Source organism: Hesperophylax consimilis, chromosome 13 (genome assembly GCF_061612785.1).
Source record: "Hesperophylax consimilis isolate HC1 chromosome 13, BYU_Hcon_1.0, whole genome shotgun sequence".
Lineage (NCBI taxonomy): Eukaryota > Metazoa > Arthropoda > Insecta > Trichoptera > Limnephilidae > Hesperophylax > Hesperophylax consimilis.
In genome coordinates this window covers 16,232,128-16,354,023 of record NC_142848.1, presented here as the reverse complement: position 1 = coordinate 16,354,023, position 121,896 = coordinate 16,232,128, and the positions used below count along the sequence as shown (strand labels likewise).

The following is a 121,896-nucleotide window of genomic DNA, read 5'->3' as shown; positions in this document are numbered from 1 at the left end:
CTGTAGAACAGACACAGCATGCCTACATTGCGTCTATGCATTAGAGAAGGCAATCGGTCTGTTAACAACGGATTGTCAATCAGACGGATCGCTCTCCTTTGCACAGATTCAAGCAGGTTTATCAAGTATTTTGGGGCACCAGCCCAAAGGTGGCTCCCAAATTCAATAGTTGGGCGGACTTGAGACTTGTACAGGGTCAGCAGCTGGTCACTGTTGAAGAATCTCCTAGCCCTGTACAAGACCCCCAACTTTTTGGAAGCCTGATTTACTCGGGCTTCTATGGATCCCCGATACTTGAGATGGTCTGATATAGTAACTCCAAGCATTTCAATGGAGTCTTTATTGGGGAGAGTGCTCCCATCAAATTGCACCAGACAGTCATTGATCTCCCTCTTTGCCGAAATCAGACACGCTTGGGTTTTTGAGACGTTGAAACTGACCGAGTTGGCCTTACCCCAGGCACGAACCATCTCGAGGTGGTGGTCAATTTTTTGCTTCAAAACTTCCCGAGCTGTTCGGACATCATAGGTGGAAGGGGGCCTGTCTAAAAGATAACCCTCGTGAACGGTGCTGTCATCAGCGTAGCAGTGAATTGGTGCACATTCAACGAGATCGTTGATGTTCAATAAAAACAGCGTCGGAGACAGCACAGATCCTTGTGGCACCCCCGCATTGATTTGGTGCGGTGAGGAAGAAGAGCCGTCAACCACGGTTTGAATTGTTCTTCCCCTCAGAAAGTCTGCAATCCAACTATGCAGGGTTGGGTGGATCCCATTGAAATGTTCTCAAGTTCGTTTCGCAAAATGTCAGAATTTATAGAAACTAATTTCAGCTGACGCCATCTTGATTATCAAGATCGGTTCGAGTTACACTGAAACGTTTGAACTTTTGTCCTTCAATAAAAGTTGTTCAACTAAAATCGAACCATCTGAACTACCAAATCACTCCAAACGCCAAGTAGGTAGCCGTATTACCGAGTTACCTATGTTCACTGTAGTGGATGTTCTGAAAAAATATCTTGCACATTTTCTATTATTGTCATTTTCTTATAATTAATAATTTATCTTTTGTAAATGAACATAAATTACTCTATATGCACCACTATTTGATAAAAATAATCGACATGTTTCGAAACCGACGGCTTCCTCTTCAGGATAAACGCAATGGGAAATAATTAATCTAAGTAGAGACAGTAAGTAAATACCTATAGTGGTAGTTTAATGTAATATAATAGTGGTGTACATAAATATACCACTTTCGTGGTGTATATACAAAGTGATTTATTTTCATCAAATTAAAACGACGCCACAAAGTGAATTTGCGATTTCTTTGAAAGAAATTTGGTAAAAAAAAACTCCTAAGTTGCAACACTTTAAACTGTCATTCCAAAGATCCGAAATCAATTTCAGTGATTGGTTTATTTATGATTTCAGTTATCTATGGTTTCTATTTTTTGACACGGTAATGTTGATGCAAGTTGCTGTTTGATTTTTTATTATTATTGTGACATCGCGCCGAGTCGGAAATTTTAAATTAAAAGTATATACTACTTAATATTTTGTGTATGAAAAGGGTAAATATTTGAATACACATGAACATGCATCTATGCCAATATTTATTATTAATTTAATCCCTCACTAAGAGATATGTATAATGTGGTCCGTGGTATTTTTGAATTTATTGTTTGCAAAAAGTGGGAAAAAATGATTTCATAGCATTTTTGTGTGTAAAGCTAAGCACAGTTTATATAAGACATCAATTTTTTCTAATGGAATTGTCTTCTGATACAAAATCTTGTCTGCACTTAGAAATTCTTACAATGTACCTTTCCCACATTATTTGGTGCTTGCCAAGTGTTTTTTCTTCTAAAATTGGAGGGCGGCAAATATAATAAAGTGTATTGTTTATTCTTGTACATTTTGTCACGACAACTGTCAAATTGCAGCACAACACAACTCTCAATTCACATAATCTCTTGTGTTTTCTTAGTTCAGCAGATTTGACAATGAATGTGAACTGTATCATATGTAGTGACCTTCTGGGTCCAACTAATGAAATATATGCTACCCAATGTGGACACGCTTTCCACCAAACTTGCTTGCTACAATGGATAGAAAGGTAAATAATCATTGATAATTTTTTTCATTGCCCTTCAAATTTAATTTGTGTCAGTCCCGGCGTTTATTTTATTGCTACTTTTTATTACATGGTTTTCTTTACTCGTCTCTCTAGACAAAGTCTGTATTTTGTATGTTTAATGTTTGTGCAGATTGACTCTAGTAACCTCGTAAGTTTCGATAGTGTAAAGTTTTATCATTTAACTTTCGGCGTGCCAAGGTGCAAAATAAAACTTGGAATGCCATCAGGGATGACTCCCATGCATTTTATCAATTTTATGCCTTTTTAAAATTTTATTTATAAATTTCATTGCAAATTATTCTTATGGCTTTAACATTCAAAGTGTTTTCTTGAAATAATAATCATAATATACATTCATACTTGGTTATAACGAGCACGAGGGGGCCTTATAGCCGTTAATCGTTTTATCCAAAATAGGTATTTTAAAAGTTGTATGTACCTACCTACCTGCCTCTACTATCAATATATTCGCAAAAGTACAGTATATTATAAAATACGAGTAGGTATTACTTATTAAAAACATAATTAGAAAGATACACTTAAAAGAAAGTCAAACATTCCCAGGATACGAGCTGACAATATTTGAAAATCTCCTAATACCACCACAGTAAGCTGAAAATGTTGCTTGTGTTGTGATGGAGGACTTAGCCATCCGAGGAATTGAACACACTACGCCTGGGTGGGACCTAAATGCGATGTCAACTCGGCCACCGACCGGTCTCAAATTTATTATTAATGATTGTTTTAAAGATTTCGCTTTCATGCTTCTCAATTTCCTCTTCAAAACAATCAATGCATTATAACTAGCATCACCTGGTTCTAGGCTTCCTAAAAAAAATCACTAAATTGTCTATATTATTATCACTAGCTTATCTAAATCGCACTTTTCATAAATATAGCGTGCTGAATTGTTTTGGTTTTCTGCTGAAAAAGTTGTCCATCACTATCATAAATTTACCCCGTGCAGGGAGGTAGATACTCGTAACTAGGTATCTTCATAAACATATTTATTGGTTTTTAAAACAAAATTGACTAACTAACTAACTAACTAACCATCACGCCGTTTCCCCGCAGGGGTAGGCAGAGAGGACGGACCGCCAAACAACTCGGTCTTGGCACACACTTCTTGCCTCATTCACATTCATACATCGTCTCATACATACTCTTCTATTATTCTGACTCTTGACATGGCCCGACTCTAGTATCTGATTCACTTGATCGTGCCATGTCTTCCTCGGGCGTCCCCGACTTCTGCTACCATTCGCATTTGCATCATATATCCTCCTTACACTCCTATCTTCGCTCATTCGCTCTACATGCCCAAACCATCTAAGCGTCCCTTTCTTAATCTTACTCATTACGCTTACATCAGCCTTGCACTCTTTGCGGATCTCCACATTCCTCACACGATCAAACATGGTTTTACCACACATACGCCTCAGAGATCTCATTTCAACAGCATTCAATCTACTTTCATCCTTTCTTTGCCAGTTCCATGCCTCACTTCCATACATCAAGGTAGGTACCAGCACTCCGTTGTGGACTGCTAACTTCGCTTCTTTGGACAGTTTTTTGTTAGCGCCAACGGCGTTCAGTCCTCCATTAACGGAATTACCTGCATTTACCCTTCTTTCAATATCTCTGTCAGCCTTCCCATCTCTCGTAAACATACTTCCTAAATACACAAACTCATCCACCTGCTCCAAGTATTCCTCATTCACAATTATATTGCACACTGTTTTCGTACTCTCTCTTTCAAACACCATTACTTTAGACTTACTTACATTCATCATTAACTCATTCTTCATGCATACTTCGTTCATCCTAGACACGAGAGACTGTAGATCTTCTATACTATTAGCAATCAGCACCGCATCATCAGCATACAACAGGCAACATACTTTCAAATTAATCAAATTCGCGCCCAATCCCACCTCTTTCAATTCTTGCATACAATTATCCATGTATAGATTGAATAACCACGGTGACATTACGCAGCCTTGTTTAACACCTTTTGTGATATCAAACCACCCCGTAAAACCACCGTTTACCCTAACACATGCAACGCTTCCCTCATACAGAGACGCGATTGCCTGAGTCAGACATGTATTCACTCCATACTTGGACAACACCTTCCATAGCTTTTTCCTGTCGACTCGGTCGTATGCTTTTTGTAGATCTACAAAGGCACAGAAAAGTTTCTGGTTTTTTGCCAGAAACTTCTCAGTGAGCATACGCAATGAGAAGATCTGGTCCATGCACCCCCTTCCACTCATAAAAGCACCTTGCACATCCCATATTTTATCTTTTGTTTCCTTTCTTACTCTTTCAATCAAAATTCTACCATACAGCTTGCCAACTGAACTTAGCAGGCTAATAGCCCTATGATTCCCACATTCCATACGTGACCCTTTACCTTTGTATAATGGCATTATCACAGCCCTTCTCCAGTCTAAAGGCGTATAACCTTCCTTTAAACATTGGTTAAAAAGATTGCACAACCATGTGAGAATTATACGGCTACCTCCTTTAAAATATTCAGCAGCAATATTGTCAAACCCGACAGCCTTACCATTCTTCATACATTTAATCGAACTTTCTATCTCATCCATGCTAATTTCGGTAATATTCACTCCATCGTCATTCATATCTGATTCACCGCTGGAGTCACTGTCACTCACTTCGCTTTCGAAGACTTCCTCGAAATAATTCATCCATCTCTCTTTTATTTTTTCCTCATTCGTCAACATTTTTCCATCTTTTGATTTTATCACTTTCATGCTTCCGTTTTCTGGGCCACTCCGGGACCTTTTGATGAGTTGTAATACAAAAGAAGGCATAAAAAGTGGACAATTTTACATTGTGCCCGGTGGATAGCAATGTTTAACATAGCCGACAATCTTACACGGGTAGTGCCATAAACATATGTATCCGTCCCTAATGGGATAGGAAATTCTTGAATAATGCCCAACAATTTTTTCAGACCCAAGGACCCATTCATGAATTCAGAAATTGTGTTGACAAAATTATTTGCTCGGTATATCGGTGAATCGACCTCGTTATAACAGTCAACAATTATATGAAGATAAGGCTGAACTAAAATATCATTTTGTAATTGCTCATTATAACCGTGAACTCGCCATAGCTGTGATCGTTATAACCAAGTTCAACTGTAGTTAATTTTTATGTTGAGTAAAAATAAATTCTTCATTCATCAACAAACTTCAACAAGCCTCCTGAAAACGGCTGGGGTTGGGGATGCCACGTACGATGGGCCTTACTCCATCTGATTTTACCTTACGCAGCTTTGGTAATAGCGCGAGCGAGTGAGATAGTGCGTGTTATCCACGAGGCAGTCACTGTTCGCCCGTAATGGTGGAAACAACTGTAGTATGGTTCCAAAACTCATATTATTTGCCGCAAGGAATGTTACCTACATATTTGAAAAAAATGTGTTTTAATCAAAAACTTTTTTTTTGTGTGTTTTAATAGGTTTTGTAAGAATACAAAAAATACCAAATTTTTCTATTTAAAATTATACACTGAAGAAAGTAGTTTTGAAGATTTTGGGTACGGCAACGGATATTTTACGAGCAGCCTCTGAAACTATACATTCATCGCCGTTAGGTATTTTAGGTACCCGTCTCCTCACTTATCCCTCGTATGACTGCAGAACAATATCGAAATCCAAACATACATGCCCTTGTCCTGGAAGTGTGCTTTTGTAAAATACAGTCATTGCATCAGCGTAATCTTTTTCCAAAAATTTTGTATGGTGGAACAGAATAAAAAAATCAGAAACTTTGAGTGAATTACAGTAAATCAGTCTTCCGCTAGTAATATACAGGTGTCCGGGGGTAAAGTGCACTAACTTCGCGAGGTGATTCTACATGAAGATAGGATTAAAAAAGAAAAAGAACTTTTTCAGAAATTTCCGTACAAAAAACATGCCTACTAAAAATCTTTAGTGTAAGGTACAAACTTACTCGAAAAATTTACTGGAAGCTTGCCGAGAGCGAGTGTAGCAACGTTGCATATTTGTGATTGGCCCATATCCATGGAAACCATGTGAACAATAACATTAAACTGAGAGTTTGACATTTCTTTGAAAATCGTATTTTTTAACCAAATTCATTAAAATAACAAAATGTAGTTGAAGTATTTATTCCCGGTGCGCTGCGCTTGCATTTTTTTATTATGTAGCCCGTGAACATTATGAGTGTTTGCCCTTTCTTCGTGGGTAAAGCCAAGCATTGTCACAGTAATTAAATAACACAATTACGCACAAAAGAAGCAATTTGAACAGTTAGGTAAGTCTACAACTAAATAAACACAATATGTATTAAAAGTACGTCTTAGGAGAAAACAGGCACTGAATAATGATGTTCTTTTAAGTAGGTCTCAATAAACCAATATATAAATACTCACTAGATTAAGGCACACTACATTAACCATGTTTTGATTATTACAATCAAGTTTTTGCTAATAAAATAAAAGTTATTGACACAACGCACAGCAAGTACCTAAGGTTGCATTGAAATTCAACACGGACTGACGTGGGACGCGTGTCGGTAGATTTGGCAACAACCTTCCAAGTAGCAACAAACAAATAACCGACATACTTAAATTTAAATCATCACTAAAAACATTTCTTTTAAACAAATGTCACTACACCTTAAGAGCGTTGTTTTCGCGGACGAAATTTCAACTCCCGCAAAAATAATTATTGTCCTGTGTCCCTCTCTAACGGAGCGTGCAGCGGGGAACGGAGAGGGAGTACCTGGCTTTTAGTACGGCTGACGTTGCAAGCGATCAAAAAAAGTTAGATAATATGAGATTAAATAAAAAAGAAATTAAGTTCAATGCTTGAATATTTGCACGAAGTCGGTGAAATGTCCCTTTCGTTTAGTTCATTCCTTTAGCAGACACAGACATACAAGGGCTTTCGACCTATTCTTTAATAGTATTGGTATATGCGCATGTACACGTTAGGCACTGACAATATCACGCACTGAAGAAGAGTAATGCTTTTTTTCTTTTGTGCGTGAATATATTTGCATCAAAACGGGGAATCACCCTTTTGTTTAGTTCATTTAAATTAGCAGATACGTGTATTATTGTAGGAGATACGGAAATTGTACACGTGCATTGTACATGTGGCAGCTGGCCACAGACGAAATTATAATAATAGTAATAATAGGTGTATAAGTTTATAAATTAGATAAGTACATAGAATTAACAGCAGTAAATAATATATGAACAGTAAGTAATATAATTGTAGAGAATAGAAATATACACTTACTTAAAATTTGTGAGTGCACCGGTAAAGGCCTTACCGTTACTGTTGACATAATCTTTTATTTTTTTAATTTTTACATTACCTTTGAAATTTTTTTGTGAATCACATTTTTTTTTATTTTATCTGGAAGAATGTTATAAAGTCGTGTCGCTGTGTATATAATTCCGAACACGCACTGACTTTATCACTGGGATTTTGGTCGAGATTATTTTTAAGTGTTGTGTAAGAAGAATATTATGTGAACAACAAAATTAAGTAATACAACTATAAATAAAAATAACCATAAAAATAGCAGCACAATAATAAAACAATAACAGCAAGAATAATAGCATCAAGCATATTTTATTAAAAATGTTCAATGAATCGGTATAATTATTTCCGTCCATTCTAGGCAGTGAGGAATACATTTATGGTAGTTAGTCCCAGATTTTTTATACTGAAAAAAATCCTATTTTATAATCTACACAATACATGTGCACAAGGTGAAAAATAAAAAAAAGTCGGACAGGTAGTAGTTGCATAGTAAGAACAGACTCCAATATAAATAAGCAAATAAATAATTACATAAATATCAGAAAATTATCACACAATCAAAGAGGACCATCGTATGTGTTTAAAAGAAATTGAATTTTCGAAGACACAAACTGTTCAAGCAAAATAATACAAGTTTCTTTAAAACATCACGGAATTAAAGTGGATATTAATCACAGGTAGATAATAATACAATTATAATTAGGACGTATTTCACTACCAATCTCTCAATAAGTTGTCAACAAGCTGTATAGTAGTGAAGTACCCTAATACCCCGTCAGATAGACTAATTATTACAAAATGTATACTGTGTAGAATCTAACAAAACTAACACTAATATCTAAACAAAACTATGACTTTAGCTGTTTCTCGGAATATGAACATCTTTCGCGAAGTGGCATCTTCCGATGATATCTTGGATCGACCAATTCTGGCAAAATACATTCCATATAAAATGTCTCCAGTGGCTTATCCATTTTATTACGGACACCACAGAAAAGGACCTTTCTGGTGCGGAAGCCAATAATGCATGCTGCACCAGAATGCGAATTATAGTTGGTTTTGTACGATCGCTTTGCCCATGAACCACCTGCAACCACGGTGATTTGTGGCACACCGTCATCATCGACTTCATTGTTCTCCACAGCTAATCGGTTTTCTTCCTTTCCTGCTTCAATCATTTTTTCGAGTGCCAAATTTTCCAAGTGTCCCCCCAACTGAATCAGATGTTTATAGAATAAGGAGGACGACATACAAGGCATATTTATAGTGCTGCATATTTCCCGTAATTGGGAATAACCGTTGCCAGTACATACGATACCTTCAACCATCGCATTATTGATAGGCATGTCAGATTTTATAATTTCTATTTTTCCACAAAGCTTACATAAAAAATGAAATTCGCTGTATAATCCATTCCTGATTTCCCTTTGAAAACAAAAATGTGAAAAATTGCAATCAAATGGAGAATGATCAATTTTGGACAAAGAGTCAAATAAAAATTCGATGTTGACAATTCTTCTGCCAACTAAATTCGATGTAACGATGTGGTTCAGATCATCTTCTTCCTCAACCTCTAACTCAAAAGAGTCACTGGAATCGGATGAACAGTTGAATTCAATGTCGGGTGATACGTCTGACATTTTCTGCGACGATATTTCGGGTTCAATCACATCGGTACTAAAAGAAAAAAAATCAGGCATCAAACCGTGAAAACAAAAGACCGCATATTATACTGTCAAGGTATGATCAATATGTGTAGTGATTATACTTACAAATTCGACAAAATAGTACAAGCAATTATAGGCAAAAATGGAGGACGGTTTTTATTCTTAAATTTAATCACTTTTAATTAAAGATCTTCGGTGTAATATTGAATTGTACCAATGTGTAAAAACACTGTCATCAAAACTAAAAGCTGAACGGCAATAAAATGAAACTCACTACTAACCAAAAGATGGTATCTTGATGTTATTGTGTACATTCTCGAGAGTTTGTTCTTGTGAAAATGAAATTATTTGCTTACCGTTTGCTCAAAATCCCACAATTCACATCGATGTTAGCATCGAAAAAATCCTTGTTGGCAAATTTAGCCTGACAATCTTCAACATCATTTACGGAACTGAAAACAGCAAAAAAACATTACATTTTTACCGTAAAAAATAAATATGTACTTATAATAAATATTGATTTAAATATTGCATTTAATTTTCACCTGTTCCGAGTTCTTTCTGTCTTTTTGACATTGCACTTCCTCTTTTTCCGGTGCATACTGGGTGGCTTACCATGTATCCACTTTCGACCTAAAACACAAATAACATTTTATAAAAATCAATAACGTAAGTACCCTAATTCATAACCTAATTATCATTGTTAAAAATGCTCAAATAATGATTACTTACCCATGTTGAATGAAATAAATTATTTGGGGATGCTTCGGTTAAAAACTGTGGAGTTTAAAAATAATATTATTCGTAAACAAAGTAACAAATTCGTCAATTATATGTCCGCGCGGGCTGACTGCGAATGTCACATATACATACACTAGCAATAATAATAAAAATGAAGGACGATTGACGTAGGTATGTATGCATGTATTTGTTAGGCGGGCGATCTCTCACGAGCCCCTGCCCCCCGGCCCCCCGGCCCCCCCTACCTACCCTAGCCAGCCCGACTCAAGAAAGTGCGAATGAGACAATAACAAAAAAGCTAGTTAAATATACGTTGAATTTGTGGCCACCAAATTCGGCTTTTGAAACAAATAAAACTTTTTTCAGTGAGGATTCGAATTTTATTGTATAGTTCATTATATGCCTGAGACGGGATATGTGAGATTTTTTCAAAAAATATCTTTCATTTGGTCACAAAAAATTGCCAAAGATGCCTCGTAAAATCATGTAAAATCGTCATCTTCTGGGGCCTATATTCTATAATTTAAGGCAAAAATCGAAAATCTGATCCATATGCGTACTTTATATATACCATGTCTTTTAACTAAAAAAAAAACAAAAACAGTTTACTCTAGTATTTTAGCCGTAAATCCAAATTTAAATTTTGTATGAAACAGGCACCGCAGCCGTTCCTCTTAAATGAATATCTTACATAAATTGAATTCTTTTTTATTTTTTATTTAGATACATTTGTTAACATATAATTGTTGGGTTATGTAATATAATATAAAACCAGTACTTTTAAAACTATTAATGCACTTGAAATCATAAGTACTTGTAAAATTTATCATATCGGTTAACATAATCCAGGATTTATTACTTTTTATATTTAAATCATTGTCGGTACCTTGAGATAGGTATCTTATTGGTACATTTTATTGTTTTATTTCAATCTTTAAATTTTTATTTTTACTTTTTCCTAATAAATTATGGTTTGTACTTTAATACTTTATATTTTAAACTATTCACTTTACAATTTACTTTTATACATTATAGTTTTTATACACTACTTATTACCTTACTTTTTACCTATTTTCTTAAATTTTACTAACATTTATACTGTTATTCTTCATGTTGTTGTACTATTATAAGTATGTCAATTATGTTAATGGCACGTGTTGTGCCGTATATGTGTAAATAAATAAATAAATAAATAAATAATGTATATTTGTTGGGTTAGCTGGAAGAAATAGGATGTAACCTATAAGCTACACCCTTTGTACTCTGTATTTTTTGCAATAAATATATTTTTTTTTAATGTGAAATGATAATGCCGGCCTCACACAGCAGACTAATTATACATTTTTATCTGAAAAGTACCCCTAAAAGTTGGAATTTCGAAAAAAGTTATTTATTTTTTTACTTGTACTATCTGCATGTCCCCTTTAATTTTTGTTTTTTTACTATTATTATTTAATAATTAGTTTTTTTTTATTGTTATTATTTAATAAGCAGGCAGCATTCTACTGATGCACTCATATCTGATTTCACAACAAGTTCAACTGTAATCGAGTTGTTTTAAATTTGAAATAATTTTGTCCTTCACTCCAAATTAGAATCCAATCGAGCTTTAAATTGGTTTATATTAGTAAGATCGATGACATGTTGTGGAAGTTTGTTCCATACGTCCACTACTCTATTTGCAAGGATGTGTTTCCTAGGATTGGATGTAAAAGGTGTTTTATTAATTTTTTTTGAGTGTCCTCCGAGATTTATATTTCTGTTAGTTGGGAAGATTTCTTAGATGCCAGTGCAACTATAATGTCTAAGTCAGCCCTTTCTCTTCCTTCTTTTAACATTGGTAATCTTAGTTCGTTGAGTCTACCTTCATATTGCCATCTTTCTTTGTATTTTGAACAAATCTACAGTTTTATTCCGAGATCGATAAAATTTCACTTGACCTTGATAACAAGAGTTAGCTCTCTATAAGTTTTCGAAAAACCACCCTTATATCCCTTTCCCACCTCCTGAAGCAGAATTTTTAAACTTTTTGATGAAATTTTGCACAATTGTCATTAAAAATAAAAGGAAAATTACTGTCCATATCTAATTTCGAAAAAAATTGCATCAAAAGCGAGGGCAGCGCCGTCTCCGGTATTGCTGATGTGTTTCAGCTAGTATATAAAAAATATATTGAAAACAACTTTAATCCGTAATGATTTTCCACAGGTCAAAGACTTGTCCACAATGCAGAACGAAGACAACGGACAAGACAATATTCCGGATTTACTTCAATTTCCTGAACACAGACGGGATGACTCTAGATGCGGGTTCGTTGCAGGTGAAACTCGATAATGTGGAATTCCAATTAAAGCAAAACGAACAGAAACTCAGTAAAGAACAAGCTGGAAATCAATGTCTGCAGTCGTTGCTTCGTAAAACCGAGTGAGTTCTAGTTATGTATGGCCTGTGTTTTACTTGCTTCTATCCATGTCTTCCTCCTTGACCGGGAGATAAGTACGTTTTCGGTCCCTAATTTTGCGGCGTTTTGAGTAGTATTTTGCTCCGTCGACTCTCCAACTATGTTGAATGTGTTTCCTCACAAGAGCGCCCCTGTATAGTGTAAAGGCAGGGGAGCTATGTTGCCACCCCGTAGGGCAGCTTTGTGAGGCAGTTTATTAAGAATTTGATAATATATTCCGCTACTTTGACTTGTAATAATCTGTATGTTGTGTTTTGTTCATGATGCAGAGAAACATTCTTGGCTTCAAAGGAGAAACTGAAAACACAGGATGTTGCCATCAAAGGATTACAGGACCAAATTCTATACTTACGGCTTGAATGCAAGGAAACCAATAAATTACGCGAGGAAAAGAAAGATCTGGAAAAGCAGTTGGCTTTACTAAAGGGGTTAGTATATTTCAACCAGTGGCGGTCCGTGGATTTTCAGTTTGCTATAGTGGTAAGATTGAAAATACTGCATTATTGATTTTGTAGCTGAAAATATATATTTTTTTCCAAATTTTTTGGGAAGATTTTGCAGTTATTTTCTAGCTGTAACAATATCAATAATGTCATATTTTTTCAATCTTACCTCAAAAAAGTCTATAAAAACCCCTGATTTCAACACAATACATATAGGGTGTCTGTAAAGTGTGCTAACTTCAGGAGGTGATTCTACATGATAGTATAAGTAAAATAGATAAATAACTTATTTCGAAATACCAATGTTTATTTTCCCATACAAAAATATTTTTCCATGAAGAATATTTATTTTCCCATACAAATTTTTTGCCTAAAAACTACCTTAAAAAGTTTTAATTTCGATTATTTTTTTAACTGTACTATTTTGTAGAATCACCCCCCAAGGTTTAGCGTCCTTTACTCCAGGACACCCCGTAAAATATGAAAAACCGTTTTCATTCCAGACCAAATTACTAAATTTGTATGGACATATGTAGTAGGTGGTTCCATGCTAACTCAACACAGTGACTAGTCAACACAATTTTAAAAAATGGTATAAAGTCATTAAAAACGAAGAATTTTTTTTTTTTAACCTAACCTAACCTACTTAACCCAGTTAATAAAGTTTAAAGATGTGATGAATTATCATTTTGATGATTTATCCGGTCACCGTAGTAGGTACTTTATATTATATGCTTATATCATAATGTACTGTGTATACCTAAATAAATAAATCAAAGCTGGAAACGATAAATGGCAAAGATTTATTATGTACATACATGACTTTTTCGTGACGTAAAATATCATAATGTTTCTTGAAAATTATGTTTTTAATTTTTTTATAATACAGGCGATCTTGGTTCGTTATAACCGTGCAAATAATTTTGTCAACACAATTTCTGAATACTTGAATGGGTCTTTGGGTCTGAAATATTTGGGAATCGTTCTCGAAGTAGTAGTAGTAACAAACAAAGGGGCGGTAAAACGCGGCGGTTAGTGCACGGCGCACAATGACGGCTAGCGGGAATTTCCTATCTCGTTCATATTTTATGGCACTACTTATGTAGTCGATTGTCGGCTATGCTATCCATCGAGCACTATGTAGAATTGTCATAAAGTCTGCGAAAGTCGTGACAAATTTGAGCTTTGCACATTTGTTCTTTTTTACTTGTCTTCTTTTGCATTACAACTCAACGTCAATTTTGTTTTAAAAAACAAAAAATATGTTCATGTAGGTACCTAGTACCTACATCCCTGCAAGGGGTAAATGTATGATAGTGATGCAAAACTTTTTTAGTAGAGGGGCCACTTTGCCTATTTTTCAAACAGCTAGCAACCTACAAGTGGATTTTTTTGTTTTCATTGAGGGGGAGGGGGTTAGCAGCAATATTCAAGATTGAGGGTTTCTGTTGATTTTTTAGAAATTGGTGTTATGCAAACCGGTTCTTCAGATTTGATTCCATTTAGGAAATGCAGCGTAAATTAACCAAAACTCTATAAAAAAATATTAGGTCAGGGTTTTCGAGAATTACCTAAAAAAATATGAATTTTTCTTTAGCCAGGTGGGCCGTATGAAATTGACATGCGGGCCGCAAGAACTGGGCCGCGGGTTGTGCATCACTGGTTTGTGACAAGTAAAATTTTGCAGCCGAAAACCATAACAATTCGGTAAGGTAGTTATTTATGACAAGTGAGATTTTACAAGCGGTACGATATGCACAAGCTAGTGATAATAATATAGACAATTTAGTGATATTTTTCTTGGAAGACTTGAACTAGGTGATGATAGTTATAATGCGTCGATTGTTTTGAGAAGGAAATTGAGAAGCATGAAAGCGAAATCTTTAAAACAATCATTGAATATGAATTTGGTAATAAAAGTGTATTTTTCTAATTTATTTTTTCACTAAGCAATACTTCCTTGTGTCTTGAAAATATACTGTACATTTGTGAATATATTGGTAGTAGAGGTAGGTCGGTAGAATCTTTGTAGACTTCAAGGCCGCGTATGACAGTATTAATAGGAACGCATTGTATAATGCAATGAGTGAGTTTGGAATACCGCGTAAGCTGATCAATCTGGTGAAACTGACAATGTCCCCAGCAACGTGTAGAGTCAGGGTTGGCAGTGATCTGTCCGAACCATTTGAAGCGCTCTACGGGGTGAGACAAGGAGATGGATTGGCCTGCCTCTTATTTAAGGGGAATTGAGAAAAGAGGAACGATATTTGACAACTCTGTGCAACTATTGGCTTACGCTGATGATATCGACATAATTGCGAAAAATCCCGATGATTTACAAGACGCCTTCATAAATCTTGAAAGTTCTGCCAAAAATATGGGTCTTGTAGTAAACCAGCAGAAGACCAAATACATGGCCGTAGGATGTACCCAACAAACCCCATCTCTCGTATGTGGAAGCCAAAATTTTGAAACGGTACCAAGATTCACATACCTGGGCTCCCTGATAACAAACAATAACAACACTACAGAGGAGATCCAGAAGCGCATCGTGAATGCAAACCGCTGCTATTTCCGCCTACAAAAACAAATAAAATCCAGACTGCTTTCCAGAACCACCGAGGTATTAGTGTACAAAACACTAATTAGACCAGTGCTTACGTACGCAGCCGAGACGTGGGTTATAACTAAGCGAGCACTGGACGTTTTTGAAAGGAAAATTTTGAGGCGCATCTTCGGACCGGTTCTAGAAAATGGATTTTGGCGCAGACGTTATAACAATGAGCTCTATACTCTGTTTAAGGAGCTAAACGTCACAAAGTTCATAAAACTGGGAAGACTTCGGTGGCTAGGTCATGTGGAGAGAATGACCGAGCATCAAGAACCAAAGTCCCTGCTGAGCTCAAGACCGATAGGGAGAAGGAGCCTGGGAAGGCCAAGGTTAAGATGGAGCGACAACGTCCTGAAAGATTTGCCTGCCTTGGAGATTCGAAACTGGAGAGAGCTGGCGCGGGACCGAGATGAGTGGAGGAAGACTCTTGAGGAGGCCAAGACCCACCAGGGGTTGTAGAGCCAAAAGTTATGATGATGAGAGGTAGGTCGGTAGGTACATACGACTTTTAAAAACCTATTAGGGATATAATAAGTAATGGCAATAAAGAGCAAATTTAGTTGGTCCTCTCGTGCTCGAGGTGTACTCCGGTGTGAACGAGGTAGCTGTAGGTGCGATGGACCTGGTCGGCAGATGAGCGGGAGATGCAGGCCGGCGACAATGCCTCGGAGCCAAGGCGCAGACCGGCGAAGTGCAGTCAGCGCTGGCCAGGAATGATAGCCGAGGCCAGGGCGCTGAGGTGAATCCCAAGGAGTCCATGGTTGTAGTCCATGCAAAACCGGGTGCAGGAAAGTAGGTCCTGTAGCAATGAGGTGAAGAAGCGGTGCGCCGCGGGGGGAACCGGCCATAACGGCTGACTCCTCCGTTGTACTTAGGTCCTCCTCCGTTTATATATAGGTGCTGATTCCTTTGTTCTCGTCTTCCACGGGTTGGAGCAGCGTCTGGACATCGAACCCGCAGGATCGCTGACTCGGTTCATTGTATGAAAGTTTTGCATCACCCTGGATTCCTTCACATTCGGATTATCAGCAGTTTACGTATCGCGGTGTCAAAGGTTGATATTTTAATTGATGTTTCGAAAGTCTGATTGTTGATTCAGCTTTTTTATTCGCCATCCTACACGTGCGGTCTGATTATGATATGATGATCCTAGCAGCGGTGACGCGGCTGCTACATTATAACCAAGTTTGACTGAATTTGAAATATTAATTATTTGTTTTCTTCACACAGGCTGGAACAAATTATTTATGCAACTTCCTCTGAAGTTGAGGAGATGGTGAAATGCCAAACAGACATCGCTGTCATGTGTACTTATGTAACAGCCCTTAAACGGTGAGTTTAAAAAAAAACAATTGTTTGTCGTGAATATCACAAAAGTCAAAAAAAATTTTGTGAGGCAGAAGGCTAATGTTTACCCTAGTATGTATTCGTGGATTTTGTCTCATCTGCATCCATAATATGCTCCCCTGTGACCTCGCTTTCTGTTACATGTGCTATTTATGAGAAAGAACGAGAAGTCACAACGGAGTGATACACCTACACACCCTCATTACATTTTATGCTATTTTTCAGGATTTCTGCTGATCTGCACAGCAAGAAAAAACGTTCAGCAGAACATTTGAGAAATATAAAAACCCAACTATCCAAAGCAAATATTGAAAATATGGATCACCAAGCTAAAATTAAGTATGTTTCTGTTATAAATCTTCCATTTCATTATTATTCAATGATTAAGTTCTTAACCTTTTAAATGCCAGTAGGTAGAAGTGTAGCTGTGCACAGCAGGCCAAGAATGCGAGTTAACTCGCTCTTGGCACAGAAGCGGTTAATAAGTACCATTTACAATTTGATTCAAAGATATTAGAAGAACGAGATATGCTATGTTAGCCGCCGGACCGTAGGCGGAGTACTACCTAATTAGGGTACTTTGAATACTATCGGGACGTGTATGCACAGAAATCTGTTCTATGTATTAGTGTGGATACCTTAGCGTAAGCGAAGGTGTGCAGTAGTATTGGTGAACAAAACCGGCGACACTGGGCAAAACAATTCCACACAGTATGAACTGCTCATAGCACATCTCGTTCTTCTAATATCTTTGATTTTATTGAAAAATAAGGAATATTCAGTGTGGTGTCTTGCTTTATTTTTTGACAGTTACATGGATTTTTTAATGCTTATGATGGAAATAAAGTTGCATGCTGAAAACTGTAGCATTGACGTACACTGTGTAAATATCATGGCTCTGGAGCTCATCCTTCAAGAGTTTTTCTGCCAAGTGCTATTATTTAAAGAGGTATTTTTAACCACCTTGAAAACATGTTTTAGAACTTTAGAAGAGTCCCTCGAACATTCTGAAGAAGAGATTAAACAACTGAAGAGCGAAGTGGGTGAATTGAAAACTCAGCTGCAGAGCGGCTGCACCCAAGCAAGTGATAATAATGAGAGTCCGCCGAGTGAAAACTGCAAAAGAAAATACAATATTGCTGACGACCTTGATTTGACTCTAAGTCCTCCTAAACTAAGTAAAACCTCCAATATGCAAATTAAAGGAAATCGGCCAGTCAAGGAAATGTTTGTTGATTCGCAAGTAAGTTTGCTTCTATAAATAAATATGTACATATATATGAGGACATTTTTGTTGTTTGTTTTTGGGGTGTTATGCCGTGTTGCGCTAACTCCTTCTTTAGCCGACGTTTCGGACAGCGTTGCAGTGTCCATCATCAGGGCAGATCAGGTAGATCCGAAGATGTGTAATTGTTGGTTTTTTTTTTGATTTTATGGATTCTTTCGTAATCCTCTAACTAGCTATTGTCGAGTTTGTGCTTATTTACTTGGAAGCGATACCGTGCCGCCAGCTTCAATCCACTACGAGCGTGTAGGTATTACAGTACAAGGGAACTGCAATTTAAGTGAAAGCACAGTATTTACGTTAGCCTGGGGCCCGTCCAAGTGCGAAATGCCAACGGAAGTGGCGACATCTTGTGGCGAATTCTAGAATTAGAAAACCGATTGAAAGCGGTTAAAGCAAATGTACCCAGTATTAAGGTATAAACCATTGTATTTATACCTTTGGCCGTGAAAATCTAAAAACTTACCTATATGAGGACAGTTTGAAAAATTTGCTTAATTTATAGGCGATCAAACCACAAATTTTTGCAGTTGACAAAATTTCAATAAAATATGAGACATAGTTAGCATTTTGACTCACTGCACTTGCCTCCTAGCATACTATAGGAAATAATGTATCTTGACACATTTCTGGTGGGTATTTTTTGCGCTGGCGCCACGCCCTCTCAGGGCGAAAATAAAGGTTTTGCGTGAATTTTTCTCAAAAATAATTAAAATATTTTAATAAAAATTTCTACGTAGTAAGTCAGCATATCCAAGCTGTAAAAGTACTAAACGAAAATCGAATATTATTTGAAATCCAACTAAATTAACCTTGTAATATGTTTATTACGGTCCGCCTATCGGTATTTGACAATACCTGCTTTTTTTTAAATACGCCCGACATCTCTCGCTTTCTTGCACATTCGAATTCGAATCTGGTTTCACAGTCATAAAAACCCTCATTCCAGGAATTGAATTATTACAATAACAAAATATGTTAAACAGGGTTTTCCAATAAGAGGTGTTATTTTGATATTCAATCGTAAAAGATCAATGGTTTCATTTCTTGTGTGGCACGTAGCGCCGTCTTGTTGAAAGTAAACGTTGTCCAGATCAATACCATCCAATTCCGGCCATAAAAAATCATTAATCATCTCTCAATAGCATCCATTCACCATAACTGTTGCTCCAGCCTCATTTTCGAAAAAGTAAGGTCCAATGACTCCGCCGGACCATAAACCGCACCAACAGTCACATGTTGAGGATAGAGAGGCTTTTCAACAATAACTGTTGGGTTTTCCGAGCCCCAGATGCGACAATTTTGCTTGTTGACTAAGCCACCGAGGTGGAAATGGGCCTCATCACTCAAGATGATTTGCATTTGATTCACTCAAGTGAATTTTAATAATTTCAATGCGTTGTTGAAGCGTGTATCGTTCCATTTTTATTAATGGGTAAGTTTCTACTTGTCAAATGTCAAAATATGACGGCTTCAAAAGTAACATCTAACGAAATAGCAGGCTATTCAAAATAACACCTCTTATTGGAAAACCTGTATAAATAATATACTATACTTTTGTTGAAATACCGATGTAAACGAAAGGCATGAAGATAAATATAAAAAGAAGACTTGCATTACGGTTCGATAATTATGTAAATATAGTTGGGACCTTTTCAAAGAGATTGGTAAATGTATAATATTCACATAAAAACATTGAATAATTCCATCTTTTCTGCCATTGAAATGAGGCCGGCGCAAAAGGTTTGACTAACCTTCCCGCCGTTAAGCATCAATTGACCGAACGGGTAGAACTACCTCTCCTGCCTGAAGTGTGTTTCTGAATTTTCAAAAGTCGTAATACTGTATTTATTTACGGGAAAACCTCATATGACTTATTTTTACTGCGAAGAACGCTTATTTAGCTGGAAAATATATTTTAACTCTAAAATATTTTCGTATTTCTTCATTATATCATATTTTTTATATCATTATAGAGAGAAAAAAACATTTCTCTGAATATAAATAGCTATTCTGTTACTTCTGTCGGTAGAATTCGTATATATCCATCTTATGATACGCTTTCTACTGACAGAAGTAACAGAATATAAATAGCTATTCTGTTACTTCTGTCAGTAGAAATCGTATATATCCATCTTATGATACGATTTTTACGAGTATGTCAACACATTTTCTGGTAAGACAGTACAATTTTACAAAAACATAATTTTGCTAAACAAAAGTAAGTGATTATGAAATCGTGTCAGCTGGCGCATGGTGGCCCGCGCGGCATATTAGCTGACTCACTAAGGTTTAATAATGTAAATTTATATTTTCAGAGACTTGGTGTGAAAGCCGCCGCAGAATCTTATTCTCCGTACTTGAAATTGAAACAAAGTTGTAATCCACTAGGCGCATATAGGATGAAATTACCCAACAGTGGCTTGGTCAAGGTAGATTATATTAATAATATTTTACATTATGTTAAGATTATTATATTAATTTTATTTGTACCCGACACATGCTGTCACATGACACATGTGTTTTGTGAAATTATTTTTTTTTTACTTATATTGACACTATCAAGTACATATAGAAGTGTTCGCATTGTGACACAAATAGTCAGTCTACATACTATTATGTACAATACAAAAAATGACATATATGTGTACATTGTATGTTTATTTATTTATTTATTTACGGACAAATAGTCCATTAACAACATATTAATTACACGAATAAGTTTTATAAACAGAGATGACAGTGAAAGGAGAGCATATATAAATGAGGAGCGAAGACAATAACAATGACAATAATAATATAAAAGTAAGAATGGGAGATAATAATAAGTCAAAGCATGAAGATGGTTCAAAGGGCATTAGAAATTAGACATTGCGTATTGACTGTCGAAAGTCATTTTTTTTTTTTTTTTTTTTAAAAAGAAAGACAAACATTCCCAGGTTACGAATAACCCAACAATGTTTGAAAATCTCCTACTACCACCATAGAAAGCCGAAAATGTTGCTTGTGTTGTGATGGAGGACTTAGCCAGCCGAGGAATCGAACACGCGACGCTCGGGTGAGACCCAAGCGCTATGCCCACTCAACCACTGACCGGTCAATTTAGGCATATACCACAAAATTCAATGCTTTGACTTGACAGTGAGTTGACAAGTCTCGACATTCTGGACAAAGGAGAATGGTATCCATAATTGGTAGAATGTTGATTGACGAACAGCAATTCAATGTTATGTCATATCCCATCTCCTCTAGAACGACGTTAATTGACGGACAGCCTTACTAAAGAAAAACTACTTCACATTCGTTAAACAGTGTTTTTATTACATATTGTATAAAGAATGTGAAAGTTATGATTCGAGTTATAAAAAAATATCTGTAACTCTGTTTTTTAAATTATTTAATAAATTTTTTGCGTTTAGGAATGACTTCACACATGCGTAGTATGATATTCTTTAAGCGCAGAAGCCGCGGTTGACAGCTGTTTTTATGTCTTCTTGAAAAAATCTTCACAAATCGTGTTTTGTTCATAAAATGGTCAAATTATTATTATATTTGTGTTATTTTTCGCCAGTTTTAGACAAGTAATTATATATGTAATAATAGCATTTGTAAAATCATCTTTCATGTTAAGTCATAAAGTTAGGTTAAACGGTTATACGAGTATTCAAATTGAATTTTATGGTTTGTACTTACAAGAACTTCTTTAAAGTGATGTTTTGACATACATATATGCCTAATGCACATGTTCGTAACCACGTATCGAAGAAATAAATTTTTAAAATGTGCAAGCAATGCTTTAAACATTTCACTTTTTTTGTTGTTGTTTCCGGGAAATTAAAAGCAAATCCAAAATGAAATAATTTTTTTTTTGTGTGAACGTGATGAAAAGTGAAGGGACAGTTTTCTTGCAAACTTCTTAAATAAAACAACTGTGTTTTTTGAATTTTTACCCGTAGAATAGACTCAGCATTTGTACATTCCGTTTGTACCGTAGAGATGGCAATTGGTCTGTTAACAACGAATTGTCAAGTCAATGTCAATCTCCTTTTTTGTACAGGTTTAGCAAGATCAGTAAGATCTGAAGAGTGAAAAACTTGACTTATTATAATGGCGTTTATTTGGTTAAAATGGTCTTAAATACCAGGTTCAAGGCCGGCTTTACCACGCCAATGTTGGACGGGCGTGAAATAATCTAATTAGTAAGATGGTTAGTATCTGTGTACTTGGCTGTTCAATACCAATCATAGAGCCGTACAATTAGAGGCGCTCTGTCGTATATAATATCTTGTCGAAGCGGGTTCCACATGAGCACCGTGAGCAGTAAGCGAGAACCTGGTTTAGAAATTGGTTTAGAAGTTTCCATCTTTCACCGAGCGATCAGATCAGTTACTTTGGATGTTAACAGAAGTCACCGCGCCGAAAGGCTCATCCATCCGACCCTCCTTTCCTTTCATTGTTCGAACCCTTCCCACATGTTTTTCAGTCACACGTCAACCACGATCGATGATTGTACATCAACTGAACTGGTTGGAATCGAGCGTTGGGGGTCGGACCCCCAACCAAGTGGATCCAATTTATTCGCTTCATGTCTCATCTAAATAATATAATATACATCAATGATGCCAATACCTAGCTTTAACTGTAGTACTTAATTTATATTAGTCTTTAATATTCATCTTGGTGAAACTGAATTTGTGTATTCAACCCAAAACTGAATTCTGTTCAGCTCAGTTAACGAAAGCGGCCATTTTGTAATTAAAATAATAATAAATATTTTTTTACAGACGTCTCAATTTACCATATTCAAAAGTCACAAATCGTTGGAAAACCCTTCCGACATTTTCAAGGAAATGCGACAGAAGAGCCAGGCCCTCGAGACGTCCTACGACGGCTTCGGCGGTCACTCCCGAATAGATGTATTTCCCGTACCTAAGAAACCTTTTGCATCTCCAACAAAGAAGCATGTCATATCCAAGAACAAGATGAAGGGCTTAGTTAGGCCGGCAAACCAATCAAGTATAGACAGCCTCTTAAAGAAGAAATTTATTGATAAGTGATTGAGTTAGGTTAGTTAAAATGTATTTGCACACAGCTCATTGTTACCTTGATAATGTATTGTTGACCAGTTAATATATGTTGTAACACCGTGATAAAATTAAGTATTATTAGGGCTTATGAGTTACGGAGTGTTACTAAAATAATATCATGTCCTTAAGGGTAAATTTAACGTTTGTTATAATCTACGCTTTAATTGTCTTAATTCTATTTCCATATGTACAGGCGTAAACAAATAATTCCTCTTAATGTATTAAAATGTGTATTTTCATAAGATAATTAAATTAGCGCCGTCTATGATCGCATAGATTATAACGAATGTTATGTTTAACCTTAAATGCAAATTAAAATTGTAATATTTTGTGAAATTGCCTGTTATTTCTGTTCAAATTATTTCTCCAGTGAATCCTTGCATGTTTTATTGACTAATGAAAGACTACAATATTTCGTCTTTTGTATATGTAGTGAGGTCTAGCCAAACTACTTACTTCCCTCAACACTTACAGGGTGGGGTTTAGAAACTTGAATAAACATCATTATAAGATTTAAATCATGTAGTTTTAAAGCAAACATCTTTAACCCCTCAGGCCTCTGGCATATTCTGTCAGAAGGTCGGAGATTTTGTCTATATTTCCGCTTTGTAATAAAATCCATAAATGGAATATTTCTGAATCTATCCGAAAACAAAAAAACTGTTTTTGAAAGGTGATGACATATGTTTTCAAATTTTATTATCTATAAAACGTAAATGTTTGTTTGTTCAAAATCTTAAATCTCTGAAACTTCTTCATCGATTGCTTTGGAATTTCGACACAACGCTGCATTCAAATACGCATGTTTTTATATACCTATATTATATAGATATCACCTGTGACATGTAAAAACCTGATTCCTTTAAAAAAAACGCCATCTGTTGGACTAATATGCTTTTTGTTTTCAAAACAGCGTGATCTGTTAGACGTAAAAGCAACATGCGCTATTGTTTTTTCTATATGCATGGACAGACTAAGCCACAGGATCGCCTGGCGGTGTACAGCTAGTTAGAATTAAACATAATTTTTGAAATATTCAAATTTTGAATGCAAACAGATTTTTTTTTAATGGCTCCCGTTTTTTCGTCTAAACACTGAACTAAAATAATTACTGAGAACGAAGGTAAAAAACACATTTTGTTAGACAAATGTATTATAAACATTATTGTCACCTCTCTTTTTCGTCGTTTATTAAAAAAAATAATTAATTAAAAATTCACAGAGTTTTCATAAATTTTTCTCAAATTGTGGTCGAAAACTTTGGTTTCATAGCGTTGTACATTTTAATTCATCTGTGGTTAACTTTTAGTTTTTGGTGTTTTCTCTTTCTAAAACCGTTTATATCATATTTCTCACCATGACAGTAAGGGAGACGCAAATATTTCTATGATGAGAGTTGATCCCGAAAATGAACAAATTACTTTGAGGGGTTAACGTGGTGCCCACCGTCCTCTGTGGACTGGTGCAACCGATTTCTGAAGCTCCTCTCTACACGTTCCAACATGTTCACTGAAATTCATGCTATTTCCTGACAAATAAGATTCTTCAGTTAAAGCAGGCTTGTGTTAGTAAACCTCTGCCTCGAATATCACCAAAAAAAAATGATCTTACCGGGCGGAAAATGACCCGAATTCTATTTATAAAACAAATCCTATGCCCCCCCCCTATATCTTTTAACTTACCTTTATACATTACTATCTGTTGTGTATTTTAAAAACAGTTATTGTAATTTTTAAACATGCTTATCATATGCATAGTATAGATAGGGTACCCATATCTTATTTCTGAGATCAAAGAATGTTTCATTGAGAGCAAATGAAACACATACGTAATCATATTTGGAAGTATTTTTATTAACATTAAAATAAGGCTTTGAATTTAAAACTTTTCCAATGTGACGAACCAATACCAATATACTACCAGTATCGCCCTGGTGTAAGACCACCATTCAGAATTGAAACGTTGCTCCAAATGGCTTTAGCCGTGTTTAGTGACTAGATCTGAATAGCCAGGTACTTCCCCACCTTCCTCTTTCCCTTCCCCACTTACCTTCAGCCTCACAACATCCCCCAATTGGGGATGCCATAGTCTCACTGGCTCCAGACGGGAGCAGTTGGGACTCTTGTGAGGTATTCACTATAAAAAAAAAAAATAAAAAAAAAATGACTGTGATAGAAAAGATATAATTCCATTATTAGTGTTTTACTTAATTTAAAAACTAACTAACAAAGTGGCGAATACCCAGTTTTGTAATAAGGAAGTAAAACAAACTATTATTGTTTAATTCAGCTAGATTCCGTCGGATTTTTATAGATAGAATTTATCTGCCGTCGCCCCTCTAAATTTCCTTAACGCCCCCTAATTTTCTATGAGTCTTCAACAGCCCCTCTGAAAGCCGCCAGCGCCCGCTTTGAGAAAGATTGATATACAAAATAATTCGATGGAACAGTAATCCAAAGTAAAGTTTTCTTTTAAAATTACATAGAACCGTATTATGAAGAAAAATATTATGCTAAACTTAGTTGTAATTTTTACTGAGAGAGCACATCTACAATTCTGGTGAACTTGTTTGAACTCATAAATCGCTTGCATCGGTGTTAGAGAAGGGTGGGCACCACCTTACAGATGTTTTCTTTAAAACTGCATTACTCAAGAGTGGAAGATACTCTCAGTATCGCCCTGATCCACCATTCAGACTTGAAACGTTGCTTAAAATGGCTTTAACCTTGTTTGGTGACCAAATCTCAATAGCCGGGTGCTCTTCCACCTTCCTATTCTCCATCTCCTTTCCCTCCTCTCTACCTTCAACTTCACAACATACCTCAATTGGGGATGCCATTGTCTCATTGGCTACTGGGACTCTTTTTTTTATTTTATTCGCCTTAGGAAGTTTCTAGGCCTCACCCTGTATAGTAACAATAACCATGTACTCTTTCATTATTTACCCATTTTACTTATTTTTATAACATTTTGTTTTTGTTTGTTTGAAAATTTACTAACTTTGAACATGTAAAATTAATGAAAACCATGCATTTAATGAGTTTTCTCACGCCACCATTATGGTGCAACTATCAATGGTAATCATTGTTCAATAATCTTAATGCTATTTGCCAATCTGTGATTTTATAATTGTATTAATAATTATTGTTAGTTTTAATTATTGGTTTGTTAATATTTTAAGTCTTCACCAGCTGTGTATATTATTCTTGAATTAATTAAAAAAAATCATTGCAAATAACCTGTCGTTTTATTATGTAGTTACCTAGGTAATATTAATACAAGGTGTCCAGAAATTCGTAGTACAAGCGGGTGGATCTACAACACATTTGGGAGGTGGTTTTGGGTACCGCCACCCCGGCAACCACTTATTGAATAACCAACACCTCTGCCATAGGTCACCCCAAGTGGTTTACTACGTTTGGTGTTTAAAGGCCTATCCGCACACAACAGTGCCGGCACGTGACCGACAGTTCCGTACCGTACAGTACCGTGACGTGCTATTCGTACATGTCAGTACCGACACGGCACGACACGGCGACGCGCAGTGATTGGCGCAGTTATTAGTAGGTACTCTACGCAGCTTCAAGATCATAATTAGCAGCGATTGCTTTAATATTAGATGAAGACGAAGAAATTAATGTGAGAAGAAGGCATTGGGTTCATAATGCGTGGAGGAAAAGAGAAGAAGAAGGAGAGTTCGCCACCCTATATAAACATCTGATAGATGATGAATCAAAGTTTTTCGAGTATTTCAATATTGTTCCACATGTTTGATTTAAAATTAAGGTCCATGTATTTTCTATGTGAAAGGTCATAAATTAAAGAATGTACACGGACCAATTCAATCAACTGTTCGTCGTCCATCTTGAAATACTGCGACCGTGTCAGTGAAAATATTGTCCGCTAGAAATTCACGTCCCGTCACGGCGAGCGTCGGCGCAGCACTGACATCACTGAACGTCACTGTCACTGACGAGTACGAATAGTGCCGTACAAAATGTATGCCACAATATCATTTTTCACTGACACTGATGGATACGTCACGTGTCGGCACGTGTCGGCACGTGTCGGCACTGTGCCGGCACTGTTGTGTGCGGATAGGCCTTTAGCAGGGGTGCCCAGGTTCATTGGGTGAGGTGTATTCAGGATGCGCCTGGCCATCAGCTAGCTGCGAAGCGTGCCAGAATGGAAGATGCTGGTTTGGGGAAACCCTTTGACCCCTCCAACTGGTCTCACAACCCATCGCCTTGCGCTGCAGTGAGAGGGATATATTCATACGTCCGTAACTCCTGAATCCACTGATCCTTACCCAGCTCTTTTCCTTTTCAGAACGTCCTCTCCTTCCTTTCTGTAAAAAGACCCTCCACACAGTATCCCCAAAGATGACCTAGGTCCTGAGGGAAATTATTTTCCTCAGGGCCTGTGGGGTTAATATGAAAAAAAATACATTTGGAGCCAATTTTGAAATAAATATTTTTTGGATTTGAGCTTTAATTTTTAAGTAAATCTAGTTGGATTTTTTTAACCCTTTGGTTACTGAAAAAAATATAAAACAGTGTAATAAAAAAATGCTCAGCCGTTTCCAATCAGTTTCCCGCTTGTGCTAAGAGTTTCAGGACAAAATAAATTATGCAAAAAATGTTTATAAACTCATTTATTAATTCTTCACTGGATTAAAAAAATAACAAATAAACTCTTAAATACATTAATAAAGTACAGCAAACAATGGTTGAAGATATTAAATATCTTTTGGTAGCAGGGAGCTTGTGACTACAGCAATACTGGGTGAATAAACATTTACTTGAAACTTTCTAATCTTTGTTATTATTTTCGCCATTTTGTTGGTCCTTATTTTCATCAGGCTTGGGTTGCTTTTCTTTGGTTGGTCTTTCTCCGGGCCTTGATAGTTCCTTTAAGGACATCTCAAACTGCACGGGTTCAATAAGTCTCTTTTTGCCATGTGGGGGAGGGCCAATGAGGGTTTCCACATCTTGATAATTCAACGTTTCCTTAGCTAGCAGTAGTTCTGCCATTGATTCTAATTTGTCCCTATTATCTTTTAAAAGTTTCTCAGTACGAAAGTATGCTTTAGCAACCATGTTTCTGGTCTCAAGGTCTATAAGATTCTTCAGAGTTTTACTGTAGGGTGATTTTCCCGAATCCTTGGTTTCTTCCTCGAAAGATAATAAGCCCACCTTTTCAGACATTCCGTACTGTCTTACTTGCGCGTAAGCCATGTTTGTAACTTTTTGTAGATCATTCTGCGCCCCCGTAGTGATGCTATTGAATGTGACGGCTTCCGCAACTCTTCCTCCGAGAGCCATGCACATCCTGTCGAATAATTCTTCTTTGGAGAAAAGTTTTTGATCCGATGGTGTGTACTGAGCAAAGCCTAAAGCCAGACTGGTGCGAGGAACTATGGTGACTTTCAGTAAGGCGTCAGTATGCTCGAGAAGCCACCCCACGAGAGCGTGGCCAGATTCGTGATAAGCCACAATTTTTTTTTCCACTATGGACATTGCGTGGTTGCGCTTCTCTGTTCCGCCAACTAGTCTTTCCACGGCATATTCTAAGTTCTCCCCTTTAACTATGGATTGCTTAAATCTTGCTGCGTGTAAAGCGGATTCATTGCAAACATTGGCTATATCGGCTCCACTAAATCCAGGAGTCAAGTACGATAATCTTTTGGAATAATACGAGGGCTCGTGTTCTAAAACTATGGCTTTCAAATGCCTTTCAAATATTTCTTGTCTTTCTTCTAAAGTAGGAAGGTCGATGAGGATGTGTCTGTCGAACCTTCCGGGCCTCAGGAGAGCTCTGTCGAGGACATCAGCTCTATTGGTGGAGGCCAACATGATAACTCCTTCCCGCGTGGAGATCCCATCCATTTCCACCAACAGCTGGTTGAGGGTCTGTTCTCCCTCTCCGCTGGTACCTCCTGTCTGTCCTCCACTCCCTAGGCCCGACCTCTTCCGTCCGATGGCATCTATTTCATCTATGTAAATGATGCATGGCGAGCGTTTTCCTGCCTCCTTGAAGAGATCCCTCACGCGGGCGGCTCCCAGCCCGCCGATCATCTCAATAAACTCCGATCCATTCATGGACAGAAAGGGAACATTGGCTTCTGTGGCTACGGCTTTAGCCAGTAAGGTTTTTCCACAGCCCGGAGGGCCTAGGAGAAGAGCTCCTTTAGGCACTTTAGCTCCTAAACTCTTGTAGTAATCTGGCCGTTTCAGATAATCCACAAACTCCATGACCTCAATTTTAGCTTCTTTCAAACCGGCTACATCTTCAAACTTTACCCCTTTCCCAGACCCGGTCAGTGGATCCACGAGAGTAAACTTGGCTCGTCCCATTTGATTGAAGGAATCAAAACTGATGGGAGACTTGAGGCCTTTACTACGGGAAACAAATGATAGCAGTAATCCGAGGAGAAGGAGGGTTATTAATATTCTCCCGGCTGCGTCGTTGCCCCTTTCGTATATAACTGGTACACCTTCCTTGACACCTAAACTCGCCTCCGCCTCCCTCAGCTTGTCTTCAAACCTGGTCATGTCTACAATATTCATGTGGTACACACGTTGCTCCACTTTCTTGCCCTTTACAATGGCCCCTTCTTGCAGAATAATCGTGACCACATCCAGATCTGGCCGCACTATAATTTCTTCAACTTCTCCCTTGGCTAACATTTGATAAAGGAACTCGTTCCAAGAAACGTATCGCAGTAATTCAGGTTGATTGTTGCCAGGGAACATGAGGGAGAGTATAGCAATGAGTAAGTAAGCTGTGAGCATCCAGAATACTGCTTTGGTAACAATAGATTTCATCTTATTCTCTTCTTCATCATCCTTCTTGTCTTTATTTGGATCTTGGGATTTATCCTTGTCTTTATCGCTCTTCGGAGGGCCAAAAGGAGGAGGTTCGTGATGATTGGTTGCTGAAGTATGGAATTTACTGGATGTTACTAATGAATTCGGCATCCCAACACCGAAAGATCGATGGAGCAAAGAACATACAGCTTTATATTCATTGTGAAAGTTATTTAAAAGTTTTCGTGTTACTTGGGTCGTTTGTGGGGCTGCTGCACTCGAAATCATTCTACTTGAATTTAGATTCATTTTCTGAAGGCATTTCGATTCATCTAATTTTCGAATATTTCGTGTAATAACAGAATACAACGTTCGTTTATCCATCTGCATAAACGAGTATTTCAAATTATTCTTTAAAGAAAACATGTTTGATTATTATGACGTTTTTTGGTTACGTATTATGCAATGTTTTAATTATTAAGATCATCGCTTAGGAAAATTAATTAACAACGGTTTATCTCATTTGCACTTTTATCACACGATTTTTCTGAACATTGAACGGTTGTAATAGTAAAAATATACTTTTCGATTCGCAAAGTATAAACACAACTGAAGAATAAAAAATAGAACTGTCAAATGTCATCGCAGTATCGCACTCAGTATTGCCAGTACGCCAGTAGCATAAATAAACCGGCCAGTAGTAAAAATTACGATGAGCAAGCAAGAAGAGACGACGGATTAGGGCGATGACGAAATAATAATCCACATTGATGTGCATTGGCCTATTATTTAGCCATAAAAATAAAAACAAATATTTTTGACGTTTGTGCGAATTGTGTTTTCATGCATTGAAATGTCAAATTTGATCAAACTTGCGAAATTAACGAAGTAAAAGTAATAAATTTAGAATACCCAACTCTTTCAATATGTCGTTTCTGAGGGGATCCGCTAATTATGTATGGTGCACTACGAGCGTATTGGGAAAAGGAGCTACTGGAGCTGTTTTCCAAGGTGTAAATAAAAACAACGGGGAACCAGTAGCTGTAAAAACATTCAATCAGCTGAGTCACATGCGTCCTCACGAAGTTCAGATCCGAGAGTTCGAAGTTTTGAAGAAAGTCAAACATGAAAACATTGTCAAATTATTAGCAATCGAAGAGGAACAGGAAAGCAGAGGGAAAGTGATTGTAATGGAACTCTGCACTGGGGGAAGCTTGTTCAATATATTGGATGACCCAGAAAATACCTATGGCCTCCAAGAAAAGGAGTTCCTTCTTGTTGTGGAACATTTATCTGCCGGAATGAAGCATCTGAGAGATAACAATATTGTGCACCGGGATCTCAAACCTGGTAACATAATGAAATTCATTAATGATGACGGAACAACAATTTATAAACTGACAGACTTTGGAGCAGCGCGTGAACTGGAAGAAGACCAGCAATTCATGTCTCTTTATGGAACGGAGGAATACTTACATCCAGATATGTACGAAAGGGCTGTTTTAAGAAGACCAGTGGGAAAGACTTTTGGTGCGACCGTAGATCTGTGGTCCATAGGAGTGACCTTATACCATGTGGCTACAGGAAATCTACCGTTTCGTCCATTTGGTGGCAGGAAAAATAAAGAGACAATGTTTTATATCACAACAAGGAAAGCATCCGGCGTGATATCAGGGACGCAGACCACAGAGAATGGTCACATAGAGTGGAATAGAGAGTTACCTACTCATTGTCAACTAACTGCAGGCTTGAAGAAAATAATTACCCCTTTGCTAGCTGGCCTCCTGGAAGTAGATCCCGAGAAGATTTGGAGTTTTGATCGCTTTTTCTCTGAGGTCCAGGACAGATTAAACTCTACGGCAATTAATATTTTCTTTGTAAATAAAGCCAGTTGTATTAAAGTGAGTGCTTTTTATCATTTAGACAATCATATATCTGAACTGATTAACAAATCTCTTAAGAATTAATCTAACAAAAGACTCCTTTATATAAATATTACTAATGATTATTGCAAATAATTTTAAAACAATTTCCTTTCGTAGGTTTTCCTGAAAAACGAAGATTTCTTGAAGAATTTGCAATATCAAATTTGTGAACAGACTGAAGTTTTGCCAAATAATCAAATTTTACTTTACAAGGACATGTTGTTACAGTCGGTTATAGAAGAAACTACTTCAGGTAATATTTCATACCTAGATCTTAAATAAAACTTAGAAAAAACAGAAAAGTAAACAAAATTATGTCGTTAATTTCCTATATATTATAGATCCAAGAGTTCATAAGTTTTCTGATAACAATGCGAAATATTTTATTACACCTATCTTTTTTAATATTTTCAATTAATTAAATTATCTACCTAGCTATATATTAAATTATCTACAAAGCTGAATTTCTGTTGCTCAAGCAGAATTTGCAAATTGTTTTGTCTGTAATTTCTAGGTCAATGCAACTATTTTCAGATCGCAATGTCATTTCCGTCTTGGGTACACGCTTAATACGTACTTTAAAAAAAGCCACATTGTTGTAGTTAGATAATACTGTATTAGATAATAAGTATTTCAGTTTCCGGAAATGGAAAATGATACATTTTAACAGTTATTTCTTTAAAATTAGAATTGATTATTCACTTGGCGGCCATTGTTATCGAACTCAAAGTTTTAAGGTTAGTTTTCTTTCGTCTCTTTTTACCAAAATGCATTATTTAACTTTTTTTTAAAACTATTCACTGGAACTAATTACTTAATGCACTTATATTAAAAGAGGTTAACTAACAACAAGTATACTCGTGGAAGATCCCATGCACTTTTTCATACTCCAATTCATTCAATTCACTTTGTTTCAATTCATTCATTCACTTTGATACTAGTATATTTTCATACTCCAAAAGCGAGGACTGCTGCCTACCAGAACTCGCCAATCAACAGAGCGATTCAATTGCTTAACGATTCTGCATCGACCATTGACATTTTCAACATCATTTACAGGCAGTTCAGCAACTATCTTTTGGCATATGTCACAAAATAGTTAAACTGCCTCTGTGACCTTTTATACTTATACTAAATTTGTGATCTTCTCCGTATACACGGTGTCCGGAAACTCGTAGTACAAGCGGGAAACTGGAGAATCTACACCACATGGGGAACCCAAAAAAACATAAAGTTTTTTGATTTGAGCATTTTCAAAAAAAAAAAAAAACCAAAAAAAAATATTTTTCGGCTATTTTAGGGTTAAAGTTTTTTCTGGTGTTTAGGGTTGAATAACAGATGTTTTAACCCTGCAGAGCAGAAATATTTTATGATTACACCGGGTTAAATGAAGGGTGATTTCAAAATAATGCTTCAAATCCGAGTTTCTTCATTTGTTTTACTTTCAAATAGTTTTAATTAGTTGGGTACTTTGATCTTCAGTAATAATTTATAAGAATTTGATTAAAAAAAAAAAAAAAAAAAATCAACTTCAAACTCGATTTACTCGATAACGAAAGCTCAAATAAAAAAAAATTATACTACAAAATCGACTCCAAATGTGATGTAGATTCACCAGTTTCCCGCTTGTACTACGAGTTTCCGGACACCCTGTATATTGGTGCCTAACCGTTTTATGGAAAACATGAATAAATCAATTTCCAGAAACTGAAACACTTACTTCTCATTATTATCTAATCGATGCTATGTGTTTTAAAATAAAATATGCGTATTAAGCATGTCCCTATTTTTTTGTATATTTACCCTGTCACGAGCAATGCAACTTTTATATTTTCAATTTCCTTTTTTTTTTTTTTTGACAAAAAGCCACATGGTTTTTTTCTTTTTTCAATTATTGTTTAGGAACAAAATATAAATAAAGTATTTCAACTTCGGTAAAGTCAGGTACTAAGTGCGCATTTTATTACTTGTCTTTTTTTAATTCAATACATGTATTATCTCATTTTAAGGGAAAAATTATCCTCTTACAACTGAAGAAGAACCCTTGATGTTGTTCAGTAGAAATAATACAACCTGCTGCTCCATAGGATTGTCCTCTGAGAATGAAATTCCCAAGTTCCCCGTCTTCCCTAGTTTAGTTTCTGTGGAAAACGATGCTAGTCAAGCAAAGGTAATATGGAAAATTATATTTCAGATTTAAAGTTATGTTATTGTTGTATGTTTTGTAGTTTATTTCACCTGCTCAACAATATTTCAAAGGGCATACTTTTTAACCCTGGAGCACTCGCGTCTAACCATAAATAAACCAATCACTAGATTGATAAAAACCATAGATATGCCAATATATAGACAGTAAAATTCTCATTCGGAGCCTACTTATTATACTATACACCAATGAAAAACTCTAAATGTTTATTCCATAGACTTTCAGAGTTTCTCATTGGTGGATATAATTAGGCAATCATATGAAGCCACAATATTTCGGTTCCAATTTTCGATCTGAGTTGTACCCCCCTGCTTCTAACTTTGAAAAAAGAGCACTAGTGTAGAGATTTTTAATGTTTTTTTTATCTACATTCTTCCAGTGCCAACCTGATTTTTCTTGTGTTTTTATTTATATTGGTTATAATAAACTACCAAAAAAGAAGTACACATTTATTTCAATTCCAATTTTTAAAAATATAAAAATAAACTGGAACATATTATTTTAGGAAAAAATTGACTTTAATTAGGAAGATAAACTTTTATTTAAACAAAATTTTGAAATTAACTTTTTTAGTTACACTTACAAGACTGTAAGGATTATAAATATATACCAACAATGTTACCGTTAATTGTAAGAAATGTTTAAGAAAAAATAGTTTGAAAATGTAACAAAAAATGGGAATTTAATTTTTTTTTTGATACCTATAAGTGATGGCAAAATTGATTAAGTAATATCTAAAAATGATTATTATAATTAAAGCACATTGGCTTCGAGTTTGCAAATTTTTAAATTTGAGTTTTTTAAAAGAAAAACAAACATTCCCGGGTTACAAATATCCTGACAATATTTGAAAATCTCACCACAGTAAGCGAAAAATGTTGCTTTTGTCGTGATGGAGGGCTTAGGCAGCCGAGGAATTGAACGTACGACGCCTGGGTGGGACCCAAACGCGACGCCAACTCAGCCACTGACAAATGACGGTAGAAAATTCAGAAGTGATGATGATGCATGATGACGTAGGAGACGTTACTCGACCTCATGTATCTTCTACGTTAACCCCATAGAACCAGCACTTGTGCATGTACTTTGAAAATCTCAAATAATATCATCTTTATACGTTTGTCAGGTTGCCTGCAGTGTGGGCCATGTCATAAAGCGCCGAGTGGAGATTTTGTCTACTGGTACCCGCTTGACAAGCGAGTGTGTGATTCGGTGGGCGGCCATGCTGCGGAGGGTTCTCGCTGCACTTCACACTCGAGCCACTTCGCTCAGCGCACTCTCAGCCCTGCAAGCCGACACGGCCAAAGTATTAGACGCGGCAACACTGACATCTGAACAGATTAACTGTACTGTAAGTTGAAATAGAATTTAATACTTAAAAATATTGTAATTAATTTATATTATGTTACATAAAACAATCTAACTACCCCTATCATGCCATTTCTCCGCAGAGGTGGCAGAGAGGAAAGTCTGCTCCAAAACCCTGTCTGTCAAATTGTCAGTAATAACAATTATTTGATGCTCCATAAAATCTAGTAGAATTATTTGAAAAAATATTATTGTAGTTTGTTATCTTTTTGAAGTGAAACTTCTTTACGCGCGTTATGCATTTTCGAGGACCGGAGTAAAACCGACTCATGACCGTCACGAAAAACGGGGATCATTTCGCTATAGGAGCCTAGCTAATATTATATACCTAGTTTAGGCCACTCTTCAAACTCAGCTTCGCGGTCTAGAGGCAGAGCGCCCGATTGTCGTCGTGAAGAACCGAGGTTCGATCCCCGCTTTAACTAATTTTTTTTTTCTTTTTGTGATTTTTTTAATACGAGGAAAAGTGATAAAATGCTCTCGTGCTGCGACTTTGCCAGGCATACATATAAGAAAATATCTACATTTTTTTAAATAATTTTTTAAAAAATTACATAAATTTGTTAATTTTAACCGATAGTCTCCCGAAATGTCTAAATCCATTTAGTGAGACTCTAGACCGGCAGGTGTTCACTCAAGTAATTGGCTAGAATTAACGGTCGGTACCTATATGATATTTTTGTCGAAATATAGCTTACAAATCGAGCCGGTAGAGTCGCTTGGTATTTTGATTAATTATTTTTATTTTGAATCATTAAAATTACTAATCAAGGCCAATAACGTGACTAATTATTCTCGCAGACGTGCGTGACAAGTTTTTTTAGTAAACAACACACCCATTATTAATAAATATACGGAAAAATATACGGAAATATTTTTAAAAACGACAGATATGACTTAACACTGCCGATATATCTTCTATTCGACCCTATATAAAGCGTTAACGAGACGTTATGTGATATTATTCATTTGCCGTGTTTGAAAACGAAAATTTACACGTTAAGAGTCAATTGAGGAGTACACGTTATACGCGGTTCTTGTCGCGCGAGATACCTCTCCTCGTGGTCTAGAGGCATAGCGTTCGACACTCGTTATGCAGGACCCGGGTTCGAATCCCATATTTTTATAACTTTTAATTTTTTTTTATCACATAATTTTTTATAATTTTTTTTTTTTAAAGAAAGACAAACATTCCCAGGTTACGAATAACCCAACAATGTTTGAAAATCTCCTACTACCACCACAGAAAGCCGAAAATGTTGCTTGTGTTGTGATGGAGGACTTAGCCAGCCGAGGAATCGAAAGCGCTATGCCCACTCAACCACTGACCGGTCATAATTATTCATAATTTTTTCCTTCCTATCTAGGGCGAATTAAAATTGGAGGTTTTCGTTTTTCAGTTGTTAGCACTACTGACTGTCCTCGCTTTTTTATTTATTGTATTCTAACTACTCGTTTAGGCGGTAGCCATGTTTATATATAAAAAGGTGATATTTATGTTTAATCTCAATTTCCACACCCTTTAACAGGTTTAACAGGTTTCACATGCTACTTATAAATATGTCAATATTAGGAATCTAGTTAAACGTTGATTTCTTAACAACACGCCTATAAATAAATTTATGCTTTTTAAAACTATAATGTACAGCATTCTGAATAATAATAATATGAAATGAAAAGAGAGAGAGAAGAATACTAAAAGTTTCACTTCCGTCGTGCGTAGGCTTGCCACACACTGTATTTTTTTTTTTCAATATTAGAAGTTATTGCTATGTTAATTTGAAACAGCATTAGGTCTCAAATTATCGTACCTTCAAAATTTACATAAAAAAACACCATTTATCAGGTTGCCACTCTGACAAGAGTGAAGAGTGGGAGATTTTAGAAGTAACATACTGTTATCGTAAGTAACGCATGATCGGCTGTAAACCTGTTGCGAAAACCGGGTGTGAAAATTGAGATTAAACATAAATGTCACCTTTCGATATATAAACATGGCCACCGCCTGAATGAGTAGTTAGAATACAATTGTTGTGATCCCACAAACAGTTCTCCAACTCGTCGTGGAACGAGATTTTAAATAATAGGTTCTTGTGATAAATCAGAGATTTATTAATACTTCGCGTATTACAATGGTGACTCGATAGTCGACCTAACTAGAAGCTGGCTAAATGGGATCTGGGACCATTCTCACTGGCCCTGGCGACTACTGGCCACTACTGCCATCTTATGGACTTCCAAGCAAGCTCTTTGCACTGCCCTCTATGAGTGCATCTATGAAGCTCTTAACTAACTCACTTCTCAACAACAATAAATAAAAAAGCGGGCACAGTCAGTAGTGCTAACAATTGAAAAAACGAAAACCTCCAATTTTAATTCGCCCTAGGTAGGAAAGAAAAAATTATGAAAATTTATGTATGTATTTTCACATTTACGTACTAAAAATCGTAGATCGGCCAACCCATTGAATTTGAGTTCTTCTCACCAATGGCTTTATTTATTTTCTTTTAGATATCAAACCTGCCCCAAGAGGAGTCCAGTGGTGGCAGCAAATGGTGCCGCGAGTCGCAAGCGCTCACAGAGGAGATGACAGCAGGGTGGATGGCGGCTGTGCTGCAGCTCCACTCGCGCTACGTTGCCGGGGATATGCTGCGCACGGAGTGGGCTAGTGCCACCGCCGAGGTGCGTTGCCCCCACAAGCAGCGTCTGCCGCACCGGGCCAAGACATTGGTCGACAAGTGAGTAATTATGGGAAGAACCCGTATAATGGGAACCCTTGTTTTCTCCTGCTTGAAATATGTTAATAACCCATTTGCATTTGCTTCTGTTCGCGGAAAATTGAACCCACGTAAGAAAAGGTTGCAGGTTTTGCACCAAGGTATATGGAGGTGCTGACAACCATGACAGTGAAAATAATGATGATATATCAATGAATCCGTAGTTGATTGCTTTTATTCACTTAATTTCTTATTGTAAGCTAACAATTTTTGTGAATTTTACAGCAATGTTTCTTAAATTGGGGGCTGCGAATAGAGTTTGCAATCCCGCACCTTTATCAAATCCCGTAGCATTGTGGGATAGAATTTAGAAATCCCGCAGCATCCCATGAGATTTTTGTTAAGAGGTATTAAATTGTAATAACATTTAATCGACATTTTTGGTGTCAATTAGCTTTGATACTAGTATATTATAAAAAGACATTGAAAAGGTAACGTAGTAAGTCATAGTAAAGAAGACTGATAAAAATATACAAACATCCCTGACAGGACTCTCCACAGTAATGACTCACACTAGTTGGTGGGACTGTCATCAAGAAGGTGTATGCTAACTGATGGGATCTCCCTCCGATACTTTCGTTCTTAAAAAGGGACATCTCTTTCTCCAAATTCTTTCCAGGTCTTTAAGTTTATAATATCTGTGGGGTTAAATATTGCTGATACCCTACGGGATGGTGGGATTGCAAACCCTAGCTTCGAAGTATATTTATGTTTAATCATTGAAGAAGAAGATAATACTAATAAATCTAACGCTGAAATAGAATAAGGCACAGAAAATAAAAAGGTAACCCAGGATCTCTGTCTTACCGAGACAACGCCTATAACCACTTGGCCATTGTGAACTGATTATTTTAATGTGGTTATAGTTGATTTCTACTTCAAACTCGGAATTAACAATAATATTGTGTATCTACAACTAATTTTCCCATATTTTTTGGCAGCTACCTTTTTGTATGATTATAAAGTTCTACACGAATTTATTTGTAACCTATAAATAAATTATATACCCATCAGATCTACCCATCAGTACCCATCCGATTGTTATTTATATGGGACACTTTTTGACTTTTTCTATTCTAGAATAAATATTTAGTTTTTTTGTAATTTGGAAACTTTTTAATAACTTTTGAAGGTTATACCCATCCCCTTTGGCACCCTTTGCCATATTACTACCGATTTAAGATCATTAACTGTTTTATTTTCTTGTGACTATGAGCCTATTGTATCCCCGATTTTGCCAGTTCGAAAAAAGTGGGGAGGTACGCTAGATGGGGGAAAGTTGGGACCAGATCTTCAGGATTGAGATCTGAATCTGGTATTCAGTGGTCGGCAAACTCGTTAGTCAAAAAAGTCAAATTTCAGCAGTACAACGATTTAGATTTCTTTTGAGAACCAAATTTCTTTTGTTAGAACCCTGGTGTTATAAATCGGCTAAAACTAGGTATACTGAGTAAAACTACATAATTTGGATACTGTATAATAAATCTTTGATAAATGTTTCATTTTTATTATTAAAATTAAAACATTGTTATGTTTAATATGAACAATGGCCCTCCATTTTATTTTATAATTTCTTCATAAATTTTATTACAACGTAATAATGTTGATTTATATAATATTGTATAAACTCTGTTGATAAAGCTGATGCTTGTGCTCTGTAAAGTTTGTATGTTGTTTTTAATTTCACGCAAGATTCCAGGTTCTTATCAATAAGACAATTTACTTTTGATTAATATGTAGAGTCGTTTAGTGAAAGAATAGAAATGTTAATTTTTGTTCGCATGAATTTGTAGAGCCGCTTAGTGAAAGAACAGAAATCCTAGTTTTTGTTTGCATGAATATGTAGAGCCGTTTAGTGAAAGAATAGAAATGTTAATTTTTGTTCGCATGAATATGTAGAGCCGCTTAGTGAAAGAACAGAAATCCTAGTTTTTGTTTGCATGAATATGTAGAGCCGTTTAGTGAAAGAACAGAAATGTCAGTTTTTTTTCGCAATATTGTATAGAAATATTAGTTTTTTCAACTGATCATAGACAGAAATTTTTTGAACTCATCAAATGGAAAGGGAGGAAGGAACACACTGACTGAATAAAAATTGTATTAAAATATTATTAATTAAATAATAATAAAATAAAATGTATATTATATACGTCATTCATTGAAGCGCTACACTCAAGTAGCCAGAGAGCCGCAGGTGGCTCGCGAGCCGATGTTTGTGGCCGCTGCTCCAGGACTACACTTACATCTTCAGATTTCTTTTCATATTTTATCATATTGTTAAATAACCTTTTTGTATCTATCCCAGGCTCCGTGACTCATGGCAGCACCTGGTGCGAGACCGCGCCGCCCGCTCGCTGACCTACAATGACGAGCAGTTTCACGCGCTGGAGCGGGTAAAGGTGGCGGAGGCAGGGCGCGCCGCACGCTCTCTGCTAGACCAGGACTGCGCCCCACACGCTGCAGCTACGGCCGAGGCGCTCGAAGACTGGTGAGTTCATATTGACCACTGCTTGTGACATAGAACGGTGTGGCCTTGACATTGTGACAAAACAGAACACAATGAAATATGCTTAGTTTGGGTAAGTTTAGGTTTTTAAAAAAAAAAATTGTTTTATGGTGGAACTATAGGTTACATCGTTGTAGGGCCCACCGTTGTAGGTCACACCGTTGTAGGTCACACCGTTGTAGGTTACACCATTGTAGGTCACACTGTTGTAGGTTACACCATTGTCAGTCACAACGTTGTAGGTTGTAGGTCACACCGGTAACCAGATGATTCTTCACAATGATAATTCAAAACACCATTAAAAAGCCATGAAAAGTGATGAAACAAAAACCAGGTTACATAGGCTAGTTTTTATGCTTCGCTTTTAATGGCTGTATCACTTTTTAAAGGTGTGTAGCAGTGAAGTAGGTGAATTGTCACTGTGTTGAGTTATCTTGGAACAGGTCACACCTTTGTGGTTTCACTGTTGTAGGTCAGACCGCTGTATTTAAATTGATAGACAACACTTTTAATTTATTTATAAGTTTTAAGTACAATCAACGTAAACACAATTTTAAATACAATCAAAGAAAAAAAAATAACTCAATTTTCCATCTAAGTCAATATTTTTTCATTTAATTACAAAAATTTAAAAATCAAAAAATCTAGACATGTTACTACATAAAAATATTTACAAATAAAATAATGCAGAAATAAAAATTTATCACCATGCAATGGCAAATATGCCAAGCGCCAATTAAGTAATGGCCGATTTGTTTTCCGACTTAACATATGTATGGAAAAAGAGCGTGCTACCGGCTGTCACCATAGGCCTCGAGCTGTCATCGTGGTTAAGAGCGTGCTACCGGCTGTCACCATAGGCCTCGAGCTGTCATCGTGGTTAAGAGCGTGCTACCGGCTGTCACCATAGGCCTCGAGCTGTTATCGTGGTTAAGAGCGTGCTACCGGCTGTCACCATAGGCCTCGAGCTGTTATCGTGGTTAAGAGCGTGCTACCGGCTGTCACCATAGGCCTCGAGCTGTCATCGTGGTTAAGAGCGTGCTACCGGCTGTCACCATAGGCCTCGAGCTGTCATCGTGGTTAAGAGCGTGCTACCGGCTGTCACCATAGGCCTCGAGCTGTTATCGTGGTTAAGAGCGTGCTACCGGCTGTCACCATAGGAGCTGTCATCGTGGTTAAGAGCGTTCTACCGGCTGTCACCATAGGAGCTGTCATCCTGGTTAAGATTTAAAAAAATTTTGGTGTCAACATGGATGGATAAATAGTGCATAATTTGAATGGAATTTGCACAAAAACAGCGTTATTTCGATTTTTTCGCATAAGGGCTTAATTATGAAAATAGAAATTTTAGATAGCGTTCTATATATTTTAGAAAATATGAGGGCAATTACAATTTCTACATATTCATATTATTATGAAATCTAACTTATACCGAGGGATGGATCACATTTAGGAAGATGAATTCTGATCAAAACTATGTACTCTGGCCCCGCCCAGCATAAAGTTTGCTTTTCCTTTCCCAAACACGCTCATTAAAGAACATAAATACATATTATGTATTAAAATAAATACCGGAATGTCCAATTACGTCTAATTTTCTAATTATGTCCTCTGCGTTCAAACCGTATCTAGATTTCTTTGTGTGCTTTATTTTATTTTGTAAAGTTCAGGCAAATATATTTAAATGTTTTACAATAATTTTCTAAAGAATTTAATTTGCCATCGTTATTGTTACATTATGCAATAAAACCATAACTGAAAAGGGGTTTGTAAGTAGATGTTGAGCTTTAAAGCAGTTTTAATAGGTCTGATACTTTATGTATCTTGGCTTATTTCAGTTTTGTGAAACAACTGCCCAATAATGCTATAATAACAGAACTTGAATAGAACCTTCACAGAACTTGAAAATCAACTTTGAAAATTGATGAATTGTTCAAATTCTGCGAAAAACTCACCCTTAATCATAAAGATACTTGATTAATTCAAAGACAAGGATGTGTTCTATTCGCTGTATTTAATAATATTTCTAAGCGATCAAATTTTCAAACCAAAAAGACATTATTTTGTATTATTTTATAGTGCTTCGCCTTAATTATTGTTTTTCTCAATTTAAACTCGTGTGTCATCTGTTATTTTTTGTTCAATCAGGTAATTTTTTTGGTATTAAATTTGTTCCAGGTACAAAGTAGCACAGACAGTGTATTTGCAATCACAGATACTTGACAAGGATATAACAAATGCTGATTTGAAATTGCGTGCCCTGGGAGAGAAGATGAAAGACAGTGTTAACGGACTGAAGGATCAACTCGACTTGGCTGTAAAACAGGTCATTCATTTATTGATAAACTTCTCTCTCATCACCTGACTTCTCCCGAGTTTCAACAGTCTTTAGTTTTTATTGAACTTAGATAACTGTTTCTCGTACAAACCGTAAATTTGACAATGTTTCATTTTCTTTTTTTTTACAGGTGACAAATCTTCGAAAGGACACCACATTGGCTCTTACAAAAACAGAGACCAGCAGTACGCCCAAAGAAGAAAAGTCGGCTGAGTCGCAAACTAACAAGATTGCAGAAGAAAACCAGGCAGTCCTTACCAACATGGGTCTTAAGAACATGTTCTCCATGCAAGACGAACTAGCCTCAGTCATCACCCAGAACACGGAGCTCATCAAGTACCTGTACAAGTTTCAGATGATTTGCAAATGTGATAAGCTTCATAGCTGAGTCTACGTTGGACTCTGAGATTATGATTTTAGTATAATGTGTATGGACATTCCATCAAAGCGAATCTGTTGTGCGATTCTTCCCATTTGTTTCTACTGATAAGGATCGTTTTGAACATATATCAAAGAACAACTCAAGAAATGCCTTGTGGACCTGTTCGTAATCCAAATATTTTGCCAATCATGCCTTAAATTTCCCATACAAAACTGTGTTTCACCATGATTACGATATTCAAATGGGATGGAGATCTACAATGTCAGGCGAGTGTAAGAGAAAGAGAGCGCGTGCTAAATGATTTAGAACCAAAAGGTACTAAGTCAGTGGCAGACATTTTTTTCATTAAAATTTAGTTAGATTTATTGTAGTTTTCTTCTTTATTCTATGAATTTTTAATAACTGGAGCAAAGTGACATTATGTCAGGGTTTTCACATTCTGTTTAATATTTTTCGATATCAAGTTATTTCGCCTTTACAATTTTTAGTACATTACCCATAGACATCCAAATTAATAGATGAACCAATCAATAAACAAACAAACCAATTTGCGTGGAGCGCGAGAGGTGTCGTGACCGTCCCACTTTGGGTGATTTGTCGATAAATGAATCAAGACAGTACACAGGTAACTCGCATTGTAGTATCACCATCCGGTCCTCGAAAAGAAAATCTGCTCATGAATTACTAGTCCTTTTACGAGCGCGCAAATTGCTGGCTGTGCAAAAAAAAACCAAATCGGATAAACAAAATTCGGAATAGTGTAACAAAATATTAATATTCATAATAATTTAATATTTTGTTACACTATTTAGAGACACTTTTAAAAATTTGTTGTAATTTGGACCACCTCACTGAAGTTTAGTGTCGCTACCAGGCGATTCGTTCAAGAACAAACATTCAGATCCTAAGTAGAAAAGTCACACAATGGTCTGCTCTGCAAACTGTTGCCTTACTTTAGCGAACTTTACTTTTCTGCACATGTTCTTGTTATTTCAATGTGCACTCTTCGGTGCTTAATGTATGACTGATGTTATAGTTTATTCAAAGCATTCTAGAACCCTCCTGATGTCAAAAATATTGTCACGCGGTTTTCCTCCATCTCGTCGAAATGAAACCCAGATATCATGTTGTGACGTTACCGCATAATAATCTACTCCCACAGAATTGGAAATATTACCTATTATGAAAATAAAATAATTTTCCAATTGTGATCTAGATTTTGTAATGACAATAGATTATTTACGCCAATAATCCATGATATCCTAGTTTATTTTAAGTAAGTAGAGTAAATAATAATGTATTATTATAATATACCGCATTATTGTGGTTACGTATAGCATTTTTTTATTCACAGATATTTTGGATTTTGGTAGCAATTTAGTTTTAAAATAAATTATAAGTACATAACACTGCTGGGCTGATAAAACCTACTGGTGTTATAATAACTAAGGAATATGAACCTCCAATATAAAATGTATCTCCTAGTAATGTTGCCAGTTCATTCATTATGTAAAATATGTGTATACTTCTATACACCGATTTTCATGCTCATACCGCAATGTTTTGGGGACATATTTTTTTTTTATTAGTGCTCAAATAAAAAAGTTATGATGAATTACTTATTTTTGTGTGGTTCACAAAACTTGTATAAAGTCGCTTTATTAAAATTATTATTTTATTTTTCTCATGGATCAGCTGTTCTATAAATTGCATTGATTTTGAATTTATGCTCTTTTATTTATTTATATTTTAACCACTCAGAACATTAGAACGTCAAAAGACGTAAATATGATAATAGCGGTCAAGACATTAGAACGTTTTTTCACGTAAACGCGCGAGATTTTACAAAAATCGATTTATTTCCATCACTAGTATACAGATTGCCATGATTTAAAAAACAGAGTATCGATAATGAATAACGCTACGCGTCTGTATTCAAGAATATCTATGGAACGTAGAGGTTCATTATCTAAGCTGATTGGATCTGTCATCTTGTTCGTTCATAATTTATTGCGTTTCTAAATAATTTATTAAAAATATTTTAGTTTGGACGGTTAATATTTTGAGGTGACTAATAGTTTTTAATTATATTTCTTCAATATATAAAGTGTTATTTCTTTATGATACTCAGAAAAAGGTACATTTTTCACGGCTTTGAAATAATGGTCAGCGATTTTTACATATTTTTGACGTTTTCATAAAATGTATATTTAGAAATGCAAATATTTACGTATTACAACACAATGCGATAGTGGATTTCATAATCTTTCCAAAACATTGTTTAGAATGAGGCTACGTTTCCCAAAACGTGAGTTATGAAGCTTTTAGCAAAACTCGTAAATAACACAAAAATTATCACGTTTTGACAGTTCTCAAAGGAACACACAGTAAATAAAAGTCTTTGTCTGAGAGGTTAAATGAGAATTTGTTTCCGAATGAATAACCTCTGTTACTAGGCATGTACCGAGCATTACGATTCGCAAAAGTAACTCTACGATTATACTACATAATTTTTATTACTTTCTTTTTGATAATTAGAACTGCTTTGTTTAAAAAAACATTTTTTTCTTAAATTATAATGAATTTAATACCCCAAAAATAATAATTAATTCATTAATACCCCCAAAGGTAACAATTCATTAATTAATACCCCCAAAGTTTCGCAGTATGAGTGTGGAACACGGTGTAACATTTATATTTGGTATTGTAAGGTCCAGGACTGAATTTATTTCCAACTTCCAAAAGGGAGTTTTTATGACTAAATCTTCCAGTTGGAGGGCTGCATTTCTTGTCAATATTACATTCTGGGGGTATTTCACCACCCTCTTGATAGCTCATCCATAGGATAAGTTATATTAATAAATAAACAAATAAATACATACTCACAACAGGTAGAAAACTCAGCTAATTTATCCAATTTATAGCCATATCTTAGGTTCGAGTACCGAACGGTAAACTCTTAGACTTTACCAATAAATAAATCGTTATCCTACGGATAAGTTATCAAGAAGATGGTAAAATACCCCTTACTATATTATGTCATAATAATCTGCTTTGGTATAATTGTTTATTCAGATCAATGTTCTATATATTTTTCCCGCCAAAACCATGACCCAAAAGTTAAAAATATGTTCTATTTAACGAGAGTTAATTATGATTCCTATTGTGATCTCATCCTATCCATTATTATGTATATATTTTATTGAAGGTAATTTTTTAATTTAGTGTAATATTCCTATTATTTAGTTTAATATTTCTTATATATGTAATGATTATTACTTTTAAGAGACGTCCACTTTGTATTTTTTAAATTAATGTTTCTTGTTTAATTGTTTTTAAGTCAGTGATTTTTTTTGTTACGTGGAAAGGGTGAATGTGAATAAGCCATTTGTGGAAAAATTATGCACAGATGATAAAAAAATTCATTCAGGCTCTATCTAATGTGTTATTCTTATCATCTCACTAAATGATGTAAAAAGTAATTAACGGGTACTCGTAAAATTGTAATTTGAGGTTTCATCCTTTCTACCAAACACCAACCAACTCTCGTCTTCCTTCCATTATTATAGATTTAAAAGTAAATGGTTTTTCAATAAAACAAAGGGGTATTTCCACAAATTATGAATGCCGTTAAAATTGTGTGGATTAATGTTTTCATGAATATTTATTGATTTTAAAAAATTATCTAAACGTCACATTCCGAAACGGTTCCTACTGGCTACGTCATTATGACATAGGGATCGCCAATATCTGGTAAGATGACGTCACCAAAACCCAAATCTACGAATTAGAAACATGTCATTTTGGCGGCAAATCGAAAATGGCATATTTTAAATCATTATAGAAAACTACCTTCATGATTGTAATATTTTTCGAAAATAAAAAAAACCCCTGTGAATGTTTTAAAGTTCTTAACCCTTCAGGTTTTTAAATTATATTTCCAAGTCCCAACGACATGGTGAATTTTCTTGGCATTTCGGAATACTCCCTAGGAATCTAAAATGTGTTATGTATTACTTATCGTTAGGAGAAATACTATCATTGTCTTTGAAATATTTGGATTTGAAAAAAACATTGAAGTTTCTAAAAAAATACATTTTTAATATCAAACATGAAAATGTTAACAAAAAACTTACCAGGACATTTTGACTCGGAACGTCCATAATTTTGAAAGAATTAGATATTTATAAAACATATTCCTTTTTTGTAGGTAATTAGTAATAAAATTGTCACTTCACTTTTTATGCCGTTTATACAAAATAATAAAATAAAATATATAAATAATGTTTTAACTTTCAACTGTCAATGAAAAAATACCGCCAATTCGTAATCATGTACTTTGACATTTTTAAAAATTTTATCCATGTAATAATGTATAAATATTTGGTACAAACTGTGAAAAATAATTATTTATCTTTCCAATGACGAACTAATCACATATATATGATATAATGCGTAGCATTATAAAAAAATAGATAAAAATACTTTTATAATGTATTGACGCCCCGGTCAGATCTGTCCTTCAGAGGCTATAATGGAATATGATGTTTGTATGTCCTTCCGAGTCCTGGAGGGTAAACTTTTTTTTTTTTTTAAATAAGAGGGCTGGTATAAAAATTGCGACTCCTCACATTGCTTTAGCTGTAAATTTATTTTATTTTCTCTCTAAAAATTAAAGTAATTTTTTAATTAAAAATATTAATAAACTTAATTTTTTTTCCCAAAAATTTATTGTGTAGGTACTTACCCTAAATGATTTAATTTTTTTATTTTTAATGTTAGCCCTTCAACACATCAAATGTCACCCTTCTATAAAACCTACTTCACGATTTTTCCAAGCTAAATGTATTTTGTATTGAATGTTATAAATGAGACAAAAATATTGTCATCAAGTGCCTTTGTTAAAAGATTGCCTAGAATAAGTAAATAATCTAACACTTATTATTTTGAATTATTGTGTTGTTAAATTTTCATTAATTCTTTTGTCAGGTTAATAATAACAATTATTGTAAGTGTTGTATTCTGTATATTATATTAAATTGTTACAAATAGACTCTTATTTACATTGTGTACATATTAAATGGAATTTAAGAAAACATAATTTGTACCATAAAATACTTAAATAAACATAATATTTTTCTAATATGCATTATTATTAACAAAACTTAAGTTTGTGCTTAAAAAAATTGGGTAATCTTTCGGGATCGCCGGCCACGCTTAATACAAATATTTAGACCATGTGGGCTATTCCGAAAAGCGAACAAAACACTAACAAATTTGCCTGAGTGAAATTTTTTTTTGCCTTAACCACTTTATTTAACCACTCAGAACATTAGAACGTCAAAAGACGTAAATATGATAATAGCGGTCAAGACATTAGAACGTCTTTTCACGTAAACGCGCGAGATTTTACAAAAATCGATTTATTTCCATCACTAGTATACGGATTGCCATGATTTAAAAAACAGAGTATCGATAATGAATAACGCTACGCGTCTGTATTCAAGAATATCTATGGAATGTAGAGGTGCATTATCTATGTCGATTGGATCTGTCATCTTGTTCGTTCATAATTTATTGCATTTCTAAATAATTTATTAAAAATATTTTAGTTTGGACGGTTAATATTTTGAGGTGACTAATAGTTTTTAATTATATTTCTTCAATAAATAAAGTGTTATTTCTTTATGATACTCAGAAAAAAGTACATTTTTCACAGCTTTGAAATAATGGTCAGCGATTTTTACATATTTTTGACGTTTTCAGAAAATGTATATTTAGAAACGCAAATATTTACGTATAACAATACAATACGATAGTGAATTTCATAATCTTTCCAAAACATTTTTTAGAATGAGGCTACGTTTCCCAAAACGTGAGTTATGAAGCTTTTAACAAAACTCGTAAATATCACAAAAATTTTCACGTTTTGACGGTTCGCAAAGGAACACAAAGTAAATAATAGTCTTTGTCCGAGAGGTTAACTTAATTTTATTTTCAGAGTTCCGCCAAAATAGTGTCTACCTAATATGCATAGATTAAATGGTAATAACATCTCTTCTATCCCCTTGTGTAGTTTCATGAATACCAACATAAGAAAATGTAATGGACAGTAATTATGTACATATATGTAAATTATTGTAAATGGCTGCTATCCCACATGACGAAAATAAATTTTCATCTTACGTAATTGAAAAAAATTAGATGGCATTATATGCCATTACCCTAAATGCAAAGAATTAAGCTGAATCAAAAGGTTTTATCTAAAAAATATTTGTATTCAGCGTGGCCAGTGATTCCCAAAGTTTACCAAAAATTATAATAGAGACACAGAGGCTGATTCAGCCTTACTCATAATCGCAACACTACGATAATACGGACAGGTTAAGTGAAATTATTACTCATAATCGCGCCAACTCGCGCATTGCCTAATCTGACCGTATTAGCAGACGTCAGAATTTAACCCACCTGAAGACCAGGATTAGGCAGTATACGGCCGTATAAATTCGGAAATGGCTGACTTTGACAATTTTGATGTTTTGACTGGAGCTTTGGCAAATCTTGACCGAATTCATCCACCACGGGCACGGAAAACTTATAAAAAGCGGTATGACCCATTTACGGCGCTAACGGAAGGAGATTTTAGGTCCAAATATAGATTCACCAAAGCAAATATGAGACGTTTGATCGATTTGGTACGGCCATATTTGCATGTCAATAACAAACGGGGTGGAAAAATATCTACCGATCTCCAAGTTCTTTGTGCCATACGATACTGGGGCAGAAACGAGGTAAGGATAGTGTTTATAATTGCATTCCTGTGAAACAAATCAGCAAAATCGATAACCAAACAGTTTTTAAATTATTATAAAAATTTTTTCGCAGTTACACTTGAACGTGAAGTTGGCAACACGCCACGAAATGCCAAATTTTTCAAGTGTTGCTACTGTAAAAAAATCATATTCCATAATCCAGCGGTCGAGCTATATTGGGAAAATTTATGATTATGAGTAAAGATTTTTAATCTGACCAGTATAGGCCCCCACCCCTGTATAGCTAATACGGGGTATTATCGTCTTATTAGGGATTTCATTATGAGTAAGACTGAATATGTATAACTTTGATCTCAGTGCATCAAAAAGTAAAACCCTGAAACTGTATTTAGCCACAGTTCTAAAAAAAATATTATTTAAAAAATATAAATATGATAGTGAAAGTTATTTGACACAACAACAAGCAAAGAATCAAATCACATTTACATACATAAATTAATATAATATGTAGAATCGATAATGTTTTATCCATTTTGAGAACTTTTACATAATTATTTTTGGGAGAAAAATTTAAGCTGGTAAATTATTTACAAGGTACTAAAAGTCTGAAGATGGTATGTAATGAACAATGCATTTCTTGTCAATTGAGATCCAACATATCGTTTCAGTTTTCTAGAAATAGTGTTTCGCTCCAATTTTTTTTTTTCGGCAGTTTTTTAAATTTAGTTTGGTAAGTTGTTAGATTGTTAAATGTTTGAACTATTAGTCAACACAAAATAAAATAATTTAATAAATATGTATAAGCATCACGTGACCTGAAATATGCGTCACTACAGAGTTGCCACTAGAGAGAAAGTGTGGTAAGTCATAAAAAAGGGCAAATATAGGGATCACAAAACGTAAATAAAAAGGGTGAAAGAGAAGGCATAGACGCAGAACACAAAATATGATTACTCTTTAAATATTAAGAGATTTTTAACTAAATAAAATAAATTTAGCTCACCTAATCAATATTTAAGTGCATTAACCACTGTACTATAGAGACTGAATATGGGCGAATATCTGTGTAAAAACGTTTGTTGGTGTTTCGATTATTATCTAGGGAAATAATATATTATGTATTAAGATTGTTTAAAGGAAAAATTCATTATTCTTCTGGTGCCCTTTTCAGTCAGAGGTTGGCTACCATCGACAATCAAGTAATTAAAATAATCCTTTGTTCGAAATTGGAAAACTCCACATCGGCGAAACTCTAATAACTGATCGTAAATTTTCAAAAGAACAGAAAACAATTTGAATTGGTCTTTAAATAAAAAAATTCATGTTTAAATTATGCATTCGTTCATTAACAATAAGCTGGTAACAAAACCTAAACCTAAAAAAATATAAATCAATTAGGCTATGTAACGAAACTGAGTTACGACCAGTCTTTGATCAATTGTCAAGAGTAGTCCTGATCAGATAGAGTCATATTCTTGGCCCGGTACGAAAGCTTGTAGACTCTGTGTTGCTCCTGCATGTTTAAGAAGTGTTCCAATAGTCCTTTGAAGTCCAGCTTGGCTCTGACATTGTCTTGCTTCAACTTTTCATTATTTCTGGAAAAAAATAATGAACATAATACGGTTATTCTATTTAAAAGGCAACATCTCCGATACTCCTTTGTAAATTTAAATCTTCTGTATCAGACCAATTTACGGGAAGAGTTAGATCAGAATTGAGCTCCCTTCATGCGTGGAAAGATGAAAAACAAAAATAATGGTTTTGTTAAGTTTTTTGAAAGAGTAAAAGTAAAAAAATAAACACTTGAATTCTGTATGTTAGCTATCAAAATTGCCCAAACTCACACATATTTTGGGCGATATTAAAATTACTATTTCTGTATGTTGTGTGTAGTCTACTGAAAATGTTAATCACACACATACAAAAAAAAGTTACCAGTCAATACAAGTAAATACTGACAATATTTTACTGAAGTTGGACGTATTATTAATATTCTAGGGTACTTGCTTTCGCACAACTGGATAAATTAAATTATTTAATATACAACGTATTACCTTTGTGAGTTCGTCCATTTATTCTTATCAAAAATGGAACTGATGGATGTCTTGAGGAAATAATCAAATTAAAAAATAATAATTTCCAAATTCAGATAAGCAATTAAGTAGTTTCCTTCTAAGGAGGTTAAATATTATAGAACTTACCTTTATAATATTTATGCCTTACATTAGCAGTCCATTTTTTAAAGTTGAACTAATGTAACTAGCTGTGCGTTGAGTAAAATTTTAAATTAATTTTTTCATATAAAATCATCACGCACCACTGGTTTATTATATAATATTATTAAGTTGAGGATTTAACTCACTGATTTTGAACTGTCACAACTGTGTGCGGCACACATTGCAGCCTCTTTCTTAAAGTGTGGAATGCTTCTGTCTGCGGGAGGAGCATCAGCAGGCCATAGAGGGCGCTGCAAAGGGCCTCTGCCCCCCACCCTCCAAGTAATTCTAACCGCAAGTCTAGGCAAAAATACATACATTCATTATTTTAAGGTTTTTAATGGAATCAACTGAAGAGAATTCAAAAGTTCTGTGCATTGAACTTTTGAAATTAGAATGAAATTGTAAGTAATCTTAGCTTGAGTTTAAACATTCTTTTTTCTTATTTGAACATTCAATGAAAAGTATACAATAAACAATATGGCGTCTTTTTGTATATTTTGAAATTTAAATTAATTCCAAAGCTCTATAGCAGGGGGTATAACTCCGATCGAAAATTGGAACCGAAATATGAGATCTCACATGATTGCCTAACTATATCCACCAATTGAAAACTCTGAAAGTTTATGGAATAAACTATAAATATTTATTTAAACAAACTTTCAGAGTTCTTCATTGGTGTATAGTATAATAAGTAGGCTCCGAATGAGAATTTTACTGTCTATATATTGGCATATCTATGGTTTTTTAGAACCAATTTGTTTTATACAAAAAGACCGAAGATATCGATCTAGTGAGTGGTTTATTTATGCTCTATGGCTAATGATGTAAAAAAGACATAACAAGCCAAAGGTGGTTGCTCTGGCCTAGAAAATGACTAGTCGAAATCTCATGATGTCACACCTCTCGGTTTGAAAATTTTTGTTTCTTAAAACAATCTATTGGATTATCTGTCTTACAGTAAAGATAGTTAACATATTTTTTACTTACATGCGAATATAGGTGATTCAATCAGCTGTACTAATTTATCTATTTCTGTCAGGAATTCCACAGTTACTTCTAGTTTACCACTGTGATAATGAGTCAAGGAGTAAAATTATTAATGAACTAGCTGTACCCTGCAAAGAATTGCTGTGGCTCAGTCTGTCTGTGCAGATAGAGAAACAAAAGCGAATGTTGTTTTTACATCCAACAGATGAGGCTGTTTTTTTAAAAAAAGTATATTTGTCCAATAGATGGCACTATTTAAAAAAAAAACATATTTATACCTGTCACACGTGACATCTACATAATATAGGTATATAAAAACACACACATATGCGAATGCAAAGTTGTGTCAAAATTTCAAAAATTCTTCACCGATTGGTGAAGAACTGTCGGAGATTTAAGATTTTGAACAAACGAACATTATCATTTTTATTTATATAGAAGATAGATAATACAGCTTGTCATAGTTATCTCTGCAAGCGGCAAAAAGATAAACTGAAGACGCCATGTTTTTGATTATGATATAGAAGAATTTTCGATACTAACGGGAAAACCAGTGCAAAATTATGCTCTGTAATAACTGATAATTATCATACATTATTATATCATCCGTCCCATATTTATCCTTCATTCAAGGTAAATATATCAGTATTAACTCTAGGAATGCCATCCACCTGCCACCCAGTACTCCTTAGAGTGCCAGGAATGTTTCAGAAAATTTGAAATTGTTACTACTCTTAGTTTGCGAGGAAAGTAACAAAATGTCTGAAAAATAATAAATTAATTTATCTCAAATCTAAAAATATTTGAAAGGTTTGAACGACAAGCTAAAATAACATTAAGATACATTATTTCGTTGACAAACTAATAAAATACATTTTGGCATGCCAGAAGTATCAAATTACGTTAAAATCGAGGCAAGTGTGGTGAGCTACTTGCAAACCCACCATGGATTCGCCGGCACACGACCGGCACAAACATCAGAAATTCACGGTGAATTTCTTGGCATACTAGTGGTTATGTTTCCTAGATTTATTTTATTTTTTTTTTTTTTTAAAGAAAGACAAACATTCCCGGGTTACGAATAACCTGACAATATTTGAAAATGGTTGTTTATCAGTTGTATAAAATTTAAGACATGTTATATTAGTAAGGTGGATAAATAAGATGATTTTGAGTTTGATATATGAATCCTATAATTTCTATACCCGCTATATCCGATTTTTTGACAAAATGATCTGAGTATGACATCTTGTTCACATTTTTGCGAGCAACAAGAGGAGATGAAAATTGAGTTTCACAACCCTCCTTATCAAGACCAAAAACCATGATAAAACTGCGAGTGAGAAACCAAATCCGCTATATCATACAGAAAGTTACTATCAAAACCAGCTATAGGGGATTCAACCAATCACAAGCAGTTATTTTGCCAAAATACAATATGGCCGCTGCTCTGATGCCACGCTCGTGTGTCAAAATGATCTACGCGTGTGTTTCTAAACCCGCCATGTCGGCTCAGTTTACTTTCAAAATCACGAAGTGAGTATCAAAATCCGCTTTATCCATTTTATTTATCAAAATTACTTAATTATTGCTAGACATATATAAAAAAATAAATGCTTTTCGAAATTTTATTACTCCAATTGATTATATAAAAAATTGTAATGCAATTACTTATGTACGCTAGAGATGTGACAGTTTTTTGCGGTTTTCTCCAAATCAATGAAAGTTGATATAGCGGGTATAGAAATTACACGACTCATATAGCGTACGTAACATATTTTAAAATTACGTTAATTATTTTTTGACAGCATTATCTCGTTAATTTCACGTTTATCAGCGAGGCCCCTCAGGGCTTTTTGTGTGGAGCTAAAGTAAAAAAAAAAACCTAGCAAAAACTGTCAATTTTCAACAATGATTTTACAAAATTTGTTTTCGTTGTTCATTATAGGTATTATAATTAAGGATACAATAGTCGTATGAGTTGGTTGCAGTGACCATAGTTCTGTGTCAGGAAACACAGGGCAACCAGCGTTACAGGATTATGACTCCAACTTTTATACAAACACACAAACAGTGTATGGCTGCTCTGAAATCAGAAAATAAACACAAAATCATTAGAATTTTTCAAGATTAGGAAAACAAAGCGTAATACAACAAAATAATTGACATTTATAATAATTTAATATTAATATTTATTAAATAGCATACCTCTGTATCAAACTCTTTCAACTGATTTCGAAGCTCAAATAATTCAGCAGAAGTCAAAAGAATCATGTTCAACGTTTCCACCATCGTAGCGGCAAATTTAAGATTCTTCTCCTTCAGAAGAATTTCAGAGAGAGTTGCGTAAATATCTTCAGCATTCAAAAGCACACAAAGCTGCCTACAAATATTAACACATAAACATGAGATTTTTAGTAACAAGCAAGATACATATTTTTAATCACCTATCAGACAAAACATAATATATCCTAATTCCCTAACTTAGCGGTATAGTATGTACATAATTAATTAGTGCGATCTATTTACTAATGATTTCTCAAATTTTTCATCTTCTTATAATTCTCTAACTTCTCCATCCTCTTTTTTTATTTTATTTTTCTTTTTTATATTATAGTAATGTATAGATTCTATGTCCGCAAACTGTAAAATTCACCCGCCATAACACAGGGTCATCCCTAGTATGGAGGGTGAAATATCACAAAAAAACCACATGCACTCTCTAAATCATGTATCAATAAAATAAAATAAAATAAATAAATAATATAACTAGCTGAAATGTACCGTCGTTGCTGGGGGTTATTCTTAGGCGATAGAAATATACCATAGCGGTCTTTTCTGTTGGAATTTTTAAGATATACAATTCCATAGTACATTATTTGAATATATCTCATAAGGGTTAGCCAGGGTTAGCAATGTAAGTGCACGAAAATATTTTGTTTATGACTTGATTACAAAACATCGACTTTTCTCTACTTTCTATAATCTATAATAGAATTCTCTACTTTCTATGCCAATCAATAATAGAATATGGAATTATTGCTTGGGGAGGAGCAACAAACTCGGCTATCAATTAAATAGAAACCGCACAGAAAACGATCTTAAAGGTAATACTAAAAAAACATAGACTGACTGATACAGACCAAATATTCAACAGCTGTGACGTACTAGATATACGTCAATTATACGTTAAAACACTACTAAACTACATTTTTGACAAAAAAAATAAATTTCAACATACACAAAATAACACAAAACCAATATAAACACACAGCACTCACAAACACACAAGATTATTTTCAATGTATTATTTTTTAATTTTAAATATATTATTATGTATTTTTAATTTTAAATGTATAATTTTCTCTTTAAATATATTATGTAGATTATATTTTCATATTATAAAATGAAGGCCTCAGCACGAGCAAGCCACCCAGTGAGGCCTACATTACTGGAAAACTTGAAATGTAAAAAATATTGTACCAAATAAAAAAAAAAAATAAAAAAAAAAATATAATATACATGTATTATATACATAAACCTTCTGGAAGAAATTATCTAAATGATATCAACAATAATTACGTGCCTGTACTTTTTGATCTTTTCGTAAAACGTTTTTACTTATCAAATCATTAACCCATCCCATTCAAAGTTATTTTGACTGAAACTGACCACAGCAACTTTTTTATAAAACAAATAAATTAATTTATTAATATAAAAGAAAATACCTGCAAGAAAACAAAGTTTATTTAAGTTTTCAAAGTTTGGCTGAGGATCGAACCTACCTTACCAAGGTTTGAAGTCAACCGCGCTACCGACCTTGCCAGATGCCTATCGTGTAGGACAGACATTTATTTAGTACATTAATTGCTGTAATCTGCTTTCAGATAAATGCCCTGCGTGTGAAAGTGACTGATACCAAAAATTGATAGAATGCATTGTCATTGACAACGAGTCTGTCCGCCGAGTTTCAGCTCGATCGGATGTCCGGAAGTGGGTTAATATACGCTTCCGAGATTTGCATCCATTCATTACCGAAAATAAAAGAGAATTTCAAATATATGTTTAAAAAAAAAACATTAAGATGGCAATACATATTACTATTTACGCAGCCATAAATTGTGGCAGTTCGGAGGGAATAGCTTAATAAAATATAGATCATCATGAGAGATTATTTGAATTTCATCAGAATAAGAACTATATTTAAAAATTTAGATCATCATGAGAGATTATTTGAATTTCATCAGAATAGGAACTATATCTAAAAATTTAGATCATCATGAGAGATTATTTGAATTTCATCAGAATAGGAACTATATCTAAAAATTTAGATCATCATGAGAGATTATTTGAATTTCATCAGAATAGGAACTATATCTAAAAATTTAGATCATCATGAGAGATTATTTGAATTTCATCAGAATAGGAACTATATCTAAAAATTTAGATCATCATGAGAGATTATTTGAATTTATTCAGAATAGGAATACATTATCAAAATTTCTTATTTATATTACTTAAGCAGGTACATAAAGAAGAGCGACCCGGTGCGTCGTATGGGTTTATTTTTTATTTATCGTAATCGTAAGCAGGTACTACCACAGTATAAAACGTATATAATATATTAGGTATATAAAGAAGCAGAATTTTGATACTTGCTGAAGAATTTTGCACACATGATGCTCAAAATAAGAGGAAAATTACTGTATATTCGATTTCGAAAAACTCGGCGTACAGCCCGGGCAACGCCGGGAACTTCAGTTATTAATATATATGTTATGGTTAAGGTTTTCACGGGTGTAAGATGTAGAATAATTTTCTTGGTTTACCCGTGTAACGTAGGAAAGGACTTTTTAATTCCTGACGTTGATATTGCCAGCCCCCACCCCCTCTACCGTCAAATCACTTTCAGCACGCATACTTCGTCCGTGACATAAGAATTGATAAGCACCCACTTGTATCTTGACTTCTGGACCGAACAGGAACGCGAAAGCGTTCAGTTTGAGAAAAAATTCAAGACTTAAGGCCTCTGAAGATGGACAGTGAGATCTGTCCGAAACGTCTGGAATTAAAAAGTCCTTCTAAGGACTACGTTATGCCGGTAAACCCAGAAAATTATTCTACATATAAATATATATACAGGGTGTCCGGAAACTCGTAGTACAAGCGGGAAACTGGTGAATCTACATCACATTTGGAGTCGATTTTGTGGGATATTTTTTTATTTATTTGAGCTTTCGTTATCGAGTAAATCGAGTTTGAAGTTGATTTTTTTTTTTTTTTTTTAATCAAATTCTTATAAATTATTACTGAAGATCAAAGTATCCAACTAATTAAAACTATTTGAAAGTAAAACAAATGAAGAAACTCGGATTTGAAGCATTATTTTGAAATCGCCCTTCATTTAACCCGGTGTAATCATAAAATATTTCTGCTCTGCAGGGTTAAAACATCTGTTATTCAACCCTAAACACCAGAAAAAACTTTAACCCTAAAATAGCCGAAAAATATTTTTTTTTTGGTTTTTTTTTTTTTTGAAAATGCTCAAATCAAAAAACTTTATGTTTTTTTGGGTTCCCCATGTGGTGTAGATTCTCCAGTTTCCCGCTTGTACTACGAGTTTCCGGACACCGTGTATGTATACAAAAGAGTGTCCTTGTGTGGCTTTGTTTTTTTATACAAATCTACAGTTTTATTCTGAAATTGATGAAATTTCGAACAATTGACCTTCAAAATGAGAAAAAGCACCCCTTTACCACTTTCCCACCCCCTTAGAGAATAAAACCCGTGCAATGCAGGAAATTTCAGCTTTTATTAATAAAGTTTTTACCTGACTATGAAAGATCCTCTGTCGTCTAATAATGTGGCATCACAGCTAAACAGTTGCAGTAAATTGACTAAGAATTTTCTGTAGTAGGGACTTGAGCGCACATCTCCTGTAAAATATATATATTTATACATAAAGTAGGTATTCACAAATATGATTATTTAGGTTATCACAATATTATTTATTTTACCTTGAGCATTAGAAGTGCTGGGTGTGGAGCATATTTCAGCTAAAACGGCCAAACATTGTCTTACCACATCATCTGAAGGGTCGGACAAACTGCTTAAGAGCGCATCAAACATTTGTTCCGTGTGGGCAAACATCTACATTCATATAAAATACAACAATTACAAATTAATAAGAATAAACGAAAAACTGAGTGAGTGAAGACTTAATTAAAATTTAACATGCATTAAAGTTTGCAAATTTACAATAATCGGTATTCAGGATTTCGTTTTTATCATTTATCATTATAGGTTTGTGTGTTTTGCGGAAATTCAAATATGTAACATTGTCATCAAATGGTCAATCAGCCCCATTTTGTTTTTTTTTTTTGACGTTTAAAAGGTTCCCATTAAACGCGGATTTTAGGCCCGTTTCCGCTTTTAAGCAAATTGTGATCGGCAGAAAAGTACAACTGACATCTCATTATATTTGTCAGCTGATTACAATTTGACAGAATTATGAAACAGATCTAGAATCCGCATTTAACAGGGACCTTTCAAGTGTCAAAAAAAAAACAAAATAGCGCTGATTGGCCATTTGATGACAATGTTACATATTTGAATTTCCGCGAAACACATCAACCACTGTCACACATTGAAGACAAATTGCAAGATAATTACATAAAACAAAAGAGGCACACCTTTGCTGGAATCTTGTTATAAAGATGCAATATCCATCTCAGAACTGCCACTTTGGTTTGAACGGAATTATGGTGTAGCAGTTGGTTCAGCACTTCTACCACAGATGGAAGGTTAAGTCTCTCGTGAAGCGCAGAACTGGACAAAGCGGTTTCGTCAGCTGATTCATCCTTCGAGGTGATGCTCTTCACTCTACCGGACTTCTCCACGACTAGGTCTGACACATCCAGTGTAATCAGCTTCATAAGACTGTAATTGACGGCTAAAGCGGTCTCCTTAATATCTGACACTAGAAATTAGGGAAAATATTGCTCAATTTATGACAATTTTCGTTAATACGTTACATATCCTTAACATTTTTTAAATCATAAATCATATAATATGATAAATTAATATGGACAAAATAATAATTTGGTTTGCTGCGAAACCATGAATGTAACTAAGTCTAGTCGAATAGTTTTAATAAAATAATATTATAGGTTTATTTGTTAATGCAGACATTTGATGACACAAAACACAAGTGTGTCCTAAGATTTACATTCGGTTGAGAAAATAGGTCGCCCATGTCTGATGTTCTCACCATACAAGCGCATTGGTTGTTTATTTATTTAAATTTAGTAATGAAATATAATAGAATGAATTGACATTGGTTAAAATGTTGGCACAATACAATAGCAAGAGTTATTATGGTTAAAATGTAGCCATAATAATAATCAATTTTTATTGGTTAACATGGACCAAAACATAATATGTAGCATGGGCTGTTATCGATATAAATATTTAAAACACAATACCACGGATTGTTATAGGTTAAAAAGTTGTTAGAAAACATAATAGCATGCATAGTTATCGGTTAACATTTTATCACAACACACAATAGTGCAGATTGTTATAGATTAACAAGTTGTCACGAAACGTAATAGCATGGATTGTAGGTTAACATGTTGTCACAAAACACAAGAGCATGGATCATAGGTTAAAATTTTGTCACAAAACACAAAAACATGGATTTTTATAGGTTAATCATTAACCTCTGTGCGAGTATGGACGAAATGAAAAAGTGCCAAAGGAGCATGGACGCACCGAGGCGTCCGTGGCTAAAATACAAAAAAACAAAAAAAATTCTTAGAAATATACCGATTTGATTATTGAAAACAATATTAGCGGTTCTCAAACAAAATTTTGAAACAGAAAATCTGAATAAAATATGGGCGCATCTGGGACTTGAACCCAGGACTTTCGTCTTGCTCTCTTCTCTTCGTCTTAGAGCACCATCCCGGCAAGACGAAAGTCCTGGGTTCAAGTCCCAGATTTCCCCGTATTTTTTAAATATATTTCAGTTTCAAATTTTCGTTTGAGAATCGCTAATATTACCTTCAATAATTAAATATTACATTTTGAGGTTTTACTCAGTAAGTTAATAAAAATATATATACCGATTAATGTTGCAAAATCGATGGTTAATGATTACTAAAACATAAAAAGTTTTTTTTTTTAAATTTAAAAAAAAAATTTCTCACTCACTCGCTGAGAGGTTAAAATGTTGTCACAAAATACAATAGCATGAGTTATTATTGGTTAAAATGTTGCCACAAAACACAACGCTCGTTTGATGCAATAATGACAAATCAAACATGAAAAATTATATATAATGACTTATTTAGTCAATTTCCACTTTCTTTTTTACTAGTAGGATGACATACCTGAACTACCATAAGTTGAAGCGAGACAGCAGCAAGTGTCAGTGTTGCTTCACAATATTATTACAGTAACTAAAAATATTTAGAAATCGTTTCGGGAAAATTTGCATATTTTGAATTATGTCATTATTGCAGCAAACGAGCGATAAGATTTTGTTGTTTAGTAAAATTTCATCACCATTATTATGAATGCAGATTGGATGTTAGTTTCTGAATGCAGTGAGTCACAAACAAACAAAAATAATCAAAAAGGATACTTTTTCTGGCGTCGCCGTTGTATGAAAGGCATGGCAGAACTGCAGTAAATATTCCTGACATATACGGTAACATCTCTATCCCTGACAGCTGCACAAACTCCTTTATCCAGGTTATTGCAGTGAACTGGAATATTAGGGAACATTGTAGAAATATAACACAAATTAATGTACCTGTAGACAGTTCTCATTGAGAAAACTTATTGGAGTTGATAAACATTTTAATTTGATTTAAATAATAAAACATTACTTAATATACGGTTCCATGGCAAGTCAGAACAGTAGCAATTCAACACACTTTTGAAAAATTATATAAAGTCATTAATGGCAATGAAAAAAAGGCCTATAAACAATGATATTACAATATTTAAATATATACATATATCCACTTGAACAATTCAAAAAATATATGCATATATTTTTTATGTCTCTTTGTTGTGATGACGTGAACAACTTTTTAATTAAGAATTTACTGGAAACATAAAAGTGTTTCTTACTTGCCACATTTTATTATAATTTTGTGAGACAATATCAAGTCTAGATGTATTGTAACGTCATTGCCTATAAACCTAACCTAACATAATCTGCAGTTTTTAATCACTTTTCATGACTATAACACTTTTCAAAAGTGTGTTGAAGTGTATTTAATTGCCACTGCCCGGTTACCCAATACACATGGTGTCCGGAAACTAGTGGTGCAAGCGGGAAACTGGTGAATTTGCATCACTTTTGGAGTCGATTTTGTAACTTTTTATGATTTGAGCTTTCATTTTCGAGCAAATCGAGTCCGAAGTTGGAATTTTTCAGGTGAAATTTGAATAAAATTGGTCACTAGGAGGTTACTATCAACTTTTTACTGTCTTTATAAATACGTCGAAGTGGCTTCAAAAGTTTTTTTAACCTTTAGTTAGAAAAAAAAAGGTTTAAAAATAGATTTAAATGTTCAAAAAAGAAAGAAACACTTATTTTTGGGTTGTAGATTTTCCAGTTTCCCGCTTGTACCACTAGTTTAGGGACACCATTTATAATGATCTGCTACAAAATACAAAAACCTTCTGGATTGTACTGTAGTGAACCGCAAGTTAGATTCGTTTTTAATCTTTAACATATCTATATAAATAAAAATGTAAATGTTTGTTTGTTCAAAATCTTAAATCTCAGAAAGTTCTTCATCGATTGCTTTGAAATTTTGACACAACGTTGCATTCGAATACGCATGTGTTTTTATATACCTATATTATATAGATGTCCCCTGTGACAGGTAAAAACAAGCTTTTTGAAAAACAGCGTAATCTGTTGGACAAACATGTGTTTTTTATATAACAGCGCAATCTGTTGGACGTAAAAGCAAAACGTGCTATTTTTTTTCTATCTGCACAGACAGACTGAGCCACAGCAACGCGTGGCGGGTTACAGCTAGTAAGTAATAAAATGTAAAGAGTCCCACTATATGGATCTAGCGTAATTTTCTCCCAATTGATGAATATTGTGGGAATACAGAAGAGGAGTAGGAATGTTACCAAATATAGCTAAAACAATTTTATGCAAAGTCTCAATTATGAATAGTGGTTTGTAACCAGGGTGATACTAATATGTACACAAGCCAAAGTTTTTTCCGTTCTGCGATAGAGCTCGCCTGTAGTATAAATATAATGAAATAACAAAAGACTTAGATAACTTACTTGCATGACTTCATCAGATGATTGGGCGTGACTAATCAAAATATTGATCATGCTGGCAAAATCAACTCTTGAGGGATCATTCTTAATGCTTTGTAAGAATAAAGAAAGCTGAGCACTACACCTGGGACACAATAAAGAAAAAAAGATTAAACATTAATTAAATCACCGTAGCAGTAGGCTAGACGGCGGTTTAGCCATTTTCCCTTTCCAGCGTCGATATTATTATCAAAAATACTAATTTTGGTGATCTGTCAATCAAATTATCTTTGAATTTAGGTGTCATTTTCAATATTTGAACTGGGAGGGTTAGTATTTTTTGCGTTAGCCTAATAGTCCAGTTTAGTTCGCGTTAAAAGCGATTTCAATTTGAATTTGAATTATTTGAATTCGTTTGAATTATTTGAATTTATTTGAATTCGTTTGAATTAATAATTTGTTACATAGTGAATGCCAAAGAAATACAAAAAATCGTTTGAATTATTTGAATTCGTTTGAATTATTTGAATTCATTTGAAGTATTTGAATTCATTAGAATTATTTGAATTCGTTCCAATAAGAGCAATAATATTGTATTCGCCACAATGCATAAAGTAGCGTTAGAGCTCTTGTTGACCAGTCCCCGTTGTCTTAACAAGATTAAAAACTCAATACCAAATTTTATATTTTTGTTTCAAATACGCTTTTTTTCTGACTTTTCACACTTTTCTGACTTTTCGCACAATTTAGCTATTAATATTAAAACTTTCGAACAATTGAGAAACATTTCAATGTTATTAATCTACCATCGAAGAGATAACGATTTATCAGTAATATCCAAAAAATATTTAATTAACTATTTCTGTAAAATTTTAAGACAAAAACACAACATTAAAATATTAGCCTACTCTCAAAGTGTTAATGTTTGTAAAATATTATTTATACAAAACAAAATTAATATACTACATAGTATGTATCATCTTCATAATATCATCACTAGTAATATAATGCTAAGTTGTTCAATATTGTCACCAAAACTATTTCAAGTCAACCTTGATATTATCCGTGAACATATGCTGCTAATTTATAGTTTGTCATCAAAATCAAATTCATTTTTGACAATTAGTTATAACAATATTATTTCCTTATTTCTTTTAAAATGAATAATTTCTTCACTGAGGAATTAGATAAAACGCTTAATATTTCAGAATATATTTGTCATACTTTAAAAGATTGTAATAAAATCGTGGATAAAATAACAAATTCATTCTCTGTACTCCATTTAAATATCAGATCAATGAAACAAAATTTCAATGAATTTTTACTCTCAATTAATTTACTAAATCATAAACCGGACGTTATAGTTTTAACGGAAGCATTCACCAACGTATACAATAAATTTTGCATACCAGAATATACCTACTTCGCAACATCTTGTGCTATTAATAGAAATAGTGGTATTGTTGTATTTGTTAAATCTTGCTATTCAAACATCGCAGTGGAAGAAGTACCTATGCAGCGAGTTAATTGCTTAGATATTAATCTAAATGTAAATAAAATGTGTTTTAATATTATTGCAATTTACCGAACACACGGATCAAACGAGTACACATTTATGGATGAATTGAGAAGCATTATCTTATCAAAAAAAAATAAACAGAACATAACAATAATCGGCGATTTCAACATAGATGTTTCAAACGAAAATAGTAACAGAATAAAAACTGAATTTATCAATTATATGACGGAAATGAATTTCATATTGTGTATAAATAAATATACTAGAGAAATTACGGGTCAACGTCCATCTTGTATCGACCACATATGGAGTAACACTAAAGATACCGACAAATTACACACGATAATATTAAAAAATAATATTACTGATCATCACACTTGCATCTATATACAAAAACTTAATATTAATAATTATATTGATTCAAAATGCAATACTTTTACAAAAAATTCACTAAACCATCATAAATTAAGCCTAAAAATAAAAACAGAAATATGGCGTTCCGTATTAGAATCAACATGTGCTGAAACATGCGCAAATATTTTTGATAATATACTATGCAATTATATTACAGCATCAACAGATATTAAAACCATAAAAATTAAATCAAAATTCAAAAAAATAAAACCATGGATTTCACATGGCTTAATCGTGTCTATTAGAAAAAAAGAAGAGTTATATCGCTTGACAAAGAAATTTCCCTTAGATAAAAAAATATACACAGATTATAAAAAATTTAGGAACAAATTAACCTGTTTACTAAAAACAACTAAAGAAAACTTTTACAAAAATGAAATTGATGTGGCTAAACAAAATGTAAAACATATATGGAAAACAATAAATGAAATAAATAGTAGAAAAAACAAAAAAACTCAAATTAAAAAAATTAATATCGGAAAAAATTCTATTAATGCCCTAATGGAACCGACAAAATGTGCTAATGCCTTCAATAAATATTTCGCTAACGTCGGACAAAATTTAGCTACACGGATTGATGAAAATTATAAAATAGATAATTTCGAAAAGGACTGTCACAAACAAAATAATCTGTCAGTTTTCAAACCGGTAACAACAGATGACATAAAAAATATTATAAGTGAATTAAAAGGTGCATCTGCACCAGGGTTTGATGGAGTCACAGTAGAAATGTTGAAAAATTATAATGAATTATTAATTCCAATTACACACATTATAAATATTAGTTTAAATAGTGGAATATTCCCCTCCGTTTATAAAAAATCTATTGTAACACCCGTTTTTAAATCTGGCAGCCCTGAAGAAATATCAAACTATCGACCCATATCTGTTGTCTCAAACATTGCAAAAATTTTCGAAAAGATCGTAAAAAAGCAACTTTTATACTATATTGAAAATAATAAAATAATTAGTCCTAGCCAATTTGGATTTAGAGAGAAACTAGGCACTCATGATGCCATTGCAGAACTAACTTCAACTATATACCGTGCATTAGATAAAAAAAATAAATGCCTTGGCATTTTCATTGATTTACGTAAGGCTTTTGATAGTATCTCCCATACAAAACTAATTAATAAATTAAATGATATCGGTATTATTGGTAAGGTAAGGTATTGGCTGCAAAGCTATCTAACTCAAAGAAACCAAAAAGTAAAACTTAATAACTCACTTAGCGTAGATGAAACTTTAGAATTTGGAATTCCCCAAGGGACTGTTATTGGACCAATTTTATTTATAATTAACGTTAACCATATGTTTAAATTATCACTTAATGGTAAACTTATATCCTTTGCTGACGACACTGCAATAATTATCGAAAAAAAGACATGGAACGAAATTACCAATGCAGCGAATCAGGATATGAAGGTTATAAAAAATTGGTTCGATGGCAATTTATTATCACTTAACACAGAAAAAACATATTGTATTCCTTTCACTCTACAAGAAGATGTGCCAAATAACCTAATTAACATAACAATTCATTCTAAAAACTGTGTAAATGACGGTACATGTAATACGGACTGCGCGAAACTAAATCATAAATCCAATATAAAATATCTTGGTATCTTAATAGATAAAAATGTTAAATGGAAAGACCATATTAATCTCACTGTTGAAAGAATAAGAAAACTTATCTATATTTTCTATAATATACGAAATATTTTAAATAAGAAAACTATCAAAATTGTCTATTATGCATTAATTCAGTCCTTATTGCAGTACGGGATTATTGGGTGGGGAGGGGCTTTTAAGGCTTCTTTACAGCCCATAATTACAATTCAAAGAATAATTATAAAAATCATCCTTAGAAAACCATATGACTCCCCTACTTTAGAGATATTTCAGGAATTTAATGTACCATCTATAACAGAATTGTATAAGAGAATCGCCTTATATCAAATTTATAAAGAATATTTTATTTATAAAATTCACCCCTCAGATAGCATAAGCAATAGATTCAAAACAAATGGCTTAATAGCCATTCCTATGCTTAGAACGACCACGGCTCAGCACCACTATTCGTATTTAGGTGTGAGATGGTACAATATATTATTGTCCAAAAATAAAATTAGTGTAACCGAAACTGTGAATTATGAACAATTCAAAAAGTTAATTAAGTCCCTAAAATTGGATAGTGATATATTGTACCCCTAATTTTCTTACACTTACTCAATCTGTAAAAAATATATATTAATTTGATTGTCTTTAAAAAAAAACTACTTTTCTAAATTTTTCTTGATATATTGTACCCTTAATTTCCTCACGCTTACTTAATCTGTAAAAAGATGAATTATTTTAATTATCTTTAAAAAAACAATTTTCTAATTTGTGTACCTATGTTAATATTATGTTTGTATTTATTTCAAAAGTTTTTGATTATTGTTTAAAAAATCATTAGAACTAAATGTAAAGACTCCTCCCATAAACACGAGCTCCTGGAGCTCAACTTATGGAGAAATAGAATAATAATGAACAAATTATTTATAAGTCTGCATATTGTTATCATTTATAATGTTAAATAATAAAATAAAAAAAATAAAAAAATTAGTGTTAATAAGGTAAGTATGAATGTTTGTTCATGCACTGGACATCCACCTGTTGGCAGTTTTTGCGCCATTGTTATGGATTTATTAATCACTTTAGTGGACATCGGAAGTGTCTCCATTATATGAACTAATCGTATATAAGAAATCCTGTTTCGTCTCCGCCAGTTATTCGGTAATAAAAACATCGGTCAACAAGAGCCCTTAGGCTAACGTAAAAGATGCAGACCTGACTGTGTGAAGAATTCAGACAAGTGATAATGTGCTTATCTATAATATTATTTTTTTAACAGAAAATTATTATTTTCATTTTCAAAATTGGAACTGATTTGTCAAGAATTGAGATTAGCTTGTGATTTTTCAAGGGTCTGCGCTAATAACTACATAAAATATACCGTACAAAGTTGTTTAATATTGAAACAGCTTTGGGACTATTCCATATCCCAAGGTCCTGTCTAGTATTGTCATCTACCTTGTCTTCTCTTTCCTTAAAGTCTTACCTACTACAAGAAAGAAGAGGAAAAGATTTTGTTTTAATGCCATTTACTATGTACAAGGTTATCCAATGACAGGTGTTATTTTGAATAGCCCGCTATTTCGGTAGATGTTACTTATGAAGCTGTCATTTTTTGACATTTGACAAGTAGAAACCACGCAAAATAAATATAGAACGATACACGTTCAACAATGCATTGAAATTATTAAAATTCACTTGAGTGAATCAAATGCAAATCATCTTGAGTGATGAAGCCCATTTCCACCTCGGTGGCTTCGTCAACAAGCAAAATTGTCGCATCTGGGGCTCGGAAAACCCAAGAGTTATTGTTGAAAAGCCTCTCTATCCTCAACGTGTGCCTGTTTGGTGCGGTTTATGGTTCAGCGGAGTCATTGGACCTTTCTTTTTCGAAAATGAGGCTGGAGCAACAGTTACGGTGAATGGATTGCGCTATCGAGATATGATTAATGATTTTTTATGGCCGGAATTGGATGGTATTGATCTGGACAACGTTTACTTTCAACAAGAGGTGCTACGTGCCACACAAGCAACGAAACCATTGATCTTTTATGATTGAATATCAAAATAACACCTCTTATTGGAAAACCCTGAATTATTGTGACAATTTTATAATTTAAATGTTTTATACATTATGTGTTTCAAATGATTGTGAAAATACTATTTGGAAAAAAAAAAAACAAGAACTACCTAATCAACAGGGGTGACCGGATAAATCATCACAAAGATAATTCATCACATCTTTAAAAAGTTATATAAAGTCATGGAAAGGGATGAAACAAAAACATTATTAACTGGGTTAAGTAGGTTAGGTTTAAAAAATATTTTTCATCGTTTCTAATGACTTTATATCACTTTTTAAAAGTGTGTTGAGTTATCATGGAACCATCGACAGGGTGGCAAATGTTCCACAATTGTAATATTGTCGTTGTTAATGGTGGTTTCTTATCTTGCTACTTACAATCGTATCATTATTCTCGATGGCCATTTGGAATAGTGTAAATTGCATCCCCAAATTCAGTGTCGTTGTGTTAAATCTAAGAATTTAAAAAGTGACCACCAACATATGTTGTGATCTTCACCAGAAAGCATCAGCAAGTAATGTAAGATTCTCTATCTCTCCACTTGTGATACCAACATATGTTGTGATCTTCACGAGAAAGCATTAGCAAGTAAGGTAAGATTCTCTATCTCTCCACTTGCGATACCAACATATGTTGTGATCTTCACCAGAAAGCATCGGCAAGTAAGGTAAGATTCTCTATCTTCCCAATTGTGCCCTTTTTTAAGGCAAACGAATGATCATTATATTCGATAACAAGTTACAGTCTATTTTTGGTAAACTTCACGAATTCCGCTGCATGCAAGGGCTCTTTAAAAAAAACAACACTTGAATTCAACTTAAATATCTAATGGAGACAACTATTTAAGTCGGGGGTTGAAGTAAACATGCACAAAATAGATTTTAGGGTGTTAGTTTGGGTTATTTAAATAATTTATGAGTATTTCATAACCTTCAATCACACCGCCCTTACAGCGCCCTTGAGGTGTTTTTGCACAAAAACGGCGCTATACAAGTCATCCAAGTATTATTATTATCATTATTATTCAATCACTTTGATTGAGAAAAAATGGAATTTTAATGCATCTTTTACCATCTCCCACGACAAAATAGTTATTTCTTGTAGTAATTAAGTTTAAACCAAGAGCTATTTATATTTTATGCATATTAAGCAAGCAGCGGAATTCAACAAGTTTTTATCTTTTTTTAATACATTTGTAGTTTGACCGTCACTCGGGCGTAAACAAAGTAATATATATAATTACAGGAATTGAATTAACTGCCAATAAAACTGGTTCGATCCTGGCCAAGTAGTTCTATGAAGATTCTATTACCACTTGTTTAAAATTCACAATTCATTTTCTGAATTAGGATATGTTTTCCAACTGTAATGGAAAATTTAAATGTTTATTTAACAATGTACAAATAAAAACACTTACATTTTCTTAATTTCTGGCATAGGGTCATCTAGTATTTTGAATAAGCCATCCAGTATCTCAGGTAGAAAAATAACCAGATCTATATCAGGTACGGAATCCAATACAGAAACCCAGGAGATTATAAACTGGCGGGCAAACGTATTGCGAGTGTAGATCCTTTCCCGCAGCAAAGGAATGAAGGCGCACAAGTCAAATGATGCACTCTCCGTCACAATATCCTAAAAGCAACGTTACAACTATTAGGTTGGTGTATTTTACACAAATTCAAAAGTAACATTGTCATCAAATGGCCAATCAGCGCTGATTTTGACATTTGTAAGTTAAACGCTGACTCTAGATCTGTCATCATTTCGTCAAATTGTTATCAGCTGAAAAGGTGGTTATTTCAATTAAACATAGTTAATTATCGAAGCATCTTTGATGTGATTTAAAACAAAAATTACTATTGAAATGATTTACTAGTTCTAGTTCAGTTTTTAAGTATGTTTGTAAATTTCTCTTATTTAAATCAAACCCAAAGTTTCTTCTGAAATCATAAGATTTGTAAGTAGGTACTTAAATACCTACCTACTTAATTATAAACCACAAACATTTTATGTAATATACTTTTATTTTAAATAAGGAATTTTAAAATTTGTTCAAAGTTGCATAACTATCACTATACAATTATTTTCCCAAACTTTTTTCAGGCAGGTAGGAACCATAATATTTATAATTCCGATTTGACAGCTCATAGTATACCCAAGCTCACGCAAACTCAAGCGGATTCAAGCAAACTTCTATAGATTGATAACTTCGGCTTTTATATGAAACAAATTGGACCTAAAAAACCATAGATGTGCCAATATATAGACAGTGAAATTCTCATTCGGAGCCTACTTATTATGCTATACACCAATAAAAACTTTGAAAGTTTATTCCATAGATTTTCAGTTTTTTATCGGTGGATATAGTTAGGCAAACATGTTTATATTATCCTAAATATTTTGGTTCAAATTTTCGATCGGAGTTATACCCCCTGGAAGGTAGTATCCCATATGGCCATCTTGAACTGGATGAACAAATTTACAGAAAAGATAAACAAATAAAAATGGCCAAAAAGATGGTCACGTGGTTTGCCTCCGGCTCGTCGAAATGATATCCAGATTTTGCTTTAGGACACTTCCATGTATTCTTTGGTCTGTGTAGCTAGCCATGAACTGACAAAAAATTTAACGTTGAAATTGAAAAAAGTATCACTATTCCACGAGAATAAATTCAACCTCGGGATCAAGATCAAATTTAAAAAAGATTTGGCTTTTTAAGATTAAAACTATTACACTATAAATGCCATCAGAACATTCTGTCGTTGCTATCAATCAGCAGGTTCCCTGATATTTCATCAAAATGAAAATTCAACACACCTTTAAAAAGTGATATAGAGTCAGTAAAACTGATGAAACAAAAACTAGGTTTAACCTATTTAACCTAATTTTTGTTTCATCACTTTTCATGACTTTATATTACTTTTTGGAGGTGTGTTGAATTGTTATTTTGATGACATACCAATCAGCATTATAATTTAATTTACAGGTGGTCAAATAGCACAGTCGGTAGGATGTCAACTTTGGGAAGCGGGTATGGACGCCGTCCTGGGAATCTTAATTGGATAACCAACACCTCTGCCATAGGTCAGGTCACTCCTAGTGGTTCACTACGTTTGGTGACTTAGCAGGGTTGCCCGGGTTCACGGACTAAGGTTGTTTGGTGGTTCAACGTGTCCGCCTGAAAGGGCGTGATGGTAAATTAGTTAAATTTACCTTGATTATTCGGTCCAACAGTTCAGAGGCAGATTTCATAGTCTGTTCAGGATCGACGGCAGACTTGCTGAGGGCATTGAAGATGTCTGTAAAGTGAATGAGGATTGCGCCTCGAGTTACTTTGGCCACATTGTACAGGGCCTCACAGGCAAAATAGCGCACTCGCACTTCCGTGTCGGAGAAACATGCCAGTATTGGGTGGACCAATTCAGTCAGGTACTCGGAACTATCCTGGAATCAATAAAATGGAATATTTTTTATTTTTATAAGTTGTTCTATTTTTAGTGTCAATTTTTTCTGGGCAGTCGAGAAACCAACTCAAACTATTTTTCAAATACATAATGAATTGGGATTTTAAACAATGTTATTTTTTCAGGACGGTCGAGAAACCAACTCAAACTATTCTTGTAATACGTAATGAATTGGGATTAAACGTTATTTTTTCGGGACAGTCGAGAAACCAACTCAAAAAATTCTTGTAAAACATAATGAATTGGGATTTTAAACAATGTTATTTTTTTGGGAAAATCGAGAAACCAACTCAAACTACATATACCTGAAGTACATAATGAATTGGGATTAAACAATGTTATTTTTTTGGAACAGTTGAGAAACCAACTCAAACTACATATACCTGAAGTACATAATGAATTGGGATTAAACAATGTTATTTTTTCGGAACAGTTGAGAAACCAACTCAAACTATTAATTTTGAATCTTGAAATACATAATAAGTTGGGATTAACCCAAAGGAGCCGGCAAGAATATATGTATCAGTATAAATAAAAATTCATTTTTGTTAAGGCCAACATGAAGACAATACATGATAAAGTGACATTTTGATTTTTGTTTTTAAAAAACCCAGTAGAAGAAGTATTACATAATATGTAGGCAAAATGAATGTATAAGGTCGACACTGCAATTGCAGGGCTCTGCAAGGGCAGTTGTGTTGACAGAAAAATTAGATATTTACAGTACACTTCTACGAATCAACCCTGATCTTTGGATTAAAGGTCAAGTTACCTAATTCAATAAACGTGATAATGCTATAGGGAAATTTCAAATGCTTCCTTGTGAAACACATATTATTCTGAAATTGAAAAAATTAGTTTGTAAGCTAATTAAGGCTAAGATAACAATCTGAAAATGGATGATCACAATAGATGTTTAATAGAAATAAATTTATTGATAGGAATTGTCTCAGGTTTCTTAAAGGCATGTATTGGGTTGTTAGGCATTTGTTTAAACTGATTCAAACGTTACAAGAAATAATACACACACGAGATAAAAACAAGAATTTTCAAGTGTTTGTGATTGTCACATACATAGATAAGGTAGCATTGATAATTAGTACGAGGGAGACTATAGATGAAAGATAAAATAATCAATTATATTATTGACAGTCGAAAAAATATCCCAATTGGTGCATTCCACATGCACCATGCATGATCTTGAAGAAGTCGCCCTTGAGGTGATTTTCTCAAAAAACTAGAAATGATCCAATCATAATTATTATTAAAGAAGGGTTATTTTGCATTTTGTTAGATTAGTTTCTTAGAACATCCACTGCCCAGTTGGAAACTAATGTTGACTGGGTCATAATGTATTCACCTGTATTGCAGCTTATCCTCAACGTAAGTTGTACTTTTCATTTTATTACATGTCTTTGTGCACATATCCAATATCCTATTACATTATTTGGCCTAGTTACTTATAAATTTAATCAAATAATAAAAAATTAAAATAGAAATTGAAAAATTCATCAAATTTCAAAGTTAATATTTAAGTTCTATTACTATCAAAGTACTGTGAAACAACTGGCCCATGAAACAGAACTTCAATATTTTAACTCTAAATTAGAACAATTCGTAAAATTCAAGTTCTATGAAAGTCCTATTCAAGTTCTGATATTATCAAAGTAATGTGAAACAGCCAGGTCACGATTAAATAATAACAGAACTAGAATAGGACTTTCACGGTACTTGTAACATTAACATTCAAATTCTGTGAAACAACCTGTCCTAATCACAGAATTTGAACAATTTATCAAATTTCGGTTCTGTTAATATTTCATCATGAGCCGGTTGTTTCACATTGCTAGGATAAAACAGAACTTGAATAGGATTGTCACAGAATTTAAATATTAATTTTGAAATTTGATTGTATTTTTCAAATACTGTGAAACAATCTATTCTAAGTGTCTTGTAGAAGCCTTCACTTGCAGGGGTTTCAAATAATCTGAAGATAAAACTATATTCAAAATATAATTAATAATAGCACACAATGAATGGTTGACTCAGTTTGTGAACGGTTGTTAATTTCAGTACGAGAATTGGTCATTTTTACGACTCACTCTACCATTAGTGGTCAACTCTCTCAATTTTCGCAAATGGATAATGTTTTGGAAGTTCTCAGCTCAGCTCGATTTTGGAATAATTACGTGGTTTTCGTATCCTGCCATTTTAAATAAAAACAGTGTCTTCCTTGACTCTTTAAGTGTTTTTAATTACAACGGCAGTATATTCCCCCCCCTCAGGGCTAATTTCTATTTCTTATTAAAAGATGACAAAGGCCCTGAGGTTTCCCAATATAAAAAAAATAAAATAAAGATCTTACAGATCCCAAGGCAACAGCGACTGCTCCTAGGCCCAGAAGTCCTCCTTTCCTGGTGTGGGGGTTTTGAGAGGTGGCAAAGTCCGACCCCAAAACACGCAATATCTTCCTTATCTGGTTTGTATTGTTGGCGGCTTTGAAATCTCTCACCATCCTGAAATATATAATATTCATTTTTGAATTCCTCAAGTACAAAGTTATGCGTATTGATATCCGCCATCTATCAAATTCAAATGGCAAACAGGAGGTCTAAATGAAGAAAATGTTATATTCAATACAAGGTAGATACTTATTGCACAATGTAGGTGTTTCTGCTATCGTGGTACGAGAACACGCCGTCAGATGGAATGCAGGAAAACACTTCTTCTTCTTGACATATAAATTTATTAATTCACAATATAATTGCAGAGGATCTTATTTTCCTCTGCTAAAACTTAAACTGAAAGAAATAAAGGTCTAGTTTCCTCTATTCTTCAGTTTTCCCTAGGTTTACATAAACCTAGTAATTATCTCACGACTGACTGCCCAGGTACGCATGTACCTACCAGTTATTTCAACACTCGCTCCTCCGTAGGTACGTCTGTACCTACCCGTTATAGCAATACTCTAATACTGTCCTTTTTCTGGGAGGTATCTGTATTTAAACTAAATTCTGAAGGACGTTTTACAAAAATAAAGATGTTCCACCCGCTCGTTGGCAAACAACATTCTTAACATAAATAAAATGCACTTAACTATTATTAATGATACAGACGTGACTTAAACAATACAAATATTTTAAAGGAATTATTTTAAAGGAGATGAAACTTTATTTGGGGTTTTTATTACTATGGGACAGGGGTGGGAAAGGTATTGGCAAATATTTTTAGGCATAATGGTTTAACTAGGGTCATCATAAACATATAAAGCGAACAGCCCTATTTGAAAGCTGCCGCCGCTTGCAGTAAAATGTCACTAATTCTTAAATCATAAATGATACACAAACAAGACAATATGTTTATAAAAATACCAGGCCAATGAATTGTTTTATTGTAGGGTCGAATCTGCAAATGTGGGAAGCTACACTAGCTTTAAAAATACGAACTGTGAGAATGCGCCTGAAGGCTAAATTTTACTGAGCAATATGTAATAGTCGCATTCTGGAAGATACATACCTCCTCCCGTGAAGGTACTTCACAAAATAGGCAAAGAATGCGACTGTTATCTTCATTAGGTACCTACTGCTTGTCTACGAAAATTACCAGTTAAATTTATTAAAATATCTGAAATACAAATATTTATGCTACTCTTAAAACTAGAAATTCCGTGGAATATGTAAATCTTATGACTAAAAATTGTGTAGTAGGTAATGTCTTAAAACTAGAAATTCCGTAAAAAATGTAAATCTTATGACTAAAAATTGTGTAGTAGGTAATGTCTTAAAACTAGAAATTCCGTAAAAAATGTAAATCTTATGACTAAAAATTGTGTAGTAGGTAATGTCTTAAAACTAGAAATTCCGTAAAAAATGTATATCTTATGACTAAATGATTGTAGTAGGTAATTTCGCATTCACCTCCACCCTTAAACCCGCCTTGAGCATGTATGTATGTAATATCTTGTATTAATTTCTTCGCACTTTCTAATGAATTTACACTATCTAAATAGTCGTCCATGTAATGTTTTGTTTTTATCGCTTTGACGGCCTGGGGATACTGAGATAAAAATTGATCCGCGTTTTTATTTTTTACGAATTGCGCCGAACAAGGTGATGATTTTGCGCCAAAAATTATAAGAAGGGAAGAAACCGCGTCACGCGTCTCTCCTTTTAACGTTTTTTGTAATCTATATAAATTTTCGCTGTCAGATACTTTTAAGAAGTCTGCGGTATGATGGAATATTAATTTGAACGCAATCCATTCAATTGCATTGCCGTTAAATGTGGGAAGATCATTAACTTTGGGCCTGGTATTATATAAAGACATTGCCTTACCAATTGATTCCGCGAGACGGTCTTCAGTTATAGCAGGTGTTGGTCCCTGGAATCGGCCCTGCGACTCTGGCCACTGTTGCCCGTCGCGTTGCTCTGCTAAGTTGAATGGCTGCTCTGATGTAGGCAGCTCCCAGTAGCTACTGCTTGGCTGCTGAGGCTGCGTCGACTGCAGCTGAAGAGATTGCCCTACCGAGGGCTGCTGATGCGATGTTCCTCTGGGTGGGAGTAGCTCGTACCGCCCGCCCTGCTGCTGCTGCTCCAACCGCTGTCCCAAGTGCAGCGGAAGAGTCTGCTCTGCCCGAGGCTCCAATTGCGATGGGAGAGTCTGCCCTGCCAAGGGCTGCTGCTCTGAGGATCCTTTTGGTGGGAGTGATGTGTACCGCCCACCCTTGTTCTGCTCCAACCGCTGTTCCAATTGCAGCGGATGAGCTTGTTCTACCCGAGACTCCATTTGCGACGGGAGAGTCTGCCCTGCCAAGGGCTGTTGCTGTGCAGTTCTTGTGGGCGGTTGTAGTGATGACCGCCCATCATGGAGCAGTTCCTGTTGCTGCTCCATTTGATCTCGAAGAGGCTGTTCATCGTGATTTCCAAGTTCTGATGATGAACTGTGATGTGACTGGTCCACCCAGTCATTGACTCTATCCTCGAGAGTCCGTTGCGAAGTCCTTGATGCAGCTTCTAAAACGAGCGCCGCATGTTGCTCCTCTGCTTCCAAGACTGACATTGCTGCAGCCATCTTTGCTTCGGCAGCCTTTGCTTCAGCCATCTCCGTAAGTAGGCGGGCCTTTTGTCTCGTGATGTGCACCTTGGTTGCTGAAGCTTTTATTTGAGCCTCCATCCAGCTGCTGCTGGTTCCCGCCTTGCTGCCGCAGACAGATGACGTCTTTGAGTGCTGTCCCGCTTCCATGATGCTGCTGTTCCAGATCCGGCTCGAAGGACCATATGTTTCTGCTATCGTGGTACGAGAACACGCCGTCAGATGGAATGCAGGAAAACACTTCTTCTTCTTGACATATAAATTTATTAATTCACAATATAATTGCAGAGGATCTTATTTTCCTCTGCTAAAACTTAAACTGAAAGAAATAAAGGTCTAGTTTCCTCTATTCTTCAGTTTTCCCTAGGTTTACATAAACCTAGTAATTATCTCACGACTGACTGCCCAGGTACGCATGTACCTACCAGTTATTTCAACACTCGCTCCTCCGTAGGTACGTCTGTACCTACCCGTTATAGCAATACTCTAATACTGTCCTTTTTCTGGGAGGTATCTGTATTTAAACTAAATTCTGAAGGACGTTTTACAAAAATAAAGATGTTCCACCCGCTCGTTGGCAAACAACATTCTTAACATAAATAAAATGCACTTAACTATTATTAATGATACAGACGTGACTTAAACAATACAAATATTTTAAAGGAATTATTTTAAAGGAGATGAAACTTTATTTGGGGTTTTTATTACTATGGGACAGGGGTGGGAAAGGTATTGGCAAATATTTTTAGGCATAATGGTTTAACTAGGGTCATCATAAACATATAAAGCGAACAGCCCTATTTGAAAGCTGCCGCCGCTTGCAGTAAAATGTCACTAATTCTTAAATCATAAATGATACACAAACAAGACAATATGTTTATAAAAATACCAGGCCAATGAATTGTTTTATTGTAGGGTCGAATCTGCAAATGTGGGAAGCTACACTAGCTTTAAAAATACGAACTGTGAGAATGCGCCTGAAGGCTAAATTTTACTGAGCAATATGTAATAGTCGCATTCTGGAAGATACAGTAGGTATATGATGTATCGAGGAATTGAATTAAAAGTAATCTCAAAACTTTCAATGTAGTTGTTAAATTTTAGGAAATATGTTTACTTATAACCAGTTGAACGATGGCTACCCATATTTAGGTCTCATCGCTCCAGACCTTGTGAGATGGCTGCTTAAATTAAGGTACACGATTTTTTCAGATTATTACAATTTATTTTTAAATTTCGCTCAATCATAAAACCTACGATATGAGATAAACAATGAAACATAGGCGGATTAATTGGCTTTAAGACACAGTAAGCAGTTTATATGTTTTCTTATTTGATAAACTTGTTGAATTCCACTGCATGCTTAATATGCAAAAAAAATTATAAATGGCACTCGGTTTCAACATAATTACTATTTGAAATAACTATTTATGAGATGGAAGATGGTAAAAAAACTGTTAAATATATATCTAATTATGCATTTTCTCAATCACAGTTAAGTTTGAAGGAAATACGCACAAATTGTTAAAATAACCAAAAATAAAACCTAAAAACCTATTATGTGCATGTTTACTTTTAAAAACCCCCCACATAAATACTTGTCTCCCGTTACATACTAACTAACTAACTAACCATCACGCCGTTTCCCCGCAGGGGTAGGCAGAGATGACGGACCGCCAAACAACTCGGTCTTGGCACACACTACTTGCCTCATTCACATTCATACATCGTCTCATACATACTCTTCTATTGTTCCGACTCTTGACATGGCCCGACTCAAGTATCTGATTCACTTGGTCGTGCCATGTCTTCCTCGGGCGTCCCTGACTTCTGCTATCATTCAAATTTGCATCGTATATTCTCCATATATATACCCGTTAGGTATTTAAATTGAAATCAAGTGTTCATTTTAAAGAGCCTTTATTTCCACATGCAGTGGAATTCAAAAAATACACCCCATTTTAATATTCCATAGATATATTTTTTGAATGAGCGCTGCAGAATCCAAAACAGAATATCTCCATCATTCAAGGCATTTATTTAATAAATACCCCATCACTCAAGTGGTTATTTAGTAAGAACTAGCAATACCAGAATACCTGAAACCTGTGACACTGAAAAATAAAGGAAATGTATGATAAACATTGCTCATGGAATTACATATGTATTAGAGCTCTAATAGAACAGAAAGCTGGTAAGTTTATAATTTGTTTTGTTCAATGATAGAGAATAAAACGAGTAGCATACTTTTCAATTTCCACAGCAGCCGCTTTAGTCTTCTCGTAGATCTTGTCATTCAGGGCTCGCACACAGGCTGCACTCAAAGGGGCGTAATCAGTCATCTTAGAAAATCTTCAGTTCAATATTGTGGTAAAAAATGTACCCCAACACATGAATTTAAATTATAATTTTGGATAGTTTATATAATGCATCACGAGTAACAAATTGCTATTTTCGAGATCATGTGTTCAACTTTGAGTTTGCAAATAGTTTATTTATTTTTGATAGAAACAAATAATTACGACAACTGTCACCGGCGAACCAACCAGATTGACGAAATTTGACAGGAAACTGAATGTTGCCAGTATCTTCCAAACCAATACACGAAAAGTAATATGTAACTGCAGCATTTAAAAATATATATTTATTTTATCTGTGTACTAAATGAAAAGATGAAAACACGATTTACACTTGTCTATGGGCGCGGCGGTCGCCGGATTTTTGTCGAATCGCCGGTATTATTTTATCGCGATAATCTTTAATAATCCGTAAGTGAATACATCTTTTAAATACGCGTATTGTCAATTTTTCAATTTAATTTTTCGTATCGCATTTATTAATGGTTATTTGTATATTAAGTATTGTTCTTTTGGTGATACTTGGCGTCTATGATGTTGACATTTACATGTTTCTAAAAAGAATTACAGTTACCCCTCATCATATTACTTTTTCTGTATATTTACTACACATATACAACTTTCTAACACTATTCCGTTTTATTTTGGTTGTTTTTATGTTTTAAATTTAATTTTTATTTAGAACAGATCGACTGGGATCATACTTTCGAAATATCCGAAATTTATGCCTGAACAAATCAGTTTCTCACAGCAATTTTGTGTATTTTCAAGTTCTGGTTATCTGGCAAATGGTAATTAAATCTGGACAATGGCTGATTCTGATGTTATGCTAGCTGGGGACATGGAAGAGGAGACGAATGGAAATGTAAATATGGCTGATGTCAGCTATAGTGAGGTAGATTTTATTTTATTTTGTTATCGTTTTGTTTTAGTATCATTTTTCACCAAACATACGTTACATTCTATGAACTCATACTATAATACCACATTTATTTTAATTCATCACACTTATGGCCAACTTATTGGTTTTATCTTAAATCATTTAAAAGTTTATCTGTAACCAAGACATGTACCTTATACATCAAGATTGAATATCCCTTATCATTTGACATTATCCTCTCATTTTACTAATGCCGATTTGTGTTAGATTTTATTAATTTGTAATATGATTCACTATTTTTTTTAACATACATTAAGATTTGACTTATTCGACCATTGAATATTTTAGTGATATTCGGATATTATGACAATGTTACCATAGTTAGTATTGAGTGTGTGCTATAAGTGAACCCGTGTGGTTATATTATGGAGACCATCATCGCTGCAAATAAGGTTTTAAATCAAATTTATTTTCACCACTTCAATTATTTAAATTTCTAAGAACCTTACCAATTTTATTTTTCCAATGTCTTGTGGCCCACACAACATGTTTTGAATCTGTAATTTTATTTACAGTAATCATAAATTAATTGTATTAACATAGTTTCAATCAATGGATACTTTCACCAAGAATGTCTAACCCATTTCCAAATCATTATCTGCTATTGTTTTCAGTAGTTTGTTTCATCGCCTTCCGTATGCATATTTCTGACAGCTCTATTAAAACAAGTGTCTTTTTGATGGCCAACATGAAAAAGGTTACTCAACTCGCCTTAATTTAATTAAGTTAGATTTTCTTTCAAACGTGCCCACCAAAAGAGTCTGAAGAATGAGAGTGTTGTAGGTAAATATTTACTGTTTGCACTCGTTCTTAATATGCATAATTATTAAAAACAATACTTAGATTCAACCTAATTACTGCAAGAAACAATTATTTCTTACTGGAGATGGAAAATAATGCATATTTTGTTAAAATTAATATAAATTCACATAATAATGCGAAAATTGTTAAGTGCTGTCAATGTGACGTTTTGATTGCATTCCAACTAAATACAATGTTGCCATTATACATTTGTCCGTATGACATCACCACTCTCTAAAAGCCTGCATTTTATTTCAACAGGCACTGTATTTTGTATGGCGGCTTCGAGATTCTTAAAAACTTATTCATAAATACTTCTTTAAAACTTAGGTCTACTGTATTGCATACAAAAATATTTTTCCATTGAAGAATATTATTTTCTCCATATAAACAATTCAACTTTTGTACCTGAAAACTACATAAAAATGTTGAAATTTCGAAAAAAGTTTTCATCTTTTATACTTGTACTATCGTGTAGAATCACCTCCCGAAGTTTGTGCACTTTACCTCTGGACACCCTCGTATTTTCAGAATCAGCATTTGTTGATCTACAATATCTACATGAGTATATTTTTTTAAAGCCTTTTTTTAAATTTTCAGTAACTTTAATAATTATTGTTTCTTTTGCTGTGTATAAACAGGAGAAATTTACCACAAGACGAGCCACAAATTATGGGAAACAAAGCAATCGCAAACGGCGTGAAACGCTGCTTTCTGTTGCTTTTTTCTTTTCCCATAATTCGTGACTCGGCTCGCGGTAAATTTCTAGTGCTTATACGCAGCCTTACAATAATTAAGATAATTTGCTGTATTCGGTAATTATGCATATTAAGATCGGATTCGAATAGGTTATTAATACTGTATAATAAATACTTGGTATATTTGTCTCAATCAGACAATGTTTATATTCTTATAATAATAATTGCTGGTGCTGCAGCAGAAAAATTATTGATTTATTCACAGACATCTGATTTAGGCAACAGGCTATTGGACAGTACAGTTTTGTTAGATGAAAACTGGTATACATAAATATATTAATAATTGGTTTAGGGGTCTGTACAATACCAACGATAAATCTACAAAAAGGGCCTAGAACAGCAATAATTAATCCATTGGCTACCAATTCATGACACAATATCAGACCTGTAATGTAAGATTCCTTTCACATATCAAATCATTATCAGTTTAGGTTGGACCTGTCCAAAATACGTAAAAATCTTGATAATTACAACTCCAAATTGATAAGAATCTTTGTGATCCCAAGTATCCCTAGTCAAGGTCCAAGTAGCCCCAAATAAGTAGGAATCTTAGTGGTAAAGCTTAAATAGATAAGATTTTGCTGGTAAGAACCTGAATTAGATAAGATTCTTGTTTGTGAAAAACCAAAAGTAGACAAGATTCTTGGTTATTATATCATCCCCGAACAGACCCACAGAACAGACTCATAGACCACAATCTCCAACATTAGTGGTAATATCCCAAAATACATGGTAATCCTAGTGGTAGAGATTTAAATAGACAAAGTCTGGTAAAAATGCAACGAACAGTTTAGGCTTTCAGAGCTCAACCTATAAATATATATCAAGGTTAATTGTGTCAGGAATCTTATTGGTAACAGATCCTCAGTCCCCCCTTTTCTTACATGTGTATGTCCACCAGGGCTCGGAGAAGGGAGCCAGTGCGGAGGGAGGCGAAGATCCGGAGCTGGCGGCCATTAAGGCTCGCATGCGAGAGATGGAGGAGGAAGCGGAGAAACTGAAACAGCTGCAGACGGAGGTGGACAAGCAGCTCAGTCTGGCCAGCCCCGGAATTAGTAAGCACATCACACTTATATCATATCGTATTCGGGCTGGGGACCCACCGCACTGACGCACCATGTCCAGGTGTCCCTGTCCTGCACAACTTCGGCAGCCTCTGTCCATAGCAGACCCGGCAGTTAATTAATATAAATTAATTGACTATAATGTTACGTAGAAGAGTTGAAATTTCACACAAATTATTTTGGTGATGCGCACAATGGTGTGCTGGCAGGTTCAATTGGCAAATTGTTCTCGAGACTTTGTGCTGTTGAAATGTAAGACAAGGTTAGGTTAGGTAGTCTGCAACTGCAACTTGGGAAAAGGAGTTCATAGCTCTAGTGTCACAATGTTGCCTTGGTGCCGTGAGATCTCCTGATTTTTACTCCAACTAATAAATTATATTATTATAAAATAATCACCTGAGCGATTAGTACGCTAAGTTGAGCAATGTATGCCTATGTGGGTGACATTTATTAGAAACAATGTTTTAATGGTTCCATATGCGAATGCGTATGAAAGTAAATTCCTCCATAGCACAATAATTGGCACACTTTCATTTAAGGTCCATCAACCCTGCATGAGTTTTATTGCGACGTAGCAGCAACAGATTTTTAAGATAAAGAATATCATTTGAATACGTAGCCCATTTGCGCTTGAAAAAGATATCCATTATACCACATATAATTCAACCGGTTCCATGATAAACCAACACATCGACAATTCAACACAACTTTAAAAAGTGATATAAAGTCAGAGGAAACGATCGAAAAAAAATTAAACCTGACCTAACCTACTTAACCCAGTTAATAAAGATTTTATTTCATCACTTTCCATGACTTTATATAACTTTTTAAAGATGTGATGAATTATCATTTTGATGATTTATCCGGTCACCAATTCAACCATAATAAATACACAGTATGAGTTTGACAGCAGTACTTCTTGACATTAAAACAATTCAGGATATACTTGCGATGATAGTGCTTTTGCACAGTTTCAGAATAAAGCTAATGATGGAATTTATACAATATAATCAGTTTTTAACTTGATTATGATTGGTATAATTATATCAACCTGTAGTATTGTAGTGACAGCCGGGAGATTGAACTCCTTTGAATTAAAAAGTCGAGACAATGACATGTAGTTTTAATATTTTTGGTACCAAATTAATTTTAGTTTGCTGCCTTGAATAGTATAAATTTACTAAGTGTACCGTTACCTCTGTGTGTGAACAGCCAGTCCCCTGAACATGTCCCTCGAGGAAAAGGGGGAGGTGGACAACCGCAGCGTGTACGTGGGCAATGTGGACTACGGAGCCACCGCTGAAGAGCTCGAGGAACACTTCCACGGCTGTGGATCCATCAACAGGTATTAATATTCTCTCAGTATTAATATTCGCCCTGGACCAGACCCATATGTTCCCCTTTTACCCGCACCATACTATAGAACAGTTTCCATGACGAAACAACACTAATAAAAGTAATGTAAAGTGATGAAAAAAAAACTAACCTATTAATTTTGTTATGTTCTGTTTTGTCCGGTTACCGATAGAAGACTATCGTCCTGGTAATGAATCCAAATATTACTTGAAATAGCTTTAAGTGTGTTTTCTGGGACCAGATCTGATTAGCCAGATACTTTCCAATTTCTTCCATCCTCAAATATCCCTCATATTGCGAACGCTATAGTACCACTGGCTCCAGACAGTTAGAACGCTTGAGAAAAAATTCAAAAGTAAGAACTAAACAATAAAAGAATTAAAAAAATTCCCATGTGGTAGTATTTGAAAACAAGAGTACTTACTTGGGCATGTCGATGTGTCTCGATATGAAATGGGAAAGTACCTATTTAAAATATTGAAAACTCCCAAACAGTGATCTTTGGTGTCATGCAATGGTCAATGCAACTATTTTCAGTCTGCAGTCATTTTAATTATGTTCTTTGAACCTTTGAAATATCTATTTAACTTGAAAATTTGCTTATCTTGAAAAAATTTACTATTTCACTCAACTGGATACAAAAAAATATTATAATTTAATTTTTTTTTTTTTAATTTTATTTAGCTTCTCTCCATAAAGCCCTTTCCACGTGAAACTCCTACTCAATGTTTTGTGTGAATTAGAACATTTTAAAAGGCAGAGAATTAATTTAGGGTTTCCAAATATTGATTTGAAGAACTTGAATTTTCGTAAGAAACATTCCCCCGATTTTGTTAGCTGAATAACATTCTTACTTTACCCTGTCTTTATTGATGGTCTATAGATTTTCACTTGGTATATATGTATTCCAATAATGCTGGTAATCAAATTCAATAGTGAAAGTTCTACAATCTAGATGTTTTACAACTCATTACTGCAATATGCACACTTAGGCAAGTAAGTAAGGTAAATAGTGTTGTTTTCTTTACAAATGACTTGTGTGAAACTTCTGCTGTCCATTAAAAATCGACTGTTTCTATTTAATCTTTTCCATAATAAATATTAAGTTTATTTAATTATCGTGATCAATCTTTGGGTTATTATGCTGTGTCGCACTTCCTCCTTCTTTAGCCAATGTTTCATGTTTTTGGTATATATATATTTAGTATTATAACTTAACATAATCCAATTTATTAAGAACAACAAAATCCAGCAAGTTAATATGAAAAATGGTATGGACCAACTGACTTCAGAAAGGGTAGACTTGCCCTAACATGAAATTTGAGCATCATTTCGATGAGCTGGAGACAAACCATGTGACAATATTTTTGGCACCGTTAGGGAGGGTTAATGAAGAACACACATTAAAATAACCAGACCCTGCACAGAAAAGTAAAGTTCGCTAAAGTAAGGCAACGGTTCGCAGCGCAGTCCATTGTGAAAACTTTGTACGCAGAATTTGAATTTTGGTTATTGAACGAATCGCCTGACGCAGCGACACTAAAATTGAGCGCGGCCGGTAAAATGTAACACTTAAATGTGTAGTAATATATAAAATTTGAAAGCAAGCCTAAATTTTTATTTACCCGATTTGGGATATGTACTTTAGTTTTTTACGCCGCCAGCAGTTTGTGCGCCATTTTAAAAGTAGTAATTCGTATGCAGATTTTGTTTTCACGCACCAAATGGTACAGGGTGCCTGCTTGTATACTGTCAGATTCTGTTATTGACAGGCACTCTGCGTATGGACCATAATTTCTTACTTGTGAAAATGGGTTGCTTTGAATATTTTAATTCCACGGTAACTAAAAACAAAGTCTCTTCATTGAGACTCTGAAGAAAGACACTGTGTTTTTATTTACCACGGCAGATTAGTAATTACTTCATTTCCCAAGTTTAAATCTGTCTACGATGTGTAAACAGCAACATTTCAGGGCCAAAGTTAAATATTCCACAACAAGGCGCATGTTTTTCATGTCTTTTAACCCCTCAGGCTAATTTATTTGCTTTTGAGAACAGCTCATGTGATCTCATAAATCTTTGTGTCTCCCTTACCCTCATGATCAGAAATATTATCTAAACGGTGTTAGAAAGAGAAAATACCACACTTTGTATTAATATCTAGAAGTTAACCACAGAGGAATTAAAATGTACACCTCCACTAAAACAAAGGTTCCAACCGAAATTTTAAAATAATTGTGAATTTTTTTATAAATAATTTTTTATGTGAAAGACCAAGAAGTGAGGTGACATCAATATTTGTAAAACATTTTTTCAATAAAATGTTTTTATTTTATTTTCGTTATCAGTAACTTTGGTTACAAAAACGTAAAAAGCCATTTAAAAAAAAAAATTGTTTCAAAATTTTACAAAATAAACTGTTGTATATCAAATATTCACAAATGAATTTTTCATACAAAAGCTTATCGTTGTGGCCCTTTTTTGTCTTTTTCTCTTTTTATGTTGCATTAAAGTTTGCTGTGAGAGATTGCTCCTGTAAGGCTTTTTATAGTGCGGTCTAGTAGATCCATTTTTTGACAAAAAAATAGTCATTAATTCAACAGATAAATTAGTGGATGTTCATGTTAAATTTATTATTCCAGGGTGACCATATTATGCAATAAGTTTGACGGCCACCCAAAGGGCTTTGCGTACATAGAGTTTGGTGACAAAGATGGTGTACAGACCGCTATGGCCATGGACGAATCACTCTTCCGAGGTAGACAGATCAAGGTAAGTCATTTTGTGTTTCGATACAACTCTAATAGGCAATGTTTGTAAATTTATAATGTTTGACCTTATCTACACAGCTGTCGCATATGTGATCCGTCGAAGGCTCTCCCTGTATGCGTTAGTTGCATATGCATTGTGTACAAACGTGTTATTCTGCGTGATGGGATAGATTATGTTGGAAAAGGCCAGCATTCTAAAGGTTAATTTATTTTAAAGATTCCTTGTTATTTTTTTATATTCTTATGTGTAATATAACAGCTTAAAAATGGTTATCATGACCATTGTTAATTTCTGTTATCTTTCGATTTTTTGGTTTATGCTCAGATTAAGTTCCATTTATGATAAACTAAATCTAGTATGAAAATGAAAGAATGTGTAGAAGTAACTTCAAAATGTAGTCTACGTGCCTTTCATCAGAAACAACTTTCCAGCGCTAAAGAATCTATACCAAATACGATAAGTTGACATAACCTTCTGTTTCCCGTAGGTGATGCCCAAAAGGACAAACAGACCCGGCCTAAGCACCACCAACAGGTTCCCGCGCGGGGCTCGGGGGCGGGGCCGCGGGGCTCCCCGTGGGGGCGGCGGCGCCTACGCAGGGGTCATGGGCATGATGGGCTTCCGTCCCACGCGCAGACCCAGGTAACTATCATCACATTTTGTATCAACTGCCCACTCAACGGATATTAAATCGTCTCCATTTTGAAATTGCTCCTTCAATTCTATGATAAAATTAATCTACAATTATTATGTTCATTAATCTTTGTTTTTTAATACACCAGAATATGTTGTTCTTAAGCTATATTTAATTCAATATTGTTACTGAAGCATCATTTTAATGGAGTCCTTAAAATTTTTTTTTTTATGACTCTTGGTGTGTTTAGTTTTATATCTCTTCTTTGCAATTATTGTGGTCAACCTTTTACTGTCCATTATCAGGGCGGATTATGTGCAATGTTAGGTTGGCCAAAACGTTGAAAAAGGGAGAGAAATTGCAACATAGCATCCCCATAAACAACCAACATACGACCAATAATGAAAAATATCTTATGAAGTTACTTCAGAAATAGTGTATTTTAATTGATTGCCCTTTGAAAATTAATCACTAATATGCTGTTTGCCAATAAAAAACCAAAATCCTCCTCATCACGATTTCGCTCTTTAAAATGCCGATGCATTAAATTTGTCGTTAATCACATCTTATAGTGATGTTAAAATAATCTTGTGCGCTATCAACTTTATACATTTGTTTTATCAAACAAAGAAGCACCTCGAACATCTATTTTAACTTCATAAAACATGTCCGTTAATGCAAATAGCAAAACACACTTAGTAACAATATTGAGCTAAATATATATTTACTCTTGTTTAAATATTGCATCCAACCTAACTCAATTATTTCGTCTACATATTTATGTAATTTTGTTTAAATTGTTGAGTCAACTTATTCATTTCAAAATGAAGGTATTTTAACTGTGGAAATACGTTTTAATATCTGATGGTTGGGGCACAACTTAGAAGTAGAATTTATTTTAGAATAATATTTCTCTTGAAATATTCTTGAGTATTCTTTTATATTTAGCAATTAAACGATCATATACAGCTTTATGATCTGACAAATTATTACATAATATTTTTTTATTTAATCTGAAACAAAACAAGTTTTTCTGTTTTGGCTGTAGATTGTCAAAATAAATATACATACTTGTGATGAAAATAATAAAAACAAAAAAAATTATTGTGATTTATTTTTGGGGTATAATGTTGTGTTGCACTACCTCCTTTTAACGTTTCGGACAGCATAACAGTGTCCTTCATCGGAGCATATGTGTAATCACATCAGATGTGTATAATAAGATTACACATCTGCCCTGATGATAGACACTGTAATGTTGTCTGAAAAATTGGCTGAAGAAGAATGTAGAGCAACATGGTGTAATACTCCAAAAATAAATCAATATAATACTTTAGGCCGTGAAAATCTCAAATGTGAATCTTAAATGGATTATTTGAAGTCGTCAATAAATTCTTAATCCAGCTGTATCAATATTGATAGTTAACTGTTTCAAATTTATTTATGAGAAAGTTGAAGTGACAGCTCTACTAACCAAATAATTGTAATCATTACACAGTTTATGACTATTTTTATTATTATTAATTAATGAGCGCAGCATTTTGCTGATGAGCTCATATCTAATTTTACAATAATTTTTATAGTAATATATATTACAAAATATTACCTTTGTTTACGGAACTTAGGTCTAGTAATTTTTATTTACCTAAATAATATGTTTATTTACTATTTAACAATTTCTATTTGAATTTATTTCACATTACTAATTTATTAAAAATGTTTGGCCCCTGGCTATTAGTTTTTAGCCCCCCTGGCCCCTATTTGAATCTTTAAAACTTTATCTAGTAATTGCTTAATTTAATCATGTTTAATATTATTATTAATATGTATGTAAAAAATGAACGGCTAAAACAATAGGGTGCATAGTAATAACAAGAATGTTTCCGTGATATTGATTAAACAGTGCCCAGCCATTAACGGATTTACCATCTTAATAATAATTTTGAATTCTTTCTAAATTGGTCAACTTGTGTTTTTTTTTGTCCACAGTTACGAAGACACGCGGATGTATTTTTGAAAATTAGTTATTTTCATTGAGCTTTGAGTTTTTATAACCCAGCATTAGATTTCAAAGGATATTAAGTTATTGTTTATATAATTCGATTAGCCCCAAGATTCCTGTCCACACGAGCCACTGGCCCTAGCCTAGTGTGGAGTGTCCTCTATTCGGATTCGTGTTTATGTGTGTGTGTGTGTGCGTGTGCACAGTTATACACAAATATAATTGTTTATTTATATTTAGAATATTTGTTTACATATCACTTTATTGTATTTACAATGTTTATCTCCAAGTCATAGGTTGAGTCATAGATAAACCAATATATTCATTTTACCTCCAAATCTAGCGGTCTGCATCTGATGTGGATTAGTATTTTACCGGTGAAATTTTAGAAATCTATTAGATTGCCCATCAAACACTTTATCTTTTATTGTGCTTATAACATGTTATAATGTTATTTGAATTTATTATCTTCTTACTTTAACAAGATTTTCACTAAATCCTACTCATTTTCTAATGGTGCTAAATTTGTAGATTTCATATAATATTAAATTAACCTTGACATATAATTTTGGGAGCTTTGAGTTTTCTCAAATATTTGACACTAGTCCTTGCATAAGGTAGAACATGAAATGTTGCTAGAAATTTGTTGTTTTTTTTTCAAAAGTATGATTGACAGTTACTATAGCGAGTGCCTTACTGAAGCACAATAAACTATTGTAGATGATATTTATGTAAATGTCTGTTTGTAGATTCTACAACAGAAATTTATTACAGCTATTTGATTTTATTTTCTTCCTAGATATTTATTATACCTTATGTATATACATATTATAACATAACATTAAAACCATCCAATGCATGTTTATATGATATTAATTTAAAGCATGAACTTTATTATATACCAATATTCATGTCTATTATTATGTTCATAGTAATTTATGAGAGTTTTCACGGCTGATGTAAATAATTGTTGATAGCTAGGAGAATGTTTATTTGATAACAGTTTCCCCACTAGACGTACTAGACTGTCTAAAAGAAGAAAAAAAAACAAATTAATTCTGGCTTATTTTATTTTGAAAAAGTAGAAACATTCTTATCACTAGCTTTTTAAAACTATTTGGCAATGATACCTTTTTAAGATGGAAAGAAAAAGTAGTGTCATAATATTTCACACATAATAAATAGACTGAAAACTGTTTTCATTGTTATATGTTGGTCTGTTTAATAATTTATTATTTTGTTAATTTTAATTGATAATGTTGGTTGTATGTTATTTGAAAAATAAAGTTGCGGTTTGAAAGTAATCATTGATTTGTTCTTTCACATTGCTTTTTACCTTTCTCACTGTGTACGGCCATGCGCATTCTTCAACTCCCGAGAGGATGGAACCAGAAGACCAACTTGATTACCGAGGGCCAAGATAAATATTAAAAAAAAAAAAAAAACTAAAAAAAAGTTCGCACACAGATAAAAAAAAATTCTAATTGAAAAATAATAAAAGATGCATTAAAAAGTAACATATATAAGGGATAATGGACAACCTGCAGGGTGAGGATGACATCAGATAGATGAGCACAATATTTCCAATGGGTTTGAAAGGTAAGCTTTACCTGCCAACTCTCAAATCCTCTTACATTTATCTTTCCACACTGACCAAGTCAAATTAAAATTAATAACACTTTTCCTTTATCTTATTTTTTCTGATGCCTTTTTAAAAAATATATATTTCTACCGTGAATTTATTTTGCTGCATCTGCGATCAGCCATACATGGAAAGCTAGATACAGTTAATGATTAATAAGGATTTATTTTAACAAGTGGTAAATAAGGAAAACTTAAAAAAAAATACTTTTTTAGTTTTTTTTTACAATATGGACCCAAAAAAAGATTTGTCGATGATATAACAGAATGCATGAACCGACTCAAGAAAAAAAAATGAAGGGCACAAAAAAAAACTCAACTTGATGCAAAACATATTTTTACTTGAAAAGACCCAAAAAAAAAAATTATGTTGAAACAAGATGGTCAGAAAAAGGATCAACTTTCAAGACGAGGATAAATGTAGACTTCAAGAAATCTCACAGGAAGAAAATTGCACTTTTGTATAATGTACTTGTAAATGTTTTGTTTGTTTGTTTGTTAGAAAGGAGTTGTGTGTTTAAGAGCAGTGGTACCATGTAATTATTTAATGTTATGGGAAATGCGAGTACCAGTGGAAGAAGGTCAGGTTAGTTGTGTTGTGTGGTAATCTAATGAGGGCCTAACTGTTGCAGGTCGTACAGACGCGGAGCTTACTACTCGCCTTACTGACCTCGTGGATATAACAGCCTCGGGAGGCACTTCTAGTGTCTGCCCAGCGCGCGTGTCCGTACCGCCGGGCGCGGGCACGCCACACCTCTTATCCTACACCGCTACTGTGCGTACAAGTGTAGGATACATGTTTACCACTGTGGTGTATAATGCAAAAACAAAATATACATCTTTGGACATTCACTAATAACTTGTTGATGTTGCAGCATTTGAAACTAGTGTTGTGCTTTGCAATAATAATACAGGCATTTTTCACATTTTCAGCATTTAGCTAGTAAACTTTATTGAATGTTGGTGATGTGTATTGTTATTCATCCTATGCATTATATATTATTGTCTGTAAATATTAAATAAATGCTAATGTTAGCATTTATTGGAATTTAATACTTAGTTTTGATTTATTTTTCTCATTCAGTTTTCTAAACAGTAAAAAGTATTGACATCCATTAATTTTATTTACAGAATGCAATTTTTTTGTCTTGCGTACACGAAGGGTTTTTAAAATCCCTCAACGTTTATTATTTGATTAGTCTTTTGTCTTAAAATTGCCTTTAAGAGATAGAAAAAGATTATTATTATGAAACAGTGGTCTGTAAAATGTAGCACGCCTTATTACATTATTATACTCTTGTGTGAGTAATGTTTTATAAAAAAATGAATGTTCATAGCCTAAGATCATAAAAAGAAAATATTATGAAATTGTAATCTAGAACTCGATTAGTTTTTGTGAACTAATTTTTATAAAATCATTAAGCATTTATTGCAGTAATATTTCCTAAGAACTAACATTTGATAATAGACAAAAATTAATGGCTACACCAAGATGACTCTAATTATTATATCATACTAATTTTTACTTTAAAGCAAACATTGTTCAGAAATTAGTGAAATATACTTTCCTAAATGAGATGTTTCTACATCATATGTATTCTAAGACAAGCATGTCAAACTCGCAGCCTGCGGACAATATCCAGCATATCTTTATTGAAACTGGATTAAATACCTGATCGGATTAGGAATGACCGGTTAGTAGCTCAGTGAAAAACACTGCTGCATTGTATGTTCAATTCCTCGGCTAGTTAAGTCCTATAATCAACTTTTTCCACTTATGTTGAGGGTAATATTAGTTATTGTCAGATTTTTGTAACCCTAGAATGTGTATGTTTTTTTTTTTTTTTTGGCTGCGTTGCTTTTGCATGGACATAAAGTTTGATATTATAATTATTTCAAAAATTTTGATTATTTCTTGGAAATAGACTTTCAAAAATTATAAAAATGTATATAATATATTGATTTGAACTTGGCCTTCAAAATTTTTTATCTGTGGCGCTTTCTTTTGTACCTTATTTGTTGCGACTCTATTCCTCTACATTCAAACTCGCAACTTGCCATTGGTAATCACATTGTCTCATTGGGGTAGTATTCACATAATCATTCATATAATTTTTTTATTTTTGAAATAATGACATCTTAAAAATCTCTGGCGAATTTAAGAAATGTTTTTCTTTATTATTTAATAGGCACAAGAAAGTTTGCTCCTATGTTTAAAATCTTGAATGAATTTTTGGGATGGAACTGGAGTTCTAGACCCGCTAAGGGTTTTGTGGCCGAAAAAGTTTTACCACCCTGAAGTAGGAAAGATGCTAGCATAGAATTGTCTGGCACAAAATATTAATTTTACCATTGACATTACTGAACTTTTCGAAATAAACCTGTATGTGAAACTTGCTTAAGAAGTTTGGTTTTTTTTAGATCCTTTAAGACTGAATTTGATGAATGGCTCGATTTATCCCACATTTAAGAATGGTTCGATTTATCCCATATTTAAGGTCTTCTTAACACATTTCCGGCGGGAAGGGTATTTCTGTCTTTTACGCCGGTCCTACTTGAATGGCAGGAAAGGCATTGCTTTCTGATAACTTTATATCAATATCTTTATAAGGGTCCCAACTGTATGTATTTAAAAATGTGAACCAAGTCTTCCCCATCTTCAACTTCTTGTCTTTTGTGTGGAAGAATATTCATCAAAAAGAAATTATATTTAAAACCGTAGAACGCGTAATAAATCCTTACACCTATCGCACTGAAGATGCAAATTTTTTTTTAATGATTTGTTTAAAAAAAAATTGTAACAATAAAATAAATACATTTTTTACACATAAAACATCACTAAATGTTAACTTAAATGTAGACTTTAATTTCAAACAATAACAAAATCCATTCTCTTGAATGGGACCCTTGTTTTCGCTCGCAGGAAGTGTGTTAAGAAGTTTTTCCAGTGCCTTGCAAAACTTCTCAAGAAAGCTTCACTGTATTACTATAAAAAAACTATTGATGTTTTTTGTTTATATGCAGCCCACATAAACTTAGACGTTGTTATTTTGGCCCGTAGGAGCCTCTGAGTTTGTCATGCTTGTTCTAAGACAATTTTATGTTAAAACTTTTTTTACTATTAAACATTTTGCAAAGAAGGTAACAATGAGAAGCTATTCTTAGTTGTGTTTTTGAAATCTATGTATCAAAAAGCCATTTATTTTATATGCTAAAACAAAATCTAAATCACAGATCAAAATTATAAATTTAAAAAAAAAAAGTTAGCAATATCGTTTTCCCTTATTTGTTTAACCCTTGGAATCCCAAGAAATTCGTAGCGTGATTATTACGTTTATAGCCGTTGTGTGCCACCGTATCTCTAACGAAAGTGCTAGTAGCTAACCGCGCTTGCTTCGATTTTGTGCTATTTTGTACCCCCCTAGCATACTAATATATAGGTTATTCGTCTGGCAAGGAAATAATGTATAGTTATTTCTGGTTTGTATTTTCGTCACTTGCCATATTTTTCAGATAGCTGTGAAAAATTGCATCGGGTCAAATGTCATAATTCCGATTTTTAAAAGTCTTAGTACATACTGTATTTATTCACAGGAAAAGTTATTGTGAAGAATGCTCTTTTAGCTGCAAAATATAATAAAACTCGAGAGTATTTCTTCAGTATGGACATACTATTTATTTATAACAATAAAAAAATAAAATTTTTATAAGTTATCCTTTGGAAAATACATAGATAGATGTATATTAATTTTCTGGTATATATAAAACATAAGTTTGTTTTTTGCAAATTAACATACTAAATAACAAGTAAGTTATTACAAAAATAATGTCAGCCTGCGCACAACGGACAGCTCGGCATTTACTTCTGGCACACCAGGGTAGTATTAGGAAATGGGAGGCTGGCATTCTGAGGGTTAAAACAAACTTGTCGCACTTGAATGTGACGAACAAATATCTCAGGCAGACCGCAGATGAGACTTAAGTTGCGGCAACAGTTATGTGAAACAGATAAGTACAAAAAAGATTACGGCATAAGGAGGTGCGAACACGAGTGACGCATCACTATAAAGACTTTTTGAATTTGTATGAATTTTGGAATAGTTCCCAATTATCTCGTATCAATAAAATCTCACTTGTGGGCTGCACAAAGACAAAGTGAGTAGCTTGGTGTTGCCATTGTAATGAAAAAAAATGTATTAAAATATCTAGAATATTATACATGCTGAATTTATATTTTTTTGCATTTGATGAAATTGCTTATCTTTGGTTTTTATACTGTATAACATATTTATAAAGATGTGAATTTATCTAATTCACGAAGAACTGAATCTTTTTTCTGAGTATTTCCCACTTTCAATAGTATACCAAGATAATAATAATTTTACTATCACCAATGTTTTGAAATAGCAATAAAAATCGTACAAAATGATAAACCTTCAAATTGTGGGAGTACAATATTATTCTCTAGTTCTGAGTAAATGCAGTCTAAATAAACCAATCTTCTGATTTATTTAACATTTTCTTATATCAGTAATTATTATTACATATTATGTAGATGGAGTACAAAATAATTGCAATCACTCTTGGTTACTATAAGAAATTGCCTCATTGTATTTAGGGAATTATTAATACATAAATAAAACTAAATCTTTTAATCACACCTATGAATATTGTATTGGATTATTTGTCAATAGATTCTGACTGATTGTTGTGTGCACTGGTTCAATTAAGATTCTACTGGTAAGTCTTCTTTTATAATTCCTGTTCTCTTTACTGATGGAGACTTTCAAACTGGAAATTACAAGAAGTCAGTGTAATACTTCGTCCGTCATGTAATATGCAAATGCTAAGGATGTCCCAGCGAGTAAAATCTCAGCAGAGGAAAATGTCTGGCATTGCAGGCAAAAAGACCTTTATTTGCATGTAATCGAAAAATTAAATGTACCTTTAATAGCATATTGTGAAATTGTTCATAAAACATGAATTTACAGAGTTTTTTTTTTGTAGCTTGAATTAACTTTATTTTTATATCGACGCCCCCTACACAAAGCACTCTATCTGCCTTTACAGAAACTAAAATTGAAGAGTTATTTTTCATAGCTTTGTCGTAAATCATTCTGCTATAAGTTATATGCATAATTTTTTCAGGAGAATACGACAAATTCGTAAATGAAACTGTTTTGTACAGGGCTCGCCGATACCATAATAAAGATACATATTCAATATATCAGTCTGATGGAAAATATACCATACTAATATTTTCTGCAACAATGCGAGACTTACCATAATAAAATGTTCAAACATTTTAAAAGTTAAATTGTACATTTAAAAATGCTTTGCTAGACTTATCCATGTTTTAATATGGAATACTACATATTTATAACACATTTTACAATAAATTGTGTATGACGATTGCTAAGCATATGAGCGTTTTTAAAATCCTAAATATTTTTTGAGGGATTGTTTGTACCTAACCTAATTATTTTTATACTAATTAGATTTGATTACAATATTCAATTTACTGGCACACTATATTATGCAAAACTTAAAACAATTTAAGTTTGAAAAAGATCATGAAAAAATTCATGGTACTTAATCACTGATTGGTTCATTTCAGTTTAATTATTATGTTATTATTTGATCAGAAATCAGACTGGGTAGTATTGGTGGAGACCTCCCTTAGTGCTAAGAGTGCATACTCATTACACATATAATATGTGTCAAAACTAAAATATATGATCACTTTCAAGTAATTAACTATAACCAATATTTTATTATATGTACTCTAGAATAAGTAGAAATACCTACTTAATTTTATCCAACCATTTTGCAATAAAATATGTATGTGTTTCTGTACAAGTAAAGAAAGATAATTTTTTAGTGACAAATTATTAATTTTTGCTCACTCTGAACTGAAATTTCTTAATGCAGATGTATATAATATTATATCAATTGACTTTGAAATAATTATTCAACAATGTTTTGTGACCACACTTATCATCAGAGGATGAATTATATGTATTTAAAATAAGTGAAACTCTTTTATAAGGTTCTCTAAGGAATCAGGGAAAAAAACTTTTTTCTTTGTGGGTAAACCTTACAACGGATATGATTTGAGGTTTTTACAGCCAAAAGTATTTTAGTGATTTATTTTGGGGTATTATGCCATGTTGTGATACCTCCCTTTTTTAACCAACATTTCGGACAGCATTACAGTGTCCATCATCAGGGCAGATGTGTAATGCTCTCCGAAACTTTGGCTAAAGAAGGAGGTATAATAACAATAACAACACGGCATAATACCCCAAAAATAAATCTCTGAAGACTTACACTGTTGATGGCAAACCATCACTGCGTATGACTCACCATGTAAGTTATCCTGAGAATACATTCGACGCCAACATTGATGGGTAGCTTTAAAATAGGACTTTTTTCAATTTAATGAAATTGTTTTAACACTCCTCTCAAATGCCCTCGCCTTGTATAAAATCATTGCCGGTGTTTTGTCACCTGTAAAGTGGCCAAATAGTGTGAAAAATGCCTATGTTGGAACCTTATATTATTATGTGAGTTTTACTGTAATAGGTTGCAAGATTTCCAAAATGTATGTATTTTCATCAAAATTTATTGTTTTACTGGTGACATAATATTATATTTTGTATGTAAATTAATAGCTCTTGGTGTTCTATACAATAAAGGGAAAAAAACTATGGCTAAAAAAAATGCGACAAAAGATAGTGTTGCTTTATTATTTAAACTGAGAGCTTATTGTATTTCCTGTTATGTCTACTTATTTCTTGTAATCACTTAGATCTGAAGAAACAATTAATAATGATTAACTATTCTCTATTTATGTGCTTCGCAGTACTTAATTTTTTTAAATTATTCATTCAAAAAAGCATAAAAACAGTAATCATTGCACATTTTATATAGCGAAAATTCTTTATGTCTTTCTGTTAGAATAGATTTACTTGCCATAATAATGACTATTATGAAGGCATAAAAAACTTAAAATTATAAAGAAATAACTTTTATCAATTTTTTAGGTTCACTGCTGCCAGCTTTCAAGAGATAGCTTGCAAAATGCCACCGTTTTGCTATTACATATTTATAATTAATTTGCCTAGATTTTCTTATTGAATAGGTTGGGAAAAAATGGAAAACATGAAAAATCGCATGTGGGTTCAATTCCTGAATGTAAAATGATTGAATACACTTCACCAATTGGCAGAGTTGGCAGTGAACCTGTTAAAAAGTATAGTTTCTTTAGAATTCCAAAATGTCGTAGTACCCTTTTAACACAATCCCACCTCCATTGAACTCACTTTATCATTTTGTTTATTATCCAATAATTATGAACGAACCTGAGTGCTACTAGACCGGTTTCTAACCTTATTTTTAATAATTAATCTATAGCCCATTCCTCCTGGCACCAATAAGCTGCCATTTCCAGCCAAAATTCAATTGAATCATGAATTTTCCATTGTTTCTTTTGGAATTATTTGTGTTTAGTGCAACACGTTTGTGTTGATTTCATTAATCTCAAAGAAAACAGATTGCTTATAGATCTCTGAGATTCTAAAAAAAGGATGTAAAATAACTCCGTGAATGAAAGGTTTTTGTTGCACCTTTAACTCTGCTTTTGCATAACCAAAAATGATATTTTTTGACTTCATAACAAACTTCAACTTAATCTTTTCTGTTAGTCCCTCAAAAATTTGTTATAAAATAACTCCGAGATAGAATTGCTCACCCTACCCAGCTCCTGCAGATTTATAAATCCAACATATTTATTTTATTTGTGAGAGGTGATAGTAATCATTCTATAAATGAAAACGGTAATTTGTTTTCAACATTTTATTTACACAAGCACGACTATTAGATTTGACACAAGTGTATCTTCTTCAAGGCAGATAGAACAGTTTATATCTGACCTAAAAGAGAAATGCTTGTGCCAAAACTGGTTACCGTGTTTACATAAAAACATAAAGTGGTAAACATGAAGGTACAGTGTTTCATTTATTTACGTATCGTTCTATTTGTTTAATAATTTTGCATGGATCTTGGGATTGAGATTTTCTGAATGTATTTTTGTGTACGGTTTTTAATTTTATTTGAATTCTGTTAAAATTCAGTGCAAATGGGATGGATGAAATATTTTAAATGGCGCAATATGAAGTTTGTGGGGAATGCAACAAAATAGAATTTAATGATTTCTTAGCCTGGTGTCATTATTAAATATATATTTTATAATCTCCACTCCAATATTCCCACCATTTTATTTTGTTAATATCAGTTTCCATTAATTCCAGGCCAAGAAATTGCCAAAATCTGGAGAATGACTGAGGCGATACTTTTTGGTTAATGTTTGGTTGTTTGATTCATGAATGATTTGATGCTTTTTAATTGGGTGGAATAAAAACATGCCATGGTTCAATTTTTTAATATTACTTATTTCAGAGCTTAGCTAGTATCTGCATTACTTAGAAAATATTACCTACGCGATGCAGAAAATAGCTAAGATCTTGAAATTATCTATTTTCCTAAAATGTTCTAAGGTAGGTTTGCTATTTCACCACGAATTCAAACATTTGTTACCCATAAATGTTTATTCAGGTAAGTGGGTACTTTTTTTAATAATCACAAAAAATACATAAAATTATTGCAAAAGATAAAATATACATAAAAATTATAGTGGTCAAAAAATATGTAATGAAGATTTAATGATGGAAAATAAAAATAAAATATCAAAATCTGGTTTTATTTCTGACATTTTGTAATGGTTATCAACCCCACGCCGGTGAAGGTTGCTAAACGAGGAACGTTTTTGAATAATAAATGTAAATAGCACTAGTAGATTCTTTCAAAACTTGGTTTAACCTCACTTTTCAACATTTTGGCTGAGAGAAAATTGTTATTTCTATCATGCGCCGCCGGTCTGATTAAACAGAAAAAAATATTTCTCATTTATTCTGTTAAAAGTATGTAGTTGTGTAGGTACATATGTTCGTAGGAAAAAAATCCGAAATATGTTCAAACCAAGTCTTTCTTTACCCCAATACTTAATTTATTTTTTAATAACTCCTTGACACTCCAACCATAATATTTACCAACCTTTTTTTTAAATCTTTAAGAGGAACGTGCTGTAACCTTTTTCATACAAAACTTAGATTTGGATTTAGCCAAAAACTATTTTTTTTTTCATCAAAACATACAGCAAATATCTACTATGGATTTGTGCTACTTTATTTTATTTAAATTATAAAATACAGTCCATTAAAGAAATCGATTTTTCACAATTTTGGAGACAATTTTGCTAACCGTAGTTAACAGTGGTTCCATGATAACTCATCAAAATGACAATTCAACACACATATAAAAAGCGCTATAAAGTTATGAAAAGTTATGAAACAAAAATTGAGTTAAATAGTTACATGTGTCACCTATTTAATCTAGTTTTTGTTTCATCACTTTTCATAACTTTATAGCACTTTAAAGGTGTGTTGAATTGTCATTTTGATGAGTTATTATATTTGGGTTAAATAGTTACATATGTCACCTATTTAATCTAGATTTTGTTTCATAACTTTATAGCACTTTTATAGGTGTGTTGATTTGTCATTTTGGTGAGTTATCCGGTCACCGTTAACAGTAAGTAATGATTTTGCCCTATCTGCTCAGTTAATTTAATGAAATATACAAAAAAAAACATAATTTTTTAATAGAACTTAACAATTTAGTTTGCAACGAATGAAAATTAAAATACTCAGTTTATTCTCTACAAATTTGTCTTATGGGCCTTGTACACTTTCGCCCAATGCATTGGGCCAAGGCGCTGGCCCAACGTTTATAGTACAACTTGTCGGTTGCATGCATTGGCCGGTCAACCGATTATTGTCAGTTTTCGTGCATACATCAAAGGATAAAAAAAAATACGACGTAACCTATAAGCTATACCCTTTGGCCTGGTTCCCACTATGCCGGACGGCAGATCTGCCAGGCCGGTAAAACTGCCGGAAGGGCTAGTGGCTGTACAATTTATATGTAGCTGTTCACATTATCCCGGGTCCGGCATTTTTGCCGAGCCCGGCATTTTTACCGAGCGTTTTGTCACTGCGAAAGTGCCGGTAGAACCACCGGACCGGAGTAATGTGAACGAGTTTGTGCCGGTATCCGGCTGTCCCCGCTCGCCCCGCCCGCGCTCTGGGCTCCCCTCGCGTCATATGCTCGCATTTTTTGAAGAAAGTAGACGTGTTCGCCCTACTCGTGCTCCCTTTGTTGTGCTATTTTTGTCCAAAGTAGACGAGTATCATGGAAATTCAAACCGAAACTTTAATTACGCTTGTCCAAGAGAGACCTGTTCTGTGGGATAAGACCGAAGACGTCTATAAAGACAAAAACTTAAAGTTAGCAGCATGGCGTGAAGTATGTTTACTGAAACCAGACTTCGATGAACTGGAAGAAAAAGAAAGAAAACAATACGGTGAGTTTTTTAATGCTTTATTGATAAAATGTTATATTCACAAATATTATTTTATAGCTGCTGCCTGCCACTGAACGGAACCAATATCCGAAACAAAATAATCAGTAAATGCTGTCCGTATAGCGTTGGCATTAGGGCCACCTCGACTCGACCCATTTCGATTCACAGGTGTCGTTTCTTGTTCTTGTCTATGTTCTATATTTTGGTAATTTTCAAAATTTATACCGTCTTTTTCCCTAACAAAATTATGTAAGACTGTACAAGCTTTAATTACTTGAATTGCTGTGTCTACGTTCAGATCTATAGCTCGATGGAGTATTCGCCACTTATTTGCCAGAATACCAAAAGCGCACTCAACATACCTTCTTGCTCGACTTAATCTATAGTTAAAAATCTTTTTATCAGTATTCAAATGTGTACCTCCATACGGACGTAGGAGATTAGGTGTTAAAGCAAAGCCTTCATCGCCAACTAGTATAAACGGTAATTTCTCGTGCAAGTTTTCATGAAGCGGTCTAGGCTTTGGTACATTTAAAGTACCATCATTGATCTTTTGCCAAAATGTACTATCCTTTAATATAGTAGAATCACATTCCTTGCCATATGAGCCCACACTAATAAAAATAAATCGGTACTCTGAATCAACAACTGCCATTAATACAAAAGAATAATATTCCTTGTAATTAAAGAACATAGAACCACTCTTGTTTCAAAATTCTAATATGTTTGCCATCTACTGCTCCAGCACCGTGAGGAAAGTTGGCTTTTCTTTCGAATCCTGAAGCGATGTCCTCCCATTCTCTCTCAGTATCAGGCAGCTTAAGGAAATCTGTCTTAAGATTTTCCCAAATGACGTGGCTCATTTCTTTTATTATTTTACTTATTGTCGAAACGCCTACTCTGTATGAGTAATGTATTTCTTTGAATGAACATCCTGAAGCTAAATATCTGAAAAAAATATCTTTTGTTATTACATTATTACTTTATACGTCACCAATAAACAAATTCTATTCTATTCTATTATGATATTTTTTAATGATTTCAGGAAAACTGGTTTCAACAAAATGGAACAATATACGTGATTCGTGGCTTAAGACAGTAAAGAAACAAAAAGATGAGTCTAAATCTGGATCTTCGGCCAAACAGACTCGAAATTATTTATATCACGAGCAATTAATGTTTTTAAAAAAAGTCTCCGAACCTCGACCACCTCATGAGTCAGTTTCAAAAAAAGCAAGAACCGAGACTGAAGTAAGCATGGAATCAGAGTTTCGTTCACCTTTAATTAAAAATAAAAGAAAAATTGATAATAAAAAGGTAAATGACAAGATGTTAAAGTTTTTGGACTCCAGAATAAAGCCAGAAAAGGAAAACCATCATCTGTCTTTTTTCAAAGGCATTATACCAATCTTGAACACTTTAAATATCGAAGAGACTTTAGAATTTCAAGCTAGCGTCCTGACAATGTTGCGAAAAATTAAAAGTAGGAATTGGCGTGATTCTAATCAGATGACCGGACAATACTACACAAGCGTCAATCAACATGCAACACCTACGCAATATCAACACCACTCTAGATACTCTACGTATCAACAGGCAACAACACCTATACCATCAACTTCACCTTCGTCCTCCAATCCGTTTCCAGCTTCGCCAACAGCATCTAGTAATCATTCCGGAAATTCCCAAGACTCCCAAGAATACTTAGATTTTGAAGGGTTTTAAGTTTTTAGAATTTTTATAAAGCTTTGAGTTTGAGTACAAATAAATACTTAAATAAGTTATTTGCATTTTTAATTATCATAATTATTATCAAATACACTTACACACACATATTATATATATTCACACTCATCAAACAAACACATAGCAAACATTCATTCATTCATTCAGAACTAGTGCATAAAATGATCTTACCTTAGAAATATGGCTAATCTTTGTTCTGGGCAAATACATTCTCTGAAACTTGTATCTCGTACTCCTATTGAAAGTCGTCCCAGTAAATTGTCAAAAGTGGTTGCTGTCATTCGAAAATAATTGAAGAACTTTGATTCGTCACTTCTAAGTTCACATATTAATGTTTCAAATGTTCCAAGTGAAAATCTTTCCCGTAAAATAGGATGCACCCAATGTTTTCTTTTATTTTGCCTTCTATTAAGATACCACCACAACACAACAATTTCGTCGTCCATTGTGCGCACAGGTCCAAATTCAACTGAGGTGAGTACTTGACTGTCCGATATTCTTGTCGGCTCCGGTGTAATGTGAACACTCTTGTCCGGTGTCCGGTTTCCGGCAGATCTGCCGGTCCGGCATAGTGGGAACCGGGCCTTTGTACTCTGTATTTTTGTGCAATAAATATTTTTTTGAATTTTGATCTTGCGGCAAAGAGTGTTCACATGTTGGCATGTTCTTCAGTTCGTGGTTTATTTAAGCTCAGTTCGCATAGTGGTTTATTTATGGCGGTAGGTATTATTGCGTGAATGATTATTTACGTTTAAATTATTATGAGCATCAATTACTCGCCTGAAATATCCATACAAATTGAAAATGTCTCCTGAGTAAAAATAAATGCCGCCGACGGGAATTGAACCCGCACCTTCTGATGTGCGGTCAGGTGCTCTGGATCATTAAGCTATGTCGGCTTATTCCCAACCCGCCAAATAATTCAATTTGTACAAGTACCTACTTCAATCGACAATTACTGCTAACTATATTTTTTTCTCCTGTAAACAACCAAATTTATTTTTGTAGGAAAGGCTTTGTTAGTGCTGAATTTCCCACTAGATAGTGTCGAGATATATTATATCTACATTTGTTGGTGAAATATTTTGACTGTCAAATATTATTATTTTTTAATGATAAACTAATGTTTATAAGACAATTTTTGTTATTTGTTTTTGGGGTGTTATGCCGTGTTGCGCTAACTCCTTCTTTAGCCAACGTTTCGGACAGCATTGCAGTGTCCATCATCAGGGCAGATGTGTTATTTGAGGTTGTGGTGAAATGTGAGCTTATGTATGAGGTTGTGATACCGTGTTGCCAGCTCCAATTCCTCTGAGCTAACATTAACGTATCAATTTTTTTTTATTTAAAGTGGTTTTCTTCATTTAGCTCTGGTGTGGCCGTCAATTATCGGATACCAGGAACTATAGAGCTTAGCTCCATCGTCTCTATTAATGTTTACGGGATTTTTATGGATTTCAATGGCCTCCGTAATCAGCCGTGCTCTATAAGTTTTGGGTCTCCCCAGGACTTCAGGAAAAAATCCAAAGTAATGCCCGGAATAAATGAGTTAGCGCAACACGGCATAACACCCCAAAAACAAATAACAAAAATACTTTTGGCCGTGAAAATCTTAAATCATATTTTATAAGACAAGGTTTTTATGCATAGCACAAAGGATAACAAATTATTATAAGCATCAAATACTCGCCTGAAATATCCATACAAATTGAAAATATTTCCCGAATAAAAATAAATGCCGATTTATTTACGGCATTTATGATTAATGATTTAACATGCTGTACAAATAAATTGCTGCGGATGCCATAATTTCCACATCTATCTAGATTTGACGACCTCTGTGGTCGAGGGGTAAGGCTCTCGACTAGCAATCCAAAGGTCGCGGGTTCAAATCTCAAGTTACTCTTATCTCTTATCGCCCTGGTGTAAGACCACCATTCAGAATTGAAACCTTGCTTGAAATGGCTTTAGCCGTGTTTGGTGACTAGATTTAGCTAGGTACTCCGCCGCCTTCTTCCCTACCTCGTTCCCCCCTCCGCTATCTTCAGCCTAATAACATACCCCAATTAAGGATGCTGTAGTCTCAGTGGCTCCAGACGGTTGGGAGCAGATGGGACACTTGTGCGGTATTCATATAAAAAAAGAGGTTAAACGGCCAATGCAGAATATGGTATTTTCATTGGTTTTGTTTATTCCCGATAAAAGTGAGGAAAAAAATTACGATAGTGAAGGAATATTTAATAAATTTTTATGTTTACGTAAAAATTTTCTATAACGACTTATAATGTGCCATTTTTTATTTGTCGCCTAACTGACATGACCATTTTTAACCTACATTTTTGGCCTACGTTGGCGACGGCGCGACGCGGCGTTCACGAGTTTGACGTTTGGCGAGTTGGCCCAATGCATTGGGCCAAAGTGGACTAGGGGCTTTACATAAATTTAAAATTTCCTCCCAAAAAATACTTTTTTGCAATGTTTTATTTTATATTTCACTCTCGCCACCACATGGAAAGCTTATGGCGCAGACTACGCCAATCAAATAACACTATCATCACTGCCATGGTTGCCTGGACGTAGTCCCCCCCTGATGGTCCTCTCTAGACGGGAGATGTTTCAATATCCTCCATAAACGGCTGCTTGCCAACATTTTTCACTTCTATTCCGCATTGCCTATCTGTGTATTCTTCTTATTATTATTTGTCTGTTATTTTAAAATATGGAATTTATTGCATTGCACTACCCCTGCATACATTCTGGCATAAACTCTTATTATTATATTTACGTTGTGGGTTGGGCAGGATTATTTTTTATTATTTTTCTCTTATTCCGCTTCACTCTTAATACGCAATATTTCACTTTCAAATAAATGGATTTAGCTTTATTAATTCAAAACATGATTTATTATGCCGGGGAGACGGAAAAATACGCACTTTTAATTTTAATTCCAAGAGTTCATATTATCAAGATTTGGATTATATTCATAGTATCGTATTATAATTAAATCACAAACCAGTCTATACAAACCTAGCGTATTCCCACCCACAAACTACTTAAAAACTGGGATATAACTCTAAAGGGGACGCGAGCAGGCGTTATTAAAGGTTCCCCAACATTTATAGTAATAATATAATAACTTTTAGTAATAATATGACTAAATTCAAGTATTAATTCAAAGTAAACATTCCATATTTACCGTGAAGCGGAATTCGTAACCTTTACCATTTTTTTTTAATAATTACCACTAACAAAAATAAAATCTTGTGAAAGTTTAAAATCATAAAAAAATGGAATTCTTTAATTAGGCTTGCGATGGCTTATATTGTATAATTTAAAACACTAGCACGTATCCGTACTTGATATTTTCCATACCCTTTGATAAAAGAATTTATTCAGTTTAAGTATTTTGTCCTCGAATCCAAATTTAAATTTTGTATGAAAAAGACCGCGTAGCCGTTCCTCATAAAATAATATATTTTAAAACAGTACATCTTAGACATAAACAAACCACTCAATCATAAATGTATGCACTCAATCTTAGCCAAATCAACTGTCATATCACGCAAAAGATTGCCAACTACACCAGCGCCATATGCTTCTAGATTACAACTATTATCTTTTTTTATTTTATTTTTTTTTTTATTTGGGAAAATCAACAGATTATTAACATATATAAAAATAAACTAAATAATAAAGATAAAATCCAATAACAGATTTTCACTTAAAATTATAATAATAATAAAAAATATTAAAAAATATATTTAAAAAAAAAACTAAGGGTTCTGTACCCGTGGCCTGAAAGATTTACAAAAAATACAATATTGTAAATAATTAATAAAAAATAATAGAAGATGTAAGAACACAAATAAATAAAAATTTAAAATTAACTGATATACTAATGACCAGCTAAATTTCAAACATAAAGTTAACTGATATACTAATAACTAATAATTTCAAAAATTTAAAGTTAACTGTTATACTAATAACCAGCTAAAATTCAAAACATAATGTATTGTAAAATTTCAACACAGCAGCAATCAATAAAAGCACTACACAATAGCAATAATAACAATATAATACTTAAATGTATACCTACAACTAAATTGAACACATGAGTATAAATTGGAAGGTAAGTAACTGGAAAGGATTCAAAGCAACAACATGATAACTTCCAGTAGAATATTTAAAATTATTTAATGTTAGCTATTACATAATATCTTTTAAAGGTTCTTAAATTACATGTGAATATGTCCATATCATTAAAATCCTTATTAAATATACTACAGGCTCTGAATATAAACGCATTTTGTCTGATATTAGTAGAACATTTATGGAGATGAAAGAGTGATTTTTCTCTAGTTCTAACGCTCGGGACTCTAAAATTAATTTCAGATAGAAGGGGAGAACAATCGATAAAGCCATTAATAATTTTATGGAGTAATATTATATCTGCGGAGTCTCTTCTAGTTTTTAATGGCTTAAGTCCATAAAGGTCCATCGCGCTGTTTACGTCAAGGTTAGAATTTAATTTGAAATTTAAATGATGGACAAATTTTCTTTGGATGGCTTCAATGCGATTTATGTAAATATTATATTGAGGATTCCATATGGGAGAAGCGAATTCAAGACTGCGAACATAAGAAAAATACAATATTTTAAGTGTTATGATATTATTAAATTCTTTTCCAATACGGAATAAGAATCCGAGCATTCTAAGGGCTTTCTTAACAATCATATCAATATGAGCCTCAAATGTAAGTTTACTGTCAAGTATAACACCTAGATCACGAATTTGTGTAACTTTTTTGAGTAGTTGGCCAGCTATATGATAATTATGGTCGAATTTAATTTTATTTCTAGTGAAGGTAATTACATAACATTTAGAAGTGTTCATGTTGAGACGATTGAGGATACAATAATCATTAAGCCTATACAGATCTTCTTGTAGTTTAAAGCAGTCAATTATAGAATTAATAGGCAGGAAATTTTCATATCATCAGCGAAAAGTAGAACATTTGCATAATTAAAACATTTTATAATGTCGTTGATGAAAATTGTAAACAGTAACGGTCCCAGGTGAGATCCTTGGGGCACACCTGAGGGTATATTTACAATCTCAGAGATGAAGCCATTTATTGTTACCCCCTGAGTGCGCCCATTAAGATAGGAGACTAACCATCTATATAAATCCCCATGAATTCCCAAAGCTAGTAATTTGGACAAAAGAAGACTGTGGTCAAATTTATCAAACGCTTTTGAGAAGTCTGTATAGATAACGTCAACTTGGATTTGATCATCCATTGATTTAGTAATATGTTCAATGAAAATGGCAAGATTAGATACAACCGATCTTTTTTTCATAAAGCCATGTTGGTTCTCAAGTATTACAGACTCGATGCAATTATATAGTTGTTCATGAACAATTTTTTCAAAAATTTTACTAAAGATTGGTAATTTAGATATCGGTCGATAGTTCTGGACATCATTTTTGGCACCAGACTTAAAAACTGGTGTGATGAGAGCACTCTTCCAACGATCAGGAAAGATATCTTCTTTCAATGAGGATTGAAAGAGCAATAATAGGGGCTTCGAGATTACCTTGCTACACATTTTGATAAAGAAAGCCGGAATTTTATCACTACCCGCACCCAGTGAGCTAGAAATAGTATCGATTATTTTTTCTATTTTTTGTTTTGAAATTGATACCGAAGAGATATTAACTTTACGCCTTTTAACTTTACTCTATCAACACTTTACGCCTTGGAGCAGTGAGGCCGGATAAACCTAGGCCCGTTAAGGTTATTCTAAAGAACTCCACTGAAGCAATAAATATCCTCAGGAGAAAGAACTTTTATCTGACCAACTCCACTGTTAAAATCTTTTCCGACCAAACACCGAACCAACGAAAATTCTTGTCGGACCTCCGCCGAGAATTGGAAACTCGGATAAAGGGAGGAGAAGTTGGGTTAACAATAAAATATATGAATAACAAGCCCACAATAATAAGGTCAACTTCAAAAAACTCAAACACATCATCGGATACGGCCAAAATATCCGAGGCTGCCGTACCAAACTCATAGAGCTACAAACTACTCTTCCACTACTCCAACACATTGAAGTTTTTCTTCTTACCGAAACTTGGCTTGATCCTGATATTCACACCGAGGAACTTGGATTTTCATCTTACAACACCTACCGCCTTGACAGAAATCCAGCCACTAGTACTAAAACCAGAGGAGGAGGAGTTCTTATATCCGTTACAAAATTACTGCCATCCACTCGATTAATTTGTAAACATCTGGACGTGGAACAGGTATTCGTTTTACTAAAAACTAAATCAGGCAAAATTCTACTGGGATGTGTCTACATTCCTCCTGGATCCAATATCACAGTCTACAGAAACAACATAGATGACCTCGAAACCTTTAAAAATAAATACCCTGATGCCAGAACAATTTTGTTTGGTGACTATAATACCCCTTGCATTGATTGGATGAATATTATAGGGTGGAGTGACGTTGTATGGGACTTTTTTTTTAAAGATGCCAATACTGTAATAGCAAAAAAAAGTTGCCTTTGTATAACACCTCTTTCGTCTAAAAAAATCAACTCGATCGAAACATTCCTTTATTCAACAACCAGCACATTTATATTTAGAAAAAAATTGTATGAAAAAAGTCGCTGAAAACTCTGCCAAGCATTATAAACAAGCGATATTCATAGCAAAAATACAATTTTACTAGGGGTTTTATAGCTAATAAGGTGCATAACACATGTGAAAATAAAAATAAAATTACAATAGTTTCAAGGCGGGGTCTATTTTTGGTTTTTTGAAGAGGATTATTGATTTTTTATTGTTTTTTTCGTGTTTTTGAGAAACATGTTTTTTTATTAAATAAAATACTTTAACAAAGAGAATTATTTAAACATTATCGAAGGTTTATAATATTTATCGTGTTTTGAAATGAGATTTGGTGTGAAATTCGGGCATTATATGCCTAGATTTTATTGTCGCCCGAATGAATCCATCTATTGCTTCAGGCCCAACTGTAGACAACGATGCCTGGGTAACTAATTTGATGCACCTCTCAACTGCTTGAGTGTGGCAGGGAAATCTGGGAAATTCAATACTGTCCTTTTCTTCACCGAAATTATTTATCATTTTGACTAGGTCGTCATTACTGATTTCGGATAGTATCGGTGGCGGTGTAACTTCGCATTCCTGCCAGTTGATAATATCGTAATATTTACTTGCTGAAAAGTTTATTGTTGGAATAATAAAGTCTCTAACAACAGATGGACTCGGACATCTATCTCGCGCCTTTAATATTCGTCTCAAACCCAATTCTCTTACAATAAGGTTGTCATCCATTATCATGGATATTAGCAGATTTTCCGGGTGGCAAAAATAGGCGTTTCTTTGAATTACTGGATTAATTATATCTCGTAGATCGGTGCTCAAATATCGGGTGAGTTTTATTATAGTAAAAACATGTAATGCCCCATCTTTACACGACGAGTGCCTCTTTATTTCAAACCATGTCGGAGCATATGCTTTAACAAGATATTCAGCAAGAATTTTTAGGTTCACTGAAGGGTTAGTTGTTCCTATATATAATCGAAGTATTGAGTTTGCTGTCGTCAACCAGCGTGAGTGACAAATACTACCTGGATGACGGTTTGCTAAATTTGGTGGGCAGTGACCTGTTGTAACTGCAAAACATATTTCGTACAAGTATTTTTGGTCCGTGCTCAAATTTTTCAATTCCTCTGCGTTGAGTTTGTGCATCTCAAAGTGTATTGGTGAATAATTTATAACGGTGTTTTTAGAGCTGCTTGAAAGAAGTTTTCCAATAGGTACTGAAAACCCTTTAGGTCCTGTTGTAGCACCATCTAAGTGTTGAAACAAGTGGCGAAGGGGAAGTTCGTTTGCATGCAGCTGACAGATAAACCATTGTAACGGATGACCTAATTCCAATTCCATGAATCTAATAGTTCCATTTTTTTGCCTGTATTGACAGCAGTCCCATCACATCCAATCGCTGATAAATCATTCAAATTAAAACCGTTTATTTTTAAATGGTGTAACATGCTCTTTGCAATGTTTTTGCCAGTTCCTGATGGTGGTGTAACATGTCCGACATATTGAGACCCCGGCTCAGATAAAATGGAATAATGTTCTTCTGAAATCGTTCTCCGATGATATCTATCCCCTATTTTTTCCTGAGACAGTGTTTTATCCTTCCTTCCATCGAAATATAGACCTCGAATTTTTGTTGACTCCGACGACATCTGCCATGTTTTTATTAAAGGAGTGCGACACGTTTGTCTAGCTCATCTGAGTTTGTTCCTATCACCATTTTAGAGTCGTCTTCGGTTACTATGCCAAAATCTTGTAATGTAGCACTTGCAACAGCTGATGCCGACCTGTCTGACAAACCATACTGATCGCAGATTCTGACCAAAGTGGGGAGTTTTTACATCATACGGGAATTTTCTGGAGGTTGCGAAGAATGTGAAGAAAATGATTGGTTTTCATCAAAAAAGGGTTGACGTGGTTTTGTCGCTGATGCTGTAGATGAGCTGACCTTCGAAGCAAGTTCAGATAAACGAGCTTGCATCCTCATTTTCCGATGTAATTTATTTGTTGTGTCGGTGTCTATTGCTCCCAGCATCATTTTTCTCGAGGATCTTTGGTCTTCAAGGAATGCTTGTTCTTTGGTGGGTACCTTGCGCGTCTTTTCGCAGGAACACATATTCAGATTGTTACATTTGCATGAAGCAATATCGAAAAGTTTATTCATTTTGATTTTATAAGAATTTAACTTAACATAATAATGCACACTTTTTTTGGCCAATTTTTAAGTTTTAAGTATTCGTTATAATGATCTTGGATCAGTTTCATCACTCGATTGTGTGAAACAATGGGAATAGAAGCGCGCTTCCAAATTCCTTCAACAATTGCAGATATAACACTTTTTATTTCGAATACTGACGGTTTTTTTTGTAGAGTTAAGATTACGCTCATATCGTAAGAACAAATAATGTTTCATCACTTCTGAGACAGTAGGTAACACTTGAGAGTTCATTTCAGTTGGTGCCCCGAATATTGGACATAAAATTTTTCTTCTCGTGTAATTTTCATTCATTTTCACAACAATTATATGTGTCAAAATTTAATCGGACAAAGATTCTGACACGTCTACGGTCAGCGGTAGCCGAAACGAAACTAGATGCAAGTCGCATCTAGTTTCTGCGACGAAACAATAGGAGCGAAATTATCCCCCCCACCTCCACAGCGCTCACAAACTCACTAGTTTAACAGCAATTTATGCAGTGTTTTTTTTTATAAAACATGTAATGTTCAATAAGGTAAATGCAATTGAAAGTAATGGATATTATTTTATATTTTTGAGACTGTACTCAGATTTTGGGAAAAAAGGCTAAATTTACGTTTTTTACGTTACGAAATCGCTAGGTTGTTGAATGAAGACATAAGTTTAGATTTTTTTAAGTATTTTTACGAGAATATGAATGACATGAAGCATCTTTTGGCAGCTATTACAATACCGAGATTTGATTTTTGCAATGTCGCTCCATGCTAAATTGAATAAGGACTCTTATATCAACTTAAGCCTACCAGAAAATGCCCGCGAAATAATAGATATGACGAACTTACTCTCTCTACATCAAGTCAATCAAGTCTACAATACCAATAATCGGCTGCTGGATTTAGTATTCTGCAGTGATACCTCAGTCCATATTGCTAAATCAGCTGACGAGCTTCTCCCCCTAGACTGCCACCACCCCGCCCTAAGCATAACCATCACTACTAATAACTCACCAGATGATACAACTGTTCTTCCTAACCTAACTTATAATTTCTCCAAAGTTGACTATTCTAACATGAATCAATATCTTGCAAATGAAGACTGGTCATTTCTTCACCATAATAATACTATTAACTATAATCTTGAATTATATTACAAAATTATTAATAAGGCCATTGAAAGCTTTGTACCACTTTCACACTTCAAGGAAGCGAAGTTCCCAAAATGGTTCAGTGGCGAGCTAATTAACCTAGTTATCTGTAAAAAAATTGCACACAAAAAACTTTAAACAATCGAACTCTCTTAACGACTACAAGATATTTCACAACTATAGAACTCAATGTAAAAAACTATCAAGAAATTCATATTTCAATTATATAAATGGAATCGAAAACTCTATACCTTCTAATATACAAAACTTTTTCACTCACGTTAACTCTCTTAGAAAAAACAAACAAGGTTTACCCCTTTCAATGCACTTCAAAGAAAATAGTAGTACAGACATGAATGTAAAAGTTAACTATTTTGCTGATTATTTTAAAAGCGTCTATGACGAAGATATCCCAGACAATTATATACCACCTTCGTCGCTTAACGAGAGTATACATATCCCTGCCATACACATCAATTTAAACGACGTTATAAGTAAAATCAAATCCCTAGACAAAAACAAAAAGGATGGACCTGATAATGTACATCCCAATATCCTGATAAATTGCATTACTTCACTGGCTGAGCCGATTTTTCTATTGTTTAATCAATCCCTTGACACAGGGTGCTTCCCTGATATTTGGAAACGTTGTTATCTAACTCCTATATTTAAAAAGGGTAATAAAAGTGATGTTCCTAACTATAGACCAATATGTAAGCTATCCGTAATTCCTAAACTTTTTGAAAAACTATTACTTGATAAAATTTCACCATGTATTAACCATCTCATTGTTCCGAATCAACACGGATTTTTGTCGGGTAGATCAACTCTGACAAATCTCTCGTTATATGAAAACTATATATCAAACGCATTAGCTAACAGAACTCAAGTAGATTCCATATATACGGACTTTATCAAGGCCTTTGACAAAGTATGCCATAAAATTCTCCTGATCAAACTACGTAAGCTCGGTACTGACGGAAAACTTTTAGAATGGTTTGCTAGCTATCTAACTGATAGAGTTTTACTTGTAAAAATCAATTTGTTCATTTCCAATCAATTTATAGCTACCAGTGGTGTACCACAGGGGTCTCATTTAGGCCCAATATTATTTTTACTGTTTATAAATGATATTGTAAATATATTTGATGAAGATATTAATGCATTACTTTTCGCAGATGATTTAAAAATATTTAAAATAATCAAAAGCGCTGAAGATTGTATCTGTCTACAAAATAATTTTAACAGGTTAATTAATTGGTGTTCTCTTAACAAACTTCATCTTAACATAAATAAGTGTTATTCAATAATATTTTACAGAATAAATCAACCAATTATTCATTCATATAAACTCAATAACTCAATCCTTACCTCTGTCGAAGAAATTAATGACCTGGGGATAACGTTCGACTCTAAATTAAACTTTATATCGCATATAAATATTATTAATAATAAAGGAATGAAAATGCTAGGCTTCATTCTTCGAAATTCCAGAGGTTTCAAGAATATTTCAACATTAAAAATTTTGTATACATCCCTGGTTCGTAGTCAAGTCGAATATAACTCCTCGATCTGGTCCCCCCACTACAAATTACATTCAGATTCAATCGAAAAAATTCAACATAAATTCCTAAGACACATTAATTTTAAACTCGGTATTCCCATTGAAAATATAAATTATAATTACTTGATGAAAAATCTAAATTTATTAAAACTCTCAGATCGAAGAATTATATCCGACTTAATATTTATGTTCAAAATTGTAAATGGTAGTATAGACAGTCCTGATTTAATTAACCTCATTGAATTTCATATACCCACGAGAGCTACTCGTTCTAAAATTTTGTTTAAATGCAACAATATCAGGACTGAGTATTCCAAACACTCGCTTGTACCTAGGTTGCATGAAGTTAGTAATAGATACGCAGATGTGGCAGATCTATTTAACTGCACGCAAGGTAGGTACAAGAGGGCTATGTTATCAAATCTTTTCAATCAATATTAATTTAATCTAATTCTACCTTATTTGCACTATAGAAACTTATGTACTTGTATCTCTTGTTTACTTACTCTCTAATGTCATTTCACAATCAAATGCCACATATATTTGTAATTCTTTTCTTTAAAATATTTCTACGTTTTTAACTGTGACATGTTATCATTGTTTATGGTATATTCATACCGTTGATATTAAATAAATAAATAAATAAATAAACTTGATTGTCAAAATGATAGTTGGTAGAGTGTACATCGGAAATAGTGTTGTAATTAAAGGTGGAGACGAAGTGCTGTGAGAACAGGTTACATATTGCGAAAGGATTTTCAGCAGTCACTTCGCCCAGTTTCATAACATGAGGTAAACCAGAATTATTTCTTTTTTCTTTAACATAAGACCAAAAGTTTTTAGGGTCACGAGATATATTAAGTTCAGCGTATGTTATAAATTGTTTAAGACATTCTCTAGACAATTTCTTTTGCCTTGATCGAAGGATACAGAATTCATGGTAGTCTAAAGGATTGGACCACCTTTTCCACATTTTAAACACTTTATATTTTTCCTTAGTCAGTTTTATTAGGGCTGGACTAAACCAATAGGGATAAGAATTATTAATATGAACTTCCTTTGATGGGACGTTTAATCGAATGATTTCATATAAAATTGCATAAATGCGGTCAATAGCAGTATTGGTTGATAGGTTTAAAAATTCTGCATCCCAATCAATACTACTGAGGACGTTATTTATTGTTTCAAAGTTAGCTTTCCTAAAGAGATTGATTGTTCGTTTGTTGTCCACCATAGGAGTTTCCAGAGATATGTTAATGTCAACAAGAATGCTTTTATGATGTTTACATTCAGGGATGAGATACTGGTCAGTATTTGAAACATTTACAGGAATGGAGCTAAAAACAAGGTCTAGGTATGTATGATTATTATTTGGAAAGGTGCAATACTGTGATAGATCAGTAAATGAAAGGGTGTCAGATAGTTTGGAAATAATTTCAGATTTAGAGCCATTCGTAATTTGCATACTATTATCATTACTTAAAGACCAGTTAATTTGTGGTAAGTTGAAATCACCCGATATGACAAAATGATCATCGTGATGTAGTCCTCGAAGTTCACATAATTTATCTATGAATTCATGTATATTTTGTGAGTGATTGACTCCTGGAGGTATGTAAACACAGCAAAAATGAATTTTTATGAAATTATTAATCGTAACAGTCACCCAGATGTTTTCAGCATTCGTGTTAAAATCCTTACGTTCATGAGCTATGAGGTGCTTCTTCAACGCAATCATTACACCTCCTCCCCGTTTTTGTTCATTACGGTCACGCCTAAATACCAGGTAACGGTTGTCAAATAGCTCTTCACTGGCAATGCTGTCGACAAGCCAAGTTTCTGTTATCATGATAATATCATAGTTGTTATTGGTGACATTAAAATGGAAACTATCTGTTTTGGATCGCAGTCCAGTTACATTTTAGTAATAAACATTCAACATTTTAGTTCATTTTGGTAAAATATATAAAATATAAAAATTTAAAGTTGTAGGTATATTGAAGTAAATTGTGTTGTAATAAAGCAAGAAAACTATTAAGAAGATAGTATTGATTTACGTTGGTAGTATTCGAAGAGTTATTTGTTGAGACCATGTACAAAAAGTGAAAGGATTGCATACGTTGAAATTTTAAATTAGAAGAAAAGACATAGTAAGTATGAAAAATAAGTTGTAAGTATGTAGAAACCATACGAGACGGTCTTATTTGCAATAATGCAAATAAACATTTTCCATCAGCTAGACGTAAAAAAGATTCATTTAAAAAAGCAGTTCCAAACTTTAAAAAAAATACAAGATCGAATAATACAAAATTCTATGTACATACGTAGGTACCTACTGTTTCCTTATGTGCGGTCGCTTAAAAAAAACAGTATTTAAGTTATTTCAGCTATTCATTTTTATTGTGTCGTGAGAGGTTTATTTATGATTGTCCGCCCGCATACATAAGTATATAATGTTATATTTAGGATAATCTGATTATTGAACTAAATACACACCACGGTGTTAATTCTTACCACATGACTTGTTATACCGGTCGGGTCTCCGGTCAAATTAGCAGCTCGCCTACTAATATAATACAACAAAATGTCTTCAAGTAGGTACCTAAGTGCAAAGTGGTGCGTCGTATATTTTACTAGAAAGATCTTTCGCTTAATACTGAAAATTGCGCTGCATTATGAGTTCAAATAAATAATTGCTATCGGAACAATAAATATTTGCTGACTAGCAAGATATATATAAATTTGTTAATATACATAGGGAATGCATAATATCTGAAGTTTAATCCAAGATCTGAATTTTATGAGAATAAATATTCTACACAGTGGTGGTACTGTTACCTACCTAGCTTGTGAACATGGACTGTACCGGGCTTCGTCGTCGTAGGGGGTTTCAAAATTGGCAGCCTGTATAATTTTTGACAGTAACAGTGTTTGTAGTAGGCCTTCACTAAATATTACTAGGGTTATCTTGCCGGCTCTTACCGTATTGCAGCTTGACGGACGTAGATATCTCACAGGCCGAGATTAAAAGTAACTGATATACCGGCCCTACAATCATGTGCATCTAATAGCCTTCCTTTAGGAGTAACTGAAGTACTGCTGGGCTTAGCGGGCAGGAAACCCCTCGGAGGAAATGTGAGCCCACCTAAAAGTGAGGTCCGTGCATGGTATCTGCCCTTCTGCCCCCTTTTGAACAAGCCCGAAGCCGGCACCTAAGCGTATTATCATGAATTTCACGTTGATTGTCAGAAGGAGCATATTGTCGACAATATTACGCAGGTATGAACTATGACTAAATAATTGATTAGTAGGTAGGTACCTATATTCAAAAGTTAATATATATTTTAAGATAGTAAATTTGAATAAGATGATGCACATTAGATAAATAATAATACATTACGCGGCTTCTCGCATGTGACAAGGAGCTAATCGATGACATCTTTAAAATGTAACACCTTTGTAGCTATAAATTAATACTCTGAATAATCCTTGAAGACAGTTGATCTCAGAAAGTGCAAGATGCATTGCATTACACGCTTCATTTGGTGCTCCGCTTGACAGTACCCAACTATTAGAATAATTTGCTTTTCTAAATTTCCATAATCGATTGAAAATCTACAGACATGATGAAGCATCCTTTGCAATTTGTAAGTGTTGAATACTTTTAGAATAAATATCTTATAGATAATGTAATAAACCACACCGAAAAAAATAGCATTGTATTCGAACTTGTTGAAATACTGAGCCGATTTGTCACAAACAATATTATTATATTTGAGACGTGAGACATTAATTAGTTCAAAACATAGATCCGTTAACGATTTTGTAATTGGTAATAGACATTTTTTGATGTCATTCGTAAATGGCTATCAAAGTACGTAATTATAATTAGCTTTCTATGCATTTTTAGCATTCAAACCAAAATTTTTGGATATTTTAATATTACCTAATTATTAGTCACTTAATATTTTTTCTAAACATAACGATGGTGTATCAATGAAGAAATTAATTTAACATTATTTGATTCTCCCGGCTAAATGGTTTTTAATAGTGACTTGTTTCCTTGCAGAAATTAGTGGTCCTCATTTCTCTCTCCAATATTTTGCAATTGGTTCGATTCTCTGAACAGCGTCCTCAAAATCCAGACGAAGTGGGTTATTATTCCGTGGCACAGCCCTTTGTCGACGAATCCAACCAGTATGATGACACGCCAATGGTGCCTCTGGAAGATTATCCCGGCCAAGATGACGAAGATCCATCGGACGATTGCGACAAAAGAAGTGCAAAAACTGAATCAAGTCACGTAAAGGATTCTCATTTTAAAAAAAGGAACGCTACATTTGAAAATGATAAAATCCCGATTTTAGCACAAGATTCTCTCGATCGGAAAAAGCGTTCTAATGAAGATACACAGGGAAAAAGAAAAATCAGAATGTCTGATTGGACAAAAGGATTCCCTAGATCTTTCAAGAAGAGAAGTTTCAAAGATGGTAATTCTGAAATTTATAAAGATCACTTCAAAAGTAGGTTGATCAGCGGAGATGAAAGATTTCCTCATGACATTTTTAGAATCCGTCGTTCTGCGGATGATGAAAAAAAATCTGATTCTGACTCTTCAAATGTGCCTCTTCCTGCTTTAAGCATTCAGCAGCTAGATAAAAGCATGGAAATTAACGCATCCATCTCCACTCCGGATAAAGGAACTGTCCACCTCCCCCTTGAAGATGTGCTGTCCCTAATCAAGGTGAAGAGATCAGCCTATGACAACGAAGGGCTGGATGACAGCAGTGTTTCAAATAGTGAGAACGGAGAGGAAATATTCTCAATTGTAAGCAAAGAGGAAATAGACGATTTGGACGTTGCAGAAAGCAGCGTCATATTCAAACCACTTTTTCGTTATAGGTCCCAGATTGGGCAACGAAGGAGAGTTTATAATAATTATGAATAAACGTTTTTATTCATTCATTATTAGTGTTTTGACAAAAAATTGTTGCCCATTGTCGTTGGTAGTAGTACATTATACTATGGGGTCCGTTATTATTTTGAAAATTGGATATTACAAATATCTCTTGAGGGTTAAAGAAATATATAGTTATAATTTTAGTGGGTAAATCAGGCCTTTTGTATATTATTACACAAATAAAATCGCACCCATCATGGTTTACAGAAAATTATTTATTTCGATTTGGTGTTCGTTATAATCATATTGCACTTATTAATTTTTGGTAAACATTATGTTAAACAAATATTGTATTTAGCTACTTGTAAATTAATATATATTGCATTTCTTTTGAATGGGTTGTGTATGATGTGTATTGCTCAGCTCGCACAACTACTCTGGGTTATTTTAAAATATTAGATGTTATTTTGTATTTTATTCATCATTCAAATCCCAATAAATTGAAATAACTCATTTCGATTGCTTTCATTGTTTTTATTAATATTTGTATCAAAATACACACTTTACATAAAATAACGTTTGGCCAATGTTTCGTTTGGTTAAAACACAGCGACTTTTTTATTATCTAAAACCACATAATGCCAAACCACAAAGTTGTCATTTTCTACGAACACCAGTTATATTATAATTACTATTTATATTATTGCATTAGTGATACAGGGTGGATAAAGGACATCCAGGACAATACCAATTAAACGAGCACTTGTTCTTTATACACTACATTGTAATTCAAAATGTTCGTTAAAGTAGGGTTCCTAGTTAAAAAAACTGCAATTTTTTAAAAGAAATGATTTATTATCTCTTATTTTATCATTATTATTTAATTATAAAAAATATGGAAAATATTTGACGACAATGTAATTCTTAAATCAAAATATAAAATGACCGAATTTAATTAGGTCTCCGCAGCTAAATTGGTAGTGTTATTCCCGGTAAGACC

General features: G+C 33.9%; 7 protein-coding genes across 8 annotated transcripts; 4 read left to right on the top strand and 3 right to left on the bottom strand.

Annotated features, from left to right (window-relative positions):
• Positions 1–1,439: 1,439 nt before the first annotated feature.
• On the top strand, positions 1,440–26,298 carry nopo (TRAF interacting protein no poles). The gene is made up of 9 exons (XM_089638540.1): positions 1,440–1,573; positions 1,990–2,118; positions 12,088–12,303; positions 12,610–12,768; positions 16,625–16,726; positions 16,967–17,080; positions 17,723–17,984; positions 20,345–20,458; positions 22,811–26,298. Exons 2-9 carry the CDS (start codon positions 2,006–2,008, stop codon positions 23,081–23,083), a joined length of 1,353 nt encoding a protein of 450 aa, XP_089494666.1. The 5' UTR covers positions 1,440–1,573; positions 1,990–2,005; the 3' UTR covers positions 23,084–26,298.
• On the bottom strand, positions 6,883–10,020 carry LOC149418513 (uncharacterized). Its single transcript, XM_089639047.1, has 5 exons — positions 9,871–10,020; positions 9,684–9,771; positions 9,495–9,590; positions 8,925–9,148; positions 6,883–6,935 (listed from the first exon to the last, which is right to left on the bottom strand). The coding sequence occupies exons 1-5, from the start codon at positions 9,872–9,874 to the stop codon at positions 6,883–6,885; spliced, it is 465 nt and encodes a 154-aa protein (XP_089495173.1). The 5' UTR covers positions 9,875–10,020.
• Positions 26,299–27,754: 1,456 nt separating the features above from the next.
• On the bottom strand, positions 27,755–30,568 carry Spg7 (SPG7 matrix AAA peptidase subunit, paraplegin). Its single transcript, XM_089638539.1, has one exon. It carries the CDS (start codon positions 30,346–30,348, stop codon positions 27,925–27,927), a length of 2,424 nt encoding a protein of 807 aa, XP_089494665.1. The 5' UTR covers positions 30,349–30,568; the 3' UTR covers positions 27,755–27,924.
• Positions 30,569–30,764: 196 nt separating this feature from the next.
• IKKepsilon (I-kappaB kinase epsilon) lies at positions 30,765–50,291 on the top strand. Its single transcript, XM_089638822.1, has 8 exons — positions 30,765–31,823; positions 31,965–32,100; positions 33,857–34,017; positions 35,180–35,404; positions 37,933–38,159; positions 40,504–40,686; positions 42,883–43,030; positions 43,173–50,291. The coding sequence occupies exons 1-8, from the start codon at positions 30,849–30,851 to the stop codon at positions 43,428–43,430; spliced, it is 2,313 nt and encodes a 770-aa protein (XP_089494948.1). The 5' UTR covers positions 30,765–30,848; the 3' UTR covers positions 43,431–50,291.
• Positions 50,292–50,350: 59 nt separating this feature from the next.
• Positions 50,351–80,430, bottom strand: LOC149418509 (protein VAC14 homolog). Its single transcript, XM_089638538.1, has 14 exons — positions 80,145–80,430; positions 75,172–75,322; positions 72,556–72,786; positions 70,757–70,974; positions 63,730–63,850; positions 62,051–62,174; positions 60,096–60,382; positions 59,421–59,553; positions 59,234–59,339; positions 55,612–55,786; positions 55,371–55,489; positions 53,404–53,483; positions 52,560–52,713; positions 50,351–51,792 (listed from the first exon to the last, which is right to left on the bottom strand). Exons 1-14 carry the CDS (start codon positions 80,237–80,239, stop codon positions 51,639–51,641), a joined length of 2,148 nt encoding a protein of 715 aa, XP_089494664.1. The 5' UTR covers positions 80,240–80,430; the 3' UTR covers positions 50,351–51,638.
• A 129-nt stretch (positions 80,431–80,559) lies between these two features.
• Pabp2 (poly(A) binding protein nuclear 1) lies at positions 80,560–95,075 on the top strand. 2 transcript variants are annotated; one of them, XM_089638819.1, is made up of 7 exons: positions 80,560–80,665; positions 81,026–81,149; positions 83,655–83,808; positions 85,030–85,162; positions 87,816–87,945; positions 88,433–88,587; positions 92,855–95,075. In XM_089638819.1, exons 2-7 carry the CDS (start codon positions 81,063–81,065, stop codon positions 92,889–92,891), a joined length of 696 nt encoding a protein of 231 aa, XP_089494945.1. In that variant the 5' UTR covers positions 80,560–80,665; positions 81,026–81,062; the 3' UTR covers positions 92,892–95,075. The 2 variants fall into 2 exon arrangements, with proteins under 2 accessions (XP_089494945.1, XP_089494946.1); XM_089638820.1 differs by lacking the exon at positions 92,855–95,075 and adding an exon at positions 90,569–91,885.
• An 8,665-nt stretch (positions 95,076–103,740) lies between these two features.
• Positions 103,741–104,372, top strand: LOC149418507 (uncharacterized). The gene is made up of 3 exons (XM_089639046.1): positions 103,741–103,922; positions 104,058–104,188; positions 104,302–104,372. Exons 1-3 carry the CDS (start codon positions 103,741–103,743, stop codon positions 104,370–104,372), a joined length of 384 nt encoding a protein of 127 aa, XP_089495172.1.
• The last annotated feature ends 17,524 nt before the right edge of the window (positions 104,373–121,896 follow it).

What these genes read in the sequence shown, in the direction of transcription:
- nopo (XM_089638540.1), top strand. Translation starts at nt 2,006, where the DNA reads ATGAATGTGAACTGTATCATATGTAGTGACCTTCTGGGTCCAACTAAT. An exon ending in CAGTTGGCTTTACTAAAGGG is followed by an intron (nt 12,769 to 16,624) that starts GTTAGTATATTT and finishes TTCTTCACACAG; the next exon opens with GCTGGAACAAATTATTTATG. An exon ending in TATGTAACAGCCCTTAAACG is followed by an intron (nt 16,727 to 16,966) that starts GTGAGTTTAAAA and finishes GCTATTTTTCAG; the next exon opens with GATTTCTGCTGATCTGCACA.
- IKKepsilon (XM_089638822.1), top strand. Translation starts at nt 30,849, where the DNA reads ATGTCGTTTCTGAGGGGATCCGCTAATTATGTATGGTGCACTACGAGC. An exon ending in ATAAAGCCAGTTGTATTAAA is followed by an intron (nt 31,824 to 31,964) that starts GTGAGTGCTTTT and finishes TTCCTTTCGTAG; the next exon opens with GTTTTCCTGAAAAACGAAGA. An exon ending in TCGACTTGGCTGTAAAACAG is followed by an intron (nt 43,031 to 43,172) that starts GTCATTCATTTA and finishes TTTTTTTTACAG; the next exon opens with GTGACAAATCTTCGAAAGGA.
- Pabp2 (XM_089638819.1), top strand. Translation starts at nt 81,063, where the DNA reads ATGGCTGATTCTGATGTTATGCTAGCTGGGGACATGGAAGAGGAGACG. An exon ending in CTGATGTCAGCTATAGTGAG is followed by an intron (nt 81,150 to 83,654) that starts GTAGATTTTATT and finishes TATGTCCACCAG; the next exon opens with GGCTCGGAGAAGGGAGCCAG. An exon ending in TCCGAGGTAGACAGATCAAG is followed by an intron (nt 87,946 to 88,432) that starts GTAAGTCATTTT and finishes TGTTTCCCGTAG; the next exon opens with GTGATGCCCAAAAGGACAAA.
- LOC149418509 (XM_089638538.1), bottom strand. Translation starts at nt 80,239, where the DNA reads ATGACTGATTACGCCCCTTTGAGTGCAGCCTGTGTGCGAGCCCTGAAT. An exon ending in ATGCCAGAAATTAAGAAAAT is followed by an intron (nt 63,851 to 70,756) that starts GTAAGTGTTTTT and finishes ATTGTGTCCCAG; the next exon opens with GTGTAGTGCTCAGCTTTCTT. An exon ending in AGAGGATCTTTCATAGTCAG is followed by an intron (nt 55,787 to 59,233) that starts GTAAAAACTTTA and finishes TAATATTTGTAG; the next exon opens with GCAGCTTTGTGTGCTTTTGA.
- Spg7 (XM_089638539.1), bottom strand. Translation starts at nt 30,348, where the DNA reads ATGTTTTCTTTAAAGAATAATTTGAAATACTCGTTTATGCAGATGGAT.
- LOC149418513 (XM_089639047.1), bottom strand. An exon ending in TGTGGGATTTTGAGCAAACG is followed by an intron (nt 9,149 to 9,494) that starts GTAAGCAAATAA and finishes TTTTTCTTTTAG; the next exon opens with TACCGATGTGATTGAACCCG. An exon ending in TGATCATTCTCCATTTGATT is followed by an intron (nt 6,936 to 8,924) that starts GCAATTTTTCAC and finishes TTGCAACGTCAG; the next exon opens with CCGTACTAAAAGCCAGGTAC.
- LOC149418507 (XM_089639046.1), top strand. Translation starts at nt 103,741, where the DNA reads ATGATTTCAGGAAAACTGGTTTCAACAAAATGGAACAATATACGTGAT. An exon ending in GAACCTCGACCACCTCATGA is followed by an intron (nt 103,923 to 104,057) that starts GTCAGTTTCAAA and finishes TTTGGACTCCAG; the next exon opens with AATAAAGCCAGAAAAGGAAA. An exon ending in AATGTTGCGAAAAATTAAAA is followed by an intron (nt 104,189 to 104,301) that starts GTAGGAATTGGC and finishes ACGTATCAACAG; the next exon opens with GCAACAACACCTATACCATC.